This window comes from Mytilus edulis, chromosome 4 (genome assembly GCF_963676685.1).
Source record: "Mytilus edulis chromosome 4, xbMytEdul2.2, whole genome shotgun sequence".
NCBI classification, from domain to species: Eukaryota; Metazoa; Mollusca; class Bivalvia; order Mytilida; family Mytilidae; genus Mytilus; species Mytilus edulis.
Window position 1 is genome coordinate 12921720 of NC_092347.1, and position 144179 is coordinate 13065898.

Sequence of the window (144179 nt, forward strand, 5' to 3'; positions counted from 1 at the left end):
AAGAAGCTTTTGGCGAGAAATATTTATCTTAAACTGTGCCAATTTAATCATTTTATTTTGAAACGATATTGCTGTTCAAAATGATTTGAAGCGTTTCCAACGAGTAACGTCATAATAACAACCCTGATTATTCCGTAACGTTTTCCTATTGTGTGTGTTACGTTCTACAATTGTTTAAGAAAATGGCGTCTAGCAACAAAAACAATAAAAGTCAAACATAAAGTCAAACATGAAAAAAATTCAAAGCACAGATAATAACAAAACTGTTCAACATCAAAATATATCAAGAGACTACACTTTAAATAAATCAAAGGCCTTGATCAAGAAACTAGATGCAACAATATCAGAACATTTAAGTTTAAAATCGACCGGTGGTGGCCTTAGGCTGTTTTTTAGCACGTCTAGTTTTGCATGCACATACTATTATGAACATCTGAATACAAATGGAGGAGATAACAGAGAAATCGCATTTATTCCAATCAGCGATAAGAATAATAAAAATGCCGTTGAAGAACAAATTAAACTTTCCGAAAAAGGTTTTGATTCGTTGGGAAGATCTATCAAGCGTAAATCTTATTGTATTAATATATATTTCACAACATCTTCTGTACTTATTAATGGAAAAGGACTGAACATATTTTGTGAAACAGATCTTCCGGTCATTGTAGTTAAAATGAAGGAATGTCAAATAAACGGGAAAGATGTAAATTTAAATGAGCTAAACAAAATTTTCGAAGAGGTGATTTTAATGGAGAAACAAGGAAAAGAAGATTGCAATAACAACTCTGTTATAGATGTAAATAAAACAGAACATTTAAACCCCGGTACCATTCAAATATCAAATCCTAATAACAACACAATAAAATCAATAAAAGAGGAAGTATCGTCAAATACAAATCGGGAACCGTCAACTTCGTCAGTAGCTATACCTATAATAAATATTCCAGATGATATACAAGCACAAGTGAAAGATATAAATCCGACTAATTCAGAGGATGAAAGTACATGTTTAGATGGAACTGGTAACACATTACCACAGTTGTATATTCGAGACTTCGTTACAACACTAGACAAACTAACTACTGTTGTTACAAATTTGAAGCAACGAAGTGATCATTATCCTGTTTGTGTAACAAGAAAACTTAACCCAAAAATAACAAAAATGGAGCATTTGTCCATAGAATATAAATCATTCAAACAATTTGATAAAAAAAATTTATTGAAAATTTAACAAATACTCCTTTTTATCTCATTAAATCGATTGGAGATGTTGATGAAGCAGCTAATTATTGGTATAATTTATTTCTGAGCACCCTAGACAAACATGCTCCTAAGAAAATTAAAAGGGTGAAAAATACCCAACAACCAGAGTGGTGGACTTCTACTAGACACCAAAGAGATTATTTTCAAAGAATTGGTGATATATATAATTATAAAATTTGGCGTAATAAGGTTACATTTTTAGTAGAACAGGCAAAGAAAAAATATTTCCAAAATGCTATTTCAAATTGTAAAGATAGTAAAACTATTTGGAAGTATGTCAAAAGTCTAAATCCTAAAAAGGTACATAATAATATTAACGTAAGGGTACCCAAATTGCACCTAGTACCCAAATTGCACCTATTTAGAAAAAATAGCAACGGAAATCTTACCAGATTTCCTAGAGACTAAACAATTTGTATTTTTATGATTTGATACTATGTACGTCTTTCGACATAGGTAAACATATTTAGATATACACAAAACGTTCACAGTATATATCAACAGATCGACTGTTTACTGAAAAAGCAAAATGTACGAAAACGTCACCATGCGACGTCATCAAAACGTCATCTTTTTAAAATTAGCAAATACAATATATTATAAGTATCCATTTCGTAAAATATGAAGAGTAAGCATGGACTAATATCCAATTGTTCAAAATATTTGAAGAAATTAAACAAAAGCTCGGTTATTAGACTTTTGACGATGTGAATTTAAGCATAGATGCAATTTGGGTATTCCTCATTACAGAATCATGGATAGTTTGGAGGTTGACTCAAGCCCATTTTTTTATGACTCAATATGGATTCAAAATTAAATTGGTGTACCTATACAATAAAGAAGAATAGGGCTACAAAATAAACACAGTATGGACATTTTTTTCTTGATCATAAAAAAACATAGGTGAAAAAACTGTCAAAATAGGTGCTCAATAAATTTTTTAAATCAAGGTTACAAACGGGTAGTGAAAAATTCATTATACCAGAAATGAGTATTTTAGATGTAAACATGTATTTAAAAAAAACTTGACAAGTCTAAAGCAACTGGTTTAAATGATGTCGGACCAAATATTCTAAGTATGTGCAGCGATGTCATTGCACCAGCCTTGACATATATATTTAATCTAAGCATCAAAAGTGATAAATTTCCAAGTATTTTTAAAACTGCAAGAGTTTGCCCAATTTTTAAAAGTGGCAATGCCTGTAATCCTGATAACTATAGACCAATAGCAGTTTTGCCTTGTCTCTCATAAATCATAGAACGACATAAAGCTAATATTTTGTATATATTTTTAAATAGTAATGACCTTCTTAATACTACACAGTCAGGTTTCAGACCTAAACATTCGTGTACTACTGCACTTACTAAATTAGTAGATGAATGGTTGGCAAATATAGATAATGGAGAGATAAACGGAGTTATATTTTTAGATTTAAAGAAAGCTTTTGATCTGGTTAATCATATAATTTTATTGAAAAAACTTGAATATTATAATGTTTCAAATTGTACACTAGACTGGTTTAAGTCATACTTGTTTGAACGAAGCCAACAAGTTAAGGTCAATAACGTCATGTCTAATACTAAATGCATAAAAACTGGGGTACCACAAGGTTCTATCCTGGGCCCTCTGTTATTTATTTTATATATCAATGATTTACCACTTAATATAGAACATTCATTAATAGATGTATATGCAGATGATTCTACATTACATTGTAAAGGTAATAATTTACTTCAGTTAACTTCTAAACTTCAAAATGATATTCATGTAATTGAAAACGGGTGTTCGCAAAATTGTATAAAATTAAATGCCAAAAAGTGTAAATCAATGATTGTTGGTTCAAAACAAAGACTTTGTTCAACTTGAAACAGTTTAGATATCAATATTTCAAATGAACAAATAGAAAATGTAGATTGTGAAAAACTTCTTGGTTTATATATTGACAAAAACCTAAATTGGAATCAGCAGATAGATAAAATGTCATGTACTATATCAAACAGAATCAATTTATTACAAAAGATAAGAAAATATTTACCTATGCATATACGTATTATCTATTTTAATGCTTATATTCTGCCATTATTTGATTATTGTTGCAATATATGGGGAAGCTGTTGTGAAAGTGGAATAAATAAACATAATAAGTTATTAAAGAAATCTGCTAGGGTTATAGTAGAAGCTGACATAATGACATCATATGGAACAGTTTACCAAATGAAATAAAAATGAGTAATACACTTGTATCTTTTGAAACAAAATGTTACAAATTTTTCATCAATTGTGCAAATTAATATGCTTTTTCATTATTATTTAAATACAATTGTATATTGTGTATAATATAACTTTATAATACTCTATGTACTTATAAACATCTATAATACTAAAATTACGAGGTCCAATTTATCAGCCGTCATCACGTAAAAACGATGAATCAAAGAATTCAACTTTATATCTAACATATATAGTACAATGCTGTTGATTAAAAATTACATCACTCCAGACCCCTTTGTTTCCCACATAATTAATATTGCCAATAATTAAGAAGTTCCGGGTCGAATCCGATACCGATACCAATAGTAAATTCACCTGTTACCTATTACCTTATCTGTACGTTCCGCATCTGACAGGCGCACCACCAAACGCTGTATTTAGGATTTTGCTATATACACGGGTCGTAATCACAGGGTTGACACTACTAAATTCAATCATTGTCACATTGTTCCCGATTGTAGTATTTTAATCAGTATGACTTTTTAAGATGACAATACGAATAATATAATTCTGGACTTAAAATAAGGCGTATAGGTACAGCATGTACAGTTTTCAATTTGTAAGCCGGAATGACGTAAAACAGCGAATCAAAGAATTCAACTTTAATTATAACTCATTAAGGACAATGCTGTTGATTAAAAAATACTTCTTTCCAGGGACTTTTGTTTTCCAAATAAAATTAATAATACCAATAATTAATAAGTTCCAGGTCGACGGGTTCAAACAGAAAGATGTTGAAAGCAGAGAAAACTGTGCATCTTATAATCGGCATGACTTTATCAGATGACAATACCAATACTAAAATAAGGCTTACGCATAGTTATATTCTTTAATTCAGCCACAGACCCGCGATATCACGGGTGTGTTCTAGTGTTATTATTATTTTGAGGACTCTCAGGAAGATTAGTTTTAACTAGTGGGATCATCCTCTTGAAATAAAGATTATTTATTTATTTATTTTATTTTATTTACTTAGGAACGCAACGCGCAAGTGAATGTAAGTCAATTTCGTTGCCGACTCTGTAACAAGAAGCACCATACTAGTTTATGTACCCAACAAACCGATAGATCGTACTTCGATAAACCGTCAAATGGAAATAAATATGAAACGTCAGTACACACCGTAGTCAACAATAAAAGTGTTGTCACTGCCACAAGTTTTAATTCGCCTACAGTACAATCCCGTTCAAGCGTATTATTGAAAACCGCCGTAGCACCCGTTTGGAGTGAACATCAAGGAATGAATACGAATATATTGTTCGATGAAGGAGCACAGCTATTATTTCGTGACCGAGGAATTAGCTTCAAAACTAGACATAAAGGCAGTAGGTACAGAAGTTATTCATCTTTCTGCATTTGGAAATGCAAGCACTAAAGTTCGACACTTACCGAAAGGAATGATATACTTTGAGTCAATAGAAGGAGTAAAAATACCCATTGAAGTCTTAGTAGTCCCAACTATAGCAAGTCCGATCACAAATTATAGTGAAAATGATACCCGAAATTCTGAAAGGATCACGATTAATACACCAGATCACTAACTACGACAAGTTTAGTATATCCTTACTGATAGGAGCAGATTTTTATTGGGATTTTATAGAAGATACCGTTATTAGAGGAAAAGGTCCGACAGCTGTTTAGTCCAAACTTGGTTACCTGTTGTCTGGTCCGGCATTACCAGATGTGAATCGTAAATCGGGATCTGGAGCCGTAGGATTGCTCAACATTTTGACAAATCACAAACCGGAGAGGTCAACACAAAACATGATATAGTAAATATGTACCAAAAAACACCAGAAAAATTGCAGGAAAATAGATACGTAACGAAGACGCCTTGGAAATATGATCACAAGACTTTACCAATAAATAGAGAATATCATATGGCTTTTTCAATATCGCATCCGTATCAACCCGAGACAGCAATATAACCCCAAGAACTCTGCTCGAGGGATTATATTGGTTGAGGGTTGATCCCAGATAGCAATACTTTGTTGGGCCAACATTGGTGATTGGTTTGCACAGTTGGTAAATAGTTGGCGTTGGCAGCACAACAAGAAACCGACGTTGGACCAACAAAACTCAGCCAACAGTTATTTTGACACTATTGGCCCCTTGTTGGCCCAACAAAACTCAGCCAACAGTTATTTTGACACTATTGGCCCCTTGTTGGCCCAACGACTTTCCACCAACTGTCATTTTGGTGTTATTGGCCCAATGTTGGCCCAACATTTTCTTACCAACTGTTATTTTTAATGTAGCTTGCCCAACGATATTTGACTTACGTTATCCATTGGTTCAGTGTAAGATCTTCTGACTGAAACTACTGAACCAATTTTATTCGAACTTTATTTGAATGATTCTATGTTATCGTAGAGAATATAGATTGTGTTTGAAGGGCATTGAGGACTTAGTAAAAAATCAAATAATAAAGTCTTCCCAAATAGGACTATTTTAAACCGTCTGTGTCAAGAGCTAGAAAATTCTTAGTATTTTGAATAATTCAAAAGTTTTTAAAACAGTATATTTATAAAAAAAAACACAAAAAAAACATATCATTGATATTTCATGACAATATTGAAATATGAGCCAACATTGTGCCAACAATATGCCAACGTATTAAGTTCTTATCTCCCCGTATTATACCACAGATTTTTTTTATTTTTTTTTAGACATTATTTCAAAGTGCGAACTAAAAAATGTGCTCTTCATTCTCTTTATCTAATATTTTCAAATCTGTGTAGTCATTTAAATGTATTTATCTTAATAATTGAATAATTTTATGCACAAACAAAAAATACTTAAAACCAGCCCAAAAAAACAAATAAAATTTGAATATAGTTTTTGCAAGTTGTTAAACAAATCAACTGAACTCAGTTGCTCATTTGACACGAGTGTAATATCACACTCTCCACATGACAGCCGAGATTGACGTGCTAATATAATATACATTATATATTATATATTAAAGATAAATATTTCTTAATACATAACATGAAAGACATGTTTGACAGACTGAAGCCATGTTGGCATACTGCTGTTCGACCAACATTGGTCCAACATAATTTTAAAACTAGACGACGTTGGTAGACTGTTGGCAAATAGTTGACATTGTTGGCAAATAGTTAACCTTGTTGGCATACTGATGTTGGGCCAACAAAGACCCAACATGTTGGGCCAACTGAGGGCCGATGAGCAAAATGACGTTGGCCCAACATAGTTTTCCAACATTGGCCCAACAATGTTGCCAACAGAATGCCAATATTGGCCCAACACATGTTTGCTATCTGGGATATGGTGCGTGATATTGAAAATGCCATATCATATACACTTTATTATATACATATACCTCAAGAAGATGTTTTTATGTAACATGACGTCATACAGATAAGGAGGTTTCAAATGACGTCATACAGATTAGGATTTGATAAAGCCTTTGCAACAGTGACTGCAATCGATGACGTGACTTCATAAAGATTAAAGGTGTGATAAAGCTTTTGCAATAAAGGCAACAGTAGTATACCGCTGTTCAAAACTCATAAATCCATGGACAAAAAACAAAATCGGGGTAACAAACTAAAAAACTTTGATTTTTTTTAAATACTATGGCTTTTCTACCTTAGGCATAGATTACCTTAGCTGTATTTGGCAAAACTTTTAGGAATTTCGGTTCTCTATGCTCTTCAACTTCGTACTTTATTTGGCCTTTTTAACTTTTTTGGATTCGAGCGTCACTGATGAGTCTTTTGTAGACGAAACGCGCGTCTGGCGTATATACTAAATTTAGTCCTGGTATCTATGATGAGTTTATTTACAACCACTGGTCGATGCCACTGCTGGTGGAGATTTATTTTCCGGAGGGTATCACAAGCCCAGTAGTCAGCACTTTTGTGCTGACATGATTGTCATGGATATGGTTATATATATAAATTAACTGTTTACAAATTTTTGAATTTTTTGAAATACTATAAGACTTTTCTACCTCAGGCATAGATTACCTTAGCTGTATTTGGCATATCTTCACGGGTGGCTGATACAGCACGCTTGCCATTGATTGTATTACACATACAATTTATCTGTATTTACTACTAAGTATATAATAAATATTGTTACAAAACAGAGAACTGATATCGTTGGAGAGTTTCATAAAAAGAGAAGGGACAATAAAATCAACACCCGTGTCGGAGATATTGTGCAAGTTTATGACGAAAAACCACGAACTCGTGGAAAAAAAGCAATTATCGAAAAATTAGTTGTTGGAAATGATGAATTTATCAGATCTGCAATTAATGGGACTAACAGTGGTCGTACGCCACGCCCCGATTGTCAAACTTTATCCGCTAAAGATCAACGAAGAAGAACTACCAAATACAGCAGATGAGACGAATGAAGTTGAAACCAGAAGAACAGTGCCTATGCGAAAGGCAGCTATGCGTGCAAAGGAGAACATTAAAACTTGGACAAATTCTTAGACATTAATTTTGTGTCCGATTTTGAAATCGTTATAGAGACTGTTAATTTTTAATCTTATCATAGTGATTTCTAGAGACAGTAATTGCCAATCATATTTTTTCGTTTCATATATGGACAGTTAAAGAAATATTTGAATTGTATGCAAAGATGTACTTTTGCGGCCCCCTAGTATGTTGAGAATATAATGCAAATGTTAACGTTATGTGTCCCGTATTTACGTCTTATGTTTATGGCGTTACTTTGTACCTTTGTATGGACGCCTTCGATATAGGTTTAGAGCATAAAAGAAACACAACGCAAAGTATCGAGTTTTATTCGTTTATTACAATACACCTATTATATATGCACGTGTGCTCAATTGTCCTATCGTTATAAATATCAAAAGTATATTGTAATGAATCTATAGGATTTGTCATACAGGGAATAAGTTGCTGACATATCTCACAGTCTCTTAAATATATTCACAGGACCCATTAAAAGATTGATATATTGTATTGACATTTTATCGTTGACCTTTCAAACATATTTTTGTATTTTTTGACGTTTGCTTGCGGTTTCATTTTAGTATGCCAAACATATCCTTTATTTCACAACAAGAGTATACAAATTAAGGCGACAGTAGTTTACCCATGTTTAAATCTCGTAAATCGATTGGGAAGAAAACCAAGGTGACAAACAAAAATTAAGGGAATCGCATGAACTCCATGAGTAGTGTTATCGGTTGCGTTATCAGGATAAGGGTCTCTCTCGGCAAAGCAAATTTGTTTTTAGGAATTCGAGATTCAATTATAGTGTGATGCAGAAACAGATACATTTTATTTACGGAAACGTGATCAGACCCCTCATAACCACTTTTTCGGACGACCTATTGGTATTGAAGGATCTCGGACATATATAATACTTGTGTTTGTACTCCTGGGTTGTAAATTACTCTCTCTCTCTTGTTTTGTACACATTGTAAATATTTATTGTTTGTAATTGTTGTCTCTTAACCGATGTAATGCATTATGGGAATAAAGATAGGACAGCGAAAATATATTGCTATTTTAGTTGATACACCGACATATCGTACTGGTCAACATATTCGTGAATGTGACTATTAAACATGAGTAGTGTCGAAAACTTTGTGAAATAAACGAAATCATAAAGGCTTTCAGATTAAAACAATACAAAAATGGAAAGGTGATTGTTTTTGCCAAAGTCACTCATTATACAACCAAAGGGGCGTAAGTCATTATTGGCATCTTCTTTATTGTTAAGTTAAAAGACCGCAAACATTCAAGATTGAATGAAGAAACATGCTGATCAATTTCTCCTATTATATATGATTTATATAAGTAGTTTGGATAATCAGAAGTTTTAAACTGTTTCATAAAATAACCAGGAGTAATAATAAACGCTCAGTAAAGCCCAAAATACAGGGTTTTTTCCCGGTAGATTAAGTATTCATAGGAACAACAAAAACTAACCATCATATTAAATGATGGTTCAAGTTGTTACTGTGTTAGCATTTTGATGGTGAATATGGTTTTTATTAAAATCTGCGATAAAAAACATTCATGTTCCATTTTAGAGATAACCCCACTTGATTGCATCACATTACTAAGAGAACAAATACCTTAATTCATCTTCTATCGTAAAAAAAAACTACCATACAGTTGGTGCAGTGCATATGTATTTGTTAATTATCTAGCCCAAATCCAATAAAAGATATTTTTTAATTGATCTCGTAACGTTCTGTTGAATTATTTTTTTAAACCATTATCTGGAGTTTTGTGTCGCCCAAACCTTTTTCAAGATGGATATATGTGTGTTAAGCCAAATCTCTATCACATACTACATTAACTAAGTTAAATGAAAATACGGATTTTTTTGTGTTATTAAAATTTGCTGTTACAAAATGATAGAAATTATTATAAATTAAGGAATGTATCTCCCTCATGCAAAGCTCTGATTCCTTTCACGGATTTGGCTATACTTTTTGGACCTTTTGGATTATAGCTCTTCATCTTTTATAAAAGCTTTGGATTTCAAATATTTTGGCCACGAGCATCACTGAAGAGACATGTATTGTCGAAATGTGCATCTGGTGCAAGAAAATTGATACCGTTAACTTTATTAAAACCAATCAAGAAACCATGGAACCTGTTTTTCTTTCATGCCTACTTATCTGATTACATAATATTTAAAAATGTGTGAAATGAATTTTGTTAATACGAGTACATTTTTTTGTGGTTTGTTTTGTATTTGCGACTTTTTGTATTTCTTTTGTTCTTATAACGTGACTCTGTACTTCAAAAGATCCCGTCAATATGATATTGTTCTAATATATGTTATGATATATTTCTATTATGAATTACAATATACGTTGAACCACAAACGTCAAAATCATTCAATCGCGTAGTGGAATTAACTATTTTTGGATTCTTATAAATTCTATATGTAACTTTTGGACTAGTTTAAATCTCGGTCTATTTCTTAAATTTATTCTTACATACTTTTGATTTTTTTAACTCTGTATGCTAACATTCCCATGAAATTTTTTTAAATTGTTTGTACGCACATTGAACGACAAATTTATGTGACGTATAAAATTTTCTGACGTCAGACACTCAAATCAATAAATGTGTTCGTAGATAGTAGATGTTTTTGTGTTCTGTTAGATTGTTCCTTTTAAAATTGTTAAACGATGATGACTGATGTACCCATATTTTGACTATTTTATTTATTGTGTCTGTTTATTTAACGCATCAATGTAAAAATATCGGAAATTGATGAGACTGTCATTAAAGTGAGAGGGTTAGCGCTATAAAACCAGGTTTAATCCACCATTTTCTACATTTGAAAATGCCTGTACCAAGTCAGGAATATGACAGTTCTTGTCCATTCGTTTTTGATGCGTTTTGTTATTTGATTTTGCCATGTGATTATGGACTTTCCCTCTAAGTTCAGTATTTTTGTGATTTTACTTTTCACAGGGAAACAGCTTTTTCTTTGCTTTCATCTATTTTTTTAACTACACATATGACACATGAATAAATGATACAAAATGTGCTTAGCGCTCTGAATATATCGATCATTTATGAATGGAATCCGAACTCAAACAAAAAAAACAAAGATTAAAACCAATCACATTAACATTAACCACAGTAGTGCCAACTTTTTAAGTAATACTATGCAGATTTTTTACACATGTCAACATATATATATATCATATTTCTAAAAACTAAATTGTGAGATCTGATTGCAGGTAAGACATACTACTGTCGTTACATGTTTAAAATGTTTGGCCAAGTAATAAGCATTTCAGGAGTTTTGGTCCTTGAAATATTGAAAAAATGTCTGGACACGAATCTATATTAAAAATTCCTATTAACTGTTATTCTTATAGCTCTTGTTAATAAAAAGAGCAGCCGATCAGTGTCTAAAACCCCAAAAAGTAAATCTAATGTTTATCATGTGAACTTGATGCTGTACCTGTGAAATCGCGTTTCCAGCACACCACTCATCAGAAACTTCTCCATTAACAGTTGTTTTGGTAATTATAATTTGTTCTGCTTTACCCGTCTGTTGATCCATAACCTTGCTTGCTTAATCATGTTTTCTATAAATTCAATGCGACCTCCTCAACTGTTGAATTTACTCTTGATGATGAGTCGTCTCATTTTGGTAATATCGAAAGTTTGTTTTTTCTTTAGCTTGTTGAAGAAGAACATCTTTTCGTAATTAAACCTGTGCTTTCAACGCAATACTGTTATCTGTTAATGTCTTGTATAATAGAAGCATATTATCAATTCCATTTGCAGTTTGCCAAAAACCGTGATTAAATAGATATAGGAAGATGTGGTATGAGTGCCAACTCTCCATCCAAGTCACAACTTATAAAAGTAAACCATTATAGGTCAAGGTACGACCTTCAACACGGAGCTCTGAAGTATATATTCTTCCTGTTTTTTAATCTTCTGCTGAAGTTCCTCTCTTTTTTAAATAACTTTCTCAAGCGTAATACGTCTACTGTTTCAATCTCCTTTCGTCGTTGTTTACATTTTTTCGAATTATTTAAACATCCATTTGGCCTCATCATTTAGCATAGTACGTTTTATTCTTGTTTATCAAGTAACAAATTGAATATTTTGTTAATCGAAAACCATAGTATAAGCTTCGGCATCTAGCGTACTTAGATTTGGTGTAGATTTTAGTAAATAGTCCAATCGTCAAAAGACTCTTTCAGCAAAACCGTTTGGTATTTTTTGAGTAAATTTAAATTTATCTACAACTGTATGGTCCATTCCCACAAGTTTACCACCTGGTAAAATTATCTTTTGTTAATAGTTTGTTACTAAGTTTTCCATGGCAGAGAAACAACACTTGTATCTATGTTTGGGCAATGCCATCATATTCAGACGGTTCCAATAAACATGTATAAATATGTTCCTCTACGATATAAGTATCTTCACTAAACAGCAGTAATTGACCTTTCATAAAATCGGCAGTATTAAAAAATATCTGCGAGTTGTAGAAACTTGGTGTTCATATCTATTATGCTCAGTGATTTGTCCTCCAGAATATGCCATAGTGGACATGTAAAACATGTGCAAATTAAACATTAAGCCTTAACACCTTAGATAAATTCTGGTGTTTTCAAATCTGGTAAAATAAGTTTTAAAAGGCGGTTCGACGCTCCTTATTGATTTTTGTAAAGTTTCTTTTAAGATTATAGTTTTTCAAAGCTTTTATGTTAGAGCATCTCTACCGGTATATTTCCCACATGACTATTTTTTTCGTTTAATCATTAATCCATTTTAAAATGCCATGCACTTTTATAAATTCTAAAACATCTGAATTTGATGTATTCTCTTCTAAGGCAGCCATAATTCAATTTAACTTGTTACTATTTAAAGCATATGTTTATCCTAATATCTTCTATCGGTTTTGGTTTGTTGCCCCGATTTTTTTATTTTTTTTTTGTCCATGGATTTATGAGTTTGAACAGCGGTATACTACTGCCTTTATCTATCCTTTGAATTTCGAGTTTTAGCTTTTCTATTTCTGATTTTAGCTCTTCATTTTCCCATGTTAATAGTTTAATTAGTTTCTGTGTTCTGAGTTCAAATTGAAAGTTGGCACGTCAACAAACATTTAAGAGCTGAAAATCGGCCTCGATATTATTGTTTAAGATTCACTTTTCTTGGATATTTTCGAGTTAGTTGAGCATTATCACATTGATTCACACATAGTTGTCATGGTATTGTATGCGACTGTCCCTTCCGGAGCACCTGTGATCACCCTAGTTTTTGGACGGTTTCGTGTTGCTTAGTCTTTATTTTTCTATGTTGTGTCTTGTGAATAATTATTTGTCTATTTTTCTTTTTTAGCAAAGGCGTTGTTTGCGATCTATGAGTTGGAATGTCCCTATCTTTCGCCCCACTATCAAACAAGTGAGAGGTTTACGTTAGCTATAAAACCAGGTTTGATCCACCATTTTGTCCATAAGAAAATGAATGTACCACGTTCATACATTGTATTGAGTCAATCAGGCTCTAAAGTTTGTTTTTTTTTTTTATCCAAAAGGCGTCTTCAGTTTTTCTGTAAATTTCTGTTCCAAATACTCTTGTTATGGCGGCAACTTTTTAATTTTTCAAAGAATGATTATGCTGAATGAAGTGTTTGGCTACCGGATCGTCTGTTTTCTTCGAATTTTTGAAAAGTTTAATAGCATCCGTTGATATAGTGAATAACCCGTTTGTCCTACATATATAAGATTTTCGCATTTTGAAGAGTTAATTGCTTATACTACGCATACGGTTTTACAGCTAATTTGTCCTAATTTGACTTTCACAGTTTTTAGTGGAACATTGTGGTCTTCAAATACATATTTGAAGCCAGTTTAAGCAAAATACCCTTCAAAATATCAGCGGAGTAATCTAGATATTGGTGGTAAATAAAACATAAAAATCATCGGATTCGATGTGGTGAACCTATTATTTTGCATGCAAATTACGGAATGATTGAACATCCACAATAGCATTTTAAGCCAAGTATGTTTCTCCTAACAAATGCGTCACAAATATTTCTTTCAAATAAGAATTTGGTTATTAAATTCTTTAAAAAAAAGAAATAAAATCGAGAAGTGCTTTATCTAATGTAACCAGTTCAACCTTTTTACATCTGAAATACATTGTGTTTATGGAATGGCTATATGTTATCCCAGTTACCTTACTGGCTTCTAAGATAAATTTCTACTCGGGGAATAACATATCTCTGGAACTTTTTAACATTGGTCAGTGCTGCTATCTGAATTATATCACTTTTACTCCCTAATCCGGTGGTTTCAAGATCAAAGAACACATCAATTTCAGTTCCACCCAGTTTCAAAGGTTGTGGAATTTCAATTCCTTGGTCAGGGTTTTCTTGTATTGATAATTCTAACTGCTTAAGAAAATTGAACGCAATTTAAATATCCAATAATGGTATATTTTTTGGAAATTTTAAAGTTGAAATGGCCAAAACTCCTACAAAATTTAAATAAAAAATCATTAAATATCCATACCCTGTTATTACTGGCTACCTGCTAGTTCCATGAAATTCAGGCCAAAAATTAAACATCTTAATGGCTTGCTGATAGCTACCAAGTAGTCTTATCAAACAAAAACAAGCTCAATTTCTTTTGAGAGATTTTTTTCCTGCTCTTACTATTATTCTTGTCAAAAACGTAACTTATGTTGTTGGCCAAAAAAAACAATTAAATCCCTTTCTGCCTATCCAATTCTACAAGCACGGGTATGTAATATCAAATAAAGATATTTTTAATGGTGGCCAGACATTCTGTTAAGTAGTTTCAAATGATATAAACAAAGATTTATCTCTTCCATAGTTCGGGAAATATAATTAAACCACAACTCACGATGAGCTAGCGATTTAAAAAGCTTTTTTAAAACTCAAAAAATAATAACTTACTTTCGACAAATAACAATATCCCTCATTTTTCTGAAGAACTGCTGCTGATAATATATTTTGTAGGGAACATGATCCACTATAATGTCTGAAAGAGAACGACATATTAATTGATAATTTATTTTGAACATCATAGTAATTTTTAGTATAGCATATTAAGCTATATTATTTATATTATATTGTGTATAAGTGTATTGCTTGACCCTTATGGGTGCAATTTTGCAATAAAGATATATTATATCGATACAATTTGAAAAACACATTGAATGAATGCAATAAGTTACATTTATGAATATGAATATACTTAATAGTATACACAAGCTGTAGATTGCAAAGCATGATTAGTATGTACTGCAGTCATTTTAGAACTATAATGAGTCGACTCATGCACTAAAGAATATCCTCTGTCACATAGTTATTCCACATTTAACCAAGTAAGTTCAATGGTCTCCTTTTGACATTTTTCAGATAATCAAGTTTCAACTTTGAGTCTGTAGCTTGTATAAGACCCTCTGCTACAGTTGTGTTTTAGGATTAAGTCATTAGTTTCAACCTTGTGTTTGTCTTAAAGTCCTTTCTCCATCCATAACATTTCCTAAGATTAAATATTGTTTCAAATAAAATAACATCAGAGCCTAAGAGGTAATATTTACCAAAATATAATCTTTCTATACTGTAGAGTATATCGTGTTCTTTTAATATTAGCGATCAATGGTAGTAGCGATAACCCATGTATATCTCAAAGCAGGATTTCAGAATGTGGATAGTTTATTACGTCAATATTTACAACACCTCGCATTGTGAATACTTTTAGAGTTTAGAGTATTAAGAGTTCACCATTAATGTCTCGACCAATTCTACTTTCGTTTTCTTTGTTAGGGTAGCCGTACTCTGTAGTGTTGTCTTTTGTTTCATTTTTTTTTAAATTCTCACAGTATCCTCCAATTATGGCTGTTCTGAGTATTTTTATCCTGTAGAGGTGAATAATATCTTCACAAGAAAAAAACATCAAATTTCTACTGTATCCATTGTCCATGTAGGCATAGTACATCTTTCGTTGTATTTTTTTTTTTTCAGATCCTTTTCTTTTCATAATGTCTGTTTACAAATGTGACAGTTGTTGTGTTGGACCATTGTATTATATTTTTTTTTATATCAATGCTCAGTTAGTCCCCAAAAGTGATTTGGGAATATCATTGAAATATAGTCATTTGTGTCTTCCGACCAGCAGTATAGGCCTCGTTAGAGTGAATCCTCCGATTTCGCTTCGAGGGGTGTGCAAGTACGCTGCCACGTCTTATCTGTACAATACTGGAAACAATTCAGTATTGCGGAGTTAAACTTATTCAGGAAGTGCGTATAAGCCACTGACTTATCTAATTGCGCGAGATAAAGGCATGTATTCTTTCGACAGTTTTACAATTCACTGTAGTGTTTGGTAATAAGTTCCAATCAATAATAGTTAGTCGGAATAAACGAATGTTTATAAATGTCAGTACTTGCTGATAAAAGTTTTAGAATGTTTGAAGTTCTCTATAGTCTAGTTTTAAATTCGATGTGATGGCTACCAGGTCGTTCACTATTTTGTACAGTTGTACCAGTCGCTGTTCTTTCTACTAGGGGTAGAACTATTTCTTCCAAGGTCCTTCCATCATGGATGTGACAGTCTTTACAAACGAAGTTAAAAGTCGTTGTATGCTCTCTATACGGTTAATGTCTTTCTGTAAATATCGGTCACATACAGTGCCTGAGTACAAGACAGAACGAACAAGAGAGATGCAGACAGTTTCCTATAAATTCTTTGTTGAAGTGTTTTGAAGGTTCCTCCTAATATATCCTTGTGTAGAAAGGTCCGTAATCAAATGGCAAAATCATTAGCTCAATAACAGCAAGCGAATTAATGACAATTGTCATGTTCCTGATTGGTAAAGGCATTTAATTATTTAGAAAATGGTGGATTGAATCTAGTTTTATTGCTAGCTAAACCTCTCACTTATATAACTGTTGTCTAGAATCAATGCATGTGTGAACTAAACAAAACAACCAAAATAGGTAAATAAAGGCAACAGTAGTATACCGCTGTTCGAAATTCATAAATTGATTGAGAAAAAAAATAAATTCGGGTTACAAACCAAAACCGAGGAAAACAACGACACAACAGAAATACAACATTAAAATGTAACACACCCAGAAACGAACTATAATATAACACTGGCCATTTTCCTTACTTGGTACAGGACATTTTAGGGTAAAAATGGTGGGTTGAACCTGGTTTTGTGGCATGCCAAACCTCCCGCTTTTTATGGCAATGTTAAATATAGCATTAAAGTGACAACATGACATAACTACAATACAAATAAATGGGAGAACATATAGGACAGAGAAACAAACTAATAATAGCTAACAAAAGGAACAATGTACCAGGTTTAACATTTAATACGCCAGACGTGCGTTTCGTCCACAAGACTAACCAGGGACGCTCAGATGAAAAAAGTTCGAAAGCCAAAACTAGTACAAAGTTGAAGAGCACTGAGGACCAAAAATTCCAATAAAGTTGTGACCTATACGGCTAAGGTTTTCTGCCTGGGATAAGAACATCCTTATTGTTCAGAATAATTCATACTTTTGCAAACAGTATTTTTTTATAAAATGACCATATAATAGATATACATGATAAAACCAAAGTGGTAAAATGTCAAACAAATAAGGGTAATGTATTTAACATAGAATTACAATCTTCATCACTATAAGAACAAACAAAGAAGTCTACAAAGAAAAACAGAAAGGCAAACAGACAAAGTAAATTTGTAAAAGACAAGATTACAAAAAAATACCATAGCAGAATGATGGGATGTATAAGTACCGAGCCACATCAATGATTATTACCAAAAATAGACTACAGGTAAATCGTAAAGATAATACTTAACAAAGACCAGTATAAAAAAAACAACATCAGTACCTAGAATCTATACTTCTAGACCATCTTGTTTTATTTGTGAAGTTGATAAGGAATATATTTCAAAACGGTCTTAGTTTCCTCCGATGAGCTTTTTTGATAGAACAAGGACGAGACGTTCTATGACATACCCCTGGTTCATCAATTTCTGCTTATTTCTGGCGTATGGCTGGTAAAGCTTAGATTATTCATATGTGTGTGTAATATTATATTATTCTTTGCTAATATGTACACGTATACAGCTGTCCTCTTAAAGCGGGACAAAAGGTAAGTAGGTGCTAAAAGCAGGTAAAGCATTTTTGATATTGATTAATTCAAACAGCTCAAACTTCACTGTGTTGACATGAATTATCATTGATATAGCCATAATTATAATTTAACTCTTTACAATACTCTGATTTTCTTCGAAATACAACTGATTTTCTACCCGAAGAATGAATTACAGTGGCGTTATTTGGCAATTCGAAATTAGGCTCTTCCGTGTTCTTCAACTTCGCACTTTACTTGCCCTTTTACACTCTTTGGTACGAGTTTGATCAGTCTTTTCAAGTCTTGCGTATGCAATTTTATCTTTACAGAATATTTGAATAACTTAAGTGCATATATTATAAACTCTAACTTAAGTGTTTTAAGATGGCAATATACATTGATAAGACGACAGTAGTTTGCTGATGTTCAAATCTAGGATATCGATCATTACGAAGAGACATATCCAACGCAACAAGCAAAAGCTAAGGGAATCGCATTAGCTATAAAAGGAGTGCGAATGGTTGCGTGGACAGGATAATCGGTTATAGATGCTGACTTCTACTAAGTATAGCATGCCGGTGTTGACATGGAAATACAAATATTGTGTTATAAAATTTTGCTGTTACTAAGGTTTGAAAATTGTTTTAGATTAAGTAATATAATTGATCTCTCTCGTGCAAAGCTTGCCCGGATTAGACTATATTTTTTGTCTTTTTTTTATTACTCATTTCTTTTAAGTATTTTTAATAAATGTGAAAAATAAGATGTGGTGTGATTGCTAAAGTTTGTATTTCTTAATAGTTTTGTCTCGAGCAACAACTCTGAAGAGACATATTGTTGGTATCGTAAGTGTTGTCGTTGCTAAACAATATTGTCTCATCATGCTACACTGCTTCTATTGAAAAGATGTCACCTTCCTAGCTTATGTCATTCTTCTATATTCTTTAATTCCGTAAAAAACATATCTCCTTTATTGTCTTGTGTATCTGTCATCCCGTTCTTTTAAATAGGTATCAATCAATTTGTTTTTGTTCTTTTTGTAATTATACATGTATCAGTTTTCAAGGTTTGAGAAAATATCTCAAAAATATCTACAGTATATGCAAAAGACATAAGCATCACAAACAACCTGCTGTTTATAGACGGTCAGTAACGCAGTAAGAGGAAAATAAATAAATGTAGATTTGAATGAAATGTATTTACTGTGTACTTATTAGATAATATTACCATTTGTATAAATACTTTATGTTGTTTTCCTCTTTTATATATTATCAAACAAAATTTCATAAAAATTCAACACACACCAAATTACATATTATACTTCGCCCCAATCCAAACATGTATCTATTAAAGATTTCACTTTCAAGTTGGTTTCATGTACATGTATTTGTATTTAGTAAAAGCTATCTGTGGGAATATACTGTTCCCTAAAGATGTCGTTTTTACAAGTGTACATGTCCGATATTATTGTTTTTGTATTAATTATCAAATAAAACATATTATAGTTCTCCAATCAAATCATTTATGAGTATTAAAGGTAAGCGATAAACTACGTAATACAATGCCTTTAGGCCCAACATGACGAGTTCAGTGATTGATAGTATTTGACAGTTGTCTTATGGATCCCTGTTCATCTCGGCTATAGGCTACGACCATCATTCTTACTTCTTAAGAAAAATACAAAGCTACTCAACACATAATTATTTAATTTATTTTCTATTTCCTTTTATCAAATATGATATGGATGTTCTGTTGATACAAAAGTGAAGATACATATACATACTCGTAAAAGGACATAACAGTTAAAACGTTCCGCTTTGATTCACACCTGGATAAAGCACGTGTTTACAGGTGAAAACTGTATACCTATGGTCATTTGTAAACTTCTAAAGATTAAGAATAGTTTGTGATTATTGACAAATGATAATGAGAGAATAAGAATCATAATTGGATCCGTTTAATGAAATATATATATCGACATTATGGATTACTCATCAAATTTGTTTAGAGTACAAATAGTTATTGTGATTGTATTGACAGTTATTTTACATAATACAAATGCTAAAAATTCTTCACAAGGTAAGACATTATGTCCTATTAAGTTGCGGTTTTATATTTGCATCTAATCTTTATTATTTATGCATGTTGTGGTGCTGGAGAGACTGTTCTCTTTCTTGTATGTCTCAAACGACTCATTCTTGTGTCTTTATTGCTTATGTTAAATTTGTTAATTCAACTGAGGGGAGGGGTTATAGAACTGGAGACAATAATGTCAGAGGTTGATTAGGAGGCGCCCCTTGTGATGGAGCTGTGTATAAGGTTAATGCATAGACTATACATGTTCCACCACAGACGTTGATTAGTTATCCCCTCTTTTTGGTAAATCCTGAATCCGCATCTTAACATTAAAATTGAGAATGGAAGTGGAGAATTGTTTTTTGTTTTTTTTTATATATAAAAGGAGATAATTGAACTATTTTCATGGAAGGGCAACATTGTGTCACAAATTACAAAAAAGCTTCTATAGATGTAAGGATAACTTGATTCAAAGACGAAGATTATCCAATATGTTATTTAAATATTTGTTTTTCATTGAATATGATGGTATGTACGTTCAGTGCACTCTTTACCTGGTAAGGTTTGGCAATATTACCAAAGTTGTTAAAACACATTTGAATATCTTGTTTCGTGAATTTAGTTGCAACTGTTTTAAAGTTATGTGGAGCTGTTTAATGAAACGCATTAGATAACTGGATTTCGCATTAATAATTCCATGTTATAACTACTTCCGCTATAAGTTCTATGAATACGATGATTTAACCGCATGATGTAAGTGAAGTTAACTGTCACACAACTTGTGAATACCCTTTTTGAAAATGTTGACGAGGCTTCGCGAAACAACTGCATATTTGATACCAGAAACTATCTTTAGTGAACAAACAGATAAATGTCTTAAACCCAAACGATTAAGCAATAGTTGAAATTATAATGAGAGTTTTGGACAAGCAAATTATTCTAACGAGATGGACTCAACAAACACGTTTTCAGACAAATATATTCATATTGGTTATATACATTTATATATTATGATGGATTCCTTATTACTGACAGCTATTGTTTTATAACATATAAGCATTTGCCCTGTCGAAATATTGAATGTTTATCTATAATGTTAATATAAAAACTAACACTCTTGCAAATTCTGAGAAAACGTGCAGATTGTTGTTATTTATAATTTAAGTTACATAATCCAAAAAGTAAGAAGTCTAAACACCTGCTTTCCTAAACGAAAAAGTAATTATGAACACATCCCTGGCTTTCAATTTTTTAGGTCTGAGCGTTTCTGAGGAAGACAAATACAGAAAACGTCATCGGGCACCGTGCCGAAATTTACGAACAGTTCTTTTCATAGTGTACATATGGGATGCTGTTATTTCAGTAATCTATTTGTATTTTGTGTATCCAATCGTCCAATTGATAATGAACGTTCAAAGAAAGCAAAAATAAAAAAAGTTAAAAGTCGTTTTTAAAAGGATACATTTCAACGTAAGATAGCTGAAAGCTTTAGGTGTTTCTCGGTTCATAAACTATTGCATTTTATATAACTCGCTACTTAAAAGAAAGAAAGAAATGCAGAAACTGTAAAACATATTGCTTTTCATGATGGGGGATCAATTAGGAACTTTATATGGTATACACATTTTTAAATTTTGTACATCCTTGAGTTTCATTTTCAACTGACATACCTTTTAACGTTTATCAGAATTCGATGTCGTAGTCAATTCTTACAACACCTAGCGCATTACAAATCACATGTTTACAACAATAAGTTCATTGCACTCTTGATTTTCTTTTATTATGTATTTGCACACATTCTAACCAAAAACTATACAAAGGAGTTATGTTTTTAGATCTTTATATCGTTATATGATTGATGATTATTGATATCTATTGTTTCATATACGATTAATTGGTCTATTGTGGATAGATACATGACTCAAATATGTTGCACTTAACTTGTGGAATAGATTAAAATAATTCCAGATGATAAATAAAATGCAGGCTAAACGCCTCAAGTTGAACTCCAATAGCTTCATCTTGAACAAAAAACAAACTTCATATCCATTTAGCATGTTCATATCCCAGATTAATGGCATATAAGCAAATGAGTTGGGGAAACAATATTTGAAAGAAAATATTGCATTGTTCCAAAAACATTTTTTTAACTCATTCAACAACACGGTGCTTTATCGTAAACATATAAAACCCGTCAGTATCGTGCGTACTGAAACAGTTTCAAATATTGATTTCTCTTCTTTTTTTGGCAAAATCCTTTACACTGTTGGCCTTTATTGTATCTCAAATATGTATTTAGGAAATCGAGATATGCAGGCTCTTTATTTTTATCTGTTCGCCCAAGAAACCCATATAGCACTGTTGCAAATTAGTCAGCCTTTTTTTACCATATGAGACTTGGCGAAAGTGTATTGTAGTTCAGCTAATTTACATTCTGACTGCTACAGTTAAGGAAATATATTATAATAACCAGTGGTAATGATTGATTGCTGTTTGCTTATCGTTCAGTGGCAAGTATTACATGCATGCACAGGACGAGAACAACCAACCATCATTACCATAGACAGGTTAGGTACAGATAAGGCCGATCTGGACATTGGGACTGCCACTAGAAAATTTGGAATTGTAAATGGGGACAGAAAATTTGCCTTTTAGCACCTGGTTGTTTAACGTACAAATAGCCTGACACCCCCCTCTAAGCGATGCATCTGAATTTACTTCCCAATTTTGACAGAACGTGGCTGCTCACATCTGAACAGACACCCAACGTTGGCAATGGTTTTAATGTCGGTTGATATATGACCAAGGTCAAAAATTTCTTTACCCCAGTTCTCTTGGTATTGACAGTTATGAACTCGTTATAAAAGTCTGTTCTTTTTACTCTGTAAGCGAGGCTAAGTACTGATATTGGTCACGATTTTAAAATTGGTCATTATGTACTATGTTAATTCAATCATGTGTTTATGTCCCATTTATGGGCTTTATGTTTCTGGTATGTGGGTCCGGTCGTCCGTCTGTGCGTTCGTTCGTTCGTTCGTCCGTTCGTCTGTCCCGCTTCAGGTTAAAGTTTTTGGTCGAGGTAGTTTTTGATGAAGTTGAAGTCCAATCAACTTGAAACTTAGTAAACATGTTTCCTGTGATATGATCTTTATAATTTATTGCCAAATTAGAGATTTTATCCCATTTTCACGTTCCACTGAACATAGAAAATGAAAGTAAGGATGGGGCATCCGTGTAGTTGGGGCACATTCTTGTTTATCATCGTAAGACGACTAACACTATTTCCCTACATTAATTTTTCACATATCTATACCTCTAGTTTTCAACCATATTGAGGACGATTATAAGTTGTATATGGTCAAACAAATACGAATTATGTCATCCCCTAAAGTGTAATATAGAAACACGCACCGATCTAGGAGCTCAAATTAAAGTGATTGCCCCTAGAAAACTGGTTGCTACACGGAACAGAATTCCTCATGCTGACAATTCTTTGCCCTTAAACTGGTGTTAAATTATCTGCTAACGTCTTTTTGATAGATTGATACCACATTTTCTTATGTTTGCATTTACGCAGTAGAAGCAAATCATAAGTTTAACCCACCATAGATCATTGAACTTTGAACATCCCGCACTAAAGGTCGGACTGATTCCCACTGAGGTGGTTCATATTCATTTAGTAGACGGTCAGGTCATGTCAACCCTTTTGATATATCAATCAGAAATGAATAATTACAATGTTCCTAAAATCCGTAAATCGTTTCTAAAATCATGTCCGTCTGTGTTTGTAAAAGTATAGGGATGGAGGCTGCTATCTTCTTTATTTTGTAACTACTGTGGAATGGTTGGTAATTTTTTTACCGACAGGATAAACCGTCTAGAATTCAGGTCCTAATTTTCTCTGATGATTGATTTGGAAATCGTTTAACGACATTTACTTTTAAGGTTAAATCCTGTAGCTATGACTCTGGATGTACAAACAAGAAGAATGCATGTCATTAAATTTATTGTTTATCTTGTAATGTTGTGCATCCTGTATTAACTTGTGTTTTACGACGTCAATATTATTTAGCCTGATTTTAGTATGTTTGACAGTGTGCCATCATAAATAAAACATTTTTGGTAAACAAATACAGTTAATTTGTATTAAACATACATCATCATTTATTTTACTGATTCATTTCAACTTAATTCATTTGTCATTTTAAAAACATTTTTATGTTTTCAAGGTGTTTAAAACTTTTATAAATTATTTCCTGAATTATGTATTATATACGTTGAACCTTAAAACAAATCACTGCGTTACCATAAAAATAAAATATAGCCATACATAGAAACATGCTTTACCGTTTGCAAATATATTCATTTTATAAAGTTTATTTTCACATTTCAAAAAATAATGACCCAATTTAAGATTTAGGCCTTGTAAGTACTGTATTTTCTTCGGTATGAACTACTTTGCTATTGGCATTCTTTATATTCTTCAACTGTTGGACAAGGACAAGCTTGTTTATATTCATCAACTGTTGGACGAGATCACGCTTGTTAACGTCTGTTAAATCTGGTTTAAGTAATATAACTGATCGTAAAACATCTACTCTACCTTTACATATAAAATGTATGCCATTATACAACATTTGTTGGCCAGTAATACTGTTAAAAATGGCATGATATTTTTGTATCCTTATGGCAATATTTATAACGTCCTTGACACGTCAGTAGATCTGTTGATTGTAATAATATTATATAAGGACAGAGAGGAATGTTGAATAACATCAGTGAACATGTCATACACCAGAAAACTGTTTTCTCTGTTACTTCTGTTCTGTATAAACAAATGTACTGGTGTTGGAAAACTTGTGTTCATTGATATTATTTTTGTAGACTGTAACTGTTGCATTGAGCTTTGTTTGTCATTTTGCCGTTTCCCGGGGGGGGGGGGGGGGGGGGGGGGGGGTCAGTCATGGCGTTGTCAGTTAGTCTTTGGTATTTTCCACACCTCGTGTATTGCTATTAGACCTTTCCCTCGGTTTAGCATCCATATTAATCACATGATCAGGTGGTTTTTTTTTATATCGCATTAAAGTCACACTTTATTTATTTTTTCCTTAAAATGTTCTTTAAAAGTATGTTTTCGCTCTTCGGTTGATCAAAAAACAATTTTCAATAGTTCGGTTGATCAAAAAACAATTTTCAATAGTTCGCCCTTTTTGTAGTTGGTGACACACAGACTATAGATACATCTGTTGTAGGGTTGTCACTGACTCAGACGTACTTATGAATATAATTATTTTCTGTGACTGTATCTTACATTAATTTGTAGGATCCTTTATTATAGATAATTTAGCTGATCTGTAACAATAACATCTTCATGCCTTATATATCATGTACTGTAGTACGCCGCTAGATTAAAACTGACGTGGAAAGGTAACACGTGCCCACCGAAAGCTCTTTTTTTGAGAGCCCAGGTGGTCGTGTGGTCTAGCGGGACGGCTGCAGTGCAGGCGATTTGGTGTCACGATATCACAGTAGCATGGGTTCGAATCCCGGCGAGGGAAGAACCAAAAATTTGCGAAAGCAAATTTACAGATCTAACATTGTTGGGTTGATGTTTAGACGAGTTGTATATATATATATATATATACAACTCGTCTAAACATCAACCCAACAATGTTAGATCTGTAAATTTGCTTTCGCATATATATATATATATGTATATAGGAACTTTTCTTTCTTTTTATGTTGATAGATTATATATTTCATCAATTTCTTTTTCTTTTGTTCACTATATATCAACCAAAGAGAGATTGAGTCTAAGAATCACATGTTCTCAATCATTAATGACACCAAATTCTAGGTGTTCGTGACACTTTAACACAATTTTCTACTTATATGGTGTAAGACGTGTTATTAACTTATGATGATATTAGTAAAAGCAAACTGATAATTCCCCTCTGTCGTCAGATTTTCTTGGTTTTGCGAAGACAGGATTAATTTTGTTAGATATTGAGATTTTTATAAGTATTTTTGGCAGCAAAGGTTTCAGTAAAATTGATATTACAAGAAGAACCAAAGTAGACAACAAAACCCAGAAATCCTGTAAATACAGACATCGCCATGGGCAAAATGAAAATAAGATGAAAAAAATAAACTAATATTTAAGAGAAAGAAAAGATTAAACAAAACTGGTCATAAACTCGAGTGATCCCTAGGGTTTAGCAATTCTTTTTCCTCTAGCGGCACATGTCACTGCAATGAGAATTTAACTGATAATCTTATTCGGTAATTAAACAATCAGGGTAAAGAGGAAGGGATTGCGGCCACGAAAAGTCAAACATATCCGTAATAATCTTGCAATAACCACTAGCCTGGAAATATCGTCTCAACTCAGGAAAATATACTAGTTAACATGCACAGGTGTTGGGACAATAAATTTTTCTACACAAAAGTGGAAAGCTCACAACGGGGATGTTCAAATCATTTATTAAATAAGTTTTCAATCGATCCCAATTGACAATTAGTAAATATAAGTTCAGATGTAAACAGAACTGTATCTTCTCATCCGATATTTCAAGCTCAATTGGATAGATGCAATCACAAGTCATCTATATAACAGAACATAACTTCGTTAAATTTTCTAGAAGCTCATGTATAAATTCTGTCATTGGAACATGACGGCAACCTGGACGGTCGTTTTATTACAAATGTGACCTTCACATTAATGTTATTCATACCAGTGGAGAAAATAAGATTTGGTGCTGTCAATCACTGTAACACCGTTGTTTTAACTGTACCAAATTAGAATATATATAGCACTTACTTTTTATGAATAATTTGTCTATTTACAACTTTTATATTTGTGATAATGGTTTTTGGTGTTTGAAGTAATAAGTGATAGCAAGTTTAATTTGTCATATTATATGGCAGACTATCTTTATAAATCAAAGTGACTGACTGTTGTTCATTGAGTTATGTTGTCTTTTCATATACTATAGTATGGTATACTATTTTATTAAACTGATTAATCCTGAAAAGGAAGAATAACCAAATGATATTTCAATGTTATGCTTTATGTCGTTTCACCATAGTTCGCATATTTACTGGTGATTGACTATAATGGTTTATAGTATAAATTACAATACTGAATAAGAATTGATACTTTCAAAAGATGTATTCGTTTACTACTTTAAATAAATTGAAATCGTAATTAGGCATTCAAATCAGCTTTCAACTTTATTGTAACATCGGATTGGAATTTTGAAACGCATATTAATGTAGACGGAATTTGAATTCTTTGTACTCATTATTTTTTTTTTTGTTATTTTTTATTTTGTTAAACAAAATTTGTTTCTTTTTTTTTAAGAAATAGGATCTCCATTTGCTTATATATTAATTTCAAACAACTGTTGCCCTTTTTACCTGAAGGGACCTTTAAAAATAAGCCATTGAGGATGATACACCGTCACAAATCCATAGTCCTGACAATGAACTAAAACTGCTAACTGCTATGCTAATCTGAGTTTATTCGTAAAGTTAATCTAGTCCAACATTACCGTAGCGTATTACAAACTCTTCAGTAAAAGCAGGTCGACAGAAATATGAAATTGTCATAGTAAGCGAGCAGTTCATCAACATTCGTAAATTTAAGAGGTCATACCAAAATTGGTTCTAGTTTGGAATTAATAGCTTGTAAATCATTTTCTATTATTGATGGACAGATGTTAAAAATGTACATATAAACTATACGATCATATCATCATGGTTATGAAACACCTTTAACAGTACTCAAAGTTCAAAACTTGTTCTGTAACTACTTGCACTTAGTTAGTAAAGTTTTATAACCAAAGGAAAGAAAAAATGCACATGCATGTACAAATTATTATGAATACGTTAAAGATTGCGATAAACGATTTTTAATGGTTTGAATATATTGCTTTTTTTTACATCCATAAGTAGACTTCTTAATGGAAAAGAAAGTAAAATTTTTGCTGTATTATATAAACTTGTATTTTAATATTATAATGATTACGGAATAGACACTAAGTAGATATCATATATTAAAAATATTTTTGATAATTGTGGTATGTCCAATATATGGAATGCACAGTTTGCTGACAAATGGGTGTCAAAATGTATTGAGCAAAAACTCAATGATCAGTTTCAGCAAGAATGCTTTGCATTTGTTGCAGAATCACCTAAAACTTTATGCTATCGTATTTTTAAAAATAATTTTCAATTGGAAAAATATTTTTCTGTTTTACCTCACAAATTCATTTATACATTATGCAAATATAGATGTGGTAGTCACCACTTGCCGATTGAGTCTGGAAGGTGGCAGAGTTTACCGAGAGAAGACAGAATCTGCTGTCTCTGTGACTCAAACGACATTGGTGACGAGTACCATTATATTATGAATTGTGGATCTTTTATGTTTGAAAGAAAGAAATTTTTACCTACATACTACTGGTCTAACCCTAATATCTATAAGTTTGATCAACTGTTTAATTCATGTAATATTGTAATATTAGAAAAACTATGTAAATTTATCAAAGTTATAAATGTGAAAGTCAGTCCTCCAAGTTAATTTCATTGTATTGTTCACACATGCTTGTAAAAATTGTACCTTATAGTTATATTTATGTATTTTCTCTATAACTATGTAATTGTAGTTTTATGAGAAATAAAGTATTCGGTATACGGAAATCTTTAAATCATTTTAAATTAATAATTGTAATGTAATGATAATATTGTTTAAGACTAAAATTATGTTTATTGGATGCGTAAGTTTTAGGTGTTATAGTGCTGCGACCCTTCCGAAAAAGACGAGATCTGAACTTCGAAAATTGTTTTATCAAGAAGTGTGTTATTAGTGGTAGTAAACATTTGTTTAAACCCACTGCTCATCAATGACATTATATTCTTATTAATTAAAAATGTTATTGTAACATATCAAAACAATATGTTATTTCCGTATCCAACATTTACATTACAACCATCCCGGTGGTCTCGAGGTAGCGTGTATGCCTCGAGTGCGGGGAATCATAGGTTCGAACCATGACCCGGTTAACCGAAATACTTTAAAATTGGAATGTGCTGTAATTTTAATAAGTAATCGGCATTAACGAGTACGAATAAAGACGGCTCGGAGTCATGCAGAATAATGTCTCCTGGAAGGGTGACAAGTCTTCTTGTGAGCTGTCACCTTGTGAACTAGCATGTTATAAGATCCGACTCAGCATGTCGGTTTAGTACAAAGCAGGTTAATATTCACAGTACTTTAATATGTTACCAGCCTGACTTTACATTTAACTTGCCGCTGGACGCGTTTTACAATCATCCATCACCATCATCTTGACATTACGTGTGTTTAGGTTTGATACATAGATTGCAGCATCAACATAAATTGCAGTTTATATTTGTGTCATAACTTCCGTTGGAAAACATTCACATATTTCGTTCATTTTATTTACCATTCCAACATAAAATGCATACATAATAGTTTATTGAATAATCTACAGTTATACCCCAAATGGGGTTGAGGGCATACATAAATCAACAAAATAAGTTTACAATACATCATAGAAAACAATAAAAGAACAATACATTATATTCATATGTATATTTCATGCAGTTGTAGTGACCATGACTTTTTTTAACAAACGGAGCATTTTAAGTCCATTTAAAGCTCTTCTATTAAAAACGCATATATATAACTAATTGTTCATCTTGAAACGTTTGATTCCGTCTAGTGGTATGCCTTGTTGCCTTGGATAACCGAACATGTCTACGGTGAAGAACCGCAGTAAATTGACTGTTTTTGCATGACATTATTTTAGTTTGATGTATGCCAATGATGATATAAGTTTTGTTTTAATAGGAATTGGTACAGAGTATTGCAACACTTTCTGAATCGATATTTTGAGACGTGCAATTATGGTGTTGTAAATTTGTATTCTTCATTGGCTGTTCAGCCACGAGGTTTTATGTTTATGGTATTCTAATATATATGTTTTTTTTCTCTCTTTCAACCCTTTGCCATTAGACTATAAAATTCGAACAGTATACGTGAAGACAGTCTCGCAAAATGTTTGCACCTTATAATTGTATGAAACAAAATGAGAAACCGCCTGTATTAATTTAAATGTAGTTAATAACTATTACCTTAATCTTTCTTTTTTTTCGATTAAAATGTCAATAATATAAACTGATTGGTAGAAAAATTAAATATGTGGTTGAATGCGTTGTTTGGTGGGGATTTTACTGTCACCCAGAAAACACAAGTGATTATCATGAGTAATAATTTGTCTATATCTATGCAATCAGTCACTGTTATGACGGGGGAAACATGTTATCCTTTTAGGAAAAGAAATAATAATGAATCAAATCTGGTAAACAGCTGATAGCTATTCTTGTATGTACATGATATACCGCAACTGTTGTAAATGTTATTGATTGTTTCAAAGGAAAACACCGCAGTTGTTGTAGGAATTTATGTTATGTTTTTTTTTATGCATATATATTTTTTTTCAATTTTACTGTTATGTTTTACATCTTTTGCAGAGTACATGGTTTTACTATACACTGTATGTTCTCGCTTAAATGGTCTTTATTTTGTGTGAAACACCCTTACGTGGGATCAAGAGAATCTGACCAATGTCCCATGAATTTATCTGAAAGTTAATTATTCCAGCAATTGATTTTAAAATCATTGGCTAAATTTTTTTATTTAAAACTTACAAAAAAGACTGTCATTCGACAATCAATTTAACCAAACAAATGATCGACAGTGAAAATGGTTAGATGTTTGTTTGTTTTTTTGGGTTTTTTTTAATACATGATAATATTATGATGATTCTACACGATTGGACAATGCACTAAAGAGGTAAAATAATCCGGATGTTTCGAAAATTCCTAATCGTTAAAGTCCTGTAAAAGTGGTTGGTACTGACTGTCACGCATGGAAATACTAGAACATGAGTTACGTACATTGGGAATGTGTCACTCATATTAAAAGGGAAAAAAGCAGTCTGGTCAAATAAATAATTGTTCCGTAATTTATCGTCATTTATATGACTCAATTGTGAATGATTGGGCTTTATTTTTATTGCTATTACCAAAATTTTATATTTTATAACGATTTCGCATTGTTTAGATGCTTATTCATAAACAATCAATTGAAACTGGATTACATAGTTCCTAGTATAGACAAATGTCTTAGAATGGAAGCTAATCACTTTGATTTGTCAGTTATAGAAACTCAGTAGGGGGTAATATTATTTGTATACAGACTTTCCGGTCAATAATGCTATGACATTGCAACTAATTAAGGCAGAATACACAAAACCACTATATTATGTCAAATATAGAAATTAACTAAACAATGAGATATAAGCGACCGAGATCTTCTTCTTTCTGTTTTGAAAATTGCATGTACTAAATCGATTGCGATTGATTTTTTTTAATATCCAATATAAAGTTGAACAAACGCGAACTTAAATTAAAGCAGGTTTGTCGTCCATCGTTGTTCTTTCGATATTGTATTCTGCTTAAAAACATTAATCTCTGAAACTCCTTTAAAATATTGGAACCGAAAAGACTGAAATTCGGAGTGTATAGTATTTCAAAGGTTGTATACATGCCACCAATTCTCAACGACACAACGATTTCACATTACTCTTACGAGAGAAAATACTCGTCATAAATATTTCAGTATAGCTTAAGACCATTTTTGTCGGGGCTTTTTTTATTATGAAAAGAGCCCCGATATTTGTATAATTTAGTTGCTGTTCCGTTTACTTGTAACCCACACCTCTTATTATTTATACTAGTTTAGATTGAATCCTCAATTTAATGTAACAAGTCATCAGTAATATGTTTCACTTTTCTAACTTCATATACGCATTTGTTTTTTCTCTGCTAGATAGTTATCAAAGGTACCAGGATTATAATTTAGTACGCCAGACGCGCGTTTCGTCTACATAAGACTCATCAGTGACGCTCATATCAAAATATTTATAAAGCCAAACAAGTACAAAGTTGAAGTGCATTGAGGATCCAAAATTCCAAAAACTTGTACCATATATGACAGGTCATCCGATTGAATATTACAACTGGTACGAAACAATAAAAAAAAATATGTAGACAAAACAATCACCCATGTGATGAAAAGGCAAAGTCCAGTGAAACCACAAGTCAGAATCGTGGTTATCAGAACATTGGCTTTGTGTTTTTCAGACGATTTTACAAATACAGGAGGTTATATCGAATGTTATGTTTTCTGTAGTTAAAGCAGTGAGTGCCGGATTAAAGTTAGAAGATAATTGTATTTCATGGCTGATACATATATCAGAATTTATGATACGTATATGTATAGCTACAAGCCATACAGGTTTCCAGGATCACTTTACTGAAAGGTTACATGGGCCAAACAATGAGCAGGCTCTTGCTACAGGTGTATTTTTCTGCATAGTTTGCAAAATACTTGTATTCAATAATGTAGGGACTCATTATGTACCCATCGTGTAGTTGTAAAATCTGTACACATATTGATATACCTGTAGATACTTGAGTTCTCAAAATAGTATCTGATTACCTATATTTACCACTTTTTATGGTTGTGTTGTCCCTATAATCGTCATATTTACTGTCAAAATGATGTGACAAATATAGGAGTAAGCTGAAAGGTCATTTGTACGTTTCAAATTAACTTAATTTATCAAACTGTTTAATTGTGAACGCCAACATAAAGCTGTGAAGCTGAAGGTTTTATTGGTTGGTATGTTTGACTCTCAGATTTTAGTTCCTGCAGTTATTACGTAACACACACAACTATATAGGGTTTGGAGAGCATTTTTTCAGTTCAATTTGTCAAAACTGTATATTTCGCACCATTTGATTTCATGTATTGGTCAATTTCAAATTTTCTTTTTCTTCTCGAGACGGATGTGATGAGTACTTGTATATGTATATATATTTGTATATTTTTACTTTTAACCGTCTATTACCTTTTGATTCGTTGTGAAATATGTTACCAAAAGTTTCAGTTCTTAAAATTTAGTCTCGTCATTATAAACTATAGTTGAATTATTTGTAAAGGTCTAAGAAGTACAGTTTCAATAATAACAGAGTAACATCAAAATGAACAACAAGTGTTGTTGTTTTTGGATTTTCAATCTAATAACACATGAAATTTGACACGGCATCTACTTAAACATCGAAAATGCGATTAAAAGTTACATCTGCGATGGTAAAGTTTTGCAGTATTTTATATATTTTGAATATAAAATTGACATATTGAAGCAATTCATCGTGTTGATTGATCAAAATTGTTTACTAGGTATAGAACAAATGAACTCTTACTTCCTATACTGAAACTAGACAATTAGGGTAATGGTCTACGATCCCTGACTTTCTAATTTCAAACTTTGAAATACAAGACGGGGAAAGAACTGTATTGGTTCAATAAATTGATACCGTTACAATTAGTTTGATCGCATTTAAATTAGAAATGCGAAGGTGTGATGCACTTTTGAATTGCACTGAAATTGAATTTAGGTTTTTGAGTTCGGGGTTAGTTTGTCTTTTATCTTTAGTTTATTAGATCTTACTACTAAAATTTAGGCATCGCAATAATTAGTGTCGATGTTTACGAAGGAATAGTTTATCTAATACTAAATGCGAATTATTTCATATTGGAGGCGAAAAATAGAAAAGAGTTGACTGGTTAGTACCTAGTCCTGCTCTTTGGTAGAGTTGTCTCTTTGACACATTCCACATTTAAATTCTCAATTTTATCCACTCACAACTAGGTTGTAGATTATGTACTTTCCAAAATTTTCCAAAAACCGGGTAGCCTATCAACTTGTCAACCTTTTTGTAAGGATGCAGCATTTCCTTGACTTAAAATCACATGCTAATATGGTTCAGATGGAATGATTATCAGAAGTCATCTTTACTAATTTCAAAGCCATACCATAGCATAACAACACGTAACCAGATACGCTCGAGTTGTTCTACAGCATGTCAATCTGGTGGTACTCAGAACTGAATGAGTACTCAACAAATAAATTCTCATTCAACTAATCCTACTTAAACTGATAATTGTGTGGCTGTTGAATGCATGCACCTGTCTTGGCAACATAGGCAAATAATTCCAGCTCCACCAGTCAACGATATCTAGATACAGTATGTTTCAACTGTATTAAAATATATGCTTGATGAAAAAACGACACTAGCTAATACTGATAATTGGTTTCAACTGTATTCAACAAAACAGTGCATATAACATATATGTGAAAACGCCTTGATTATATTGTGATGTTGGACTGGTTATAATGTTTCGGAAGTAGCGTCGTCCTGACCTATTTGCTCGTCCTTACTCCTGCTTATTATGTGTTGGTTTTTTTGTCGTTGTGTTGCTGTCTCCCATTGACTCGTTATATTTTACAAATGTCTTAAGTAATTAGGCGAAAATTTACCCTACAGTACACATAATCTACCAGATGTTTTGCAACCTCTAATCGCCAGCACAACCAGTTATGAGCACCAAGGCGTTCAAGGCGATACTTACTTATGTGGACAAGGTCATTAAACACTCCCATTATCCATGTTCAATTAATTACATTAACGATGTTCTGAATATTAAGGAAAAATTTAATTTGTGAAGTTAAAGATTACATTCATCAAATGAATTATCTTAATTTCGGGAATGAAAACATGCTTGTAGTTGCTTAAATTCCCTTCATTTTGATGCTCTTGGATATGTAGATGTCGCATTAGCAATCATACCACATCTTGTTTTATACTAGTTATAAACTTAATTACTATCAATATGGTCCTCGAAACAACATAAACAAATGAATTAATAATTCATAAATTATAATGGCATAATTAGATCATTAATAAATATACATCACATTTACACAGGCACATGTAATAATACAAGTTACATGTAAACAGTAAAATTAAATAATTTATTATACATTAATATTTAATCAAAGCACATATCTTCGAATACAGAAATAGAACTTGAGGTTTTCCTGGAACTATGTACTGAGTATTCCATCTTTGGTTGTCATAATAAAAGAAATGTTTCTTTCGTTGAATTTGTTTTCTGCTTTGGAATATGTAACAAGTTATTTAGAAACTCTTTAAAAAAGATATACAATGTACGAAACCATTTTTATTTGAAGTACTATTTAAAATTTCTATATTATTGATAATAAACAACTAAATTTCTTAATTACAATGAGTTGGCAAAAAGATAATTTAGTATATTTAGCAAGGTGATCAAATCAAGCATCGGATATTACTTAGTCACTATACTTTTTTTTTAATATGTAAAATAGTTATAAAAAATATAATCTGTTTTTTATGATATGATATGAAATTAATGTTTAAAGATATAATATAGACCCATTGATATCTAGTCATTATTCCAACCGTTTATAACAACTTAAGATTTTGACCTTGCGAGTGAATCAAATACAGAGAAAATTGACACTTTACCGCCTTAATACTGAGATTACCAAAACTTGCCTTGATAGTTTAGTAAGAGCAAATACATGTTCGTTAATCTGGTCTAAAGAGCTAAGTGGGCCCTTTTCGTCACTAGGCGTCCGTCGGTGTCTGTTAATTTGAACAAACATCGTCCCTAAAATTACAGTACCAAAAGTTTCACCATGTTGAGCTTTATCTATTTTGTATTTACGTCTTAAACTGTGAGGAGACTTTTTATGGGAGTAACTGCCCTTTAATAACAAACTTTATCATATTGTCAAATGTTGGTCAATTATCTCGAAAAATATTAAAGATATACAGCAACTTCAAATAGCAAAAATGTTCAGCAAGGCCAGAACTAATGCTTCATCATAACCAAAATCGTCAACGACTCCTTATTGGAATGTTTGCCCTTGATGAAGATTTTCCCATTTTCCCATTATTGACTATTTTCTTGAAAACTGTAATATGATATATAGATAGAAACTTAGATAACACAAATGATAAGCAAGACAAGACTACAAATAAACCAAAAGTCCGAAATCTTCAATCGACTCGTTATTTGTGTAATAATAATTTTATATTTTTTTTTAATTTTTTTTTTTTTTGCATTTTTTGCATTTAAGTCAACCAGTAGTTATTTAATTTAATCAATCAGGAGATATTTTTCTTTAAGTTTTACGATTTAAATCATATTTTCTAAAACAAAATTGTCAGAAGAGCGCTTGTATTTTATCCATTTAGCAAATTCATTCTTGTATTGCTTTTGTGTGTTCCCGTTGAGTGTATGAGCGTGTGTAATAATTGCCGCTGAAAGGCGTTAAAACGTCTGTATGGTTTTTGGTATATATCATCAGTGGCTCGTGTTCCTTGTATTAAATTTCGCATGGTTAGACTTTTAATTAACAAGTGCGACAAATAGCATGTATTACACTGTGCATAACTTTACAAACTATATACTAGTTTACTATGATTATTAATGAGCATTGCTTACATATGCCATATATCTCTGAAAAAAATGTTATATAGAGGTATTTTTTAAGAGACAATTGGTTCCTTACTTTAATTATTGCAGTTTTTACTAAATCTATGGAAATTTTAGTTTTAACCTTTAATATATAAACATTACTAGACAAATTATTCATTCCATTGACGGAAACATTACACTTTGAACTCTTACCCTCATAAATAAATTAGTTTTTCTTTTATAACTAAAATGACATATGATTATGATAGTGAAATTGCATTTTCTATGAATATTGTATTTTATGGCAAAAAGATTTATTAACGATTGCATTTGTACGCGAGTCGGTGTATTGTTTTGTAATACTATCACAAAGGCAATAAAATTAAAATTCAACTTGCATTCCGTTGACATTTCTTTTAATGTAAAAGTTAGTAATCAACATAATTGAACATGATCGATGGCTGCATTATCTTTATTATTTATAGCCGGGGAACATATATCATTCAAATATATATCCATGTTTTTCGGTACACTGTGTATAGATACGCCCTGTATATTCACAAATTATTGTTACTTTCTTGTAAATGAATTTGTGCAACCTTCACCTTCGTGTATATCTAAATGTTGCTCGTTCAGATCATAACATGACGGGTGCCGTATACGGTGCAGGAAATGCTTACCCATGTTGATTGGGAAATATCTGTATCTAGATCGTTCAAATCACACCGTCTCTTGAAAGTATCTCTTTTGCAATTACATAGATTACAAAGAAATTATGTCATAAGAATGCATTCATGAAAGTCCTCCAATAAAAGTATTAACACGTATAACATATATTCACAATACAATTGAGAACGGAAATGGGGAATTTATATTTCCAAGTTCAAAGAGACAACAACTCGACCAAAGAGCAAATAACAGCCAAAGCGGGCCACCAATGGGTTTCCAATACAGCGAGAAAATCCCGCACCGGAGTTGGCCCGCATCAGCTGCCCACTTTATAAAAAATAGTACTTGTTAAGTGAAAATGGACGTCAAACTAAACTCCAAAACAAACCCATGTGTATTTTTCTATTTTAGCATTCTATGTACGATTAAAAGATGGAAAAACGACGAGTTCAGGGAGGGTAGAAATTTCCAAAGATAAAGCTAATTGGGGAACAATCTGTGATGACTTCTGGGATAATGATGCTGCTACAGTTGTATGTCGACAGCTTGGATTTACATGGGGTGTAAGTATAGTGTATCCCAAATGTTCAATTATACTCTTTATCAACAGCTGCGGTCGTATATCGACAGCTTGGATTTACATGGGGTGTAAGTATATATGTATTCCAACTGAACAATACTCTGTATCACCCACCACAAATAGTTAAAAGAAGACGTTTAATGTTTAGAAACGGTTAAATGAAAATACACATTAACATAAACAAAATAATTAAGCATTCTTTTATTGTTTTTACACTATATCCGTTGATATGCAAGTCCGTGAAAACAAGCTTTATTTGTTCGTTGACATTAAGCTTTGAACTCGCTTTCAGTAACTGTGAGTACCCTTACATCGATACTTGGTGTCGTTTGTCTTCTTGTTATAAAGTAGATCTCTTAGTACAGATCTGTTGATCAATTACGCCCATTTAATTAATTTTTACACTTTATTCTTACAATGTGGGATTACACAACTTTCCCAATCTATGGGGAGGGTATATACATCATTCACAAACATGTTAAACCCTGTCATTATGTTCCTGTCATAAGAAAGGAGTCTTTAGGTCAGCGGTTGTTGTTAGTTGTCATAAGAAAGGAGTCTTTAGATCAGCGGTTGTTGTTAGTTGTCATAAGAAAGGAGTCTTTAGGGGTCAGCGGTTGTTGTTAGTTGCTGTATGTCGTAGTTGTTTTTCGTATATAAATTGTTGAAGAATAAATCTATGTTAAGTTTTTGTGGTTTAGTCCGTTGGGGTATAGTTTGTTGTATGAACTATTGCAAGGTGTACTTGTATGGATGTGAATTTTATCTATAGTGTGTTCATGGCAAGGTCTTTTTCTCTGATAGTGAAAAATATAAGATCCAACAGAACATTTATAGCACATGTATTAAAATTTTGTTTAATCTATGATTAATTTCAAGTTTAAAGTAGTTCTAACAAGTATTGTACGTTACGGAATCTTTTTCGGCGTGTACTAAGTATTGGTGTTTGTATTTTGGAAACTGAAAACCGATGCTTGAAATGTATGCTTGAACCTTTTAAATTGTATATTTGTTTTTGATTTTTTCAGATAGGGCATTCATTAGCCCACTTTGGTCAAGGCAAAGGTCAGATCTATTTAGATGAAGTTATTTGTAAAGGACATGAAACATCGCTGGACGAATGTTTGACCAATCCTTGGGGAGTACACAACTGCAATCACCAGGAAGATGCTGGCGTCTCCTGTTTCAACGTTACTTGTAAGTATTCATTACAGTTAACAAAATGTCAGTCGAATATTGTTGTAAAATCAACAGTCTGTTCTACAGTATTTTCCAGTCTTTCGGGATTGCATACTGTTTTATCAATCCTCTCCCAAAATTGACTGCTGGGATCTTTAATCCGGCCTTAACCAACATTTCTGAAACTTCATGTAGGGATATTTTAACTTCGATAATTTTCGAATTAACCCGAACCGCAAGTTATAAAACGAAGAGTTTATCTTATCATTGGCGTTAATTTGAATTGGTGTTCAATTAGACTTTTGCTAATCGACATCATGTTGGTTTGTGTTAAAGTCAAAATTCAGAATCTCTTGGTTGTCTTTTAAAGTCAAATCATACTTCCTTTATTGTCCAGTTTTTTTTTTTTTTTGGTATTTCAGCATAGGCCCTTGCATGCAAACAAGATCTAGAACGCTGTCTTTTTGGTGGGTTTTTTTTGCCACTTTCGCTTGATATGTCTTTTGCTAATACATATAGCTTAAGCTTCATTTGATTTATATTATTCATAAGAAATGTCTCTCATCATGGGCAGTATCGTCTCCCAGTACTCTCCTAATCCATAAATACAGTACTAAAACTTAAGTTTAAAACATTTCAAATTATAAAAAAGAGACTATAAAGTTAAATGATTACAAATATTGATTAACGTTTAAAATATATTTTCTTGCTTTTCGATATTTTTTGCTTGTCGATTGGAAATAGGACTTTTTCAAGTTAAACTTGATATTAAAGCTTATTTGATTTGCTACAATTCCGGAATAAAACGGATACCGTTTCCCTATTATATTTGGTTTGTTTACTTCCGGTATTTTTTTTTTATTGAGGGCGGAAAATTTAAAGCTATTTTTAAGATTCATTGAATTTGTACATAACCGTTTAATTGGCATGTTGTTCCTAGAAACGGAAAGTTGTAGGACATATTGTTCTTTAAAATTGACAAACATGAAGAAAAGAGAGAAGTCCCATATAAAAATTGAATTGTAAGTGTAAAAATTCACAAAACTGTATTCATTTTATTTTATGTTACCTATTTATAAAACTATGCACCAGAGACTGAATGTCATAAATGTTAGCAACATAAAGGTCACTGTACATCTTTCATCAATGAGCATACCCATGGAGTATAGCCATAATAGTAAGATTTAAAGGGCTACCATATGCACTTGCATGTTAGTTATTGTTACTTTTGTATATATATATGTGAATGGACCCTATTTTTTCTTAACTATATATAAAGATATTTTAAATTTTCACTTATATTAAATAATATGAGGCAGGCATTACCTGTAAAAGGGGACGAAGTCTGTATGAATTATTTTTTTGTAACTTAAATATTTGTTTAAAAAAAAAGAAACGGAAATACCGTAACGTTTCCGATTTTGGTTCTGTTGTTAGGGATTTAGTTGTGACGTTATTTTAATGATGACGTCATATGCAATGTAAACAAAGAAACGCTATCATCAAGTAACGTTTTTTCATATCAAGGAATTATTAAAAATGAAATTGGTATTGCGCGTTCCTTCCTATTTTATACTAGACTGATAAATATATATTTTACTCAAAGTTTCATACAAACGAGACCGGAAAAAGGAAGTACATTGTACATTTCTGCGCAGGTCCGGGATTTCAAAACACGACAAAAAAAATTTGAACGATTTTGAGTTCATTAGTACAATGAAAAATTCGGGAAATTTTTACCGTATTTTTTTTTATTGAATTTTCTACTGTTTTTGGGGACTCCGTCCCCATATAATGCAGAGTCAGACTATTCAGTTCTTGTGTGTATAATGACTTGCTCTTATAATCATGAGGCCTTTCCTCTGCCTTCATTCTCAAAACCAGCACTGAGTAGTTTATCATGTTTATTGCAGTTATTTAGTTAAAAATTAAAACTAAGTACAACTAAAATTAAAGGAAGTCTAGATGTCACAAGCTCCTGTCAATGCCTCTGGCTGTGTGATAAGGCTGGCCTTATCCATGCAATATTACAATAACCAGATAACAGTTGTGTGTCACAGTGTGTGTGTGATGCATGCCCCCTTATTTTTATCTTCCACTTTTCTCTCTTTGTAAAAAACGTTGCCTTAATTTTGTTAGTCTGTTACTGATGTCTGAAGTAGACAGTGACTAGACACCAAAACAAGTGCCGTATGACTACATATGTAATGTCTGATTTATGAAAATTAATAACAGATGTAATTAAAAAGTATTGCTATGTTTTTACACCAAATTACTCCTGAGCATGCTGAATAGACATGCCAAATTAGAGATTTTCTCCAATTTTCACAGTCCACGGAACATAAAAATTGATAGTGCAGATGGGGCATCTGTGTACTGGGGACACATTCTTGTTATACATGTATTTAAAACATGTACAATGTATTATTATTTTCTTTTTTTCTATTACTGATAGCACAGTTGCGCTATGCCAAAAATCAACCAAATGTTGGACTGGTGGAAGTTAGTGGACCAAAGGGTTGGTCAGAGGTGTGTCATCACAGATGGAACGATATTGATGCAGGCGTTGTTTGTCGAGAATTGGGTTATGTCTCTGGTAAAGCAATAACAAATGCAACCAGAGGATCTATTGGAATGTCTCTGGGATTTTCTGATGCCTTCTACAAATTTAATTGCTCAGGAAAAGAAAGTAGGTTGTTGAATTGCTCTTTCTCAGACTATTATTGGCAGAGCTGTGTTGATGGAAGTTTAGCTGGAGCTGTGTGCTACGAAACATCATTAAGTAATATTGACATGAGTAAGTTGTGTCCAAAAATAAACTAAATTGTGTTAAAGATATATGTAAATAATCCAAATAAGACTGATATATTTAGCTATCACTCAATTTTCAGATATAATTAATAAATTATGAACACTTTCAGAGGTGAATCCTTCTCCATTTCTCTGTTCTGATGACAGTATAAAAAAGAAGATGTGGTATGATTTCCAATGAGACAACTCTTCACAAGTGACAAAATGACACTGAAATTAAAAGCTATAGGTCACGTGACGGTACGGCCTCTAACAATGAGCAAAGCCCATACTTCTTAGTCAGCTATGAAATTCTGGGAAATCACAAATGTAAAACAAGAAAACAGCCTTATTGATTAATGTACAAAGAAATGGACAAAAAACAAATATGGAACAGAGCAACAAACGACAACCAATGATTTACAGGCTTCTGACTTTTCTGACTTGGGACAAGCACATACATACAGAATGTCGTGGGGTTAAAAATGTTAGGGGGATTCCATCCCTCACCTTTACCTAGTGCAGTGGTGTAACAGAATAACATAAGAAAAAACTGTAAAAATCAGCTGAAAAAGACTAAACTCATCAGATGGATACAAATTGAAATATATCTAATAATAACACAGAGTGGACGGGGCGGGGTACTTGTTCATCCAACCAAGACACTAAGTACAGATCTAGGAGTACTCACAGTTACTGACAGCTAGCTATAGTCCAAAGCCAAAACAACTAATAAAAAGATCATGCATCTACGACAAGTTTGATTTCCATGGGAGACTCAAATATCAGCTAAAATTATTTCATTTCTAGTTTTCTTTTGTCAGATTTAAAATAAAATTGCTAAAAGTATTCATCAGCTTTAGAGAAATTGTAGACTTATGAATACTGAAGTCATTAACTTATTTCTCAAGTGATACCAATCATGCTAATTAATTGAGAAAATCAGTTTAAAAACTTTGTATATAATCTTATACATTTCAGTAATTCCTTAATATTTAAGCATGCTAGTTTTGCCTTGTGATTTGTTTGAAAAAAGACATTATAGTAAAATTATACACATTATATTTCAGATTTTGATGTAAGAATTGTAGATGGTGGAGAAGCATGGGGCCGTGTTGAGGTCAAACACCTTGGAGTGTGGGGTCATGCCTGCTCTTATGAATGGTCCAATGTTGAAGCCTCAGTGGTTTGTAGGAGTAAAGGATTCATTGGTGGAGTAGTATTTGGTACCAAACATCAACCAGATAAAGTTGCGTGGGTTAGTGGTTTAAAGTGCACAGGGAAGGAAACCTCTCTTTACCACTGTAAAAGTTCTTCTTGGTTTCATCCAGTGTTCTGGTGTCCTGCTGTTTCTGTGCTGTGTTATAAAAAGGAAGGTTTGTAGCTAGTATTGCTAAGGTATCCAAACAAAACACTTTAGCTTATGATCATGTAGGAATATTCTTGATGATCAACATAAAATGATAGATTTTGACTTGAACTAAAAAAAAGACACCAGGAAATTGAATAATATACTACATATAACATGACCAAGGGCCCAATCAAGATTACAGCTGACAGCATCATTATCTGCAGTAAAAACCCTATTGAAAGAGAAACAGTTGTAAATAATACACTTCACAGAAAAGTTTGACTGACCAACAAATTATTTTACAAAATTGGAGAGATGAAACAGTTCCTGTCTCATTAACAATACCTGTCTTGTGACTAATGTAAAACTAGTTGACAAACATTGTACTACATTTGTACTTACTGGTACATCCTAGTTTGTGGTTTATTATGGTCTAAACTGCCAATGGCAACAAGTTAACATGTGCATACAAGCTAGAACATTGGTGTATGAATACATTGAGTGCATGATAGGTTTAATATATAATCAATAAACCAAAAGAAGCATTGACTATAAATATACATAAAAGTACAAAAGTATTATATTGAAACCAGGAAAATAATTTGATTTGACCTTTTTGAAATGAGTCTACTGACATCCATATATGTTACCTTATCAATACAAGTTTTATGTTCCTATTGCCTTGTTACCCTTGACCCTCCTTTTTGTCTGTCCCATTTAAGTTTTTACACTGCTGAGAACCACAACAGACAGACAGAGTTTGAATTTGGAGTGATTTACTGTTCTAGATCATGTAGAGTTATGCCCATTTTAACTTGGAAAATTGCAAAGCTTGAGTAGGGTATTCATGTCCTCAGAAGTATTGTTTTGTATTTTGTATTAATGTTTGATGAATAGAATGCAACCTATTGTTAACAACAAGTCTACTCTTTTCTGTGCTACTTTGTTTATTCTGAGATTTGAGCATTATTTCTGATTCCTTTGGACAATGAACCAAGACTAGTTATACATGTTCTATTAATGATTTTATCCTGGCTATCCGTCTTGAATGATGGGTAACAAAAAACTTAGTTTAAACATATTTTATTGTACAAAACAAATGGATTAGACACAAGTTTTTCAACTTAGTTCCATCTTCTCCAACAAAAGACTTGAAGAATGGTTAATCACTTACAAAAATGTGCAATGTATAATGAAAAAAATTCTTAAACAATGTTTGCCCAGGTGCTTTGGTGAACATATTTTTAAATTTGGTCCAAAGACCATTTGGAAATTTAATCATTTTTAATCATCTAAAAGAATTTTTATTTGGTATTGGCTCCAAGAACATATGATGTAAATTAATTGAAGATACATGGAACTACAGTTTAAATGATTTTATACATGTACATGTATGTTCCTGATGTACATGTATATGCATGATATGTGATAGGTTTTAATACTGTAATCATGGTAATAACTGCAAATACATATAATTTTTATTATACTTTCACACGATTAATAATTGCTGTATTGTTTTTAATGGAGACCCTCAGATGAACCTAGAACTAAGAAATCCTGAAAATGTTAACCATGACATGTATTATCTTATGGACGTTACACTTTTATTACATATAATTACATGTACATGTATATGTGCTGGTAACCTGTAATAATTAAGATATCATATTGATCATGTTGATTTATGTCATGTGATCATATTTCATAATCTATAATGGTTCTATACTCCCTCAGGCTTGGTGAACGAATACACAAATGACAGTCATTCACTTGTAAAAAAATTGCATAGTTAGTAGTTTTTTTTACAGTGAATTAATACACATGTTGAATTGAGAATTGGAAATGGGGACTATGTCAAAGAGACAACAACCCCACCAAACAACAGAAAACATCTAAAGGCCACCAATGGGTCTTCAACACAACAAGAAAATCTCCTAACGGATACTTTGAAGTTACTTAGTTAGAATAGATCTACAAATGTTTCATAGATTATTGCATACATGTACAAACCTTTTTAATACCCAATGGCATCAAGCTGTACATAAATTTACTTGTTGTAAAAAACAAGTTTTTACAACAACAAAAAATTGTTTAACCTAAAGTTTCTGATTAAAGATTCTCAATTCATAAATATATATTCTTGATGCTGACAAGGCAAACATTTATGAAAGATTGACAGTAGTTTAGCTCACATGCAGCAGATTAAACTTAATCAAACTGAAATGTTATTTAGATAAATTCATGCAAAATAGGATCCATACTGGATTGATAATTTATATATTCATAGTCCTGATAGTATTATCATGATTATTGGAATTTTTAAATTTTATGTACCAGTATATACATACTTATAATGAAAACTAAGTTTTTCAAAGAGCCAGCCATATATTATAGATTTCACATAAAAACTCTCTTTTAATGGCTATGTTTAAATAATTCATGTAATTCATTATGTTATTTCAGCTCCTAGAATGAGTATTGTTGGAGGTGGCCAGACAGGACGAGTAGAAATAACTTACGATGGACAGAAAGGATCAGTCTGTAATAAATACTGGTCCAAGACTAATTCTAGAGTTCTGTGTAAAGAGAAGGGCTTTGCTGACGGAGAAACAACTAACTTAGGGAATGGTGGAACAGGAAATATCTTTCTCAGTGGTGTTATGTGTACTGGAGTAGAGAAATCCATCCTGATGTGTAACAATTCAGGATGGGGTGTGGCTGATGATGATTGTTCTAATCATAAAAGAGATGTAGAAGTATTGTGTTATACAGATGGTATGTTTATAGATATTAGAAGATGTGGTATGAGTGGCAATGAGACAACTCTCCATCCAAGTAACAATATGTAAAAGTTAACCATTATAGGTCAAAGTACGGTCTTCAACACAGAGCCTTGGCTCACACTGAACAGCAAGCTATATAGGGCCCTAAAAATTACTAGTGTAAAACCATTCCAACAAGAAAAACCAACGATCTAATCTATATAATAAATGAGAAACATTTATCAATGACATCAGCAAACAACAACCACTGAACATCAGGTTGTTTATTATGGAATTGACCATTCTACTAGTAAAGTAAAAATGCTGTACCTCTTTTGACCCTTCAATTAAAATAAATGAATGCCATCTGCAGCTGGTTGCTGTACAATGTTCATTTTCTTTTTCTCTGATGACCTATTGTAAATTTAGAAATTATTGCGATTTTTTTATTATTGCTAATAATGGGACTGGCTGTGTATAGCCATAACAACAACTTGCAATCTTATATTTGCATGAAGCTTTTCCTGAAATCGCAATAATTAATCTAACATTTTTTGTTCAGTCTCCATAAATTTCAATAATAAATGCACACAATAGTTCTGAATTTACAGTTTTGATTTCTACTTTCCAGACTCTCATGTAAACCAATTTGTAACAAATTGTGTTTTACATTAAGGAAAAATTCTGATTCTGCAGATAAATTTGATTTATATTTTTAATATGGTCCATTGAAGCACAATATAGCATTAATATAATAGTCACTCTGCCATTACTATTTTCAGTCAGATTATTGCAGTCTATAAGACCTGACAATGGTGTAGTAAATATCTTTGTAACCTCTGAGCAAAGCTGGTTTGATATCTGTCTGAGTGGATTTGGATTATTTGAGTCACGGCTCGTTTGTAAGGAGCTAGGTTATAATAACGGAACAGTGCTGCCACAGGGAAGTTTTGGAAAATACAACAAATATCCTTTAACACAGATTAGCTGTAAAGGAACAGAAGATTCTATATTTAAATGTAATTTCCTAACAAAAAAAGTTTGCAGTAACAAATATTTCGGATATGCAGCTGTCAGTTGTTTCAATGGGAGTTCTGATACAGGTAAGCAATATAATGAATGTCGATGAGATCTTTATATCTTAGGATGTATCAACATTTTTTTTGTATTTTAGAAAAGACAACATTTAATTAATTATTCATCAAGATTACCTCCAAAGAATGACAGTGGTTTATAATACCAATATAAACATTAATGTAAATAAACAGCCAAGCACATGAAATCTTATAATGAACATTTTTCAACGTATGTTTGATTTCATACCGTGGATTTGAATAAATTTGACAGATCTGAACAGGCTATAAAAAATGGTATTTATTATTTAAAAAAAATAAAGTATATGTTAGTTTTACTTATTATATTTATATTTTTAGTGGTAAAAGTAAACATAGGATTGGAATTGAATGGTTTTGGTGCTGTTTCTGTCCGAGCCTTCAACACATGGGGACAAGTTTGTTCTTCCTTCTGGGACGACAAAGCAGCTAATGTCCTGTGTAAGACAAAGAAGTTCGCAGGAGGTGTGGCTACTGTCTATCACAAGCCTTCCTCAGTTCCTGTACTGGTGTCTGAGTACCATTGCTTTGGGAATGAAAGTGATTTCTCCCAGTGTAAAGGAGATACTGGTGTATGTTATAGTTCATCAGTGGCAGGGGCCATTTGTTATAACAGTTTTGGTAAGAATGATTAATTTTATGGTTGAGTTACTATACATTTGCCAGATCACTATTTTACTACAAAATATCAAAAAACAATAATAGATTCATGTGTGTTTTAGGAATCCTAGTATATATGTGATATATGGATTGATAATTCACTAACTTAGCTTTTATCACAGAACATGTAAAATACTAAAGAAATGTTTACGGGTAAATGGATTCAAAAGAAAATTAATTGGCAGATATTTTTAAGAAATACATTTGTTTTGAAAGAAATCTGTCTGCATGAAGAAGTATGAGATATAACAATATTTTTAGTGATCATCAAATCCTCAGATTTGTCAAAATGGTACTTGATACAGAAAAGAAAGAAATACAATGTACGGAAAAAACCTTGTTAACACATTGTACTTTAATCAGGATAGAGGAATTTTATGTTGGTTTGTTTTTCTAGATTTCCGAGAAATTACAAAATGAAAAAGTCATGTTAGCACGTTTACCATTTTTTACATGGTATAAGTATTATGTTAGTACATGTATTTATTATTTTTTCTTCAATTTCAGCACCTCATACATTGTTGAAAGATGGAGGTGACAACTACGGTAGAGTTATTATCCGTATAGATGAGGAAATAGGATCTGTTTGTGACAATAAATGGGGTCAACAAGAGGCTACAGTGGTTTGTAGGAGTATGGGATATAATTCTGGAGAACCTATGGCGTAAGTGTTCATTCTGTCAGACTTATTGTTTCTTCTATATTGTAATTATTGTGGTTTGTAGGAGTATGGGATATAATTCTGGAGAACCTATGGCATAAGTGTTCATTCAGTCAGACTTATTGTTTCTTCTATATTGTAATTATTGTGGTTTGTAGGAGTATGGGATATAATTCTGGAGAACCTATAGCGTAAGTGTTCATTCAGTCAGACTTATTGTTATGCCCCACCTACGATAGTAGAGGGGCATTATGTTTTCTGGTCTGTGGCTCCGTTCGTCCGTCCATCTGTGGTTCCATTCGTCCGTCCAGGTTAAAGTTTTTGGTCAAGGTAGTTTTTGATGAAGCTGAAGTCCAATCAACTTGAAACTTAGTACACTTGTTGCTTATGATATGATCTTTCTAGTTTTAATGCCAAATTAGATAATTACCAAATTTCACGGTCCATGGAACATGGAAAAGGATAGTGCGAGTGGGGCATCCGTGTACTTTGGACACATTCTTGTTTCTTCTATATTGTAATTATTGTCTATCTTGCAACATGTAAAAGAAGACTAAAACTCTAATTGAAAGTGTCAACAAGAGAATAAGATGAATTCCCATCTGGTATCTTTTTGTTGTCCCTGGCTCCATTTTCATGTTTCAGTGACTTCGAATTCTTAAACCTATAGATTCTGTCTTATCACATGCTTTCGTTTTACAATTACTTTAGTGATAAGCCTAATAGAATTACTATACACATATTTGGTACATATAAGAAGATTGTTAGAATTACTATACACATATTTGGTACATATAAGAAGATTGTTAGAATTACTATACACATATTTGGTACATATAAGAAGATTGTTAGAATTACTATACACATATTTGGTACATATAAGAAGATTGTAAAATGTTGTAGACACTTAGCACATATATATATCATCATTTAATATTTAAAGTTTAAGGATAATCTAACTCGATGTTATTTCCTTGACCTTTTTGTCATGAAGACAAGTAATAGATTGTATAGCAATGATAGTTCATCTTCTCGCTGTTGAACTCACCATGGCCAAAAGCTACAAGACACTGGAATTACTTTAAGAAATTCATATTTAGAACCAGGGATGTTAGGAAAAGTGAAATAATGTAGAAGAAAAATTAATAATAACTGGATTATATTGTCATTTTTTGTCATCTCTACTATGTAGATAGTTATTGTAATAACATAATGATGATAATGTCAACGTAACTTTTTAGGGTAACGCCTGGTAACGAGCCTGCTTTCCTGTCTAACATTTGGTGTACTGGTACTGAAACATCACTATTAGGATGTTCTAGTTATGGCTATAGAGTTCTCAATATACCAGATTGTAAAGATCATGTTGGGGTCTATTGCTGGAAAAATGGTAATATATATTTGATTTTCTTTTTTATTAAGGGAAAAGTGAATGCTGTTAGGATATAATAGTTACATTGTACTAGTTATGAAAATGCATAAAATCTACTCAATTATAAGGTAGATGATAACATGTACAGTTACCAAGATTTACATGTTTCTCAATTATAAGTACAAAATGTAGTTCTTTTTAAATATTTCAAAACTTGAAAAATCATACAAATTCAACAATTGAAAAAATTGTGCTGATAAAAATTGGATTGGAACGATGTGAAGAATCCTTATTCTTCATTAGCCATTTGGTATTACAATTTAGGATTTTTCTTTTGTCTTGCCTTTCAGAATCATTCTATTCAAGATAAACCACAGAAATATAAATGTCAGCTAAGAGGAATGTTTATTTTACACATGAAATCACTTATATAACCATTTTTCTGTAGAAAGTCTGTTTGGATTTACTTGCATCCTTTTTCACACACGGCACATCCAAAATTATGAATAGCATAGTTGCTTTTACAGTTTTAGTTTCAAAATATTTTGTTTATCTGCCTAATTTATTTAGTTTGCTAGTGAAAGTGTGTCTTTTGTAATAAAATGAATAGCTAGTGAAGATTGAAGAATTCAAATATGAAATTATTCAACAAGTCATTAGTGACCGTACATCATATTTATTCACAAAAATTCTATGATAACATTTAGTGTTTTGTAATATTTCTTATTAATAATATAAATAGGAAGATGTGGTATGAGTGCCAATCAGACAACTTATCAATGACATCAATTATATGTCAAAGTACAGCCGTCAATGTACTAATTTTTTTCTTCATTTTAGTAAAACTGTTAGAGGGAAAGAAAGGAGCAGGTTACATAACGGGAAGAGTAGAAGTTCTAAATCAAAACAAATGGTACAGTATCTGTGCCACCAACTTTACCCAGGCTAGTGCTGATGTGGTCTGTCGAGATATAGGCTTTGATAAAGCTAGGATTCTAGGACCAGGATCCTTTGGATTCCTTAAATCATTTGGTACTATTTACAATCTGGACTGTAAAGGCTCTGAGTTGACCTTAGATGAATGTAAGATGACTGTGACTACTAAATGTAATTCTGTTACTGTTAACTATGCTAGTCTCCTGTGTATAAAGAACAGTGGCTTTGAACCGGGTAAGTTTATTAGTTTTAGTCAAATAATAAATTAAAAATTGTGAATGGGATCCGGCATGTATCAAAGAGACAACAACCCAACCAATGAGCAGAAAAACAACCAAAGGCCAACAATAAGTCTTCAACACAGAGAGCTGGCCCCTAAACAAAAATGTGTTATAGTTTAGTGAAAATGGACGTCATACTAAACTTCTAAACATATAAATTAGCTAAAATTGAGAAAAAAAAAACCATACAATTGCAGTAAAAAAAACAGAAAAACATACAATTTATTCAATCAAACTTGAAGATGTAGTCGAAAAAACTTGTAGTTGTAGTCAAATAAATGAGTCCCCTTCATAAAAAATCTGTTGTCATGTCTTTTCACAGTACACAAATATATTCAAAATTAGTTTAAATTACCATACCAGAGAACAGAAAATGATATTTGGAATTGCAATAACTATGTCTTTCTGAATCATTTGATGCCTCCTTCAATGATATATTGTTTGATACAATCAATATATTTTCATAAATCACTTTCAATGCAATTGGTCAATCCACAATAAATGTGCAGAATTTACAATATTGGAAATGCATTTTGGTAAATGGAAAAAGTACTTAACTGTACTATGATATACTATTACACATTAACTGAAACATTATTTTATTTATTTTCATTTCAGAGAAGAAGTTTTATATATCAGATGGTTATCATGGATCTGTTTTGGTGGAGCAGTATGGTATGAATGGTACAATCTGTACTGAAGGCTGGGATGACAAGGATGCAAATGCTTTCTGTCATATGGTTGGTTATAAAGGAGGTGTGGTCTTTGGCCCTCAGGAGGTGTATTCTAGGTCAATGCCTGTTTGGTATACAAATTTTAATTGTACAGGAGCAGAGTCTTCACCAGCAGAATGTGATGCTAGTCCACATGTATCTCTAGATTGTGTACGGTCCATTAAGAATGCTGGTGTACTGTGTTACAATTCTACAGGTATGAACTGTGTAAGATTCTTCAGATGGGAATTTACAAAATGCAGTAATATATTTTGATTTAAAATTGAAATAAAAATAAAAATCATTCTTTTAAACCAATCAAAAGAATCAGATATAAAAAAGTTCTTAAATAAAAAAAAATCACAATTCATTTTAAAAACTACCAGTAATTTGTAAATGATGATTGGAAACACATACACTTAGAGCAATAACCATATATCTATTTCTTTTTTGGTAAAGCCCAACTTATATGGAAAATATATGTGCTATTGTTAATTATTTATTATATTGAAGTTTTTAATTTTATTAAACCTAAAAGTAAACACGATAAATATAAACTGATTGAAAAATGTTTTGCAGAAGAAGGCCCCCCTCCCAAAAAATGTTAATACTTTGACAGATAAGAAACTTCGCAAATAAGAGAATTTTTTAGAAAGTGCTAATGTTCAATTTACCGTAACTATTTCAGGTGTAGAAATTAAGCTTGTTGATGGAAAGAAACACTATGGTAGAGTAGAGATAAGTTATGATGGAGTTTCTGGTACAGTATGCGATTACGACTGGAGCAAGTACGATGCCAGGGTTCTGTGTCAACAGCTTGGGTACCCTGATGGTACTGCCTACAAAGGTTCTTACTATGGATCAGGGTCTGGAAATGTATACCTATCTGGAATGTTCTGTGACAGTACTGAGTCTAGTTTACTTGAATGTCCTAGTCGTGGATGGGGTAATGTCCAGTCCTATTGTACTCAGCATATGACTGATGCTGGAGTCACTTGTTCAAGAACAGGTATAGTGGAATTGCAAGATTGAATTGTTTAATTCCTGCACTGCTTAAATTAGTCCTACCATATTTTAAATACTATATTGAATTTACAATGTCATTTTTCTATTACCGGTATGTAAATAGAAGATGTGGTATGATTGCCAATGAGACAATTCTCCACAAGAGACCAAACGATACAGAAATTAACAACTATCGGTCACTGAAGAACCTTCAACAATGTTTATTAACTTGACAATAATATTGGAAATGAATTAAAAGTCTGTATGACTTGTGTTTTCATCAACTACACATTTCCAATATATTTTTAATGTTCCAGTACACTTAATACATTACTTAACTATATAATTATGTTAGTTAATTAAGACCTATAATTTTAAATAATTCTTTAAATTGTAGAATAGTATAAACTATTTTACTTCAACATGAGATATTAAATCACAACAATACATAAACAATTGTTATTTATTTCTGTTTTACTATAGTGAATACCAGTCCAGGAGATGATTATGGAGCTCTCCAGATTTGGTCAAACAAGGTATATACAATGGTCTGTTCTGATAACTTTGATGACAATGATGCCAAGGTGGCCTGTCGAGATATGGGATATGCCTACGGGAAAAGTCTATGCTGCTCAGCATTTGGATCCCATGATTATCAAATATCAATAACGGGTCTACAGTGCCTTGGTAATGAACCTACCCTGAAGGACTGTAAAGCTATAGATGGACTTAAGAGATGTGCTAGTAAAAAATATGCCTCAGTTGTCTGTACTGACAAGGAACCATCACATAAAGGTAGGTACCAGTCACTGATTCATTACTTTATAAGAAAGTACAAAAGAAGGGCAAAAGATAACAGAGGGACATTCAAAATCACAAATCGATGTCTAAATGCCATGGCTAAAAGAAAAATACAAACAAAAGTACAAAAAACACAACATAGAAAATAAAGACTAAGCAACACGAAGCATTTTCATCTGTTATCATTAATTAAAAATACTTCTCTTCTAAGACCATATACCCAACACTTCCATATTTAATTACAGTGCATTTAGTTAACAACAGTACTTTAATTTTCCACATTTTACATGGAACTGACTATAATAATCAGGGAGATGATAACAAAAGCTTGAAAACATGAGGAGGATGTAATGTGTGTACCCTACCTGTTTTTCTCCAGTTCACTCTATATTTTGACGCATACAAAGTATAATAAACTAGGGATATTTACCTACAGTGTAGAAATCTTTTTTCATTTGTTTTTGAGACATGACATATTTTTTAGGGTTTGAGCTCAGATTTGAAAATGGAACTTTTGGCAAACTATGGGTAGACTATTACAACCATGAAGGATTGGTTTGTACAAATGGTTATGACAGTAATGATGCTATGGTTGCATGTCGACAGAAAGGATTTCTTGGAGGATTTGGATACAAATATCGCCATGATGTACTGCCACATGTACCTCGATCACGGACTGATGATATCAGATGGTTAAATAATCTGAATTGTACTGGTACTGAGAGTAATTTAGACAAGTGTGGAAACTTATCCTGGGGTCAGATAGATAATTGTTCTATTAGTAGTTCTGCTGCTGCATTCTGTTATAAAACTAAAGGTATGGTACAAAATATGTATAAACTACTTAATCGTATTCAATTATACATGTAATAGATATAAAACCTTCAGGGTTTTTTTGGAAAATGACGCAGTCATTGTTCCATTACTGGCGACCTGAACTTCATTACATTTCTCTGCCTACCGCGCTTGGTTTCGTATTTACTATTTTTCATACAAACTGGAATCTGCTTGTGTTATCATTATGCATGATCATTGTGTAGTAATCAGCCAGGAACCAGTTTACAAACTAACTGGTTTCTGCTTGTATTTCACTACACTCGAACAAAGTGTTGTAGTTCGACAGGAACCAGTTTAGAATTTGTAAACTACAAAACGTAATCGGTTATTGATCATTTCGTTTTGGTGTTTCATACCGACTTATATGGTTTGAATAAGCTTAAGCCCCTTCAAACATTAATGTGATAGGTATATTAAAGACTGTTTTACAAAAGGATGGAACTGTTTTGCTTTCAAAGTCGTACTATAGTGATATCTGTTATGTACGGATTTCCACTCTCACCGGTTAATTTCTTCTTTTACACATGCTTTTGAAACTTCCTGTTTAAACATCGCAAGTTTTAAAATTGTTTTTTGAGTGAATTAAACTTATTGAAACAATCATGAAGCGTTCCAGAATCATTTTCAAGCAGTTTCTTTTTCTCTTTGATGATGGAAAATATGTTTTCTCAAGAAAATACCGCAAACGATCGCAGAGGAATTGAAACGTACAAGTCAAGTCGGCACCTGAATAAATTGGCATCTACTGATCTAGTCAAATCGGCACCTATTTGACGTCAATTCGGCATCCAATAATATTTGTTATAATATTTTCTATTCAATTAATTAATAACAGGTACCAAGTACATAGTGAATTTCACTGTGAAATCCACCGTCACTCACTGAATATGTTGTTGTGTATTTAGGTAAACAACGAAACCAAAGTGAATATGTTGTTGTGTATAAGGGTACAGTAAACAACGAAGCCTTTACCCAAGCTATTGTTTTAACAATTAGACAATAATTAAAATAAAATGGAAAACTATGAGTCCCTTTCAATAAATCAAACTTTCATGCCAAATAATTAGCAAATTTTAGGTGTTTTTTTTCAGTAAAGTTTAAACAGCATTAAACAAACAATCCTGTAAAATGCTCAACTGGTTAAAATAATGCATAAAAATATCCAATATCTCATGTATTAGTCCAAATAATAATGACGTCTGGCAAGGCTATTTTATTTTTTTTCTGGGACGCCTTCCTTAGACGTTCGTAGGAAGGCTTCGTAAGAAGGCGTCCCAGAAAAAAATTAACATAGCCTTGCGGTCATAAGAAGGTGTCCCAGAATAAAATTTAAAAAGCCTTGCCAGACGTAATAATTATTTGGACTACCGTAACGGTTACTCATATATATATATCATTAAAAATAAGCCAAAAAAGTCATTTAGTTGAGAAAAATAAATATATACAAAATGTACATGAACACCCAAAAATGTGAAAGTTAGTATTAAACTCTTTTTGCTTAAATACTGAAAAAAATTCTGGCAACCCCTTTCTTATTTTTACTCTTTTTGCTTAAAATACTGTTAAAATATATATTTAACATGGGTGACGAATTGACTATATCCAGTGTCGATTTAACCAGGTGCTTATTTGTCCAGGTGCCAATTTAACCAGGTGCCGGTTGACTAGAATTCTTTGACAAATGTTTGAAAAAGTAAAATCACAAAAATACTGAACTTAGAGGAAGATCAATTGGGAAAGTCCATAATCACATGGCAAAATCAAATAACAAAACGCATCAAAAACGAATGGACAAGAACTGTCATATTCCTGACTTGGTACAGGCATTTTCAAATGTAGAAAATGGTGGATTAAACCTGGTTCTATAGCGCTAACCCTCTCACTTTTGTAATGACAGTCTCATCAATTTCCGATATTTTTACATTGATGCGTTAAATAAACAGACACAATAAATATAATAGTATTACGTGATTACCTGAGTTTCATTAGACCTTTGATAACAGTAACACAAAGATTATTTACTTAATATTTTGTGGGAGAAGGGGGTTCAGACTATGTGGTATCAGGTCTGTTCGCGCCCAATACATTTTCACACCCTACACGTTCGCACCTCGCACGTTCACACCCAAGGTCCGTTCGCACTCTACTCATTCGTGCCCAATTTTAATTCAAATTCAAGTTGAATAATTGGAAAATCATGATTGTTGTTTTAAATTGCAATAACAATACGCTATCCAAAACATGATTAAGATTTATTCAACACAAACACTCCCCAAGGGTGACTGGGGAATAGAAATATGGTCACTTGGTCTTCTCCCGACCGGCAGTAAAACGCTTGCTGAAGTGGGACGTCCGTTTGGCTGTGCGGGATGTATCAAGTTCGCAGTCACGTACGGTCAGAAGGGGGACGTTAAATCTGATGCCTCGTGTAAAGAGAGTGCCACGCTCTTTGCACGTTAAGAACCCTTGCAACAACTCTTTAAGGGGTCCGTAGGTGGCCTGTTGCAAGGCCAAATTTCTGTTCCTATCCAATATACCCTCTTTTTCCGGTGGCAGTCCAAATTTCTCCGACCATCATCCCAGATGGCCTCTATTGTATCAACCTACCTATTGTATTTATTGTGAACTTGTTCTCGTCCTGAATATGCATGAAATATTTGCCACTGGACGTTAAGCAACCAACAATCAATCAATCAATCAACACAAACAAAAATGCTGTCTCACTTTATTTTAAGACAATGACAACAATTATACTTATAAGAAAACACTTGCTTACAGAGTTATTAAACACAAAACCAATTAAGATTGGGTGCAAACATGTAGGGTGTGAAAGTGAAAGAGGGCGAACATGAGTTGGGCGCGAACGGACCCGAATTCAGACTATGTACCATTGAGAAATATACAAGCCTTTCTACGGTATTCATTTGTACAATTCAGGTAGTCTTGAACTATTCATTTGTCTTAAAAAAAACCAGCCAGTTGTCACCTTCACTTCACACACACACATATACGAATATCAATTATTTGCTTACGAGACATGTTGCATTGTTAAACTAATTACGGTATGTGAAAATCAAGACTTGCATAAAAACTATCCCAATATTAGAGACAGTGGCGTCATTTTTCTTCAGAGCTTTCAGCTCTTTGATTAACATCTTCTGTTCCATTGGATATTTTTTCCCTCTGTGAATTTTCTTGTAATTTAATATTTGAAGACATACATTTTAAGAAATCTAAAATAGTATATCTTGATGCTTCTGTATTAGAATAACCTTACGCTTTTATTTTCCACACACACCTTGTCTTAATATTATTTGACTGCTGACACTTGCCATTTTCATTCTACAACTGCATGTGAATTCTGCTTACAAATCAAAGATATCTTTGAAACATATTTACAATATATATGTCATTACAGAGACATCAGGCTTTGAGTTAAGAATAACAGGTGGAAAGTCCAAATCTGAAGGTCTGGTAGAGGTCAAAATCAATGGTACATGGGGAAGTATTTGTGGATGGTATATGACAAACAAGGTTGCCACGGTGATATGTCGTCAGAGAGGATTTATGTATGGTGTGTATGTTGTCAACCATTCCTATGGCAACACCACTGGTCCCGTGTGGATCAGTAGAGCCTACTGTCATGGGAATGAGAGCAGTATACTGGACTGTGAGTTAGTAGGTCTTGCTGAGAAACCAGACACAGCATGTGCAGCACACGAGAAGGATATTGGTGTCAAATGTTATGCTAGTGGTAAGTTAATATATTTACAATGTGTACAAATGTCACAAATTGAATATGAAAAAGCACATGGAATCTACATCCCTTATCGCTTTGTTTTGTTAAAAAAAAATCCATTATAAGATTGAAGTATTCAAATGTTGAAATTCATTTACAAACAATCACTGTTAAGCCCCTTTTGGATCAAACGCTACAAAGAAATGTATGTACATATTTATTTAGATTGCTGCTAAGAATGACATTAAACTACAATTGAATATGAGAGTAAAACAAAAACACACATGTCCTAAATTCAATAGCTTTACCATGTTTACATGAACTTGATTGCAGCATTGATCATATCTTATTGTGATTATTCTAATTTATAGGAGTAATTATTTACAAATTGAAATTAAAGTAAAGTATTGATATGTTTTGCTATAAATTTTTTTTCATTTTTCAGTCAGATTGTCTGGACTTGGACTGGCCAACTATGGACAACTTCAAGTATTCAAAAAAGATTCCTGGTATTCTGTTTGCGATGAAAACTTCAATGATACTGATGCTAAGGTTGCATGTCAGTCAATGGGATATACAGATGGCAGGGCCCAGTGTTGTTCTGCTCAGGGAACATGGCTGACTTCTCGTCCAATAGGAATAACTAATGTCCAGTGTACTGGCAAGGAGAAGTTTAATGATTGTCCACATGAAGAGGATTCGTGTCCATCAAAACATTACGTGTCTGTGGCTTGTACAGATTCAGATGCTACTAAATACTGTAAGTACAAATTTTAAGTTGACATGGAAATAATAATAGGAGATATGTTTACTCTTGTTTCCTAAGGTTGAAAGGATAAATTATCATCAATGTTTAATAAAAAATGATAAAAACTTCCAGCTCCACTGTAAGTTACTTGAAAAAATTGATGGAGAAAACACCAGTAAAAAGAATGAAAGAAACATAAAACAGGAGAGAAAAACAATGAACAGGACCTATAAAACAAAATAAAATTATCATAATCCTAACATAGAAAAAGAGGAAACATTACTTCCATTGCATATTGATGCCTAGAATTGGTAATTTATTATGCTTAATAATTCAATTTTTGTTTTCTAGCTGTCCATGTTACCAGGCCCAGTGGGTTATTCTTTGGTAATGTAGAGGTCCAGCGATACGGAATCTGGGGATCAATTTGTGATGTGGGATGGGATAACGATGATGCACAAGTAGTCTGTCGGGAATTAGGTTTTGCTGGTGGAAATGCTACCAGGGGAACAGTTCTTAGACATGTACCTACATTATTTGGGCATGTTAATTGTTCTGGAACGGAGAAGACATTGCATAGGTGTCCAATGGCAACCTTCAGAGAGGACCATCAATGTAACGAAAGATCTTCTAGGGCTGCTATTGTTTGCTCAAAGAAAGCAGGTATTGTTTATATTATCATTAAACCTATCATTTATATTGAAAACCTAATGACCTCTGTTGAAATGAATTCAGACGTGTTCATTCTTGTCACTTTTGTCATGGCTTATCTTTGCTAAAAGTTTCAAAAAAAGAAGATACCAGTGATGGATAAATGATATAAATAAGAACACATTATATAATAAAGTAATGGACCATTCTGCATAAAAATTTCGGAAAGACTTTAAAAAATCTCATTGGAACAGAAATTATTGCATAGCTGTTGTCTAATTATATAATGTAATATTGTTTACAGAGGGTGTACAGTTTAGAATTGGTGAGGAATATGAAGGAAGTGGTCGAGCTGAAATCTACTTGAATGGTAGATGGGGTACTGTTTGTAATGTTTACTGGGATGATGTTGATGCTGAGGTCTTCTGTCGACAGTTAGGTCCCTTTGTAGGAGGAGTTCAGGCTAATCCTACAACAGTAGGCACTAATGATCAGGATATTTGGATGACAAGGGTGGAGTGTATGGGGAATGAGACAAACTTCCTTCAGTGTGAAGCATCCTGGTATCCTGCTCAGACACAAAGATGTACACATGGCAATGATGCTGGAGTTGTCTGTTTCAAATCGGGTAAACTTTTATAGAAGCCAATATTTGCAAATATGAAAATATTTTTTTTTTTATCTGATTCATATATTTTAATTATAATTTACATATTTACTCTGCTTACTTAAAAAAAAGAAAGAAAATAAATCTATATCATTTTAATGATTGTGAAAGTAAAATGTTTACCATGTGGATAAGAAGAATAACAATGAAATTGAAGAAGGCCAGTGGAAGAAATATTCTAAAAAAAATTGTTTTTTTACCATATCTACACTCTACAATAATGTTGTATATGTTGACTACTGGAATTTTAAAACAAGAAAAAAAGATTGACAAAAAATACCAGATTGATTAAAAAAGAGGTGAAAAATTATCTGCTCAACTAACCTGGAACCAATGGAAAGAATAAAAAGTGATTTTGGTTTTACTTTTAAGTACAATTTGTATTGTAATGGGTATCAAATAAGAATTTAAAATAATAATTTTGTAAGAAGAAATGACTTTGTACTGTTGTTTTTGTATATGTACAGTACTTTCAATCAATCAGTTTAGTTTGTGTAATGTATCTATAGTAAATGTTGTATGTTTGTTCGTAGTGCGTTTAATGAGAGGGAACTATAGGAGTAATGGTATGGTAGAAGTTTATCACAAGAACAAAGGATGGAGTACAGTGTGTGCCAGTGGATTTGGGGAAACAGAAGCAGGTAAAATATTATAACAACTCTTTCCTTAAGTCAGCATATTCATTGTATGGCTGGTTTTTCACATTTTATCACCTTTGGCATTCAGATGTTTTAAAAATTCTGTTTTCTTTTTGAAAATTGCAGAGAAAGACATAGCGATCCTTCATTCTATCATCTATGCATGACATCAACACTTAGCAGCAGTTTGTGGTTTTATAGATTTTTCGAACATTATTAACTTTGTTAAACCTTCATTGAATCCAAAAAATAGATTAAAGATCAAGAAATAGTTTTTGGTAGTCAACTGTACACTTTTTCACTTAGAGCAGCAATTACAGGCAAGATTAAGGGGTCTGTGAAATCTTTTCATTTTTTTTTAATATAAGTTCATGAACATAAATTATTTATCTATACTGAATGGTCAAAGTTGAGATAACATGACAAAAATTTCCATTTTGATCTGAAATGAACTGTATATGTACTAATAAAAAATTCTTCATTAGAAAAAAAGCATCTCATAAAAAGTATATGTAAATTAGAATGTATTACTTTGATATCAGCATTATTGGTTGGGTACTTATTTTGACGTTTTGGGTTACTTACAAATATAAGTGGTCTACTTAATACAAATTTTCTGTAAGCCTTCTTGCAGCGATTTTGTTCAAAATTGAAAAAAAAGAAATCGTTTATCCACAAAATTATTGAGGAATAATATAAAGATCTCCATGCAATGTATAAGATGTGAATAAATTAAAAGGAAATATCTGCCATCAAATCCAAATTTCCCTAAAAAGAATAAAAATAAAAATATGACATGTAATAGATCTAGACAACCACAGACTAGAATCCTGACATATTAATATGTTGTAAGGTTAGATTTTTTTAGACGTTGAAATTTGACATAACATAATCACAGGTGAGATTCCTGACACATGAATATGTAGTGCAGTTAATGAAAATGTTTTTTAAATCTAGAAACCTTTTGTTATGAAAAATCTATGATAAAAGTAATATAATTATATATTACAGATGTTGCCTGCAGCATTCTGGGTTATGAACATGGATTACCACTATGCTGCTCACCATTTGGTTTTAGTTTCATTACTCCATTGTTTGGAAGGTTACAGTGTAAAGGAAACGAGAAACATCTGACAGATTGTCCCAGTACTTCTATAGTCTGTAACAGTCCACAGAATTATGCTTCACTTGCATGTTATAATGGGGCCCGTACACAAAGTAAGTTATATACTGTCCCAGTACAGCTATGGTCTGTAACAGTCCACAGAATTATGCCTCACTTGCATGTTACAATGGGACTCGTACACAAAATTAGTGTCCTCTATACTGTCCCAGTACTGCTATAGTCTGTAACAGTCCACAGAATTATGTCTCACTCGCATGTTATATAATGGGACTCTAATGTTTTCTAATTACCTTACATAGGCTAAACTATGGCATCTGTTTTCTAATTACCTTACATAGGCTAAACTATTGCATCTGTTTTCTAATTACCTTACATAGGCTAAACTATGGCATCTGTTTTACCTTACATAGGCTAAACTATGGCATCTGTTTTACCTTACATAGGCTAAACTATGGCATTGTACAATCAAGAAATTCTAGAACACAAATGTATTTTCATCTGACGTCAACTTGTCTTTGACTTCGTTATGTAAAACATATAGAAAGTGTTCGAAAGGCCTTTCCACTGTTAGTTCGGTATAATAAATCAATTGTGGTCCCTTAGAATCGATGAATATCCAAAATTGTCAACCCTTGAAAGTTATTTTTAGAGAAAACAAAACATAATTAATGATCTATTTAAATTTAAATTTAGAACAAGTATATTTTTTTTTAAAGCTTTTTAAGTCCTTTTGATTTAAAAGAAATTTAAATGTGTATGAGATTTAAAGCCATAAAACTAATCTTGTTTTACCTTTCTTGGTCCAACTTCCCTTTCAGAAATTTTCACATATCAAATGTCTTCTGGGGAATTAAATACAAGTGGTTTGGTGTATTTGTAGTTTACAAGCTTAAGATTGCCAATGTCATAAGGAAATTTTTACATACTTTTAGATTACACACTACGATTAGCTGGAGGATCTAGTTATACTGGTCAAGTCAACATTACATACCTGGGAATAGAGGGTCGTATCTGTATTGACGGGTGGAATGACAAGGCTGCCAGAGTTGTCTGTCATGAGCTAGGCTATCCTGATGGCATGTCATACTTCCATTACAAGAGTGATATGGATGCTGTAGGTCCCTATTGGACAACTAATGTCACATGTCATGGTAACGAGTCTAGTATCAACCAGTGTAGCCATGTTGGATTTGGGAATGTAAAAGAATGTGAAGGAAAGCACTATGCTGGGGTGCTATGCTTTGACAGAGAAGGTATTTAACAAGTGTTAAAATATTTGCATTTGTTTAAATTGTAATTTTTTCTTATTGTTAAAATTACACCATTGCCAGATGCACATTTCAAAACAAGTGTCTCTTGAGTGATGGTTGAGGCCATAATATTTTAAAAATCCAACGCTTATAAAAAAGATGAAGAGCTATAAACCATGAAATACAAAAAAGTATGGCCAAAGACAGGCAAAGATTCAGAGCTTTGAGCAAAAGAGATCAATTTTTTGATTTCAAATCATTTCCAAAAATTTGTAACAGCAAATTTTATGGCTTGTGATCTGTCTCAATTCTTACCAAAAAAGAAATTTAATCTTTTTGAAAAAAAAAGGATTTTCATAAATTGAATTATAATATTTCTAGGTGTATACTACCGTTTAGCTGGAGGAAATGATAGATCAGGTCGTGTAGAGGTATCTGTCCATGGAGAATGGGGAACCATTTGTGATCACTACTGGGACCAGTACGATGCTGACGTATTCTGTAGACAGCTAGGGTTTAACACAGGAGATTCTTACTATGGTGACAATCTACCTCCAGGTTCTGGGACACAGTGGGATGGTAAAATACACTGCTCTGGGAAGGAAGAAAGTCTTGACATCTGTCCTCATGAAGGATGGGTTGTTGGAAACTCTAGATTCTGCCTGGGACATAAAGATGATGCTGCTGTTATGTGTTATACCAATGGTAAAAATTTATGGCAATTGATACATTTTTAAGTTGTTACTCCATATGTTGAGAAAAAAGTTATTAACATTTATGCATAATTATGACCTCCTTGCTAGGTGAAGGGGGCATAAAGTGTTACCCTTGACTGCTCTTCGTCCATCCTTATGTCTATTGGTCCTTCCTTCCATCCCATTTTTATGCCCCACCTACGATAGTAGAGGGGCATTATGTTTTCTGGTCTGTGGCTCCGTTCGTCCGTCCGTCTGTGGTTCTGTTCGTCAGTCCAGGTTAAAGTTTTTGGTCAAGGTAGTTTTTGAGGAAGCTGAAGTCCAATCAACTTAAAACTTAGTACACTTGTTGCTTATGAGATGATCTTTCTAATTTTTAAGCCAAATTAGACTTTTGACCCCAATTTCACGGTCCACTGAACACAGAAAATGAAAGTGGGAGTTTCAGGTTAAAGTTTTTGGTCAAGGTAGTTTTTGATGAAGCTGAAGTCCAATCAACTTTGTAACTTAGTACACTTGTTGCTTATGGTATGATCTTTTTAATTTTAATACCAAATTAGATAATTACCCAATTTCACAGTCCATGGAACATGGAAAAGGATAGTGCGAGTGGGGCATCCGTGTACTTTGGACACATTCTTGTTATTTCTGCACTCAAGTATTCCTAATCCAAATTCTATGAAACTCATACATAACGCTAAAAAACAACCTTGCAGACAGAGTTTGAATTTAGGCAGTGAGTCACTTACCATTCTAGAATAATGCCCCTTTAGAACATTAAAACTTGCATTTTTTTCACTTCCACACTCTAACTTAAGCTTGCCTCATGCAAATATATGAAACTCTTTCATGATGCTAAGAACCAAAACTGTTTGAATTTGGGCATGTAATCTCTTATCTTTCTAGAGTTATGCCCCTTAATAACTAGGAAAGTTGCAATTTTTTCGTTTCTGCACTCTTACTTTAAAAGTTTGCTTCATGCAATTCATACACAATTCTAAGAACCACATCACACAGATAGAATTCAAATTTGGGAAGTTTATCTTAAACTGCAAAACTTCAGCAGGGGAATTCATATTCTCTGACACATTCTTCTATTACTTTAAAGAAAGAGAAAAGAATTCTGTTTACATTTGGCAGGAAATCAAAGGGATAGAACTCTAGTCAATACATGAGCAACATTTACTAAAAATGTAATGATCATATATGGTAATTTGAATTATCTTTCCTTTTCAGTGAAGCTATACAAAGGTTACACTCCTGGCAGTAGCAATGGAGCTGTGTTATATTACCACAACAGGACTTGGTTACGTGTATGTGACACAGGCTTCACGGACATGTCAGCTAGAGTGGTGTGTGAGGAACTAGGTTATACCGATGGGCAGGCCATCTGTTGTTCAGCATTTGGTAAAACTAGTGAACCAGTATTGACCAATTACACACTAAGATGTACTGGAAGGGAGAAATCTGTTACGGAATGTTTACGTGAAGAACAATGTGAAAGTGACCAATATGCTTCAGTTATGTGTTTTAATGAGACAAAGATACCTGATAAAGGTAAGCACTTTATACTGTACACAAACTTATTTTTTCCAACTTTATAGATGTACGTGTTTAAGTTTCACATAAAAGTGACAATTTATTACTCACAATAATTTGTACGTTTGCAGTACAATGTTACATATTCATGTGTATTGTTGGAAGTTATAAATTATTTAGCATGTGGTAGTAATTTTTTGTACATATAAATGATATTGTAAATTCACAAATTACAGGGTGCATTTGTTATTGCAATTGTTAAAAAATAAACAAAAATGTGAAGATCAATATAGCAATTTGAAGTGAAAGCTATATACAAATACAAAAATGTATATGTATTTGATGTCAGAAGTTTTCATTATTTTGTTACTTAATAAAAACCTTGTAATAACTTCAGATTTTTCATTATTTTAAACCAGGAAATTAATGCGATTGTAATGCAATAAGTAATTCTTAAAAAATATGGGAAAGAAATTAACAGAAACTAGCACACTCTATTTTTGATCTTAGTTTAATAGTAGTTTCATATAATAAAAAATGGTCTTGTATACCCCTTATTATCTACTTAAGACATAGCTTTAAAATGGAAGGAAACCTTGAGTTATTTAGAGAATGCATTATGCTGCAAATGATAACACTGGCAAATGTTTGATACTCTACTCCATCAGACAATGATGATAATGGGTTGAAATATTTCTTTCTTTCAGAAAAATATACACTGAAGTTACAAGATAGAAACAAAGGGCAGGTAATTGTCACACATCTAGGTGCCACTGGTAGGATATGTGGTAAAAATTGGGATGATGTTGATGCTGGGGTATTCTGTAGAGAACAGGGATACAGGCATGGTATAGCCTATAAACACGATGAACAGTCTACCTCAGAGAGTTCTAGGGGTCCCTATTGGCTGAGTGACTTTAACTGTACAGGAGAGGAGAAGGCACTACTGGACTGTCCTCATCAGTCTAGAATGTCCTTAGGAAATTGTTCTGATACACATATTGCTTCAGTGTTGTGCTTTAAGGATGAAGGTATGTTTTTGTTTATAGATAGTCTTAATAATTTTTATATTTGTTATATTTTTATTGTAGATATTTAATAAGACATTTTATTTAAGTTTAGTTTCAACATTGTATATTATGAAATAAACATGACATATAGAGAGTCAATACCCTGAATAAAGCAATAAGACTTTAGGACCAGTACATTTCTAAGTATAGCTCTATGAAACACAAACCAGCCAGGAATGTGGAAACACTTTTGAGTTATGCTGTTTGAAGTTCATTTGTTATTTAATATGAAATTAGTATATGCATTTTGTTTTGAGAAATTTTGATCTATTTAACTAGCAAAAATGAGATAGGGCAATAGGGCAATGAAAAAACAGAAATTATGTTAATTATAGGTATTTAATTTTCCTTGATTAATGTCAGAATGAAAAAAATATACAATGGTAATGAAATACAGACCTAACTTAAGAGTTGCTAAAGATACTCATTTTGATTTAAATTGTATTTGTTTTCGCTTTTAACTGAATTTAGGTGTAAAAGTGCTTATAATGACTGCCATAACATATTTATATTGTTTATATGACAGGAATAAAGTATTATATGAGTGATGGTGGCTCTCATTATGGCAGAGTTGAGATATCAGTGGGTGGCATCAATGGCACAATCTGTGATGCTGGGTGGGACAATAAAGATGCTTCTGTATTCTGTCGTCAGTTCGGATTCACTGAGGGTGTGGCATTACCTAGTGCCACCTATGGACAGGGTCGTGGACCTATCTGGCTTAGCCATCTTCAATGTAATGGAAATGAAAAGACTCTTCACACGTGTCCACATCGAGGATTCAATGATCAGTTCTCAGAGAGTAACTGGATTCTGTCAATCATATGTGATTCTCATCGAGATGATGCTTCTGTCTTTTGTTATAAAAATGGTTAGTCTTATATACTTCAAGTATTGTTTAAATTAATAAGTAAATTTTTAGAGTAAGTGACAATATTGAGACACTTAATTTTAGAGCACATTTACAAAAATACATATTTTGGGGGATATTTGTATTTATTGAAACATACTATATAACTCTCAGAGGATAAAACAAAACACCTTAATTTGATATTTACAAAAGTGCACAAAATGTTTTTCTATTAAATCAATGTAGTCCTGATATTGTACAGAAGCTGAAAAATGAAAACAAATGTTATTTTTATTGTTTTATGCAAAAACATAGTTCATATATCATACACACTTATATCTTATATCATTGAAACACAAAACAATTGACTTTCTCCCTACCTTATTGTTGAATAACGCTTCTTTCAGTTCGTCTTAACGAAGGACATGACGCCAGGATGGGAGGAGTTGAATACCATCGTAATGGGGAATGGTATAGTATCTGTGATGAAGGATTTGATGACCAAGCTGCTAGAGTAACCTGTAGAAGTCTGGGAAATAACTTTACGGATGGTCTAGCCATTAAAGGATCAGCGTTCGGCAAGATTAAAGGAAAGACTTTAATCTCTGATCTAAGATGTAATGGAACAGAATCTGACCTGTCTGAATGCAAAATGAAGTTTAATACCACTACCTGTACTGCATATGCTTCTGTATACTGTAGTAATACAACTATAGAAAAGAAAGGTAAATTGAAGACTGATTATGATATAACTTATAATTTATGAGAACATGATAAAGGAAAGGGGGTCAAAAGAATACTGTTATATGGTTATACCATATCTTTTTTCTTTTATAACAATGTATTATATGTTTAAATTTCAATTGAAAATCTTGTTTGATTATGAACTGTTACTATACCAAGAACTGAAATTATGTCTTATTTGGGTATTTTTTTTAAGGAATAAATTACGTTGCCATTTGTGGTAAATGTAGTTAGGGGTAAATGTTTTTGTTTGTTTGTTGAATAAGGTTATATTTTTAAATGTTGTTTATCGAGAATCTTAATTTATCATGAGTAGAAATAAGCAGATATGGTATGATTGCCAATGAGAGAGAGTCCAAATGAAGTGTATTTAGGTAATGGAATGTTGATTGAGTTGTTATAATTCTGTGAATATTTGTAGGATTTGCACCTAGAATAGCCTCAGATAGTTTAGCCAGTACAGTTCATGGTATCCTGGAAGTCAGAGTTAATGGTGTTTGGGGGCGTGTCTGTATGCAGGACTGGGACGATCGTGATGCCAATGTCACATGTAAAGAACTAGGTTATGCTGGGGGTGTGGCTTACTTGCATATTATGAAAAATAGAAAGCCAATATTAATGAGAGGGGTGAAATGTACAGGCCTTGAGAGTTCCTTAGCTGATTGTGTTCAGTCAAAGAAGGCTGACCTAGATTCTTGTAGCTTTAATTCAAATGATGCTGGTGTATTGTGTTACAATTCCACAGGTGAGTTGTATTCATGATTTAAATATTTGAAATATAATTGTTCTATGAACTGCTATCTAAGACTTCAAGTTTTCTTACATTGTAAATATGAAAAGATGTGGTATGAGTGCCAATGAGACAACTCTCCATCCATGTCACACTGTATAAAAAGTAAACAATTATAGGTCAAAGCATTCCACATGAAGCCTTTTCTCACAACTTACAGCAATTGGAAGCTATAAAGGACCACAAAATGACTAGTGAAAAACAATTTAAACAAGAAAAGCAACAATCTGATCTATACAAAGTGCTAGAAAGAGAAAGACTTATAATGAAGCACAACAACCATTATTATACAACAGGCTTCTAACTGACTTGAGTGAATTTAACTTATTGTTGAAGCAGTTAACTTTTGGATCTTTAAAAAAATTATGCGTATATAAATTGTTGCCACTATGTAAAAATTTGATCTCCTCTTATATAAATATGTCAACATAGTTAACATGATAAGAGAATTACAACAAAAAATGCTGTGATATGGCTGGAAATACCTAAATAAGAAAAAATAGTATTAGCAAAGATAAGTTAATAATTTCATGTTTTCAAAGAGGATTTAAAAGAATATGCTAAAAAAATCATTCTTAAATGGTTTTTTTATTAGGTATACAGTACAGATTACAGGGAAGTAAAAATCCATCTGTTGGTAGAGTAGAGATCAGTTACGATGGATCCTGGGGGTCAGTCTGTTCATGGTCATGGAAGACCGCTGATGCCAAGGTCATGTGTAAACAACTTAATTACACTGATGGTATAGTCAACTACAATGTCAACAAATCTCTCACATCATTACCTCGCTGGATAACAGGATTTTTCTGTCAGGGTTCAGAGGATACGATGATGACGTGTCTGAATACAGGATTTAATTCTTCGTTCTTGGATGATCTTTGTATGAGGAGAACAGATGAACCTGGGGCTTACACTGAATGTTTCAATGAGACTGTTGGTATGTTTTACATAGCTGTCATACTTTCAAACATATGTTGTAGGTGTTTCCATATTAACATATGTTGTAGGTGTTTCCATATTAACATATGTTGTAGTTGTTTCCATATTAACATTATTAGTTACATAGTGTGCTAGTGACCTAATACGGTATATATGGGGTCAGTAAATTCCATATGGGGTGAGAGCGCAGCTCGAATCCCCCATATGGAATTTACTGACCCCATATATACCGTATTAGGTCACTAGCACACTATGTAACGAATTTATCTTACCGACTATCTTAACTTGTGAAATTTAGACTAGTGTCCTATCAAAATGAGCAAGTCTCAATACTGTTAGCATTAAGAAACTACTTCCATTGATCCTACAAAAACAGATACCAACAATAACAACTTGTTAGGTTTAAATGTGTTTTATGAATTTATTTCAATCTTAATCATCACTTTCTTCGTCTGTTGAAACCTTTAAGATTTTTTCTCAGTACCGTTTCGTTTTTATAAAGGGACGTAACACCACTACTAACCGTGTATGAAATAAGCCCCGCCTCCCTTCTACCTTATAAGGAATATTAAGGGACGTAACTCCACTACTAACCGTGTATGAGATAAGCCCCGCCTCCCTACTAACCTAATATCAAATATACACGGTCTCCACGAGGGCGCTTTTAACCAATCACATTCCTAGAAATGTATAGGAGGTAAGATAAATGTTTATACCCCCAATGATAGTACTTATAAAGGGTTTGAGGGACAGAAGCAGCTAAACATATTCATATTTTATTTAGAAATGGACACAAATGTTCTTGCTGATAAATACCTTTTCATTTTTTAGCCACTATATCACTCACAGTTTTTATGTCAGGAGGAAGTGATGTTTTTGGTTGTGGCTAGCATGGGTTTTGATTATATAAAAACAAGAAGATGGAGTATGATTGCCAATGAGACAACCATGCACCAGAGACTAAATGACATAGATGTAGATTCTTTCTTTTTTCATAAGACAATTTTTTCCACTTATTTCAGAGCCAACACAAATCCGTTTGATGAATGGTAAAGACAAATACTCTGGGCGTGTGGAAGTGTATGTGAAGGGACCAAATAAATGGGGTACAGTTTGTGATGATTTCTGGAATGACCAGGCTGCCAGTGTAGTGTGTCGACAACTCAACTTTACTGGTGGGACTGTGGTCCGAGGAGGGAAGTTTGGAACTGGATCTGGTCCCATATGGTTTGACAATGTGAAGTGTAAAGGGACAGAAGAATCCCTTTATAAGTGTGGACACAGAGGGATAGGTACACATAACTGTAACCACACTGAGGATGTCGGAGTTATATGTATGGGTATGTATATTAAAAATTAACATTTGCAATAAACATGTCAACTTGTCTCAAAATTTCGTAAAATCTTGTAGCTTAATGTTTAGCAAAAAGTAAAAAAATGCAAGCATCAAATAATGATTTCTGGGTGAAATTTAATATCAAGGATTCAACTTAACAAAAATAAAATCAGTATTACAGTTAAACTGTAGCTGAATAGGATTCTGAATCTTCATCAATAATTACCTTTTAATTTTTGAAGCAGGTATTTACCCAGTCTTCCCACACATACACACAAAAAAATAACACAACGGAATATTTCTAGTCTTCAGCAGATCTGTCAGTTCATTCATCCACACTATCTGTAATATGTATTAGGTATGCTCAATTGCAGGTGCATGGTAAACAATGGTTCAATTTCTATTAATTATATATCACCATGCCTTATATTATCATGTACTGAAGTACAACGCTAGATTAAAACTGATGTGGAAAGGTAACACCCAGCCACGAAAAGCTTCATTTTATGAAGCCCAGGTGCTCATGTGGTCTAGCGGGACAGCTACAGTGCAGGCGATTTGGTGTCATGATATCTCAGTTTTATTTATCTCAAATTTATAAAGTAACTGTAATGAGTGACAAATATAAGTTCTATTGGATAAAGTTGTGAAAAATCTTTCTTTGAGCAAATTTTGTTGGTCGATGGATATACACCATCATTTGTAATCAGCTACTTTAGTTCATTAATGAATTACAGTAACAACTTTCAAATACAAAAATGAAATATAAACCTTGTGTAAAGATGAGGGAAAAAATCAATACATGCCTTTATTGATAGTAAAATATGAAATATTTGCACATAAAATTTCTGTATATTTTTATTTCAGCTCCAACAATACCAACAATAGTGGTTACAAGTACAGCTACTCCAACAACAACAACATCAGCAACAACAAAAACAATGGTCCAATCTACAACAACAAAAACAACTACACAAAGTTCAACAACCAGGACAACGAGTACTCAAAAACCAACACCAGCTCCAACGACAACAAGAACAACAACTACTACAACTCAATCAACGTCTACATCAACAAGAGCCACAACTACAAAACCAACAACTACCAGGACAACTAGCACATCAACAACAACTAAAACAACAGTTATTATTCCAGATACAACAACACATTCTAATGTGACTGTCATTCCAAGTAAACAACAAAAACCTGAAAATAATCTTGGTGTAGTGATAGCAGTGCCGATCGTCATACTTGTGATAATTTTGATAGCAATACTTGTAGTCTTTATTGTAAGGATTAGAAGACTCAAACGAGGTGTTCCACATGAACGATTCCATGATGATATTATAGAAAACAACCAAGACAGTCTTGGTATGAATAATCAACTGTATGATCTAAGCCTACAGCCAACAGGCAATGGTTATGCAGAAGGTTCTCGTCCATCTCAAGATGGAGATAAATTAAAATTATCCAAAAATGGAAATGCATATTATGCTAAAAATGATAGTTTTAGTAATGATGCATCTCCGAACTCTTTTGCTAATCCTTTATATGGTAATGCGAGTATGGAAACAAATGTAGAACAAAAAGAAATAGATTTACTTAATGACAGTTCTACGGCCTAACAGTGCTTTGTTAAATAAATAATGTCAAATAAGTGCTTGATATTGGTGCAGTTCTTTGACCCGAGGTAAGAAGGGGATAGTACTGGATAAGACATTGTAAAATACAAATTTACTGTCAGGTTTAGTGCCATGCTTAAAAGATGGTAAATATTACTTTGAATGACAAGAAAAGTATGCAAGGGTATATACACCATCAAACATTGTAAGTTGCAACTTCATAAAAAGTTATTCATAGTGTTTTAATAAACATTTTTTTTATATTTTCAAAGTAGATCTAGGTATTGTTGATTCTGTATTAAGGAAATACAATTAGAAAGAACACAAAGATAATTATACTTCAAACTGTAAAACTGTGTACACTGATTATTTATCTTTTAAAAAGCAGACACAGTGTCAGTGATACTATAAAAGTTTCTTTAATGGTTGAACTTTTTGATAATTTTCTTTAACATGTACATGTATAAAATTATGAAATACATTGGGCGGTTAATCATCACGAACTCACATGACATGTTAAACAGGCAGATTTTTGCATTATGCATTGGCAATGATTCAGATTATAAAAAATATATCCTCCCTCCAAGGCTAAAATAGTATTCTATCTTTTTATAATGGTCAAACCATTTTTTACTGTGTATTTGTTGTAGCTTCAGGATTAAACAACGAAATGTTTCATATCAATGAAATAAAAATATATGCAATTATATTGGATTGTTCCATTTGCATGTAAATTTTCTCAATGAGACCATTAGATTTCCTTTTCGATTGAATAATTCTCATGATTCTATTTCACCTTTTAAGCAGATTTTCAATATTTTCAGTTTCAATTTGGAATTTTTCTTCGTTAATATTAAGGAGGCCTCAATGGCAGAGTGGTCTAAATAGTTAAAAGCATATAACAACTGTAATCACTAGCCAGTCAACAATGAGGTTGTGAGTTCGGACTCCAATTGTGAGGGTGCACTAGAATCCAATCTAAATTGACTACAATTTTCAGTTGTCCTGTTAAAGGTCATTGTTTTCTCTGGGAGATGATCTCTGACTTCCTCAACCAATAAAAAGTGGCATTGCTTAAAAGTGGCATTAAAACAATAGTTATTATTGATTTTAACTTACTTTGGTAAATGTACAAACATTTTTTGTTTTATAATTTCATGGGTAAAATCATCACAAATTCCTTTAGTGCAGATTTAAGTAATTTTTGCATCTCTTATATGTCTAATGCGGGGTTCACACATTGCCGATTATTGCTCCCGTTTGAGATCAGACAGCGATACGACACGAAAAGTGAAAAAGTCGGATTAGTATCCTCAATTATCTGGAATGTCCTATTATTGTCTGAACGCAGTCGTTTTAGTTCGTAACAGATTCCTACTGGTCGGGAAGGGTCCGAATAGTTCGGCAAAGCACCCCGACAGTTAGGTGCGTCCTGTAACATTCGGGGAAACTCAGCCGATTTTGTCTAGTCGGATTACAATCGTGCCTATGTCGTGACAGATTCTGCTGTATCGGATCGAATTCCTTACAATGTTCTGTGTTTTCGGGACGGTGTCCTGTGGAACGGGAATGATCTGGAGAAGTCCCGATAATAACAGAATACAATACGACTGAGACCAGACAAAGCCGTTTGCAATGCGATAGAGCGGACCGTGATAGGATTACGTTCCGACAGTACCCGATCATCTCGATTATGCCGACAGTTTTCGAACGGATAACTTCCGTCAGCGTCGGTTCACTGTCTTGTCACTATCTGATCTCTGTCGGATTACATTCGGTAGAATCGGGACGCAGTCGTGACAGACTCGGTCGAAATTTACCTGGCGAAAGATACAAATCGAATTTCCATCCACGATTCACAGGATCTTGATCAGACTTTTGACAAATTTTAATTGGGAATGGTCCTGTCAAGGACGGCAGTAAAAATCGTAAACGTGTGACCCCAGCTTTACAAGTGCTAAAAAAAACTTTCAAACTTTGTTTATTTCAATGTATCTGATGCATTTCTTTAAATCTATAAATTTAATGCTTCTCAAATTTTTTTTATACATGTATATCATTGTAAGAATGTATGAAATATTATAAATAATTTGATTTTTATATCCTAATGTTAATGATCTTCACGCATGGCCAAAACAAGTTATCTATGTAATAATTAGTTTGCTTTGCCAAAAATATATTTTTTCATAATGTCTGATTGTCATCATTTTTAAACCATTCGATCATATATTATTTATATTTGAATGTTATTATTTCTGATTTGTGTTATAAGGTTTGATATTCTTTTAGTGAAATTGTTATTATAATTATCAATCACAGAGGAATAGTTTTTTACATTAAATGTTATAAGTTGAATAATATTATATGTATTACTTTTAGTGTTGTCAAATGTAGGATTGGTTGAATGAAAACGTGGGAGCATGATCATTGATGATTAGTGTAAAAATTAAACATGTTTGAAGCAGTACAAAGAATTAAAGGTCAGCATGATTTTAAGTTGACCCTAAATATATGTTTTAATTTATAGAGAAGCAAAGAAAACTAAGATAAATTATTTAAAAGTGATTTTCTTAGTTTGTAGAGAGCATAATGTCAGATTAAGATAAAAGGAAGATTATACATGCTTTAAAAGGAACACAATAACTAAAGTTTATTGTGTGCAATAAACGTTTTGTTTAATGGTAAATGGAAGCATGTTCTTCATTCAAAAGAAAAAGTGTGTTTGTCAATATCAATTAAGTGTCATTACCCAGCCAATCAAATAAGTTCCAATAGATGATTTGAAGCCCTTTCCATATTTGTTACTCTTTTATTAAACGGTTAGTTGGTGCTATGTTTATGCTTTCGTTATTGTTAATAGGCAAGATAGTCATGATAGTAGGTTCAATATATTTTTGGAAATTATTTATTAAACGTTTTAAAATGGATATGGTTTAGCTAAGTACCATCTAAAGGTTTAAAATACTTGCACAGGGTTTGATTCCCATTAATTCAAATTGAATATATACAGGAATAGGAATTTACAATCCAATATGAATAATTGCCTCTTCCAAAGGAAACAATTGAAATTTGTCATAAACATTAAAGTCTTAAGAAGCAGGGTATTAATTGTGACTATGTACCCAAAAGAATTATACTGCATAATGACCACCAAAAGTCTTAAAATTGGAGAACATTGGGCTTCTCTTACTAGATACCACAAGCATATTCAGGTTGTTTGTGTGTTGTAATGTTGGTGTGTTTTTTTAAACACTTAGTACATGATTAGTTTGATTGTTCGATGATTTAGTTTTGTATTGTGTTATAATGTCGTGTGTTTTTTTAAAACAATTAGTACATGATAAGTTTGGTAGTATGGTATGTATCTCATTGATGAATGATTATTCAGTATGTTGATATTTTTATGAAATCATTATATCATATTGTAGTCATGTGATAACCATTAAATCTGTCTCATTATACACAGGCTTTTTTTTTTAATTTGTAATGTATACCCGTAGTTTGAACATATTTATTTATAGTGGATTGCAACTTACATGTATATTAATCCCTTTCCACTTTGCAGATGTGAGTGCTACCTAGTAGGGTCCATTAGCCTGCTCTTTTCTCAAAATCTACAAGGGTGTCTTTTATGTGCAAGAGATGTGGCTCTGTCTTAACATCGGACAGCTACCATTTATTGTCTCCTTTCAATGGACTACCCTGTATGCCCTTACTTTAATTTTCTTCAGCAGAAACACAAAAATTAGTAATATACAAATAAAATAAAAATTGTATCGAATACAGAGATGTAATCATGGTAATTTGATTGCAGTTCAGACCTTTATCCATCAAAAGACAAAGGACAAGGATGTCAAAATTCAAAGGTCAAACGAACAAAATTCATACTATATATGCTAAGCATATAAAAAAGAAGATGTGGTATGATTGCCAATGAGAGAACTCTCCAAAAGAGACCAAATGACACAGACATTAACAACTATAGGTTACAGTAAGGCCTTCAACACTGAACAAAGTCCATACCACATATAAAAGGCCCTGAAATTAAAAGTAAAACAATTCAAACAAGATAAATTAAAGGCCTAATTTATGTACATAAAAATCAATGAATAAAAACAAATATGTAACACACCAACAAACGACAACCACTGAATTACAGGATCCTGACTTGGGGACAGGCCCATACATACAGAATGTTCAGTTACTAAAAAGGTTAAACTTTGTGCCTTGAAAATTGAAACAATGGAGCCACCAGGAAGAATCATTTCAGCCCACAATTCTTTTTTTATATGACATGAATTTAAATAAACCTAGCAAAATCACCATGATACAACTGCATGTGCTTGTCTGTGTATTAAATCATTAAGTCATAGGCATTCCTCAGAGGTCATCTCCATGGTTTATTATAGATCTTATATACACAAAAAATGCTGATACAGGAGATTAAATGCATTGCTATTTGTTTCTTTTGGACTTAAATACTCCTTATTATGACTGCATAAAATAGAACATTATTATTTTGGGTCAAATCTGTGAACATTAATCTGACATCTCCGGCCCAGTTTCTGCTCTCTTATGAGGATAACTGTGTCATAATCAAGTACCCAGAAATTATCTTTTTCAAATTATTATGTGTTTGTCCAACCAATTAAATGCACTTCAACAAATAAAAAAAATCAGATCATTAAAAACAAACATGTATGTAACTTAAATCAATGCTATATACAATATACAATGCAATATTCCCTTTACTACCAACTGATAAATTAAAGCAATCTTTACCATTGAATGATTACAAGCACTTTGATTACCATTCTAGGGTTATGCCCCTTTACAAGTGGAAAATTGAAGATTTTTTTAGTTTCTGTTCTCTTAACTTAAGTTTGTCTCAACTAAATTTAATGAAATGTGTATATAATGCTTATTACCTCTAAACTCAGTTTAAGTTCAATTTTTGGCAGCTTCACTTTTACAGCTCTTGAGTTATGTCCCTTTATAACGTTATATGCTAGCAGGGGCATCATCTGTGTCCCTTTGGACACATTCCCCATTTATTTTTTAGAAGTTACTATTAAATAATATTAATTTTAACCATGACTGTATGAAATTTTATGTTTTAATATTTTATGATGTATTTAAATGAGTAGTTATTGTTGCAAACTCCATTAGAAATTTGAATTGAGATCATTTTTGAAATAAGGGAAAGGTGAAAAAAATAGGGGGGGGGTCATTTTTTTTTCTCATTTCAGATTTTAGAATTAAACAGAAAATTCCTTCAAATATTTTTTTTTGAGAGGATGAATATTCAACAGCATAGTGAATTGTTCAAAAGCAAAAACTAATTTTTAAGTTCATTAGACCACATTCATTCTGTGTCAGAAATCTATGCTGTGTCTTAATCACAATCCAAATTCAGCGCTGTATCCAGCTTGAATGATTTGTCCATACTTTCCCCATCCGTTCAGGGTTCGACCTCTGCGGTCGTATAAAGCTGCGCCCTGCGGAGAATCTGGTTAATCTTATTCTACATGATTTCCAAAACCACAGTAGATACGGGTGTTGCTAAACGGCGGAAACGGAAAAATATTTATATGGACGGAATATAAGGGGGGAAATGCAAAGAAATACGAAAATAAATAACGACTGAAGTATAAATGAAATCACACAACAATTATGTTGACAATAGAGTAGGAGCTAGATATCAAAGAAAATATCAAACAGTTTTGGAAATACATAACATTGATGAGGGGGAGGACAGGGGGGTACCCTTCTCCCTTCTCCCACCCCTCTTCTCCTTTCTCCTACCCCCGTTCTCCTTTCTCCCATTAGAATAAAACATCTCCTTTTGAGATATTTTTTCTTGAAATATTAGAAATTTTTTTAAAAGGAGAGATATTTTATTTTTTCTCCTTTCTCCAACTTTTTCTCCTTTCTCCCAGCCTTCCTCTCCTTTCTCCTACCCCCTTTCTCCTTTCTCCCACCCCCTTTCTCCTTTCTCCTACCCCCTTTCTCCCTGTCTCCCTTACCCCTGTCCTCCCCCTCATTGATAGCTAAAAATAATAAGGTGATAGAAAGAGCACGTGCCATTCCTCTAGGTCTATGTGCATCTTAAACAATAGGAACTCTAGAACATTATAGACTTGAATAGTTCATGATAAAAAATTCTCTGTCGTCTTCCTGCAGTTTTTACCAAAAACACAAGAGAGGATGAAAAGTCGTCCGTCATTTAAGGTAAATCATTACTTTAAAAGGCTACTTACTATAACGGAAATATTAACTTGTTTGTAGATCTTGTCTTGCTGACCATTTTTGTTTCAATAGTTTCTAGCTATCGGTTGTAGTTTTTTAGCAACACCCCAGTAGATACTCTTGAGAGCCTCCAGTTCTACTTTACTATTAAAAAATCATTGACAGCGTTACATGTTTATCTAAAACACATGATTGACTATTAAGCTCCATTCTACTACATGTATTTAGTTTAGGGGCCAGCTGGAGCACGCCTTCGGGAGCGGGATTTTCTCGCTGTGTTGAAGGCCCATTGGTGGACTTTGTTGTTTTTTTACTCTTTAGTCGGGTAACGGGGTTATTGTCTCTTTGATCCATTCCCCATTTTCATTCTCAATTTTAGTTGTCTTGTACTCTGCAGCTGATGTAAAATAAAAATACTGGATACGTTAACCTTCAATATTGATCTTCCAGAGCGGTGTTTGATTGACCCTGGTTGTCTTCCAACCAACACAGCTAACGTTGATATGAACATTTTTGAGGCAAAACAATGTTTTTTAGGTAAATTAGACAAGTTCGAGATTCACAATACATTCCATGTCTGTTTATATAATCTTACCATACATACATCATTTAGTAAGATATCGGTTTAAATCGCATTAAAAAGGTTTTTCTTTCTTGTTCTGCATTTTATTTCTGTAAATTGTTCTGGGCTGGGCGTTGCAATACATCGTGCCTTCCTGGATGTTAATAATCTTACTGTTTTAAAGTTAATATTAAGTACAGCAACCGATACTAGACGGTAAAAGTACTTTAAGCTTGATTTCAGTAGCTGTGGTCTTATTGTTTAAATTTATTATCATATAGTTTTTCATAATTCATGTTATGAGTTTCTATATTACACATATTTAAAAAAAACGTGCAGGCATTACTAAGTTGAAAATCACCAACAAGTTCAACGTTACTGAAACTACTAGATATTTCTTAATAATATCATAAATATTCTATTTATACCATTATGAAACAAAATTAACTTTTTCTCTCATCTTTTAATTCAGGTTGAGTGTCCCGACTTTTTGTTAGTCAGAATACTGCTTTTGTCACGGTTATCTACGTGTGTCATGACGAAACAAATTTGGACTAATTATTTCAATCTTTCTGTATTTTCAACCTATATTAAATAAACCATTATACTGTTTGTTCAAAGATTTTATTTTTAAGGCCAAGGAACGGTAATTGTGCTATGTCACAGAGTTTAGTCAATTTGGCATACAAAATTGCCTTTGTGAAATATAATAATAGATCGGAATCGAAAAATAATGCATTTTTCTCCTTTATTTTCTGAAATATAACTGAATGAGTTCTTTCAAAATATATGTATATTTTTATAAAAAAAAGAAGAACGTAAAATCGGCGTTTTTTTCTTTAAATATGAATTAAAATCATAAATGCATAGAATTTTTCTTTATCATTGATACTGAAATATTGAAAGCTAATTTTTATTTGAGTAAAGTGACTTTCGATCGCTTATTCAAACTGAAAGTCACACATAGACAGTTGACATTTTTTTTCCTATGTTGTTTCAACTTTTTATTCACATAATATGGTAGCCCGTTTTATACATTTCGGTTGCTTTTATTTTAAATGATTATTTTTATTTATATAAGGGTTTAAAAGTCATATAATGATTACAACAATTATTTGAATGAAAGGTTTAAATGAAAACCCTTGAACAAACAATATAATGGTTAATTTAATAAAGGTTGAAATATAACGTGTGAAATTAATCTTAATAGTAAGTTAAAATGAATCGCTCAAGCTTTTTCTTCTTCAAAGAATGATTTGAGAAATAAGACTATCACTGCTACATGTAAAATCATACCTGTAGCGGGACAATTTTTAGAATATCCCTATCCATATTATTGTACATAAAAATACATTTAAATATAAAATTAAAAGAGATGATGATGTCCCGTTTTCCAACTATATATACCTTTTTCAACATTTTTTTTAACTGACTGTAAAACGGGTGGTTACATAGGTTTTTAGATATGTAAATGTTATGCTAGTTGCAATCGCAGACATCATTACAAACATGGTCATATCGAAACAACTGAGAAGTGTAGTTTATACATTTTGACCCTCTATTATCTTTTGCAAAGAGGGTCATTATTTATTGACTACTATTACTATAAAATCGTATGGAAAAGAGCAAGAACACATTTGATAAGTATTCAAATCAGTAACAGAAAATGTATTCTAAAAAAATAAAAACATAAAGGGGGGGGGGGGGGGGGGTTCCCACAAGCACTTCCATTATTTAACTGCAAATGGTTTTACTTCTAGGTTCTTTATGAACTCTTTGTAGACAGATTGCTTAATAAGTACGATATATATATAAATTTAAATTTATTTTAAAAAAGCTTTAAAGCATCACGAAATTTGAAATACGTGTATTTTTTAGAAGAACTTATACATGTTCAAATGAATATACATGTTTGCATGTAATTGTTTTACCACAATTGGAAATGAGTACTGACGCATGGGGTTAAATTGACAATGTTTCTCGGACTAGACTACACATGTATTAATACACAAACAAAATATTGAAATTTCCCAGTGGCAAAAGGCAATTAATGTTTTGAGAACATTAAAACTTTAAAGAATAGAAATGAAGCGCTATTAACGATTTTGAAATTTAACTTTCTTCTCATATTATTCGCCATTCAATGGCTATTATGTTTTTATTACTACTTAGAATTTTACATACGAGAGACATTTAAGATATGACTGTTAGAGTAACGAAATTACGTATACTGTGCTGTGTTCATATTATTCAGGGTATTATATATATAAAAGATCGAAATAATAATTTTAGCTGGACACAGATTGGGTTATGGAATCATTTCGATTAGGTGAACCTGGCACCATAAACAATACAGAAACACATAACCAAGTGCTAGGAAACTACAAGGAAGAAACGCTTGGACGTAGAGAAAATGTTTATTATGAAACAGGAAAAACAACTCCGAATTCAACAGATGACAACAATTATGACAAAAATTCAGAACTATTGCCAACATCCGGAGAACAGACATCAGGCAACTTAAAATCAATCTCTTCACAGGCTGCTAGACAATTTTCGGCTGATGTGAAACCGCCATATTCATACATTGCCTTAGTTACGATGGCAATTGAAAGTGCGCCAACTGGAATGATGTCGTTGAACGAAATTTATCAGTTTATAATGAATCGATTTCCATATTATCAAAAAGACCAACAAAGGTGGCAGAACTCAGTAAGACATAACCTATCTCTGAACGATTGTTTTATAAAAGTGCCACGTGCTGCGGGACGCCCAGGAAAGGGAAGTTATTGGGCAATACATCCAGATTGTAAGGATATGTTTGGCAATGGTAGTTTCCTTAGAAGATCATCACGGTTCAAAAAGAATAAAAAATCAGATGACTTCAGCAAAAACCCGTTTGGTCACCTGTATGGGTCTCATTCTGCACTTCCGGTTCCACCGCCATTACACTCTCATCAATTTCCGTTTGCTGCTGATACTAATTCATTTAAATGGACACCATTTTCAGGATATGCACCTCAAACTCAAAGTGAACATTCTCTGAATTCTGCATTTGGTGCAAGTTTCGGACAGCATGTTGCTGCACCGTTCAGTCATTCAATGGCAGCAAGTAACGTAGACTCGTATTATTCTCCAAGCTATCAAACTCTTTCTTCGTCGCCGTATAGTGGATCATCGCATCATTTTGGACATCAGAGACTCTAAAATATTTCAATGTAAAGTTGCCGTTTAAAAGAAAACAATATTTAAGACAGGTGGGTGTATCATGCAGCAAGAGATTTTGTGCAATACAAATGCCTTATTTCTCAGTGAAAGTACATTTTCATTCAAATCAAAGAATATTTTGTTCTCATTTATCACATGCAAATATACTCACCTTTATAAATTATTATAATGTTGTTGGAAAAAATAAAAATATTATAAGTTGTATATTCAAACCTTACTTTTAATGTTATATATTTTACTTGTACCAATTAATTACTGAGGGGGTTAAACAAAAAAAGCGCCAAATTGCGAAATATGTAATTTAACATCACAAAAAAGCATGTGTGTTTAAGTAGTAAATTATTCCATCTTTTTACTTGACTAAGCATGATATAGATAAAAGGTAAAACGTGTAGGTGTTTCAGCGTGCTGTTGGAAAGACTATTTCAGACTGTGTTCCAATATTTGTACTGACCTTTAATCATGGATGGTAACTGCAGCCAACCATAGTTTAATAAAGAACCCTATGAGAAATATTATAACAAATAAAAACAGGGCACTTTGATATATATATATATATGTTCCGGACCATATGAGTATTTGGACCATACGCGTATGGTCATGACCATATACGTATACTCGTATGGTCCGACCATACGCGTATGGTCCGACCGTACGGCGTATGGTCCGACCGTACGCGTATGGTCCGACCGTACGCGTATGGTCGGACCATATGAGTATAATACTCGTTTGGTTATTAACGGGCCGGACCATATGAGTATTTGGACCATATAGGTATATTTATTTTTCCAAATTACGTTATAAACGTTTCAATAATACAGGAACTTTATCTAAAAAAAAACAGTGATGGTTTAAAACATGACAATTTTTTAATTTTATAATAAAAAAAACTACGTAAAAATTTAATATTGATGCCATAGTTAGTTTTCATCGCTAGTTACATTAGCGCATGTAGGCTTGGATGACATTCACTTCCACACGGTATCATAGCTTTTTTGCATTTGCAAGTTTTGTGCACGATCTTTTTCATTTACACATTTTGTTTGCGAGTGAAAAACAAGCCTTTTTTTTGCAGCTGCGTACAGTGATACCGAGGTCTTTGGCAATTCTGATGTCTACAGTGTTTTTAAGAAGCTCTAGATCTCAAATATCGTAAAATGGTTGACTGCAATACACTTTCTTCACAACACAACTTAAATAAACTAATAGTATGCTACTTTCCAGTGACTTCTTATGTGACAGTTCATTAAGAAATTTTTTAGTCGACATATTGCCATTTACTCGTAATAACAAATCGGTTATGACCATCGGTAATGACCATCGGTATAAAATGTGTTTACTTAAAATTTAACAATTAAGTAAAATTAACAATGTGAAACTTCTTATTTTTATTTAGCTTATCTTTTTATTATAATATAACGATAAAATTACCTATATGATAGCGTCTTTTGAATGAACGGTCATACCATATGAAGAGTTTAGAAGTATTAAAAGTAAACTGTAACAGAGTGTTAATTACCCCGACCATACGCGTATGGTCCAAATACTCATATGGTCCGGAACATATATATATATATACAAAAATTTGCGAAAGCAAATTTACAGATCTAACATTGTTGGGTTGATGTTTAGACGAGTTATATATATATATATATAAGACAGGTGGGTCTTAAATATATATATATATATATATATATATATATATATACATGAGTACCTACATTTGCGCGGATTTTAAAATGACCTATTTCATTTGCGCGGAGAAATGGTATTACGTTTGCGCGGATTTACCTGTAGTTTACCCGAGTTTATTTTTACCTGTAATTTGTTTTTCGATTATTGTTTAACTTTGACATAAATTGGCGATCACCACATCTTATTTATAACATATATAAGACAAGTCTTTATTTATTTATATAAATATTTTAAAAAAAAAAACCACTACATTTATGTAAAAGAAACGTTTTGAATCTAAAATACAGCGACTATCATGGAAAAGAATATTCAAAGTATATATGAAGTCATGAATAAAACGCAATAAACATGCGGACGATATATATATACAGGAATAATTTATAGTTCAGTCCTTGACTGGTACTTGTATCCTAGCGATTTGAGATAGCCTTGACGGAAAATTTCACCATTTTGAAATTTTAGAAATTGTTGAACGGTAAACTGAATTTTCTCCTTTTTTTTGTGTGAGTTTAACAAGGACGATGTGCATAAAGCTGAGTTCACAAACGTAACGTCTTCAAACTTATAAAATCAATTACGTCGGAATTCCCCCCAATAAAACGTAAGCGTAACAAACACACTGGACACTTAGTTTATAACATGATTTTAAACATAAACGTTCAACGTATTTCATTTTTTCAAACAACAAAGCACAGCAAATGCACATTTTGGAAATCTAAAAAAATATATGATATGAGCAGTGTAATAGAAATAATAAGCGACTATTCCGTGGGCCCTATTCAGAAAATAGCGTTAAAACGTCATTTCTTTTAACTGTAACATAAAAGCTGGACATTAAAAAAAATCAAATGTTCAGCCTAGACTATCGAATCATTAATATTTTGCAGATTTTTTTAAACCTCTTGATATCCACATTTGTAATAAAAAAAAGAAATTACTTATTTTGTCTTGGCAATTCTTCCATTTTCGAATATTAATCCTTCCAAATTACTACTTCTTACACATAGCGAACTATGTTCCAAACTCATTCACCATTGCTGTTTTTGATTTTTTTGGGGGGTAAATTTCGTATAACGTCATTGTCGGACTCCGAAAAAATTCTATCATATGAAAATGTGTGTAAATATGTTGAATTTGTATAAATTTTATGTCAAAAAATCTATTTTATGTTTATCTTATGTTACAAGTTACACATATTTTTGCCGTTTTCTCTATGTTCGTTTAATACTTTATATATGGAATTTTGATAACCTTACTAATAATGTGGATTTTAATGGCTAACACATATTATTTTATCATTCAAAAACCCTTCATGTTTTAAGATATTTATACAAGGTTGAATAAAACACTTTTTAAAAGAACATTTTACAGTTGCCGTCAACTTTTGTGCACGCCGTCAAGGGCTTGGTAATCGCTGCCGCGAATTTTAATGTAAGTAGTCGCTTGAACTTGCATAATAATCTCAACAAAAGTGTAGTATTCTATTCCGTTGAAATCTTAAAGCTTGGCGTAAGATGGTATGAGGTATAAGTACACGTGCATTAGAAAATTTGAATATTGGACGAAAACAACAGAGTTGTCTTTCTTCATGCTGATATCTCACGAAAACTCAACTCTTTCAGTAAAATTCCAATCTATAAAGTCATCTAAATGATTATAGATGAAGACACTTTTGAAGTCAACAAAACTATATTATTATGTGAGCAGAGCGAGTTAAAACTCTCCTATTCATACATTGACTTTTCATGTCTATACTACCCTTATCGTTTCAAGCTATTGAACTTTGAATTTGCTTTTAAATAGGGCAACCTCCTTGTTAGTGTTAAACAATTGATTTACTGGGTAGATAGGCATTTCCCATTACATCAGATTTCAATTTGTAAAGTTGTAAAATAAGGATAATTTGTGTATTATGTTTCAAGAAAGTTAAAGAGGGTATTCATACTAGATGTCTTCAACAGTTAAACTTAGGAGATAACACCTTATGCACAGATCAAAACAGTTCCTGTGTCGCAATTAACAACTTGATGCATTTTGATATGTATAAACAATTTCTGTTGTATTTAACTAAGCACATTCATCTTTTCATATGTATGAGTTTGTATATTATGTCCATTTAATTATCCCAATGGACACATCCTTTGCACCTTTGTCAAGTTTGACGAAAAGTTGGATTAACAAATAAGATTTACAAATCAAACAACAATTTATTCAATTATCAAATTTATAAAAAAAAAAAAACCAAAGAGACCAAAAAGGAACAGTTAAACATCTGACGAATAAACAGATTAGAACTTGTATACGGATGAAAGTCATTTCAACTTCAATAGACAATAGGCTAGCAAAATAGATAGAGCATCTCTTAATATTCATCTTCATGTATGGCATACTTTAATATGTGAAGAATTTATCTGAGAAAAAATGCTGTGACAGAGTTCATGGTAGAAGCTTCTGGTAGAATGATTTTGTCATTTAAGCTCATTCTTCAAACCGTATATGTTTGCGGGTTTTAGGATTTGTGTCACTAGCTAAAAGGCAGTACTTATTGAAACACATCATCACAAGTATATAACTGATATCTATGTCTATATAGTATCCTTAGCAGTAGAAAATAGTGCAGCAGTCTTTCTGAGAAGTTCTAATAAATATTTACATATTGTATACACTCGTTTCCATTCCTGATTTTTCGTTTATGATATGAATTCTACCGTATTTAGTGAAACCTTGATAAAGTTATGAAGGACTATCGTTCAGACATGACATACTTGAAAGCAACAATTATTTCGTGAAGTAATAAACCAACAACGTAATTGTGTTACATCAACTGTTTTCCCCAATGACAACATGATAATTTAGAAGTTAATAAAACTCCAGCAAAACTAATCTCTTGGTCTACTAATAACAATTTCCATGTCCTGGAAAGGAAGCACATGTCAGGAATTTGATACATGCAGTCCAAGGGAGACGTGCTATCAAATTACAGATTCAATCAATGTACATAGTACGGTACAGGTAGTTAGTAGATCCTTATTATGATTCGGAAACTAACTTGGCAGAATAGAAAACATCATGCAATGACACAAGTATTTCCATATTTAAATGTTTTCTCGTTATGAACAAAAGTAGACAAGGGGCATAAGTTAATCAGGCAGCATCCCACCGACACAAAATAATTTAAAGACATAGCTACCATTAAACGGTCTTCAATATTATATATGTTATTTCATTTTGAAAGCACTACATTTATTCAACTCTGTAGAAGTTGTGAATAAACGTTGACTTAACTTGAACGAAACATTTGGTTACTAAACATGTCTCGTTAACGTATACCTCACAGGGGCGTAGCTAGGATGAAACGATGTGCAAGCATTTACCGCCGAGCGAATCGAGGCGAAAAATTTTGGGACCCTTTTATGCAGAAAATGGTTTGTTTTTCGGGTTTTGGCCGTAGGACGGTTAATTGAGATGCTACATGTACATAGGACTTATACATAATTCATGAATGCAAAACTATTGAAAAATCTTCTGAATAGAACATCTACATAGAATAAAGCATGGTTAATTGAATACATAAACAACACATTTTTGTGTTATGGAATTTCCTAAAAAGTGTCAGAAATCTGCCCTTCGGGTCTTAGCAGAAACGAACTTCTTTATTACATTGTACTTTGTCAATATTCACACAAAAATCCCGATGAATATGCAGCAATTCTAGCGATGCTAAACCGTCGTTGTTCGTTGTTAATCGTACATAATTATGTTTTCAACAGACGTAGTACACTGAACGATCTCTCTGCGGTAGCATTAGCGAGATGTAATTGTAGCTTCTCAATGATTAACCGTACTATGGCCAAAACCCGAAAAACCAAACCATTTTCCGGTACCACGATTTCCCGAGAAATACAAGAAAAACATTATATCCCCAAAACAAACTGATATATCCCGAGAAAAAGACTTTTTATGGTGTTATGCTACGTTTTATAGTGTTATACTACTTTTCACAATATTAAAGAATATTAATTAAAGATATTACTCGTAAATTATCATGTGGTCTATGGACGCAAAATATAATGAGACTTTCCAAGACTAGTTTTGCGTGTTTGCAGGGTGATTGGCTTTGGTAGTCACATCGCATCGGCATATTTAACGATATCGAAGGGTTCTGATAAATCTAATGGCCGATTGGTACATCGCATTCCAAACAGATAAACCGTACTCTGTAAAATGTTCTCCGAAACTACAAGAGTATAACAAGTTATAATCTTGTAAAAGATTCAAGTTACTGTCCGTTTTTTGTCATCTGCAATAAAACTTTAATTTTGAAACCAAATGCCGCTATTTAATGACATTACATCATTTGAATACTCGTGAGTGTATCCTTTAAATTTTTATTTTGCAATTTCTTTTTTGCATGCCGAATTGATGTGCACGCAACTGCGTGTTGGCGTATAGGGAGCTACGCGCCTGGAGCCTCATATCTCTTTTTGGTCCTACGTGCATGAAAATCCTTATTAAGTGCAATATGTTTCATCATTTAAGAAAAAAAAACGAACTATTATCACCAGCCAATCTTTTTAATATACGTTGATACCATAACTATTAAATTAGTATTGCATCAATATAAATATAGGCTTGAACAAACCATTGTTTGGCAGAAAGAATGCTATCAGTAGCATTATCACGTGGCCGCTGTCTTTGTAAAAAACTTTGTTTTTTCCTTCACCTGTCAAGCAAACAATACCAAACGTTCGTTATTTTTGTTAATTATTTGGGATATAACAAGTATGAATTTATTGGCGAAAACAGTTAAATTGCTTTTATGATTGACTGTAAATTTCAAAATATCGTTGAAAAAATTACAGTCAGGATATTTACATGGTAATGGCCGAGTATTCCTGTGGCAAACCTGTAACTACCAGTTCATATTGAACGATTAAAAGAAAATAAAGTCGAAAAAGTCAGACGAAATTTGATTTTAGAATCGAAATTTATTTTTGCCGATAGTTACCGTCAACAAAATGACACACCAAACATTATATGTGAACTTAATTTCTCTATTAAGTTTGAATCAGTTTATTCATCAATTGTCGTGCTGTATTTCATATTAAAAAAAATCATCAAACTTTTAATTAATTCGCTGAAAATAACTTCAAATTGAAATATAAATCTTTACGAGTGGATACATTATTACTTGTAGATGTTTTTCTCCACCGATTGTTGTTTCTATTAATTGAAAAATTAATTGGTTATACATTAAAGATCTTTGGATAATTTCTTTTTAACTTATTTATTTCTTGACAAGATTCCAGACATTTTGAATCTTGACATGCTGTATAGACGGTTAGCTGTTGTAATATGTGTATCTGCCTCATTATTTTGTATTAGTTGGGTTGCAAGTCTAACTGACACAATTTATTTGGGATCATCGACATGCTTTTGTAAGATTTTGAATATAAAAGAACGTATGTCCTTCAAGGCAGGTCGACCAGAATGAAGGCTAACATTTGGTTATTAGAGGTTTGCGATGGTTCTCCCATGGTGCAAAGAGTATGGTAAGCATCCTACATGGGGCATCGTATTTCGGGTCTGATCCCTACTGGGTATGTGGGTCTTGTTATTCATCCCGGCTGTAAGTCAAACGACACACATATCAATCATCGGTTAACTATATTAAAAAAAAACGAGAAAAAATGTCGAATACTCCAATAAAGGCAAAATTACTAATTGCTGTTAATATAATTTTTCAATTGAGTTCCAAATTCCTTAACGGAAAAAATAAGCAAAATTTTATTTATGATGTTAGTACTGAAGCAAGTAAAAGTTAAAGCAATGCAAGAGTTTATATTGTTTGTATGAATTAATAACTCAGTGTCCCCAAAGAAATTGTGTCAGCTATGTATTATCTAGTAACTATCTGTTCTCTTTTGCTTATTTCTACTGATATTAGTGGTATTTTAAGCTTTGCTATTTTCCGTTTCCATTGACTGCATTTAATAGTCCAACGACAAAAAGTCGTAAAGGCAAGGCAATACCTCAAGTTAGATAACACCAATTTGTAGAAATCATCGTTTAATAATCTGTTTAAGATTCCACAGTTCAAGCTATCATGACACAGAACAAAGACAATAGTTATATAGCAAAATAAAACGGCAATGGTAGTTATTTTCGAATCTAATAGAAATTGTTGTCTAATCCAATACACTATTCGTATAAAATATTTGGCTGACTTCAGATAACGGAAAATGTTTATTTGTGTGATTGATGTGACCTACTTCACTGAAAACCCATTAATTTAGTTGTACTAGTATTTAATTTAAATCTATAACTTTAGTATCCGGACATTACACAAATATTTAAACAAAAAAACAAAAAAACATTACGTAAACAATTTTGTAAACCATATTTATTCGACAATAAACAAACAACTTAATGTATAGTAAGCCATAAAAGTCACCGATATTACAAAATGTGTAACAATTCCAAAGAGAAAACTATCGTCCCGATTTATACAACAGAAATTAACAAAATAAAAAAAAAACATTGCAGACATCAACCAACGACAACCATTGGATTACATGTTCCTGGCTTCGGACAACAACAACCATTGGATTACATGTTCCTGGCTTCGGACAACGACAACCATTGGATTACATGTTCCTAGCTTCGGACAACGACAACCATTGGATTACATGTTCCTGGCTTCGGACAACAACAACCATTGGATTACATGTTCCTGGCTTCGGACAACGACAACCATTGGATTACATGTTCCTAGCTTCGGACAACGACAACCATTGGATTACATGTTCCTAGCTTCGGACAACCATTGGATTACATGTTCCTGGCTTCGGACAACGACAACCATTGGATTACATGTTCCTGGCTTCGGACAACGACAACCATTGGATTACATGTCCCTAGCTTCGGACAACGACAACCATTGGATTACATGTTCCTGGCTTCGGACAACGACAACCATTGGATTACATGTTCCTGGCTTCGGACAACGACAACCATTGGATTACATGTCCCTAGCTTCGGACAACGACAACCATTGGATTACATGTTCCTGGCTTCGGACAACCAACCAACGACAACCATTGGATTACATGTTCCTGGCTTCGGACAACGACAACCATTGGATTACATGTTCCTGGCTTCGGACAACCATTGGATTACATGTTCCTGGCTTCGGACAACCATTGGATTACATGTTCCTGGCTTCGGACAACAACCATTGGATTACATGTTCCTGGCTTCGGACAACAACCATTGGATTACATGTTCCTGGCTTCGAACAACGACAACCATTGGATTACATGTTCCTAGCTTCGGACAACGACAACCATTGGATTACATGTTCCTGGCTTCGGACAACAACCATTGGATTACATGTTCCTGGCTTCGGACAACAACCATTGGATTACATGTTCCTGGCTTCGGACAACAACAATTGGATTACATGTTCCTGGCTTCGGACAACGACAACCATTGGAATACATGTTCCTGGCTTCGGACAACGACAACCATTGGATTTCTGTACATGTTCCTGGCTTCGAACAACCAACCAACGACAACCATTGAATTACATGTTCCTGGCTTCGGACAACGACAACAATTGGATTACATGTTCCTGGCTTCGGACAACGCTATTCCTCCTCAACCATTGGATTACATGTTCCTGGCTTAAGACAACGCTCTTCCTCCTTTAACTAGGGAGATTTTAAAACAGCACAACATAAGAACGAACTAAAAAAAAACAGCTTGAAAGGTTCCAACTCGCCAGATTACTAGTAGCACTTTGCACAAAAACAAACAAAGAAAAAAAAAAGAATAACAACATAAAAAACCACCAATCTAAAAGTATCCCCTATCTTGAAAGCCTTCATGCTCTCTAAGGATAAACCTCGCTAAACTAAGCTAAACTAATGTAATTACTAGTGTCTAAATGATTTAACGACCGCGTTTGATGCTGATCTACATTTGAATCCTTGATTTATCAAATTCTTTCGAAACAATACCACACAAGAAACTACTATACAAAAAAATGAAGGAATATGATATTAAAAGATTAATACTAGAAAGACATCGCTAAATATGTTATTGACACAAAGATCATTTTAAATGAAGGTTGTAGTAGAGGACAAACACTATGAAGTTATCACTGTCCAATCTTTGTTCTCCAAGGACTGAACCTCTGACATTTTAGTATGGTTGTCTACATATCAAAACAGACTACAGGACTACGAAATTGTACAAGAAGATATAAAAATAAACTTCGAAGCATGGGCAAAATCTTATAGAATGCGGTTCAATGACAAAAAAAGATCGTTACATTATGAGTATGAGCCAGAAGTTTTACAGCCTAGACTGACATTTTCTTTAACTAGTTCAGAATAACCCATGATGATACTTAGCTCAACATATGCTAGAAGAATTAATGCGGACCTCTGATATATACAACGTAAAGAAAAGGAATAACTTTAAACTCGACTTCCTGCCAAAATATATATTTCTCTGAAGATGTCCCCTTTTTAATGAGTGCGACTTATGGGCCGCAACTACACTGTAACACATATCAAGTTGGAACGGCAAGTAGTTTGTTTCAGCACAGACGACATTCAATCAAAGGAGGATGAATTCATCTTACACATGCTTTTAAAGCTGGAACTTAAAGGAATCAGACAATGACTCCAAAATCTAATCTTTCGTACAAAGTTGTTGAAGGGTTTGTCAAAACTACTGTTCCAGATGATTATCGCAAACTATCACGATCAAAAGAGTTATCACAACGTAACAGTTAGTCAATTATTGTGTAACAAATATTAATGAGAAGTAAATGACACATGGTGATTTGACATCCCAACGAGAAAGACACATCAATATTCCAATCTATTTATCGTCTTTATCGTTGGAATCGTCGTGTGGGGTTTGAGTTTTGAGAGATGCCAATCTGTTATAACAAACTGCAATTGTAATCCACGACTGTATTTAAGTCGGTGTTGGTGTGAATAAAAGAGAGGCAAAAGATACTAAAGACCGAGCAACACGAACACCACCAAACAATATAATTGAGGGTGATCTTGTGTACTCCGGAATAGTGCCCATATCTTGTTCAACATGTAACACCTGTCGTGTTTCTCGTGCAAGTACAAACTCAGTGAAAAAACTAATAACGTATCATACCGATACAATTTGTACACCTATATTTTCGTAATAAAGTCGCATATTTTAACTGATGTATAGTGAATAAATTAAAACTTTGTAGTAATAGGGTAGGTACTGTATGCGTTGTTTCCCAAGTGAAACAGTGCAATCGATATACTGGAATTGAAAGGGATTGTCAGATGTCAGAGTTTCTTTACTAAAGCGTTATGGAATTATAACACGTGCACTTAGATTTCATCAATCAAACAATTAAAACTTAAGAGCAGTGAAATGTATCGTAACAAATACAAATAAACCGTCATAAGATTTAAAAATTTAAATGATTTTCAACATTGTATTTCATTGCACGTGTTCTTTAAACTACGATTTTAAGCACATTTACAAAATTGTTTTAAGGAAGCACCAAGGTTTAAGACATGAAGCATTCGTGTTAAATTATGCAAGCTGGAAGTACATTGATGTTAAATTCAGATTACTTCTTTATCTTTTAGTGCAAAGTTAGCATCAAAAACTTTTTTTTAACAATTTAACAATTGCAACCACTTCAATATTACAAACTTGTAGTTCGATATAATTTGTTTTTGGGTTTATAATGCCAAATATTTTATTTGATAAAGGGTTGATATGTTCTTGATGATCATTACACTATCTTGCAGAATGCAACTTAAGTTCAAATAAAAAAAGTTAATTTAGCGATACAATGTTCACAGCTTTCCAAGAAATTATTGTATTCATATAAAAGTTGAGTATTCTCTCACCTTATAATTCTATAATTGACAAACATTGTCATAATACTCTAAAATGCATTAAACTTATTTGTAAAAATCATATCACATTCATAACAAAATGGCGTGCTTCCAAAGAAGTACTGTAATTAATGGTTCCTTCGATTATTACATTTGCACAATCATATTAACTGCTGTGTTATTGCTCTGCTGGAAGCAAAAATTCTTCCTGACGATTGACATTCAAAATGATATTTATTGTCGTTACAACAGGCTTTTCAACAGTATATTATGTACAAATTGAACTTGTGAATATAATCAAAGTGCATTTCACCTCAAAGCCAAATTAATCCAAAAAACCACCCACACACTGTAAAAGTAAGGCGAAATTTGCCAAGGGACGTTCGAACTCCGAGTCGAGAAAAAAATTGACCACGCCATGGCAAAAAAAAAAAAAAAAAAAACAAGACCAAAGAAAGCAGAAGTATACAAAGCACCACATAAATAAATACTATTGACTGAGCAACACGAACCACATCATTTGTCCGGCCTCATTCCATATTATATATTATGCCATCTCAAAATCAAGTTTCCATTCTGTTCAAAATTTCACTTTGTTAAATTATATGAATTATATGTATGTATTCCATTTTGAACAACTTCATTTTAATAAATGCAGATTTAAATAAAAAAAAATATACGGTAACCGTTAAAGTTGAATATAATTGGATTTGTTTAAAGATTTATACTAGTACTTGTTTTGAAACGTTTTCTTAAAAATTATTAACAAACTAAAATAACCAAATGTGAATGTTTTCCGCATAGTGGCGTCGTCATACAACTAATAGTTTTTCCTAGTGCAGATAGTAGATGTCGTATACCATTGTAGTACTTGTAAGGCAGCAACCATTTGATTTTCTGGGGGTGGGGGCTATGTTTTTTTTTCTTGACATATTTTTTTTTTCGCCAAAAACTGGAAACAAACTTAGCCCCCCTCCAGAAAATCAAATGGTTGCTGCCTAACTCTTGCAAATGGCTAATTACAAAAGAAATCAAATCAAACCTTCCTCATGCCTCTGTTTACCTTATTCACAACATTTGTAGACATTGAATATGAATTTGATTGTTCTATCAATATTAGAGTATTGGTGAAATCCGTGTGAGTGTCGTGAATAAATATTCCTTTATATCATATCCCATCGAAGAAATATTACATTTTGCTCCTTACGACAAAACGGGTATATAATCTGTGTCCAAACAGGAACAGATATTGTTGCATGAATGTTTATAACAAGTTTTGAGGTGAACTTCTGCCAGACGTTACACATATACATTGACACAGTAGATTTATTTTATTTTTGAAAGGAATATTTTTTTTAATTTGATAGATGCTTTTTGTGGTTTTTGTATATGTTTGTTTGTCTTGAGATTCTAACACAGTGATGACTGCTGTAACCATATTTTGACTAGTTTATGATTATGTCTGTTTTGTTCACGCATCGTTGTAATAATAACGGAATTTGATGCGACTCATAAAAGTGAGAGGTTTAGCGCTATAAAACCAGGTTCAACCCACCAATTGAAAATGCCTGTACCAAGTCAGGAATATGACAGTTGTTGTCCATTCGTTTGCTGTGTTTCATTGTTTGATTTTTCCATTTGGTTAGGGACTTTCCGTTTTGAATTTTCCTCGGAGTTCAGTATTTTTTGTTACTGTGTCCTTGACTCTTTCTTACGATCTTATTAGAACATTAGACATTAGACATTAGACATTATTTTATTTTACCAATCATGGGCCCTTGTTGGGCAAGATACAAAAACATCATACAATGATTATATAAACATTAGTGAAATACACAATATTATAAGTAATACACAAATAATAAATTGATAATATGAGCAATGTAGGATATAATTGATATCATATGATATTCAGGTATGTTTACCTATTGTGCTTGGTGTGCTGAACTGTCTAAGGCGATTGCACAATATATATTTATAATCCTAGGTAAAACAGATGTCTCTATGAGATTGTATTTAATTTCACACACAATCTGCTAACGCACTCGGAAAGTCTGTTTACACTACCAATAATTTACCCATACTTTTTTGGTACATTTCTACCCTCGTGCATATCAGTACTGTTAGGAAAGACTGAAAACTTATAATGTTATACTTTCAATGAAATCAGTACTGATTTTGTCAGTACTGTTTCAGTACTGATTTTGACAGTACTGTTTTAGTACTGATTTTGACAGTACTGTTTCAGTACTGATTTTGACAGTACTGTTTTAGTACTGATTTTGACAGTACTGTTTCAGTACTGATTTTGTCAGTACTGTTTTAGTACTGATTTTGACAGTACTGTTTCAGTACTGATTTTGTTAGTACTGTTTCAGTACTGATGTTGACAGTACTATTTCGGTATTGTTATTTTCAGTACTGTTTCAGTAGATTTGGTGTTGTTAATCTTTTTAACTTGAATGTGTATTGTTTCAAAAAATATTTGGAACTGAAAACTTTTAAACTCGGTAAGTATAGTATGCTATATAATAATTTGTGGCATATTTTGTATCTTTTGTAGATATCTCTGATTAAGTGTTAATCATCAGAGAAGTTTTTACAATGTGCATCTCAGTACAATTGGTATCCAAATATAGGTTTGATAATTCTGTAACAATATTATTATTTTAGCTGGTTACGTTTTTCTCTTTGACTATATCACCTTGCTGCGCAGATTTTTTTTAGCGACGTGAACATGACCAAGGAAAATTATCAAGCTTACTCTCGTCTATCGAAAAACTATTGAAGCGAAGGAGAAAACAACAGAAATGAAGCAAGATAAGCAGTTTATCGGATTTTACCCATTAGGAGCACCTTATTTACTACCAGTTTTTAATGGAGTTCGTGTTGTCTTTTATGTATTTTTCAAAGTGTTGTTGTAAATGCCCTTTTGTTTTGTGATTCTTTGCTTACTTCTTGATTTTGGTTGTGACTGTCTTTCAGTGTTTATAAAAATAATACGCATTAGGAGCACCTGAATTCACTCCCGGTTTTTAATGGAGTTCGTGTTGTTTTTATATATGTATTTTTCAATGTGTTGTTGTAAATGCCCTTTCGTTTTGTAATTCTTTGCTTACTTCTTGATTTTGATTGTGACTGTCTTTCAGTGTTTATAAAAAATAATACGCACTCGACATCAGGAAGATTCTCACTGTGGTTCGAGGCTGATATTATACAGTATCAATTGTATAATAGCGCATAATTTATATATATATCAAACAAGATTAGAATCTTCAATACTGTTCATTTTTAGGTATTTTGCTATTGCTTAAAATATGTTGTAATTAATGCAGTCATATGTTACTATGTTAGGCAATGCATTATAATCAACACAAAACAATGTCTCGATTACCTTATTTTTAATCATAACTGGAATTTCTTTTCATAACCATTTTTTAATATATAATAAAACATTCAATGTCATACCAACATGTGAAGTTTGTGGCAAAAATCTCTGTCATTTTCATGCCCCTTGGTTATTTTATGACCCTTTAAAGCTCATAAATAAAACAATCAAGAAACAATTAATTTTGCATGTATCATGTTTCATTGCTCTCCCCCTATGCCATCTTTTCTTTGGAATGCTTTGTTGAATGTCAGTTTCATGGCTCTTTTCCTCAATTCAGTCCCGGATATGATGTGTCTTTTTACATGTACAGTGGTAATTCAAGAGGACACTTTAGTTCTAATATGAGCTCATTATAAGCATCCACCTTTAATGGTTTTAATGTTTTGGTAATTGTACGAAACTCAGGATTCAATGGTTCATGATTTAATGTTGGTTTTTTTTCTGATGAGTGCCATATTGATACATCATTTTGTTTATAGGTCTTCAATTTTCACATCGAACATTCCCATGTCTGCTCCTGTCTCCATTGCTGTTAATCATTCTGAGGAAAGAAAATGTAATGAATTTATAAATAATAAAATTGAGAATGGATATGGGGAATGTGTCAAAGAGACAACAACCCGACCAACTAAAAAACAACAGCAGAAGGTCACCAACAGGTCTAGGCTACAATAAATTTTCTTATGTTAAAACTTTCCTCATTTCTGTGTTATGTAAAAATAAAAAGAATGCACAATTATGGAAGGGAATGGTATGACATCAAAATTTACTTATTACTTTATATACTACCATAAGTCCAGTAATCACTAATGGACTGGACTTCTGATACTACATGTATATATTATAATCAATCAAAGTTGAAATTTGTTTCTAAATAAAAAAAAAAAGGAAAATATGATAATTTATTTCATCATCATCAAAGTATTGGTGTTTGCCAGTGGCAAGTATTTCATACACGTGTAGCTTTAACCATCGGTCTATTTATGTGCTCTTTATAATAAGATCCGTGAAACAACGACGAAAGACATTTAAATATATACTAACTACTTTATACAAAAGTACATTAATGTTTAATAGATTGAAGCGGAAATTTAATTTAATTGAAAATTTATCGTACATAGTCATATATGTAGCACCTAGCCAGAGATGTTATACATCTATCCATGGTAGCACACAGAAACGTGTCCGATTCCTCCAAAACGCGTCAATGATTTGATAAACATGTCTTGCAATGGCGAAACCACTTCTGCGGGACGCCGGTCGAGCAGTACCCTCATATACATACATTTTGTAAAAAGACATTTATAGGCATCACCGTATAATATTAAAACAATAGAATTTACTTTCTACTTATAAACGATGATTTAAACTTTACAAAACTTATTAAATGCAATGTTAATGGGTTTTTTTTTCTAAATACGCATGACATATTTGCCACTGGACATTAAGTAATCAATAGTAAATTATGTGTTGTAAACTAAGCCTGCAGTTGTACTTGTTATGAATTACCTATGCTGAACAAACTAATGTTTATCAATGACATACAGTAAACGTGGTCAAGCACCGGGAAGATAATACAATATAAAATATACATGATGTATTAGTTTTCTAAATTGTGAAGTACCTCTGTCTGAACTTTATAATGATAATAATCATATTGATAAAGAAAATCATAAATTAAAGCGCTTCAAATAAAAATAACTTTTTATTGTGCAATTTTTTTTTTAAACCAGACCCGTAGTCTGTGTCTGCAAGCAGAAGAAAGCGTGCACAGTGTAGCATGCCTTGGACATTTGTCTGTACGGATTACTAAACCTTTCCTCCAGATTTTTTTTTGGCACCTGCTTCGACTTTTTTTTCTAATCATTTACAATCCAACCGAACAATACGGGTTCTATCGTATCCCACACCATTAATATTGAATTGCGTTTTTTACTTTACAGAGTATCATTGGGGGTATATGAGTTTTGAAATATTCTGGCGTTTTTAACCGGACACATTCTTAAATTATCGGACACGTTTTTTGAGATTGTAACAATACAAAAAGGTTATTGTCTTACGTCAGGAGTTTGGTATTCAGTAGTTGGTTTTCAAGTTTGAATGGTTTTAAACTAGTCACTTTTGGGGCCCTTTACACCTTGCTGTTCGGTGAGAGCCCATGCAGGCACGGTATTGAAGACCGTACTTTGACCTATAATGGTTTACTTCTACAAATTACGACTTATATGAACAGGAGACTTTTCTCATTGGCAGTTATACCACATCTTCTTATATATTAATACAACACTGAGCCACCCAACCCATCGACCCCAATTACTCGTTTGTGAGGGCTGCCTAGAGTCAGAGGTAGATTTAGGGGGGGGGGGCAAAATTTGGTTGCTTATAAAGGGGAATTATTGAAGCGTGACTGGAGCCGGTCCCCTCTTAGGTCAGTCAGTGGGCCCCCACTCATGTAAATTTCTGGATCCGCCACTGAGAGTGGTTACACCGGGCCAAAAATGCATCGGACTGAAACAACATACTGGTTGTGTGTACACTGACAATCAAATTAGAATAAAAAAAATGTATAAAATATTGTAAAAAATAATTTTTCATTTGAGTGCATTTACGTAACAATAACACAATGTAACCGTAGACATAAATATCATTGTTACACTCGTAAGTATTCTATGTAGTTCCTTAGCCAACCCTAGGTCTGCATTCCGGCGATATAGCCTAAACTTCATTGTAACAATAACTTTTTTACGACTGTTACATTTCAATGTAACCATAGCCAGTACCAAAATAAAATAGAAATTTAGATATTTCACAGACATCTTTATTTACAATATAAAAATAGGAAGACTGTTGAATGATTTTCAGTGGCGGATTCAGAGGTGGGCGGAGAGGGCGTACCCCCCCCCCCCCTTTTTGCTCGGACTTTTTTTTTTTTTTTTTTTTTTTGTAAAATGATTAATCAGACTAGACTTCGTGAACTTTGCCATTTCCCGAGTATTTAATTTTTATACGACAATTCTCTACTTATAAAGACATTTTTCGCTGGCCGGTATTTACTGATTGTCAAAGTCATGTGATTTGCTATATATATGGTGGAGTTGACCAGTGCGTTGAAAAAACGGCACTCGGTCATTTTGAAATTCAAATTACAGTTATACACATTGCTGAGGTTGTCATGACAATCAGGAAACCTTCAAAGCGACACAGGATTGAGCAAGAACGTATATTGACTTCTATTTCACTATTCCACTAAACAGAAAGTAATGGTAAATACTCTATAGACTTTAACACTCTCATGAAAAAAAAGTTCCACGAAAACATGTTTAACAAATTGAATAATGATCCCCAGTCAGTATAAGCTCTAGAAAGATTTCAAGTCTCAGGTACGAACCATTTGATTTAAGGAGGCAGTCTGAGATATTTGAGAGAGAAAAAAAAATGACTCTGATTCTTGCCTTAAACAAAAATTTTGGCCGTATCTGGATTGAAAACAATAGTCTTGTCCACTTTTTTGCTATTAAAAACTAAAATTTCCAACAAAAATATTTAGCATGAAATGAACATGATGAATAAAAACGGGCGTATATTTTTGTGGCCGGGGTTTGCATGTCTGACTGGAATGTCTGTTTTGCCGGACTTATATATATTGAATACTTTTTTCAAGACCAGACTGCATGCAACCTGCCTACTGGGTGTGACTTTTATGTCTCCATTTGTTGACCGTCATTCATAACTTCGTTGTCATTTCAGACACTTTCGTAGTCTTTGGTGGATTTGGAACCCCTCACTTCGGTTCCCTAAGTTATGTTGGGTGAAACATATCAATCAAACATTTTGATAAAAACTGCTTGTTTGTCTTTTTTAACTCGTGTTGGTCGTATTGTAAATTTCATCAAATTTCCATGTCTATTTTATACTGACAAGTCCTACATCAAATATATCAGTACATAGCTTTGGATCAATACTATCATTTTATGATAGACAATTAATAGGGATAATACAGCATAAAAAATGTCCAACCCTTACCTTTTACAGCAACTATAAAGTATGCATGCCCCAAGCCAGGAACCGTTTAAATAGTGCACTTAATAAAACACTTATTTTATGGGTTTTTTAGCCCAAAAAAGGTCCCAAAAAATTTCCGACTCGCTCCGCTCGGCAAAATTTAATAACTTCGCCCCCCTTTCAAAAATCCGGGATCCGCCCCTATTTTTTACCACATCAAATGCACAATGAGCAAACCCATGTATCGCATTGCCCAGATCGCATAGTATGCAAAAAAAAATTAAAAAAACCCAGAAGTAACAGAAATGTTGTTGTAAAATCATTTCAAACGAGATCACTTATATATAAAAATATAAATATATGCAGCAACAACTGAACAGCAACAAACACAGCAGTCAATGTGGCGAGATGAAATAATTTTGTAGGCACCTAGGACTTATATATTAAAATGTTTCCCAAACTAAATGAAGCATTGTGCCCTATAAAAAAAAATCCTGTCAAAATAGGAAACACATTTTTAAAAGGGGGTTCCAAATCTGGAGATAGGGTTTCCAAATAGATTTCCCTTTTCAAATTTATGATGCATTTATCGTTAAAAAGGGGTCAAACCTTCGGACCCCTCCCCCTTCTTACGCCGAGGGGTGTACCGCACCTCCCTTTATCCAATCATATGTTTAAAAAGTCAGGCTGATCATTTCACAAATATCAATTTGACAAATATTAATACTATAATCTATTTAATAAGGTTTGGCGAAGAAGTAATAATATGTATATATCCAAAACAACCCGCGATTGTATACCTATTTTGACATTTACAGAAAGTTCTGTAACCAGAGGCGAATCCACCCATTGTTTTAAAAGAGGGTTCCAAACACAGGCACTGCCAAACACTCGGGATAAAAGGAAAAAGGGGGGTTCCAACTCAGTCGCCTAAAGATTTCATAATTATAGCGAAAAAATGGGGGAAATAAAATATTTTAAGTAGTATTATATAGAATAATGCATTGAACGTCCAAAATAATTTGGTGTTCCCACCCCCGGAACCCCAGGGGTCCGCCACTGTGTAACGCGCATTCTGCTTTTTTAACTAACGTAATATGTTTTGAATTAGCTATGCTACACTTTTCTCAGTTTTAAAATATTCAATGTAATACTATACCTTGATCTACCTTCAATCCCATTGTGGTATTCAATCCAGAAGAAGTTTGAACTGTTGAACTGTTGAAATGTCAGTGCGAGTGCAAAAATAACGTTTGTAAACAATGAATGACGTCATGTGTAAATCCAATCACATAAACGTTTTACAATAGGCAATTGTATGTTCCATATTGATGCGCTTTTGTGATTACGATAATAACATCAACGGCAAAATTTGAGATAACAGCAGATCAGCCGGGAAGGATAGAATACAGAAATACAGTAGAGAAAATATCGGTTTACCAGCCACTTGCAGAAAGTCTTAAAGTCACAGAAAGAGACGATTGTAACGACAAGTCAGAGATGGCGGATCCTTTTCGAATCATCTACGGATTGCTATTGTTCATGTATGTTTTACAAATGTATGTGTTCTTCAATCACAAGTTTTATTCCGTGAGCATCCTGTCAGATCATATATTATGCCGGAATCAACATTCTGTATACTGTGTCAACAGAATACAGAATGTTGATTTTGTATTCTGTTGACACAAAATTCTATATTCTGTTGACATTTATACAAAACAATGTCTTTCCCTTCAAGAATTTAGTTAAAATTTATGTGGTTCATAAGGGAACAGAACATTCGATTTTCATATATATATATATATATATATATTTGTTTATAAAAAAAGATACCGTATTATTGCCAACGACACAACAACAACAGCAACAACATATATTTTATTTGCCAATCATGGCACCCAAAATGAGCGGAATAATCACAACTCTCCACAACAGATCAGATGACCAGAAATTAACAAATATACGTCACCATACGGCCATCAATGATCATCAATAATGAGCAAAGCCATATCGCATAGTCAGCTAAAAATGGCACCAAAATGACAAATGTCAACATATTCAAACAAGAAAACTAACGTTCTTATTCATGTACAAAAACGAAAGAACAATGAATATGTAACACACCAACAAACAACAACCACTGAATTACAGGCTCCTGACTTCGGACAGGAACATATATACAGAATGTGGTGAGGTTAAACATGCTAGGGTCTTCCCCCTAAACCTGGAACAGAGTTGTAATAGTACTACATAACAACAAACTATAAAATTCAGTTGAAAAAGGCTTATTTAACTTTAAATAACAGATGAATGCAAATAGAAATGCATCTCAGTAACAAAAAGATAATGGACGTTACCGTTACTCAACAAAAAAGTCACTACATACAGATCTGAGAGTACTTGTAGTTACTGACAGCTAGTTCAAAGCCACTAACAACTAATAACAAAAATCATGCATCTAACTTCAAAGACTTAGTTCATAGTTTTTTATACTTCTGTTGATTATATTTAATCTTAGTTTTTTCCTTCTGTTAAAAAGAGATTAAATAACAGACGCAATGTTCAGCAAATTTGTTTTAAGATGGCAAATTTGTGTTACATTCGTTTAATTTATTATAATGCACACAAACTAAAGAGACAGAAAGACAAAGTTTGCCTCCAACGACAAGCAAGAATAAACCAAGAAACAGAAAACAGACAATTTTTCAATGTCCTATTTGGCTGGCTTTCATATTATTCCCATTGTTGTTATAAAGTAGACAGAAGCAATGAAGAATCGATAATAGTGTGGTGCTTGAATATGAAGAAAAGAGAATAACAGGCAAAATTAATAATAAAAAGTGAAAAATGATATAGAATATTACAGAATACAGAAATGAAGAAACCACTTCCAGACCAGACCCTTTTATAAGTTGCACATTTTTAAAAATTTTTTTTGCCTTTTAAATCTTTCTGTTCGGACACCATATTGGTCCGACACCCCAATAGCCTGACGCCCTATTAGTCCGACGACCAATTGGACCGACACATGAATACTAGTAATCCGACACATAATTATTGAGCAATACTTTGTATGAATAATATTTATATTTCAAGAGGATAATCCCAATAGTTTAAAATTATCCTACTGAGATTCCTCAAAATAATAACATAATAGAGTACATGTATTAAAAATTTGCTTAATGTCCAGTGGCAAATATTACATGCATGTTCAAAACAATTGTTAAATAAGTACAATAGGTAAGTCCTGTAAAAGATGTCATCTGGTGTGAAAGAAGGTCAATAAAACTTGGACTGCCACTGGACAACGAAAGCATATTGAAGGTGGACAGGAATTTGCCCTGCTGCATATTCAGACAAAAGGCCACCGACGGCCTCTCGAAGAGTTGTTGCAATATTTATTAACCCGCAGAGATCATGGCACTCTCTTTCTATACATGCTATATGAGGCATCCGATTAAAGGTGACCAATCTTACATTTGTTGAAAATTAAACATCACGCACAATTTTACTACCAATGGTTTTACTGTTTTTACTGTATCACATGAACATTATCCGTTGTGATGACAGACTTGCACTTCTGGTGACATTTTCTTAGTGAGAATGTGTTCACATATGGAACATATCTTGTCCTTATGTCCCACGTAAGTGTCATCAATAACTCCTGAACCACTTTACAGAATTTTGTAAATCATCGATACAATCTTTATCTCAGGGTGTATTTTTTCAAAGGATAATTTACAAAGTGTTACGTCCATAATTAATACCATAACATGCATGTTGGGAAAAACAACTTTTTATAAATGCATGCAAAGTATTTGATGCAGTATGATCTATTGTTATAGGTATCTAAAAATGGATCCCACCAGAACACAAAGACTAAGTCTATGAGGAAAATAATGTTTTAGATCAACGACTAAAAATTGTCATGAACAGATAAAATATGAGATAGAGATAGAACTGGTATGAAAGGTGACAGTAGAACATTGAAATAATTTGAAAAGGTAGGTATATATATAGTTTTACACTCAATTATGATTTTTTTAAAGTAAGTATTTGCAGATATTCCTATAATTTTATTTCAATATCATGAAATGTTGTAGTGTGTTCATATGACAACAAACCAACAACGAGCAAGTTCAAAAAAATAAAGAGTAGAAATACATTCTTCAACAATTGAAAGATATCATTAAAGTTAACAAAGAAGTCTACGGGAAGTACATATCCGTACACACAACCTCTCATTTAACTGTTTCACAGATTGCATTGATATTGTGCTTGAATAATCAGATTATATTAATACATATGTGTTTTGTTGCCGATCCAAAGATGTCAGAGTGTTACATCAGGACATAGTTGAACTTAGGAACCTAAAGGAAATATAAACAAATATCTCCTTCTCTGTAACCGAATAACAGATTTAAAAGATAGTAATTTATTATAATGAGAATTGCCACTGGTACTAATAATGAAAAATATCACAAAAAGATTACTTTTATTTAATTTTTGAACTATTGCATATGTATAAAATGATAAAAAGTTGTAGGATTGTCACTGAGACAACTATCCACCAAATTTGAGACGATGTGAATGTGAACATTAATATACAACTGTGCAGACTTCAACAATGAGAAAACCCATACCGTATTGTAAAAAGTGCAGCCCGTATTGAAAACATGGACATTTGCCATGAACCCAGACTTGGGACGCTAAAATTCTTCTCCAAATCGTATAAGATCAGGCCCTGAAGTCATACACAATTTTCTCAGTGCCCGGAGAGAAAAAAATCGTGGTCGAAAATTGAAATCCAGCATTTTGATTGGTTGATTTGTTGATTTTGGAGTTTGAGTAAATAACTGACTCGAAAGTTTAATGACTTCAAGGCCAGTTTTCAAGTAGGTAAATCAAACATTGTTCCATTCTTTTCTTTCATTTTTCTCCCTGTATAATATAAACCTTGTATAATTAACGTTATACCACCTTTAGCAATGCATGTACACTGATTCACATTATGTCATGGTTGACCTATGTTTAATCTTATTATTGGACTTTAACAAAATGATAAATGTTATAATCCACTTTTTCCTTTCCAGAAACAAGTTGGCAAAGATATATATCACATGCATAGGAAGAGCAATGGAAAATAACATTGAAGCAGAATTATGAAACAGTTATTAAAAAAAACCCATTAAATTGAGAGAGAGAAAAACACATTTTTTTTTACTTTTTAATGCTGTTCATTCTTAAGATTACTGTTTATTGTATTTCGATGGAAGTTATTGCAGTTGATAAGAAGATAGAACAAAAAATTGAGTTCTTCATCTTGTTTTATTCAGTCAATAAAAATTAATTTTGAAAAGCAAACAATATATGTTCAAAAATCAAAAAGGTTAATTATGTACCAAATGACCTCCGTCAGACATTAATCAGTCTGTTGCAAATCTTTCTTTAAATTTTTATGCTTATTTTACAAAATGTTCCTCTGTTTGTATGTCTGTAAGATTCAAATCAATCAGAGATTTCTGAGGAACTACAAACCAAGAGTTTCTGAAAGTCATCAGTCCTCATGTGAACATGCTATACTGAGTAATGTAGTTCTCACCCTTTCAACTCCTCGTTAACGGGATGCCTAAATATTGTAACACCAAATTTCATATATTATTTTCGTAAAATACGCTGTGCAGTTTTATAGGAAAGAGTACAAGAGTTATGCATACATGTATTTAAGTTACTATTCACAATACACTCATTACAAGTGAATGAAATTGCAGCATGATTAATGTATACAAAAAAAAAAGAAATCTGTCAATAAATGTATTTAACCATTAAAAATCTTACAATGAGCATATGATTGGAAATTTATTTATGAGAAGTTAGACTAAAAAAAGTGGTCGTATTCTGAATATTCGCTCAGCTCACAGTAAAAGGAGAAAAACATACACTGTTCAGTCTGAAGGTACCTGTTCATGTAGGGGGACATGTCTTATAGCAGATTCTCTCCTTGTAGTGAACTAGCATGTTAAAAAGGAGCTCAGTGCATTATTGGTCTAGTTCTGTACAAAATATGTTAATTACATTGTATTTATATCTGAGTATCATGTCCTCTTCCTGCACTTAACTTGCCACTGGATCACATAACATCAATCCATCCACCCATCTTCTCAAAAGTAATATATCGAGTTCCAATGTTCAATATGTTCTGATTTGACTCAAGCAAGATATAAATACATGTAATATGGTATTGTCAAATAGAAGTATTAATAAGTATTAAAAACATGAACCTTGTAGACCACACGAGATGAAATTCTGACAATAAATATGACATAAAGCCAGAATATTTAAAAAAAAAAAGCTAAAGTAACTGTCGAAGAGCTGAATCTAAAGCTGAACCACTTCAGGACAACAAAAATCAGGGAAATAAAAAAAAAACATAACGAAAACATTAACATGTCACGATATAGAAAATGAATGGAAATGGGGTAAGTGTCAAAGAGAACTATTAACCCACCCTAAATATATAAAACAACTAGGCATCACTATAAAGATACAGTCTGATTTAAAAAGTGTTATAATGAAACAGTACTGAAGAAATTAGTAACGAAACACTACTTACGAAATCAGTACTGAATCATTACTGACGAAATCAGTACTGTCAAAATCAGTACTAAAACAGTACTGTCAAAATCAGTACTAAAACAGTACTGTCAAAATCAGTACTGAAACAGTACTGTCAAAATCAGTACTGAAACAGTACTGTCAAAATCAGTACTGAAACAGTACTGTCAAAATCAGTACTGAAACAGTACTGTCAAAATCAGTACTGAAACAGTACTGTCAAAATCAGTACTGAAACAGTACTGTCAAAATCAGTACTGAAACAGTACTGACAAAATCAGTACTGATTTCATTGAAAGTATAACATTATAAGTTTTCAGTCTTTCCTAACAGTACTGATATGCACGAGGGTAGAAATGTACCAAAAAAGTATGGGTAAATTATTGGTAGTGTACCATGAGTACAGTTCATTGTATTATGTTTGAGGTCTTACATGGGAGTTGTCTATTCAAATGTAGGTAAATCAAAATAACACCGTTCTTATCATTGTTGAAGTAATTGAATAATCTTACTTACGATACCCTGTTTATGGACGATGTAATATAATGTAATGTCTTAAAAATGCCTGTACCAATTTGCAATGGTATTGAATTTTGTTTGTTTAACGTCCCGTGAGGATAAGCTCATTCATATTCAGGACGAGAACACATTAACGAATTCTGAAATAGTAAGGTTCTACCAAAATTGGTCGACAGAAAGGAAAGGTAGTTGTTTGAGCTGTCTGTGAAATATAATATCCTAACAACTCGAATAATCAACAGATACGCTTTTAATGCACATGAACTAAATATTTCTACCGAATGCTATGAATCAAGGAATAAACATTTTACGTTAGGATACACTGTTAATACGTTGTGGATCATGTTTAGTCGTAAGTTACCAAATTCGGATTCACCATTTTCATATTATTTCAATATAATAAAAAAGCACCCTTTCAGTTAAGTGAATGTACATTTTGTCTTTTGAAGTTATTGGACTACATTTCTTAAACGTTCTACGATAAAAAAAAAAAAAAAAAAAAAAAAAATAATTAACTTGTTACCTGTAGGAAAATTTTCGACCAATAACCACAATCTCCTTTAAAACTCACTGTTATCTGATCTGATGTTTCGGAGTTACGGGACTTTAATCGTGAAAGTCTAAGTCACCCATTCATTCACACTCGTATGATCATTAAAATCCACCTTGACCGACTGTGTCTGTTTGAGTTCATTTTTTAATTTAATTCGAAAACTATGTGAAAACAAATTACCAAAACGCACCTTTACTTACAATTATGCCAAATGCCGTTTTAGAAAAAAGTATTTTTACAGTAAGTATGAATTTAAAACAAATAATACAAGAAGCGATACAATGTAAGCATTCATATGCTTCTCACCTGTCTGTGTTCTACAGCATTATACTAACATTAAAGTAATTATAAGTGTCAATAATTTCAGCAATTCAATATAACAATTGCATTTAAGATCTAGAATATCTTGCATATTCCATCTAAAGACTTCTATTTTATACTGTAATTTCAAATAAAACTATTTATTCTTTTATACCTTTTTAACTTTTTTTGGATTCAAGCGTCACTGATGAGTCTTTTGTAGACGAAACGCGCGTCTGGCGTATATACAAAATTTAGTCCTGGTATCTATGATGAGTTTATTTATTACAATGTAGACCTTTATAAAAACTGATTTTAGGATTACACTTGAAATAACAGTTTTCTGTATGGAATTAGAATGATTCTGTTTGTTAGTGTTTAACTATCATACTTTATTTGATCACAATTCTTTAATTTCTAGGGAAAAATGTTGCATTTGTTTGATGTGTTTGAGCTTTTTATTTTGCCGTTAGATTACGGATTTTCCTAGGAGGTGAGTTTATTTGTAATTCAACCTTTTTTGCTATAGAGATCAACTAACCTGTAATGAGAATGTTTGCAAACAATAGAGTTTTCACAATTAATATCTAATATATGCAATGTTGCATGTGTTCCAACTAAGTTGCTACCAGTCAACTTTAAACTTTGGGTCAATAAATATACGTCTTTCAAAAATTTACTACAAATGGGTAAAATGTAAGTATCACAAAACGTTGTCATAGGTATATTTCCGTTAATTATAATCGTTTCATGTAGATCATCTTCATACAAAGTAGTTCCTTCTCAGTGATTATACATTTGAATTGAAACTATGAAAGATATTTTCATATCATCACTATTTCATAATCAATCATTGAATTCTGAAAAATCAATAATTGACATACCTTAGATAGTGCAGGCCATAACGTGTAACCACTTGGTATTGTTATTTCCTATTAAATGTTTGCTTTTATTTTTATAACAATATCGACAAGGATGCAGTGTTAAAGGGGCACTAGCTGTCAAATTCATGGTCACTGATTTGACTCAAATTCTCATATTTGATTTATAACAATGTAAAACATTTATCCAAACTATCAAAAGTCTAAAATAAACAGTTTACAGAGCATGGGGAAGTTAATATATAGGTTCGTTCGTGTGTATTTTAGTCCAGACGCCATATAATTAACTATCGATTTTACCTCAGATTACCATATAAGCGATGTAAACATAAATACAGATATGAATAGATTAAACCAACACGTGCAATTGGATTTTTATAGGTCTGTTTGATTTTATTTTATAGATTGAAAATAGATGTTTCTCATTGTTTTTAAACGTATAAGAATGATTTTATGTACATCAAAGTAGTAATCAAATGATTTACCGTAGTTTCACTTTCGTTGTTGACATTCCTTTTCTTTAAATAACCAGTACACGTACAATGCATGCGTTGTCAATCTCTAGCTAGGGGTTAAATTGAAGTTCACATGAATACGGATTTAAAGAGGTCGACTCATTCACTTGCGAGTGAATTACTAATTATCAATGTTTCTTAGCGTATTTTGACAAATTTGAACCTTTTTGGCTGCAATAAGCGAATTGTTATTTCACTATTTCACTTTCATTTTTAGATTTTTTTATATCTCGTAGCTAGTGCCCCTTTAATATAAAACTTGAAAAGTGTTGTTTTCAATAGTGTTATATTACGATTAAGCTCTCTCAATGTGCAGAAATTAGAATTCCTAGAATGTGTTTTACTCTAAAATGTTATAGATATATTAATAATTATAGAAACAATTCAGAAATTTTACTAGCCTTACCCCCATTCTAACTCGCCAAGTGTAAGTGTACGGGACAATAACATTTCAAAACCATTTGAAATACAGCTCAAACTTGAAAAGTAATAGCGGCTGCATGTATAAGCAACGGAAGAAAATACCAATTACACTAACAGAAATAAATTTATCTTAATCATTCAAAATTAATTACATTACTTATTTTTATCAGTTGTAAATGTTAATGCTTGAGAAAGACGCAATGATTGAACTAATCAAGTACCTGTGACATCGTGCGTAGTGCCTTGAAGTCTCTACCTTCTGTTTTATAACATTCTTTTTTTTTAAATTTTTAAGTATATTGCTTATACGCATGTTAAACAAACATAAGATAAGAAAAACCATCAATTTCTTTAAAAACGACTAACTTGGTAAATTAGAAAGAACAAGGGAATTGCATTAAAGAACAACATCACACATATGAGTGATTAAAAGACCGAAAGCAAGATGTACGTGGGAACAAACAAATGTCATATCAGTATTTGCTAATACAACTTTAGGAAATTATAATAATATAAACATGTTTTTTTTTTATATTTGTCATTTCGGGGTAATTATATGCTTCGCAGATGATATAGGATATGTTCCTTATGTCGTTACTACAATCCCGTTCCCTTTTCACAAATGTGACCAACCGATTTAGACTATTTACCAGGTTAGTAATAACATACGCAAAACTGCGGGTGTCACATGTGGAGTAGGATCTGCTTCCCCTCCCAGACCACCTGAGATCACCCCAACCCACCCACCCCCTCAGTTTTAGCTGGGGTTTGTGTTGCTTAGTCTTTAGTTTTCTTTGATGTGTCTCGTGTAATATTATTTATCTGTTCGTCTTTTTTCTTTTTTTATCCATGGCAGTGTCAGTTTATTTTCGATCTATGGGTTTGACTTTCTCTCTGGTATCTTTTGCCTCTCTTCTATAATGTGATTTTTTACATGTCACATACAAATGAATATTTCATATAGGGTACAATTGATATTGCAAACATTAATATTTTTTGCTAGTTTTATTTTTCATTATCTTATTGATAAATGGGGATAATGAAAATGAACACTCCTGCAGACCAAGATATCAATCGATTGACTTGGTGCAATGTTGTCCAAAATCAGTGTCTAGTTCTGATTCATAATAATAAACATGTTGTATTTAGATTAAATCAAATTATACAGTTTCTCAAAATACAATCAATTTGAATATCATCCAGTCATAAAGTATATATCAATTTGAAGGATAATGTTTTCATTCAGGTTTTGGTACAAAAGATGTTTTATATGCTGGTATTTAACTTATAAGGTATATTGTTGACACATATGCTAGACACCCCTACTTGAATTACTTCTCAGTTCTAAAAATATTCAATTTAAGAGAAACCCTTTAAATGTTTTCATACTTGTGTCGTTCAATTCAATTTTTAAGTCTGAATTACGATCCGAAAATATATCTTAAGAACGAGCTTAATATTTATACAAAACATCTTAAGTAGGACAAAGAACAAATGTCAAGAGCGATAAGGATTTTTGTTCATAGTTTTCCCTCTATATATACATTTCTCATTTTATATCTATTCTTGAAGTACAAAGTTATATAAAAACCACTATGCACATAGAAGAAAAGGTTAAAAAGTAAAGAATTTTTTAACCCGATATTTTGAAAAGTAATAACGTGAACAATTTTAGTATATATTCTTATCTAATTTTTTCCTGAAGAGAAATTTGTCTCCAACTGGATTTTGCTTATGTCCTTGTTATGCATTCCAATAGTTCATTATGTTAATAACTGTATATCAAATGTATATGATATTAGCTTAATGGTGAAATACTAAGTTTCTAGTTTCAATTGTTCTATTATGCGTTATATAAGGTACCAGGCTTAAAATTTAATACGACAGCCGCGCGTTTCGTCTACATAAAACTCATCAGTGACACTCAGATCAAAATAGTTAAAAGCGAAACAAGTACAAAGATGAAAAAATGACCATATAAATAATATTCATGTCAACACCGAAGTGCTATAAAAATAGACTTTGTTTTGCTAGTCCCCTTTGTTGCCCCTATGTTGAATGATGGAAAATGTAAAACATTGGTATACATTCCCGGCCTAGTAGTGTCTCATCAACACCTAATGCTATGTTAATTATAAATCATATTTGTGCACGATCCACCATTAATGAAAACCATAATTATTCTAGTGTACATTCATACAGTTAGAATTCATGAATCTCAAAACAATCGTATGTAGTATATCACATCCCTTGATTATGTTTCAGTGCTAAGATGACCAAAGCCCTATTTGGTACAACTGTTTTCCAATCCTTTTCAATGAATTTCACTTTTTTTTATTTGCCATTCCAACTGGTAAAAACTCTACACCACCAGAGTATATAGACGACACGCTCTTTTGTTTGAAAAAAAAATCATAAACCTTGCATCTTTGAAAAAAAAATTAATCAGTTTGTTCCTCTAATTGCATATATTGTATAAGAGAATCTGGAAAACAAAAACAGTACTTCGATTAAAATAGTGTTGAACATATTACAAGTAGTGCATGTATTAACATGGGTATATACTAAAGCATATTTATTTCAATACAGGTTCATTAGAATAAATACAATCACCACTTTATTATGACTGCTTTAAAATTACTTAGTTACAAGTAAGGCAAAAATAGTTCTTCGAACAAAAGCTAAAAAACATATGAAGCGAGCGAGCGAGATGTTTTTGTTTTTATATATTTCTTAAAAATGGTAGTTGATGGTTGTTTTCATTGTATATGATAAGGATTGTTTTGTTGTAGTATAGAGTTTCTGTTGTTCCTTTGATGTCCTCCTGTAGTTGATATATGTCCATCGGTTTAAGTTCCTTTGATTTCCTCCTGATATATGTCCATCGGTTTAAGTTTGTTATCTGGATTTGTTTTTGCATAATCGAATTATAAATATTAAACAACGGTATACTCTTGTTGTCTTTATCTACTGGCTGCTTGATATCTAGTTGACACTATTTATGAATATTTAGGATCAAATAATGATTGAGGTGATTTGTCTTGACTAAAGCAACATACTCAGGATTCTGATAAAAACAACAAACTGAGTAAGGAAGTTATATTGCTATACATGTAGATCCGATTGTATTTTTAATACATGTATTCCTTTAACATAACGGTTTCCCCAATTCACATTCATTTTTCTTACTGAGCAAAATACTTTTTCTTTTGCATTTTAAACTCTTTAGCTTGACTAGATGTGGTTAAACTAACTACCTACTCTGCAAGCCAATCACAATACGGCATCCTCTTGGTCACTGTGGAATTCTTTAAATTTCCCCAGTGTTCTGCTTAAATACTAAATGACAAGCAAGGGGATATGTGTTTTCATATCAAATACTTCTGTGCTTTGTAAAACGTTCAGGGAAATTTACAATTTGTTTCATCCAAAAGATAGATAGGTCTTAGCCTGTTGAAACAAGGATAGGGGTTGATGAGGATTTTAAATATTGATGTGTTTGTGGTCATTTAACGAAATGTTTTAAGTTTTGCATCATAGAACAGGTGTTTAAAGGTAAACTAAGATGCATTAATTTCGAATAACTGTGTGTTCAATAACTACTTGTCAACGGCAATGAACTGATAATTGTCCATGTACCTACAAATCGATTTATCCCAGATGCGAATAAAACGCTAGGAACATAATATGCAACAGAAAAGTGTTTATATGAGAAAAAAAAAAATTCAAGGAGAAACTAATTTGAAGTGGCATGCGCACCAACATTTGTGGAAGCGGTAACTTTTCTTATTGAAAAGTCAATTTCTTGAAAACAGGAGCGGGAAAATTCAAAGAACTATTAATCAAATTGTTGTGTTTAAATGGCAATGATTTGAATCAAATTTATTCAATAACACATTATTACACAGAAAAATAATTCACTATCCTAACTGATACATTTTGTTTTGTTGCTAAACGTACAATATATAGTATTTATCTTTTTTTACGACCAGTTTCAATTGGAATTTTAATATTTGAAAAAGTAAAATATCAAAACACCGAACTCCGAGGAAAATTTAAATTAACAAAAATAGCATATATACATTCTTTATATCGTCCACTAGAAGGGTTTTGTACATCTGACAACCTTATCTGAATAAAGGTCACTATTTAATCGCATATCTTATATCGGGTTCATTCAGTGAGTGTTGCAGCATCAAAATAATACTGTTTGCTGTATTTGAGAACTCAAACAGATATTATCCGGGTTTATCCTAGTTTGTTTTATCACAAGCCTACTTTCAAATCTAAAAGCAAGGGAATACATGAAGTAAAGACAGAAATAAGATTCTCATCATAATTTTAACAATAAAATGAAAACATTGGTTAATTTTACGTCCGTTAGTAAAAAGAAAGATTATAAAAGAAATCTATATGAGCTTAACGAAACAACATTTTAAAAATGGCTACAAATAAAACAGACTCCATTAATATATGATTTGAATTATCTCGAAATGTAACAAGTTATATGTCAATTAAATCAACAGATCATCCATTAAAAGTAATGTGCATCTATAGAATGGGATCGAAATTAGATAATATGAAAGTTAATTGATTTTAGTAAATGCACAAATGCATATTTGATTAATTTAAATAAATTGCTATAAACTGCACCAAATAAATCAGACCATTTTTAACTTTCATCTACTAATTATTTCTCAATAAATGTTGAAAGCGAACAATCTGGTGCGGTTTTATGTTTCTGATCAATTTGTTTGATATTGTTTTATCAGTCTCTTTATAAATTCTTTATTAGCAATACCAGAATTGAAGATGAACATTTTGATAAATTTAGAATATTGACGCAAAAACCTTTTCATCAATTAAAATTAATTTACCCCTACATGAAATCCCATCTTTATTTAAAATGAAACAAATGTTTATACTATAAATATAATTACATAAAATTCTCGTTGGAATAAATTATTTTAAGATAAATAATGACGATAATTAACATGTAAAAGATAAAAACCAATTAGTAAGAAAAAACAAAGTAAAGTGGGTTTTTTTTTAACACTAAGTCTTACTAGTTTTAACTTTCTGGTAAATTATGCATGAAGTTAATGAGAAAAATATATACTATCGGGCTTGACTGTAAAAATGAGTAATAATTTCATCATTGAAATTTAAATTCGTACAAGACTTTATAATATGTAAATAGAAACTTTTTCTGCACCAAGTCAGGAATATGATAGTTGTTTTACATTTGTTTGATATTTTTGAGTTTTTGATTTTGCCATTTGATTACAGACTTTTTATGTCCCTTTGGTATATTCCCCTATTCTTGAAATTAGTAGTTCTATACAACAGTCATCGAAACGTTTGATGTTTTTGAACGTTAAGCATAATTTGAAAAGAACCAACTGTGTGTCTTTTTTATTTTTATTCTGATGAAGCATGTTACTAATACAAATAAAATTAACGGTACCAATTTTCTTGCACCAGATGCGCATTTCGACAATGCATGTCTCTTCGGTGATGCTCGTGGCCCAAATATTTGAAATCCAAAGCTTACATAAAAGATGAAGAGCTATAATCCAAAAGGTCCAAAAAGTATAGCCAAATCCGTGAAAGGAATCAGAGCTTTGCATGAGGGAGATACATTCCTTAATTTATAATAATTTCTAATATTTTGCAACAGCAAATTTGAATAACACAAAAAATCCGTATTTTCATACCAGTACCGAAATACTGGCTACTGGGCTGGTGATACCCTCGGGGACTAATAGTCCACCAGCAGAGGCATCGACTCAGTGGTAGTAATAAAATTAACGGTACCAATTTTCTTGCACCAGATGCGCATTTCGACAATACATGTCTCTTCAGTGATGCTCGTGGCCCAAATATTTGAAATCCAAAGCTTATATAAAAGATGAAGAGATATAATCCAAAAGGTCCAAAAGTACAACTTGTTACTAAGTAGAAAGCAATTTTATTGCAATTAACCTCATTTTCCGCTTTACAAATGTAAATGATTTATTTTCACCGAGTTATACAAAAACAGATGACTATATTGATCCTGGTTATCAAGTTCAACTTGAATTATAAAAACAAAATATACAACACTGACATATACAGCTGCGTGTCTACATGACTTGACTAATATTTGACTTTCAACTGTGCTAACAGGTTGAAGGACAAACGGTTCTTGTTGTATAGCTCATTATTAAGGTTCTTGTGTGTCTATTTATTTTACTACTATCAAGTATCTTCTTCCCTTTTATCAATGATAAAGTTGACTTCTGAAAATGTATAGATAACTGATTGGTAGGAAGTAAAATCACAAAAATACTGAACTTTGGGGAAAATTCAATCGGAAAGTCCCTAATCACATGGCAAAATCAAATGACAAAATACATCAAACGAATGGACAAAGATCTTACTGTAAATTTTATTACTCATTTTTTTACTTTCTTTCTCTTTGTATTTTATTTCATATTGAGTTCAGATAAACATTAATTGTTGCGTCCAGAAGTATTGTGCATGGAACGAACACTTATTCTTATTCATAATGATTAACTCCATCGGATAAATAACGCCAATATGTCTCAAATTATTTGAAAAATCTCCCAGACTTAGGATCAGCTAAATATAGTCATGTTTTTTATAACGAAGTCTGTTGATGGAATTGCATATCTTTATGACTGTTTTCAGATGCAATAAACGTCAGAACCTTCTGTTTGAATCATGGTTCAGCTTGACAAACACTTGATACATCATAGAGCAAGACCATAAAACAATTCCAATCAAGGATTCCATCAAATTTAATGCTTAAATCGCAGGTATTATTTGCACACATCAGAACCAGTTAATAAGATGTTATTCTTATCCAATGTAATTAATTAATTGATGCAGGTTTAAATGGTTTAACACAAACACTTAATATTACACTACCAATGTAATACACAATAAAACCACAAATAAAACAATACTTAATTATGTATCAATGGATCGCTGTTCTCGACAACAAGCTCATTGCAGTAAAACTGCTGTTTTAGAAATAGTAATTACTTATCAAAATATGCACAACCGAATAGATTTCTTACTTCAATGTCACGATTCATGCATGAAGACACGTATAATGTTTCTAAATTATAAAAAATATGATATATAACAAATAGTAGTGTAGAAAGGTTTCAAAACTATAATGATAAAGTTATAAATTATTAAAGTAAATATCAAACAATTTTCAAACAAGTTCACTAGAATACCGAAGAATTTATATATAGTCATGTGGACTGAAAACAAAAAAAGGCACGAGACCAGTTCTAGCTGAAGACCTATCAATATACGCCTACCCCAAAACCAAGCCAAGAGAAAAAAATGAACAACATGAGTTACGCTGATATTCTATCATGCAACTCCATTATCCAAAGGTATTGTTTGAGAAAACATTAGTTGATTAATTCAAATTAGTGTAGAATAAGCAGCACTGGGTGATCGCATCTGGAGTTGATGGGGTTTTAATTGTTTTGTATGTACGAGAAAAGTACAGAGAACATAAAATTATAGGGTCTGTCACTAGCTTGAAGTTTAGTGTTTCGTTGTTAATAATACCACGAATCCTTATTTACATAATTATTTATTCAATATTATCAGCTTTACAGCTACAATATAAGCAATACCAAGAATATTATAAAAGTATAATAGCATATGCAGATGATATAGTCTTATGAATATAAATCTGTAATTGCACGTTGCATTTCAAGTTATAGTAGAGCGCAATTGAACCTACGAAAAACAACCTGTTAAATATATCAAAACATTCAGTTGCCTACACTAACAACGCCGTAAATTTTTTTATATATATATTCCGCCTTTCGCAACATTTTTTGCAGGCAGCAGATCGAAAAAATAATAAAAGCAATTTGCATTCATAATTTAAAGACTACAAGACCTTCATTTGTCATTATGAAAGATCTTGCACTAAGATGAGATTCGAGAACGTTTGATATTGAGAAAGGAAGTTATATGTTAGTAATGATGATATGATATTTGTTTTGCTTAATGGGTTTATTTGTTTTGACATTTCATTAAGAAACGCTTGGTACATCAAAGCTTATTTATATTGTTTGTATATATAATTTATCTCAATTAGTTAACTATTAACACTCCACTTAAAACAGTACAAACTAATCATAATAGTAAGCTAAATGTGTGATCTGGTATTCTGTGTGTACAAAAATAAACATTGATATACAAAGAGTCTACTTTTGCAAACGTATATATAGCAGAAAAGGCTATTTATTTTTCACAATTACAAAAATGTTAAAAGCATCGTGCCATGTTAGAATAACCTTTTGGTGAGGTGGTCTATGTTGGAATATTTTCTAAATGAACGGTACTATGTAATATCAATAAAAATGTGCGAATTACATGAGAACAAAATGTGTAAATATCACTGACAATATACAGCATATATTGACCACAATCAACATTTCTTTAAATTCAAGCCATCCAATTTGAACATATTTTACATACAAACAGTGCAAACGCCTTTCACGTTGATATATGAATCATTCTTTCGGCTGCAATGGAAACATTGAATTATGCAATTTTTTTGCTAAAAGAGAGTGACGAAAGATACCAGAATCCCGTATCAGGGTTATGAAGAAGAATAAATGAAACACACGAAAACATTTGTGTGGACATGAACTATCATTTATATTTTAATTTTCTGTACAACTACTGTATGAAAAACGTTAGTTTATTCGAAACACTACGGTTTTTTTCTAGCTAGTTACAGATTGCCACAGCACTTTTGGTTTTTTTTAAAATCTTTTGATCTGGTTTCATCGACTTATGTTTTTATGGTCCTTTTGACATCTTCCTCCTCTTTTTAATACCAACTGCAATATTGTCTACATTTGTTTTCTCTCTATTGGAATTAGAATCGTAGCAGATAGCGCTTAATGTTCTAGGTGGAAAATTCCTTGACTTATTCACACACGAGGAAATCAACAAAAAAAAGAAGTATATTTTTTTTTCAAAAAGGCTTTCAACTTTTTTCATAAAACTTGTCAAGATTGATGGTTTGATATTCCAATAGGAGCGTCATTCAACCAATTATACCCATATGAATTTACTACAAAAGCTTCTTAAGAGATAAGAAATAATGAAATCAATCATTTAGTTCTGATCCTGTCCTTCCCACAATAGTCCTTTTTGAATTCTGTTACTTAGTTTTGTATGTAACGTGATTCCGTAAATGTTTTCGTTTTGTGAATAGACAACTACATACTTTTCTTTTATATTATAGGATCTTGTTCTATTCTTAAAAGTTCTTTGCGTTCAAACATATGTTTAGAAAAGTCGTCTTTATCTTTACAGTTTTTTATTTATTTTACTTTCACATAAGCCAGGCAGCTGCAGTCTTTCGGATCATGCATTGAAACTTTACATTCCACTGAAGACAATACAGTTTTTAATTAGAAATTTTCGTTCTTTTCATGTCATTTCCTGCTCTTATCTAATATTGTTTTCTTCACAAACCTGTATCTCTTATCGTTGAATAACGTAGGTCAAGAAAATGCTTTGCTCTATGACATATTCATTCTGCTGTTTTGTTTAAACGCTTAAACATGCTTTCAATACAAAATGTTCTATGATCAAGCTGTATGCAAGAACACAAATAAGATATTAACGGGGGGATCAAAAATAATAATTTGAAGAGGTGGTGCTTTTGAAATTATATTCAGCAAGCGTATATTCGCATGAGGATTTTAAGTTTCATCGCAATCTTTTGGCAAAATTCTTGTGTTTACAATCACAAAATTCGTTCGATGTACAGACAAACTTTTGCATGTAAGAACGATTAGAGGCATGAAAGTACATAACGATATTTTTTAGTGATTCTGACAAAATGCATCCATATTTTTAATTTGTAATTTTGTTATTTACATTACTACAGACAAATGGTGAAATAAAGAAAAACTGGAATTGTATTTTTGTATTACGTTACACAGTTGAAGTCACATATTGTTTTATAGTATATGTTGACTCTCTTGTCCATATCAATCATTTATCTACAATGACATGATCCTCTCAAAGCCAATCAAAATATTTCTCAAAGTCGTTGAAAGTTTGTTACCTTGAACAGATTTTTTGGGTATCGGTAATGCCATTATACTAATCTTTGTCGGAATAAAAGCCATGAAATTTTTTTTATAATTTCATTTAATTATTTTCTTAATGTTTTAATATTGAAAATAAATATATAGTGGGGTCGTTATCATCAACATTCCCAACATATATGCATAATCAGGATGCCAATCACATTTTTTGTATGAAACCAAATTGTTCTTATTTAAATTATACTGCAAGCCATCTGCTAAGTTCGAAAATTACTAGTATTGAAAATTAGTATAAGACAATTATAATCAAAACCAAGGAGTAAACAAAGACTCACAAAACCAAGGGACATTTACATCAACAGTTATAAATAATAAATCAGAAACAACACGAACTCCACTAAAAACCGGGAGTGAAATCTGGTGCTCCGGAAGGGTAAGCATTTCCTGCACCGTATACGGCAACCGTCGTGTTATTTCTTTGTTCAGTTCAGTAATGATGGAACGTTATTATGACTGAGGAAGAATATCAGATATGATTTCTGACAAACTTTTGTCATAATGGCCAATCAGCTCATGAAGGCGGCCGTAAAATTTCTTGAGTGATGACATTAATTTGATTGATTCATAGCCCTGTCTTAGCAACTTTTGAGAATGAGCTAGCTCTAGAGTAACGTATCAATTGAGACACGTATACTCAATACGCTGGTGCCGCTGGGATGTTGCTACACAGAAATGGAAAGTTGACTATAGGAAAATTAAAATCATCGTTTGTCATAAATTTTGGTATTCAACCCACCATCAGTAGTCATTTCGAGAAAAAGGTCTAAATATGAAGCAGATTTATCTGTGTCGGTAGTATCTTTAATTTCAAGTTCACTTGGATATATTAAATGTAAGTGATCACTGAATCTATTATTGTTAAGAGACAGTACATCATCAATATACCGAAAGGTGAAATTAAAAGACTGGGCTGATTTCTTTTCTCCTTTCTATACAAGCCCTTGGATAAATTCTGCTTCATTGGAATATAAAAACAAATCTGCAAGTAGAGGAGCGCAATTGGTACCCATTGGGATTCAAATAGTCTGTTGGAAGACCAAACCTCCAAATTCAACAAATATGTTGTCAATTGAAAAGTCCAGCATGGCCGTGATATCCTCTTCGGTGTATTTTTTGACTCTGTATGAATTTTCACAAAGTAAGCTGAATATTCCTGCTCAAAACTAGATATTTAAAGCGTCTAGTGCCCTTTTTGTTAAAGAAAAATAAGCTGACGAGTTCTTTCAGTCGATCTTTAAGTTTAGTATGTGGAATAGCGGTATAAAGAGTTAAAAAATCAAAGGTTTTAATGTTGGTACAATGTTTTAATGATTGAGATTGTAAACTCACCAATAACTCTTTTGAATTTTTTAGTATCCACATCTGATTAACACCAATTCTTGAATATGCCGTTTCGGAATTTTTCTGAAGTCCTTCTTTGACTGCAGTGTGTATGGCAGTAAGAACTTTAGAAAGGGGTTTAGTGGAAGACTTGGAAGAACCTGCAATATACCTTTCCTTTTAAGGATTCTTGTGAAGCTTAGGAATCCAATATAAGGATAGAATATCCTGGTCTTCATCCTTTGGATTAACACCAAACGAGATTAGAACCGATTTGGGGTTTTCCAGGATCTCCTGCTTCGTAAGCGTACTTAGTGTATATGTACGATTTCCAAGTGTGTTATTTATCCCCAGTTCCTTAATCAGACAGTAAATGTAGTGTCTTGCAAACAAACAAAATATTGTTTGAGGCTTTGTCAGCTTAAACGATAACATATTTGTCATGGAGGCAAGATATAAGATTTACTAAACCAACATGAAAAAGTGAAATTCAAAAAAACTGAACTCCAAGGAAAATTCAAAATGGAAAGTCCCTTATCAAATGTCGAACTCAAAAGCTCAAACACTTCAAACGAATGGATAATACATTTTTGAATTCCTGATTGTAAAACAAATATCGTCCGTCTATTCACCAATTCCCCCTGCCATAAAAAAAAAACCCCAAAAAAAACCCCAATAACCAATAAACCACTTTCCAGGTAATGGTATAAAGTAGTAACGCACATTCCACCAAACATCTACTACAGCCTTGACCCATTCATGAAAACTCTGTTTTTTTTCGATTTTAACTACTGGACTAGGTGACAATTATTTAATTATGTCTAACTGACCCAATTCAGTAAACACTATTTTCACATCAATGTCATAACCCATTTCTTTAAATTGTACAATCCTCAATCATTTTGTCAAATATTGACTATGTAAATAACTGGTGCGAATTGTGAATATCATGCTGTTGAAAAGCAAACAAAAGATGTTAGTTTCTTCCACATATATATGTAATATATACTGCCGTTTCTTTGCTTATAAGAAATTATAGTTTGCCTTTGAATGAAAACGTTCAGACACTAATTAAAGAAGAATAGGTTATCCTAAATGTACCGACAGACTATGTAGACTATAAGTAGTAATGTAAACAGAAAAACTAACTGAAATACATGGATGTAAACTTTCCTATTTCTACGAAGCAAAATTTAAAAAATGCGCCTTTTTCCATGATAGTTGAACGTTTAAGGTCCAATGTTTTCCCCATATAAACCATAATCTAAATTCAGTTTCGAATCTAAAATGGAAAGTTGAAGAAAGAAAATATGATTAATGCTTACCGAGATAATACACTATCAAAATAGAATGTAAGATCAAAAGAAAATTATTTACATAAATATACACTGATTTTAACAACATTTTTAATTTCCTCCAAAATATTTAACTTAGTTCTCAGTAACTTCGATACATCTAGATCGTGTAAATTAATAAAAAAAAAACTTACATATGTAAGGATTTAACTATAACATATTTAAAGTCTGCTTGAGGGAAATCATTTGCTATCAAAAAAATATTTGTTACCTAAAACAAATCGATTATAACATATCAGAAAACAATTTCCACTCCCGTTATTTGATTTTAATGTTTAAAAGTGAATTATGTTGGACCATTCAAATGTAAAATAATTTTTGTAAGAAAAGTATGCGTAACTTCAAGTTAGTAGCACACTTTAAAATGATTATATGAACGGGGGAGGGACATTGCCCGTCTTGTATAACTTAATAAAGGCAACAGTACTAGTATACCGCGGTTCAAAAATCTTAAGTCAAATCAGAGAAAATATATCCGGGCAACAAACTTAAACGGAGGGAAACAGATCTACTACAAGAGGAAAAGAACGGAACAACAGAAACGATGAAGTGCAACAAAAATGAACGCCAAAATCACTTTAGCCATAATAAAATTGAGAATTGTCTTTTGATAGGAATCGGTCACTAGAACCCTGTCTGTATATATATGTTAACAGTTATAGCTATATAAACAGAAGGAGTATATAGTTTTACTTACAGTTACATCGTATAACTAGGTATTGCTTTGTTTACATCTAAAGTTTGACATATGGTGAACGATAATTGTCGGCGTCAATTTTTATCTTTTCTTCTTATTTTTAATTCATGTACTCTTCGTATGTTTCTATAAATAAGAAATCTTAATACAAATAAAACAGTGAATGAGAGTTTTGAGCTAATTTTGTATAATTGGGGTGAAAAGCTAATAAATACAAAATGTGTTATCAAAACATTTCCGTGTTCATAATTGCAACGCTTGCAAAGCATTTCATAGTTAACAGATATATTCAGTATTCGATAGGATTTGTTAGGTATGTATTCGTAAGTGAAATGTTCCACAATATTATTTGATGTTAATCACAAAAAGCTTTGTGGATAATAATTGAATTTGGTAATAGCTCAGATGTATAAGACTGTTGGCAATATAGCAAATAAAAGTATTTTTCTGCCCTTCAAAGTTACTAGAAAAGCTGCAATTTAAACCAAATACTTGCGGGTATTCTCATATATTTTGTTTTTGCTATATAGGGTATCCTGTCATTGCATACAATCTGGTCATCATAATGGTAAGCCATTCTTCGTAAAAGAATACATTTTCACCATGAGAATCTGATCTACTCTATTTGTATGATTTACAAACGAATGTGGTCTGCATAATACGTAGTCTGCAATAGAATGCATTACTAAAATTTGATCTACACCATGATGATGTATTTGTTATATTAAAATCCTGCATACACTATGAGAATGTTTTGATTGTAAGAAATGTGGTCTACACTTTGAGAATGTATTAGTTGTATAACAATATGGTTCCCACCATAAACATGCATTCGTTGTAATAGAATATTGTCTGCACTATGAGAATGACGGAGTTGCAAAAGTTTACCGTCAGCCATTCTAAGTGATTTTGCAGTCTCCATATTCAAACGAATATGGCGTTTATTTATTCTTATCATTTCATTATTCAGTTTATAATACCATGGCATTTTATGTGTGATGAGAATTTTACAAAAATCTCTTACTGGTGTAAGGCCCTTCTGATTTCACCATTGTTTTTGTAGGTATACCAAACCTGACGATTAATGTAACTATGCCACAAAATAGATTTTTTCTCTCATCCCCCCCTTCCCCCGAGTATGCCTGGTAAATATACATCTGGAAAAAACAACTAGTTATCAACTAAAATATATACAATCTTGTATATCTCTTCATTCGAATATCCCTCTCGCTCTGAAACAATATTGATCACTATACGTTTATATTTTGTAAATCTCAAGTTAAACTTTAGTTATAAAATATACAAAACATGAACTATTCTAAACGTTTGATTGAGTCCTAAAAAAAGACATAACTTGTTGATGTATTTTTTTCTTAGTGAAAAACGCATTATAGAATTTTTTCTATAGTCACAACTAATATATAGAATATAATGAATGTCTTTGTGACACTCCGAAAGGGAATTCATAATAGAAACGGGTATTTATGGTTAACCAAATCTAGAAATAAATTTCACAAAATATTTTATGTCAAAAGCAGACAAATACAACCCTTACTTTTTAAATGTTTGATCAATTATAACCTTCACTCTATGTACAAGGTCAAACTTTTTATTTTTGTTGAACACGAATTTATGTTCAAAATTTCAATGACTTGAAATGACTTTAAATTGTGTTAAATAAACGAATAGTTAATTTAGCCCTAATGTATATCCCTTATGTGAACCTTTGAAATATCTCCAATGCAATATGTATGCTTTTAAGAAACATCTTTAATTCACATTGCATTAATTCATCAGTAATGATATTAAAACACATGTATTGGTTATCAAACAGACATGCAGTTGGTATTACAATAGTATCTGAAAACTTTTTGACTAGAGTGTCCGGAGTCATATATTAACTTTGTAGTTCCCTGTGCATATTGTATTTCTATCATATTGTAGAAAGACTAATGCAAAGTCCAGAGATCAATATTGCAAGCTTCTTTTGGTTGATGCCGCTTTATTTTTTATTGAGTTGATTCATTTTTAGCTCACCTGGCCTAAAAGGCCATGTGAGCTTTTCTTATCACTTGGCGTCCGTCGTCGTCGTCGTCGTCGTCGTCGTCTGTCGTCGTTAACAATTTTTCAAACATCTTCTCCTCTGAAACTACTGAATGGATTTGAATGAAACTTAACATGATTGTTCCTTAGTATATCCTGCACAAAATGTGCGCTTCGATTTTTGATCCGTCAAAAAACATGGCCGCCGTTACTTAAAATAGAACATAGGGGTCAAATGCAGTTTTTGGCTTATATCTCAAAAACGAAAGCATTTAGAGCAAATCTGACATGGGGTAAAAATGTTCATTAGGTCAAGATCTATCAGCCCTGAAATTTTCAGATGAATCAAACAAACCATTGTTGGGTTGCTGCCACTTAATTGGTAATTTTAAGGAAATTTTGCAGTTTTTGGTCATTATCTTGAATATTATTATAGATAAAGATAAACTGTAAACAGCAAAAAAGATCAGCAAAGTAAGATCTACAAATAAGTTGATATGACCAAAATTGTCAATTGACCCCTTAAGGGGTTATTGTCCTTTAATGACAATTTTTCACAATTTGTTCATCATATTTGCTAACTTTAAAAAATCTTCTCCTCTGAAACTACTGAATGGATTTGGTTAAAACTTAGCATGATTGTTCCTTAGATTATCCTGCACAAAGTGTGTGCTTTGATTTTTGATCCGTCAAAAAACATGGCCGCCGTTACTTAAAATAGAACATAGGGGTCAAATGCAGTTTTTGGCTTATATCTCAAAAACGAAAGCATTTAGAGCAAATCTGACTTGGAGTAAAAATGTTCATTAGGTCAAGATCTATCAGCCCTGAAATTTTCAGATGAATCAAACAAACCATTGTTGGGTTGCTGCCACTTAATTGGTAATTTAAAGGAAATTTTGCAGTTTTTGGTCATTATCTTGAATATTATTATAGATAAAGATAAACTGTAAACAGCAAAAAAGATCAGCAAAGTAAGATCTACTAATAAGTTAATATGACCAAAATTGTCAATTGACCCCTTAAGGGGTTATTGTCCTTTAATGACAATTTTTCACAATTTGTTCATCATATTTGCTAACTTTAAAAAATCTTCTCCTCTGAAACTACTGAATGGATTTGGTTAAAACTTAGCATGATTGTTCCTTAGATTATCCTGCACAAAGAGTGTGCTTTGATTTTTGATCCGTCAAAAAACATGGCCGCCGTTACTTAAAATAGAACATAGGGGTCAAATGCAGTTTTTGGCTTATATCTCAAAAACGAAAGCATTAAGAGCAAATCTGACATGGAGTAAAAATGTTCATTAGGTCAATATCTATCTGCCCTGAAATTTTCAGATGAATCAAACATCCAATTGTTGGGTTGCTGCCACTTAATTGGTAATTTTAAGGAAATTTTGCAGTTTTTGGTCATTATCTTGAATATTATTATAGATAAAGATAAACTGTAAACAGCAAATATGATCAGCAAAGTAAGATCTACAAATAAGTCAATTTGACCAAAATTGTCAATTGACCTCTTTAGGAGTTATTGCCCTTTAAAGACTTTTTTCACAATTTGTTCATCATGTTGACTTACTTTAAAAAATCTTCTCTTATGAAACTGCTGTATCAATTTCAGCCAAACTTAGGCTAAATGAGTTTCAGAGTTTCAGAGTATCTAGTATAAATTTTATATTTCATTTCCTTGTATGTCAAGAAACATAGCTCCTATGGCTAAAATAGAACATAGGAGAAAATGATTTTTTTTTGCTTTTGAAGAAAATAGGACGATTCAAAGAACATTTAAATAAATTGAAATGAAAATAATCATTGATGAGAGATTAAACAAAAAAAATTCAGGTGAGCGATTCAGGCTCTTGAGAGCCTCTTGTTCTAATTATTATACATGCAGTTGAACAATCCTACTTTCAGTGCAAAACCTCTCATGTGGCGTTATCATTTACAGAGTGACTTTCTCAAATGAGTCTTTCGTTTACGTTTCTACATTGGTTAGAGGTATAGGGGGAGGGTTGAGATCTCACAAACATGTTTAACCCCGCCGCATTTTTGCGCCTGTCCCAAGTCAGGAGCTTCTGGCCTTTGTTAGTCTTGTATTATTTTAATCTTAGTTTCTTGTGTACAATTTGGAAATTAGTATGGCGTTCATTATCACTGGACTAGTATATATTTGTTTAGGGGCCAGCTGAAGGACGCCTCCGGGTGCGGGAATTTCTAGCTACATTGAAGACCTGTTGGTGACCCTCTGCTGTTGTTTTTTATTTGGTCGGGTTGTTGTCTCTTTGACACATTCCCCATTTCCATTCTCAATTTTATTTGATCGAATATATCTTGGGAGGGGACAATGTGATGCTTGTGTTGTACCATCAGCCATGGTTATTCAAACAAATATATACTTACATTGGTCCATTGGTTCGGTCATGGATTGAACAATTAAATAAGAAACCTTTAGAATGATGTGATTGGTTTATTTTTGTCGTCTCATCTCTTATATTCATATGTGAAAATTGGAATCTTGTATCCCTGTAGGCAAAATCCAACACAAAGAAACCTTAAGAGTTTCATTGATTGAACTTCCAAGAATAATTGAAAATGCATAAATTAATGTGAATGTTCAGGTAGGTATTTATTTCAGTATAATTTTTCTAATTTAGAAAATACATGGAACATCTAGCGTACTAATTAGATTGCACCGTTTTATGTAAGGGTTAATTGTTATCAAATTGAGATAAATTGTATTCACAAACTACCGATTCTTCTTTGAAGTTCTATTAACCAGTATATGCAAACATCAAATGACAAAATAAACCAAACTAAAATAATTTGTATTGATAGTTATACTATGATTCAAAGTAGTTTTGTTGCTCTTTCACCGAACATTTATTTGAGCTTTCATTTGCTACATGCTATAAATAGACAACTGAATGAACACACACGATCTAACGGTGATTGCTGAAGAAAAAAACATCGAGAGTCTTACATAATGCCTTCCTAATGAAAACGTAAGGAATGTCACAATAACAATAAAAGTCTTGTATTACTGTTCTTCATCTTGACAGTGGCTAGAGGTCAACGATTATGAAGTTCTCATATCGCAAATCAATAGAAAGAAAACCTTCACTAATGTTAAACTTTTAAGAAATAGTATATTGTCCATTAAGAATCAAGATTATTTTTTAAAATTTATTGACACACCTCAGGAAAGACAACACATGTTTATTTTTGTCAATCAGTTGTTACACATGTACATAAAGCCACGGTGTAGATAAATGTAAGGGGTAATACTTTACAATAGATTCTATACGATAATAATTGCATACAATATATTTTTTAACATTAATTTTATAATCCATTCTATTGAATGTATATCTCGCCTGAATAGGGACAATATAATACTATATTTAAATTTAGCATTATTTCATATCGTGGATAAGATATTACTATTTTTATGTATAGGCTAGCGGACTATGCGGTATCATGGGTTTTGCTCATTGTTGAAGCCGTACGACTACCCAAAGCTTTATATGTGTATGTCATTGGTATCTTGTTGATAGTTGGCTCATTGGCAATTATACTTTTCTACTCGAGTGTTTTTATCAAGATGTCAGTTTAATGCAATAAAACTACGTTTCTACATGTAGTTTTTCATGTAACCATCCTGGTAAGTTAGTTGAGATAATAAACAAAGAGTCGTCTGCAGGTACGAAAAATTTCTATATGTCCCGTTTAGCTTTTATGTTCGAGCATCACTAGTACGGATGAGTCTCTTGCAGACAAAACGTGAGTCTGGTCTATTACATTATATTAATCATAGTATCTTTAATTGGTTTATTTTAGCTAGTTATTATTGATCATTGACTTTATGACAGGTCCGAACGATACAGTGAATTAAGGTTAACTGTAGTATAAATATGAAATGATGCCCAAAAACATTTTAAATGAGGTTGCAAATAACTAATTTGACATTTACAAATCTATAATGTAATATTAAAAATATTTCTATAAATCACTTTTTGTTTGCAATATCAAAGCATGTACCAAAATACATAGTCATATAATTAAAAAGGTATAGCACCAGGCATGTTCGACTTAAAAGATCGCTTTATTTCTAGCAATATGTTTACTATTATACTGAAATATGATCAAAAATACTATTTTACGTCTCATTTAGGTTTGAATAAACCGATAAATCATTCAGCAAACAGGCTTTAAAAAGGTTCAATTATAATGTTTGACAAATAAACTTCCGTAAGTTAACCAACTATGAAAATATTTATTCGCACTAATTCGAAAATGGGCCTTTGGATGAATTATTCATAACAGAATGTGAACGTCTTTTGTCTAACCTCACCTTCTTTAATTAATCATTGGACATACGTGGGTTTCATATCGCCGTCATAAGTGATTAAACGTTGTATACCATATTAGTAAACAGACGTTTAAAAACAGTACAAATAACGTATTTTGAAAGGATAGTTAAATTTTCTTATAGCATGAATGTAATTCGTTTAGTTAACGCTTGGGATGTTCCTGCCTCATACGAGTTTTTATTTGTTTGTTTTCTGTTGTCTATTACACAACCTGTCAAATCTCGACACAAATGTTTAGAACCCATGTCTACGATACTCTACCTTTGTATATAAGTTTATATATGAGGTTAAATTTTGTTCTAGTGATTGGCGTTATGCTATCGAGAACACAAAATTTATATTATATAAAAAAAAGAAGACGTGGTATGATTGCCAATGAGACAATTTGAGATAAGTCTTTTGGTGCAATTACTATCCATTAAGTAAAAAGATATCAGTATGTGATTCTTGAATCTTTTTTTTAGCTTTAAAAGTGTATTTCAAACAAACTATTTTGACATGCCACAACATTCTTTGTAGACATTATTGACGACCATCTGTTTCTAATAGTTTGATCTCATTAATAAAACAAAAACAATATTGTGCAAAAACAAGTGCAAATTCAATGAACATTGCATGTTTGCCAGTTCAACCAAACGAACGTTGTATATAGGTTTAAGATTAATTTTTAATGCATAGTATCATAATAATCCAAAAAAATAAAATTATTGTTGAGTAATATGTCTTATACCATCATTGGTTTTCTCTTAAATTTGCACTTTTCAAAAAATGTTTTGTCCTGTCCAGTACTAAAGTGACAAAATTTCACATAACATTTCATAACATAAAAGATAATAAAAATCACTGGAAGTTAACCAATTAAATGTCAACCTCTGTTTAACCTTTGTGTAAGCTGTAGTAACCATGTTAACTCAAGTGTTCAAAGTATTCTATTAAAATTAATTGTGCTTTGAAACACCAAAGTAATTTTTTACTGCAATGAAGTGTGGGATTAATTTCTACAACTGTCAAATTTAAGGGAATATTTTTCTCAACCCTTTTTCGTGTACAACCTGATGTTTCATACTTTGAATTGATGGTATGATACCTTAACAATAAAAAAAGTTCTGAAACAAATATATTTTGATAAATATGTGACCTCTTAAGGAGCAATGAGCCCGTCTTTTGTCAGTTGTGGAGCAGGATCTGCATTCCCTTCTGGAGTATATGAGATTATCATCCCTAATGTGTTGTGAGGTTCGTGTTTTGCTTTGTTACCTGTTGCATGTCTTTTTATTGTTTTTCGTTGTTTTTCGTTTTTGGCGGTCTCAAGTCGACAAATGACGATTGATTTTCCACTTGGTATTTTTAACCTCTTCTCTAAACCTTTTGTCAACTAATAAAATACATAAACTTCTCTTTGAGAATTTACCATTACAGTCATTAAACCCTTCCATATGAAAAAGTGCTTCTCTAAAGACAGGAAATCGTTAAGGGTTTCTTATTTGAAATTTCATCTTGTTTGTCTTTCAGATTCAAATAATTTCATATCAGGGATGATCTTGAAGTTGCACAGTATTGTATTTACATTCCGAAATTTAAGTTGCTCTATCAATGTATCTGAACAGTGCGATTGTACAAAAAAATGCAGTGTTTACTGAACATACCAGTGACAGTCTATACTAAATTAATATAGACTTTCACTGCCCAAACTGAGGGACGAAACAGGTGTAGAAAATTTGAAATGATTTTACATTCAAGTCATGAATTTACTATTTTTGTTCACTGCATGATTTAAAACCCATAAGCACTTGTAGCCTTAGGTTTACAAAGATATATAAAAAAGTTAACGATCATCATTCATATTCAAATTAGTTTTTTGAATGATAAAATGAAAGTACTTCAGTTATCTGAAAATGTAGAATTTTGTATTTTGAAATTTGTTAAAATTCTAAAAAGGTTTTCAGTATCCCTATGGGCCATGAAATATTACCGTGCCACCTTGAGTGTCTTTCAAATCTATTTACAAATCATACACAGCCTATTAGCATTGGTGTAACTTCAAGATTGGAATTCATAATATAGTTTTCTTACATAGTCCTACCTAAGCGAGTACTTCTCATGAATCATTATTGCTTGATTTAATGAAGTGTTGATGTTTTTTTCTCACAAAATTACCATCCTTTACCCTTATATATAATATTTGTGAGAGTATTTCAGTCAAAGGTGGTAGATATTTCATCGCAGTTTTTCTTGATGATGACTTTAGATGAGATCATTATCCTTAAAATACAGTGTGAAGTGGGAAACAAATAAGTATTGAAACCAGCAGGAAACATCAGATTTGAAATCAGAAAGACTTCAAATGAATGTTTTATATGATTAAATAAATGCCTTGATATCAAATAAACCATGCAATTTACCAGCAATTTACCATTTACTTTATATTATTGCGTGATTTCATAAATATTTTTTATTATGCATTATAATCTTTCGTGTCATTAAGTCGTTTTAACTTCTAACATAATGTCAAAATCAATTAAATTTGTTTAAACATTCTATTAAAATCAAGTGGCAACGATTGAAAACACTCAAACAATATCAATATTAACCATTAATTTTTACACAAATGTAATGGCTTATAAATAAAAATTGTGTCAAGGAAAATAATAATACTTGAAATATCATTTTACCGTCAGATAAATTTTACATTATATTTTCATTTTTTCCAATAATTTCTCATTCATACTCTAGATTTTTATGACCTTATTTTCAAACATCATATAATTGAAACAGTACAGAAAATAGAAGTCAATGAGACAGCAACTTCATATAAACCCAAAGAAAGGGGGGAAATGGCGAAAAATATTCGTCTTTCTCCAACAATCAACACCTTGTGACAAGTTAAACATCGCCTACTTTTGTGAGAGTTGTCAATAATATAACTTTTGAAGACTAGACAACCAAAGATGGGATAACAACACCATATTGCCAAATAAAAAAACAGTAAAATGAAATAATAACTTCGGACGATGTTTCTTCTGGTTTGAAACAGCAACTGGGTAAAAAGGTTAATTAAACATACATACATAACTCTTTTAAAACTACATAACCGGCACATATTTTTGAGATACATTGCTGATACATACCTATTTATATAACTTTCATAAAAATCTAGACAGATATAAAATTGAGAATGGACAGATATGTTCACCTGAGAGCGCCGGGTGGACAGACGGACGCGTCGTGCGGAGGACCAAATAAAGCGCACTTTAAAAATTAACAACAAAAGAAGAGGGTTTAATAACCAAAGTTCCTGTGAGAAAAGCAACTGACTTCTTGTTAAAAGTTCATTTAGACATTAAAGCAGAATGTAATGTAACCAAAATTTGAAATTAAATACCAAATTAACATCCACCCATCAAATTCGATGCTTTCAATTTACTTATGTAATTTGTACTATATATTAACGTTGCAAACCACTGACAAGTAATTACAAATTTTTCTTATGTCGTTCTAAATCTTGAAATATTATCAATTAGATAATCAGAATTATATGTTCATCAATTTATTAACAGTAATAGACGTTATAATTATCCTATTCAATTCTTATAGTCATTTAAATGGGAAATATCTAACAGATGTTAATCTACCAATTATCCACAGAAATTGTTATAGGCAGTTTTATGATCATCAGTCACTAATTACCGGTACAAATCTGCTGTAAACACACCTGTGTACTATCCTGACGTTGATATATTGTTTTACGTGTCTGCAGTTATTTGATGTGAAAGTAATGCAACCTTCCCTTGCTATCGTTTAAAAGCGAAAGAATAGCCAATTGGTAAGAACAAGTACATCGTGTGAATCGGTCAATTAGCCACCGTATGTTTTCTCAGTAGAATATCTTGAAGAATGCTCTAAGAATGACAACTGCAAACGTAGCATATTGGTGTTTACTGTGTTAAATGATCAACATAGAACATTATTGTCATATTTTGTAGGAAACACTGCATCTTCACAAATAAGTTGTTTCCCTGTACATTTAATGAAAATATCAATTTATTTCAGTAGATAAACACGGGAGGGCGTAATTAAGCCTGATTACGTGTCGCTTACTGTAATTATATTTATTGCAAATGATGGATTTTAAAGCACTGTTCTAAAGCATGATAAATGCAGATATCAAATGAGGTTAAATTACATTTTGCTTTAGAAGGTATGAAATCCTTCCCGTGGAAAAACGAAGGGATGTAGTAAATGTTTAACCAGTGTTTGCCGAACCTGTTAGGTTCCTTGCTCTTAAAAGATTCCCAGAACATTGTTCGTAAAAATTAACTTGCTATTGATTGGTGTTCAGTTTCAGAACCGCCATGACCCTTTAATGTGATAGACACATTTCGTGCACATTTTGTGTCAAATCAAACCGGTTTAATTTCCTATTCATTTATCCATCTTCTGTTTATTGCGTCGGTATAACATTGTCATATTGATACGGCATAAAGAAAACACGAATCAGTCAACCAATTTTTAACTATGAATATTTTGTAATGGGTTTTAACCTTTTCTTGTTTCAAAAATGTTATACGTTTGATGTTTGATGCATAGATGTTAAAACTTCTAGCATACAGCATGTAACGGATTTTGAAATATACTACACGATTAAATGATGAAAGAGTTTTTATATTCTTCCGACTTATGGATACTTAAAGACATAGATTTAGAGTCAAACTGATCGGAAGTTTCTAATCCTATGACTTGACGACAGCATGAAAATCAAAAACTTTAATAAACGTCAAATGTAAAATCTATTACTGTCAAGAGTTGAGTTAAGGTATTGGAAAATATTTGAATTTTTAGTTTATTAAAACTTTAAGAAAAAAAATCCATATTTACTACTTGCATGCATATCAATATTAAACAATCAATCATTCGTGTCTCCTCGTCGTGCATAAGTGCGCCAAACATATATGTTGCCTACGCAAAGTTTTAAGTGAAATGGAATATAATTTTACAACAATTGAGTTCCAAAACATGTTTTTGCCTACGCACAGTTTTCCTCAGGAAAAGGTGGTTACTTATCTTATTGGTGTTACTATAATAAGGGATAATAATATTTCTTTTTGACAAGATAGCACCTTCATTTTATCAAATGCACCTCAGATTTATACGAAGATTTCCTCTCATCAAAACATTGGATTTGTTAAATAGTAAAAATCAAATTTGAGAAACCATTTTGTGGCAGGAGGACATGTAGAAATAAATATATCTATTCTTCCTCCGATCCTCAATTTCAAATTGAAATTGACTTTTATACAAATCGAAAACTCAGATTAGTTCAATGATAACTTGCTTAGTCTTTAGTTTTATATGTTGTGCTTTATGTACTATTGTTTGTCTGTTGGCCTTTTTAGTCATGACTTTGTCAGTTTATTTTCGACTTATGAGTTTGAATGTGTCTCTATTATGTTTTGCCTCTCTTTCTATTATGTGGGAGTGTGAGTTTGCTCACGTAAGAATCTTTCATTAATAATAGGGAAGTTATGCATGGTTAAGCTATGTTCGTAATCCTTTGTCTGAGTCTATTTTGTTTCACCAAATAAAGCATTGTAAATTCCAGTATTCTTAACTTAATTATGCATGGTTTCCAACATAATGCATATTCCCGGCGATTATCGTTTTTTTTTAGATTTGAAAATCCTTTACATGATGGTAAAACTTGTGTCTCTTTTACATCTGCCAGCTTGAAGCAATAAACGAGTGTTTGATATGGCTATTTCTTGTTTTACTGTCAGTATGTTGGATTATTGAATAAAACAATTGAATATCCCGACCTAAATGATAGATGGACCAGAATGTAAGGAGCGTAATTCCTACACAAGCCATTTTCCAAAGGATGTAGAACTATTCTGTTGATTTTGTATCCCTGATTTGTGTACTTCTATAAGTATACAATGCGCCCTAATTACATGCTTGTTTTTTCTCCCAATTTTCTTGGGATAACATTAGTTATAGAAAAAGTTGTGCATTTGGGTAGATACAACACACATTAAAAACAAATGTACCAATTTAAACGCTGAGTTCAAGTATTGTCATTTATGATATACAAACGTTTATAAATAAAGTCGAGATAGATGTTTCAGTTGGCCTTTTTCTTTTTTTTAATCAAACTACACTGATGAGTTTTTTGTAGTCGAAACGCGCGTCTGGTGAAAATACAAAATTTCAATTCTGGTATCTATGATGAATTTATTTGATGAAGTTATGTTTCGAACAACGCGTCAATAGCTGAGCCATGTATATCAGGGATGTAATGATATTATGATACATTCTGACAGAAAATAGCCAGTTTTTATAGTTAGTTTTATGAAAGATTTAGGGTAATGATAGGGTTATCAGTATGAAATAAAAACAAAAAACACTCATGAAGTATTTTCACAGCTCACCTCGCAATAAAATTGCAATTTATGATTTTAATAGATATGAATTTAATCTGACATCCTATCAATAATATCTTCCTGGTGTTAAAAAAATGCACGCAATAAAGTACATTGAACCAGAAATAGCATGGCATTATAAGAAAATATTAACAGAAGTGAAATCTGAGACGAACAAATAAAGGATTTATTATTATACTATCAATGTTTATTGTTTAAACATCTTATTTCACGATGATGTTTGAAATCATTCATAAAAAACACCTAGCCCACACTATTTTACTTGATCGAAACGTCCAAATTGTCTAAAATTGTGGACTCTTTTGAAGACACTACGTCAACATCGTTAAACTTCTGCCTCCATAATTAAAGAAGTTATTCCAGTCGAATCCTTATATATGCATGATGTAAAAGGGACTTTAAGCAAACATTTTACCTAATTTTTTATTCTTTTGTTTGGCTGTATGATTCTATGATAAAGCACCAATTTAAATATTTTCTGGTTGATACATACAACTTACTTGTACGTTTGTCTGCTAGGAAAAAAGTATTAATAATAAAATTTCTGAATCACATATTCCCAATGAAATCGTATCCCAGTCTTATAATCCAATGCATAAAAATACACAAAACCAATGCATCAAAGATAAGGTCACTCAAATGAAACTAAAAAATATTCTTAAGAAATAGAAAAAATGTAATAGATCTCATTTCCGACATTGTTTTCACGGATACCTGAATTGTCATCTGAATTCTTCATTTACTGTTTCCTTTCTTTTCTTTCTTATTTGACATATTTGACTAAGTGTGTTTTCAATGACAGTGTTTGTGTTTTAACTGGTGTTGTATCTTGTAAATGGATTAATTAATTGATAAATTTGAATATTTTATTGTGAACTACTTTGCTGCTTATAGTAAAGTAATTATCATGGCAATATGTATGCATTTCCTTTCTTTGTAAATGAATTAAAGCTTCCTGTATGATATTAGAGTTCAGAAATAAATTTAAGTAGCATTGCAAAGTGCCATCGATGATGTCTTTTCAGCACTGATTGTAGCTTTTTATAATTTAAATATGTTGAAGTGTTTTATCAGTATCATTCACGTAATTGTTTTATTAAGCATACTGGTATCATAACATGGATTATGATTTTTTTTAAATTATAAACCACAAAATGGCAAATAAAGGCAACAGAACTATACCGCTGTTCAAAAGTTATAAATCGATTGACAGAAAAAAAAAACCGGGATTCATACTACAACCAAGAGAAACACATCAACTAAAAGAGATAAACAACGAAACAACAGAGCAAGTGTAACAAAAAACAAACGACAATTTAAAATATATAGAAACGAACTATTAGATTACATTTATCATAATCCTTACTTGGTACATGAAATTTTACAAGAAAAAAAAATGGTTGGTTGAACCTGGATTTGTGTCTAGCCAAACCTCTACGCGTTTTGGCAATGTTAAATATACCGCTAAAATGACATTACATGACCGGAATACAGTACAAATAAATGCAAGAACAACTAAGATAGAGAAATACATGAAAAAAGGATATAATAAAACATTTCGACATGCAAAAGAGTTATCTGAGTTATTCGACCTTTATTTTTGAAAAGAGGCAATAGTAGTTTATCGATGTTCAAATCTCATAATACTGGTGATATTGCATGGCCTCCAAAAGAATCAAGACTTGATGCGTCGACAGGGTAAGCATCGTCTGCTGTGCATGCATCATCCACCATGAAAAAACTTACACAATCAAAATGTCATAATAGGTAATAGAACACAAAACATGTAGCTAATGGTCCAAAATACAGAAAAGTATCTGTCAACGTTAACCAATTCGTAATTGTGGCAATAAATCTTATGTAATGCTGATTTTAGCTAACACTGAACTCTCACAATTTTTTTTGTATCATAGAAACAAGAGTTTAGGAAAAAGGTCTGTTATGAGCGAGACGGTATGTAATTGGTTTGAATCGAATTAAATTTTGTTATGTCGGAATCTTTTATTTCTGACTATCCGCTACATATTGTGCTTACTGTTGAAGGTCGCACTGTGACCTGTAGCTGTTTACGTCCATGACATTTGATATCTAGTGGACAGTTGTCTAATTGGTAATCGTCTTTATTTCTAAAGGACGTTATGTACTTGATCTTTTGTGTGATTGTTTTGGTATTGCAAGTCAAGATGAGAACGCAGTATTATGATCGCGGTCAACTTTTTCACTTGAATTAATTGTAATAGAAATTTTCAGTTTTGTACATCGATATTGACTATAGAAAGAGTTAATATATGGTAAGGGTTATATTTGAACCTATGAACTATGTTAATTAAGATTTACAAAACACACAACTTTTTGTATTTTGCATAAAATGACAACTATCTTAAAAAAACCTCTAAAATTACCTCATTTTGAGATAAATTAATATCATAACCTATTTCAAAATGACATATTACCTAACCAAAGATTCTTCATTAGGATCCCCAATTAATGCAAAAAGTAAAATCACAAGAATACTGAACTTAGAGGAAAATCAATTCGGAAAGTCCATAATCACATGGCAAAATCAAATAACAAAACGTATCAAAAACGAATGGACAAGAACTGTAATATTCCTGAAATTTTCAAATGTAGAAAATGGTGGATTAAACCTGGTTCTATAGCGCTAACTCTCTCACTTTAATGACAGTCTCATCAAATTCCGTTATATTTACATTGATGCGTTAAATAAACAGACACAATAAATAAAATAGTCAAAATATGGGTACATCAGTCATCATCGTATAACAATTTTAAAAGGAACAATTTAACAGAACACAAAAACATCTACTATCTACGAAAACATTCATTGATTTGAATAAGACTGTTTAGAATGTTTGATTTAAATACATAGCTATCTCTTTTTGTTCATACATACTAATATATCGACTATTATATGTTTTATATGAAGCACTATGCCATCAAATGTAATTAATGTATACTGAATCTAGACTAGAATATACCATCATATTCATTTATCAATAAATTAGACACATACTTGAAAGTATTAAAGCTTTTTTTCAATTTAAGGGGAAAATTATGCGTAATTTTTATATGTTGTCCTTGATTTTTCTCTGCTTCGTGGAACCAAGTTTATAATATGATTTATATGGAGAAGCTCGTGATGTGATTTCATTTTCTAATTAAATGAAACTAGCACACAATATTTGTAATAACAGGGTTCTTTACTTAGATGCTATCATTTTCATCAACATCCAAATCAATGATAGTTTGCTGCTGTTTATCTTTTCTTTTGATAACTTAGGACACACATCTTACATATCTGATATGAATAAGTTTCTATACAGTTAATTTGTTCGTGTTACAAATATCTGTGGACATTCCACTCTGATTTTTACTCTTATAATTAGACTTCTTCTGATGGAGAATTATTACAATATACAAGACTGTCTCAATGCAGCTTATCAATGCATTCCTGTCATTGCAGAATGAACTAATACGTGTAGATTCCAGCATGACAAATGTATTGTGACAAATTCTCAATTGACGCGTACTTGTTTAGGTGTGATTATGAATGAACAGAACTAGACGACCTTCTGTATCATCTTTACACAGACTCCAGCTAATCGAACTGACAACCAAACATTCAAATCGATCGACAAACGGAACGAATCATAGCTGAAAAGCAACGTTTGAATATCTAACGATTTCAGACATATCTTTAGAGTTTATGGCAATCTAATCATAATAATAATCTTGTTTAGATTTGTTATGTCCAAGTCAATATTCAATTAACCAAAGGTGCAAAAAATCCAACATAAAATTGTAGTTAAATAGAATAATTCTATTTATTATAGTGTTCTTTGATTTCTCTGCAGCGTTCTAAGGTTGTCCTAGAATAGAGTGTAATGACCTTAGACTATCGATGATGTACAGCATGTCGTAACATTGGAATATTCATTAGTCGTATAAACAAGCCTTATTTCAAGTTTTTAGTGTGAACTGTCAAAATTACTAAGTGTCCCGAGATAATTGCATTGTTTGATTAACTGGATGCCAAAGATCACTTGCCAAACATATTTTTAAAATATAATATTCAAGGATTGGTTGGAGTTAATTGTTATATTTGTTTTTGTCTTGTTCAAATTTACAGCCGAAATCAAAACAAACTTTAAAAATAAAGGCTTGGTTACTAGACTATTCTGTCACTAATTTGCAATTTGAGAATTATAAAAAAACGCTAAAATATAAAAACGAAATATCAATCAGAATGAAAAATTTTAAGTTCAGTATAGGCTCGACATGATACGAAACTTAAAAAAAAATTAAACGTGGGTTGATAAAATATGGAATAACATATGATAAATAGAAACCACAGTCTAATTACTATGGCAAATGAACTTGTTGTTAGCTACCTCTTTTTTCAGTTTACAATGACATATGACCTATTGTCATTTAGCATTAAAAGCATATTAGTTACATCTAGAAATTGACAATGAGGGTCGGCTGAAAACAAAACTTTACGACAAAAGAGATAATTTCAGCTTTCCAATTGTGAACTTTCCATTTCCAAGTAGCAATATTCCAGCAGCACCTGCTTACGGGGTATATATCTCCCAATTGATACGATGTTCCCGTGCTTGCATTTCCTATCATGATTTTCTTGATAGAGGGTTGCTGCTCACAAGAAAGCTATTAAACAAAGAGTGTCAAATGGTGGAGTTGAAATCATCCCTTCGTAAATTTTACGGACGCCATCACGAGTTGGTTGACCGTTATGGAATAACCGTTTCACAAATGGTATCGGATATGTTCCTTACATCGTAACTACAATCCCCTTCCCTTCCATGAATGTGACCTACCGAATTAGACTATTTACCGGATTTGTTATCACATAAGCTACACGACGGGTGCCACATGTGGAGCAGGATCTGCGTACCCTTCCGGAGCACCTGAGATCAACCCTAGTTTTTGGTGGGGTTCGTGTTGTTTATTCTTTAGTTTTCTATATTGTGTCATGTTTACTATTGTTTTTCTGTTTGTCTTCTTCAGTTTTAGCCATAGCCTTGTCAGTTTATTTTAGATTAATGAGTTTGACTGTCCCTTTGGTATCTTTCGTCCCCCTTTTTTGCATATTTCGAACTGACTTGGTATGCCGTAAATACTACACGATGGTTCTTAAGAATGAAAGTCCATGCGCTCTACAGAGAGTCATATAGTAAGCAAACATTTAATAACCACATCAAAGCTTAAGGCTTCTTCTGAACATTTGAAGGTCCCTACTATGTATTAGCTACCGAAACTACACAAAAACCCATTTAAATATCGTTTCATCTCGGCCTCTAAGTAAGTGTTCTACAACTAATCTTTCAGTGCTTTTATGACAGTTCTTGTCCATTCGTTTTTTATGTGTTTTGTCATTTGATTTTGCCATGTGTGTTCTGGACTTTCCGATTGGATTTTTCTCTGAGTTCAGTATTTTTGTGATATAACTTTTTAAAACAAAATCATTAACTACTATTAAAGAGCTTATAATAAACTATTGTAATAAAATATATGAACATAGTGAAATTGACTATTTTTGGAGTATAAAAAAATCTTTGGATGTTTTAGATAAATTACGTGCTTTTGATGGTCCTTTTGGTTCTGTTGACAGTTTTGACTTTTCTACTCTTTGCACTACACTTCCACACTATCTTACAACAACAAAAGTTTTCCTATTTAATAAAATGGTCGTTTGGTAAATTTGAATGCAAATACATTTGCTGCAACTCATTTAAAGCCTTCTTCCCTAATGAGAAATGTAAATATGCTAGATATACTTACTGGGGGTGTGATAAAATTATTGAAGCTGTTGATTTTCTCCTTGATAATATTTATGTACGTTTCGGCAACAACGTTTATTGTACTGTTACGAATCATAGTATATGGCTAAGCTCAGTAGAGACCCATCGAAATTGCATTTAATTGATAAATTCAACAACACTTACCGTTATCTTGATGATATGTTTTCGTTAAATAATCAAGAATTTTCTCAATATACTGCTGAAATTCACCCCAAGGAACTTACTTCAAATAAATCAAATTTAAACGGTAATAACTGTCCTTTCCTATATTTAGA

General features: G+C 32.3%; 2 protein-coding genes and 2 long non-coding RNA genes across 4 annotated transcripts; 3 read left to right on the plus strand and 1 right to left on the minus strand.

Moving 5' to 3' along the window:
• The first annotated feature begins 19804 nt into the window (after nucleotides 1-19804).
• LOC139518989 (uncharacterized) lies at nucleotides 19805-76279 on the plus strand. The gene is made up of 32 exons (XM_071310703.1): nucleotides 19805-20243; nucleotides 37786-37937; nucleotides 38983-39151; nucleotides 41589-41930; nucleotides 42994-43299; nucleotides 45738-46049; nucleotides 46819-47139; nucleotides 47470-47769; nucleotides 48316-48472; nucleotides 49711-49859; nucleotides 50682-51011; nucleotides 51677-51988; nucleotides 52460-52780; nucleotides 53260-53571; nucleotides 54062-54394; nucleotides 57833-58168; nucleotides 58599-58913; nucleotides 59253-59564; nucleotides 59857-60180; nucleotides 60753-60860; nucleotides 61869-62075; nucleotides 62916-63236; nucleotides 63615-63938; nucleotides 65165-65485; nucleotides 66175-66498; nucleotides 67064-67408; nucleotides 67795-68112; nucleotides 68553-68876; nucleotides 69517-69858; nucleotides 70883-71200; nucleotides 72064-74037; nucleotides 74765-76279. Exons 1-31 carry the CDS (start codon nucleotides 20147-20149, stop codon nucleotides 72819-72821), a joined length of 9210 nt encoding a protein of 3069 aa, XP_071166804.1. The 5' UTR covers nucleotides 19805-20146; the 3' UTR covers nucleotides 72822-74037; nucleotides 74765-76279.
• A 5555-nt stretch (nucleotides 76280-81834) lies between these two features.
• On the plus strand, nucleotides 81835-83069 carry LOC139518378 (forkhead box protein unc-130-like). Its single transcript, XM_071309932.1, has one exon. The coding sequence runs from the start codon at nucleotides 81940-81942 to the stop codon at nucleotides 82834-82836; it is 897 nt and encodes a 298-aa protein (XP_071166033.1). The 5' UTR covers nucleotides 81835-81939; the 3' UTR covers nucleotides 82837-83069.
• Nucleotides 83070-97852: 14783 nt separating this feature from the next.
• On the minus strand, nucleotides 97853-103143 carry LOC139518990 (uncharacterized). Its single transcript, XR_011663495.1, has 2 exons — nucleotides 103019-103143; nucleotides 97853-98398 (listed from the first exon to the last, which is right to left on the minus strand). It is a non-coding gene; the product is annotated as an uncharacterized lncRNA (long non-coding RNA).
• Nucleotides 103144-103256: 113 nt separating this feature from the next.
• LOC139518992 (uncharacterized) lies at nucleotides 103257-107702 on the plus strand. Its single transcript, XR_011663496.1, has 3 exons — nucleotides 103257-103403; nucleotides 105705-105863; nucleotides 106953-107702. It is a non-coding gene; the product is annotated as an uncharacterized lncRNA (long non-coding RNA).
• The last annotated feature ends 36477 nt before the right edge of the window (nucleotides 107703-144179 follow it).

What these genes read in the sequence shown, in the direction of transcription:
- LOC139518378 (XM_071309932.1), top strand. Translation starts at nt 81,940, where the DNA reads ATGGAATCATTTCGATTAGGTGAACCTGGCACCATAAACAATACAGAA.
- LOC139518989 (XM_071310703.1), top strand. Translation starts at nt 20,147, where the DNA reads ATGGATTACTCATCAAATTTGTTTAGAGTACAAATAGTTATTGTGATT. An exon ending in ACTGTGTTACAATTCTACAG is followed by an intron (nt 51,989 to 52,459) that starts GTATGAACTGTG and finishes TAACTATTTCAG; the next exon opens with GTGTAGAAATTAAGCTTGTT. An exon ending in ATTTGGGGAAACAGAAGCAG is followed by an intron (nt 60,861 to 61,868) that starts GTAAAATATTAT and finishes TATATATTACAG; the next exon opens with ATGTTGCCTGCAGCATTCTG.